The 121896-nt window shown below is 39.0% G+C and overlaps 3 protein-coding genes and 1 long non-coding RNA gene across 6 annotated transcripts; 1 reads left to right on the plus strand and 3 right to left on the minus strand.

Moving 5' to 3' along the window:
• Positions 1 to 3107: 3107 nt before the first annotated feature.
• ttc7a (tetratricopeptide repeat domain 7A) lies at positions 3108 to 91157 on the minus strand. 3 transcript variants are annotated; one of them, XM_077236361.1, is made up of 21 exons: positions 91044 to 91157; positions 71696 to 71882; positions 67649 to 67812; positions 65468 to 65636; positions 62487 to 62617; positions 62051 to 62175; positions 59986 to 60064; positions 59740 to 59909; positions 54859 to 54922; positions 50793 to 50930; positions 49313 to 49396; positions 47550 to 47654; positions 44708 to 44825; positions 44529 to 44586; positions 43447 to 43519; positions 43014 to 43174; positions 34666 to 34782; positions 31811 to 31914; positions 31607 to 31741; positions 27147 to 27349; positions 3108 to 4514 (listed from the first exon to the last, which is right to left on the minus strand). In XM_077236361.1, the coding sequence occupies exons 1-21, from the start codon at positions 91098 to 91100 to the stop codon at positions 4296 to 4298; spliced, it is 2661 nt and encodes an 886-aa protein (XP_077092476.1). In that variant the 5' UTR covers positions 91101 to 91157; the 3' UTR covers positions 3108 to 4295. The 3 variants fall into 3 exon arrangements, with proteins under 3 accessions (XP_077092476.1, XP_077092477.1, XP_077092478.1); XM_077236362.1 differs by lacking the exon at positions 91044 to 91157 and adding an exon at positions 72468 to 72534; XM_077236363.1 differs by lacking the exons at positions 59740 to 59909; positions 59986 to 60064; positions 62051 to 62175; ... (3 more) ...; positions 71696 to 71882; positions 91044 to 91157 and adding an exon at positions 55022 to 55583.
• On the minus strand, positions 11270 to 12127 carry LOC143744730 (uncharacterized). The gene is made up of 2 exons (XR_013205910.1): positions 11543 to 12127; positions 11270 to 11471 (listed from the first exon to the last, which is right to left on the minus strand). It is a non-coding gene; the product is annotated as an uncharacterized LOC143744730 (long non-coding RNA).
• A 604-nt stretch (positions 91158 to 91761) lies between the features above and the next one.
• mcfd2 (multiple coagulation factor deficiency 2, ER cargo receptor complex subunit) lies at positions 91762 to 96519 on the plus strand. The gene is made up of 4 exons (XM_077236364.1): positions 91762 to 91888; positions 92369 to 92545; positions 94470 to 94629; positions 96024 to 96519. The coding sequence occupies exons 2-4, from the start codon at positions 92373 to 92375 to the stop codon at positions 96153 to 96155; spliced, it is 465 nt and encodes a 154-aa protein (XP_077092479.1). The 5' UTR covers positions 91762 to 91888; positions 92369 to 92372; the 3' UTR covers positions 96156 to 96519.
• Positions 96520 to 98323: 1804 nt separating this feature from the next.
• Positions 98324 to 102841, minus strand: prop1 (PROP paired-like homeobox 1). The gene is made up of 4 exons (XM_077236365.1): positions 102772 to 102841; positions 101713 to 101718; positions 101363 to 101592; positions 98324 to 98692 (listed from the first exon to the last, which is right to left on the minus strand). Exons 1-4 carry the CDS (start codon positions 102839 to 102841, stop codon positions 98324 to 98326), a joined length of 675 nt encoding a protein of 224 aa, XP_077092480.1.
• Between the last annotated feature and the right edge of the window lie 19055 nt (positions 102842 to 121896).

The raw sequence follows: 121896 nt of genomic DNA on the forward strand, positions 1-121896 counted from the left end.
TTGAATTGTGTTCTTGCTGCTTTTATAAATAAACGTACCTGTTCATTGTTCATCTGACTCTACCATCGTCATTGTGTCCAAGCCCTGTTATTATGACAGAACAATTCCTTTAACAATATCAAAGCTCATGGTAGTTCCGTCTTAAAAGGTTTGTGCATAATACAATCTATGGAGAGTTTTACTTCCGGAACCATGTTGTTGTGCTTCATTAAGTGATTAACTAAAAAAAATCCTAAAGGACAAGCTTCCACTTCAAAGGCCTCCATCTAATCATTCCCCTTTCTTTCAAATTTTGTGAAACATAATGAGCCCAGTTCTCTTGTGTGTGCCATACGGGAACTTTATGTTGGGACACTGGGGTCGGTGGCCTGGGGTGCGTTTCCCAAAAGTAACTTTTGTTGCAAGTTCTGTCATTGCGACCATAGTTGGCTAACAATGCTTTTGGGAAATGCATCTCTGGTCAGGATAATCATTCAGGCTGATGAATAGCATTAGCACTTTAGCATTAGGTGATGAACAGCATTCTTTATCAGTCACAACCTCTCCAAATAATCACATATATCACCACTACTGATCCTATACCGCTAGTGACAACCACTAACAGAGAGAGAAAATAAATCAATACTTGATAAAATATTTAAAAAAAGAAAAGTTATTATCATGTTATTTGAGTAAATCTTAGAACTTATATGTGACAATTAGGCACGTATAAAAAAAATCATTGTAACATTGTGTGTTTTTGACTGATTTTTTGACAAATCCCAATTTTGCATTTTGTTATTCCCATCATCCTCAATGGTGATTCTCATTAAACTCTCATTACTGTAATAATAATTTGTACTCTACACTATTAAATAATTAATACCAAGATAAAACTGTTGCTACATTATCATCATTATATATATACATTACCAGTCAAAAGTTTTGGATCTGTGTTTTTAAAAGAAGTTTCTTCTGCTCACCAAGGCTTTATTTAATTGTATTTAATAAAAAAACAAAAACAAAAAAACAGTTATATTGTTAAATATTTTGGCAATTTAAAATAACTGTTTTCTATTTTAATATATGTTGAAATGTAATTTATTCCAGTGATCAAAGCTGCATTTTCAGCATCATTACTCCAGGCTTTAGTGTCACATGATTCTTCAGAAATCATTCTAATATGATGTTTTGATGCTCAAAAAACAATCCATCTTGAAAACAGTGTACAATTTTTTTTAGGATTCTTTGATGAATAGAAAGTTCAAAAGAACAGCATTTATTTGAAATATAATATTTTGTAACATAAATGTCTTTACTGTAACATTTGATCAAATTAATTCATCCTTGATAAATAAAAGTATGTATTTATTTTATTTATTTCCCCCCAAAAAATTATTTATTTTTATAAAATAAAAATTCTCACTGACCCCAAACTTTTGAACGGTAGTGTTTAATGCTACAAAAGCTTTCTATTTTAGATAAATGCTGTTCTTTTGAACATTCTATTAATCAAATAATCCTGAAATAAAAATGTAAGTAACTGTTTTCAACATTGATATTAATGAGAAATGTTTCTTGAGCATTAAATCAGCATATTAGAATGACTCATTTTTAATCCATCTCTGCAAAACAGACTTCAGGATGGACTAAAAATGAACTCCCAAAACTCACTGCCATATTTTGGGAGTTTAATTCTTTAAACAGTGCTACAAGAGGATGTGCTGCTGGTCCTTCAAGAGTCACTCTCAATATTAATAAAACTCTCAATAAAACTATTTTAATATACTTCAGCTTGTGATTCTTATTAAGTGGGGGTCATTTTTTAGGATTCTTTACTTAACCTAAGTCTCTGAGATCCTGACAGCTTGCACTTCTGAAGACTCCAGGTAGGTTGCCGTTCTAGAAAATGGTGGTGCTAAAGGCTAAAGGGTTCCTGATGGTTTCACATTTAATTCTTCATCTTAGTTCTTTATTTATTTTGCAGTTAACATATGTCTTTTCTTCTCCACTTGTTTTTGTCTGATCCTGCTGACTCAATGAGCATTTCACTGTCCAATGGTCATGCCTTACATGCAATTTCAAGTATTGCATCCTTCTCATGGGCATTTAATAATTTTGACTTTACAGTCTGAGTAAAATCGGACTTGGCTTATTTTATCTGTAAAAGAAAACGTACCTAATAACTATATTTCGACTTTATTCTCGTAAGTTTCTATTTTTTTTAACAGATTTTGTTTTTTTACGTTGCACTTCAGGGCTTCCGTATGAAAATGCTTATTTTATAAAAAAAAAAAAACAGCTGCTATAACTGTCAAATATTAAATATAACCATGCAGCATCAACACATTTAAGATTTTTAAAATCAATAATATTAAGTAATATTAAGTTTATATTTGACAACCTGCAATAACCCAGCCATGCCATGAAAAACTTTTGCAAACAGATTCAACGTGAATGTGTATTTATATCGGTTGGAATTACATATTAATGTGTTTTAGAACAGAACAAGTATGTCATTGCCCCATTTAGTAAGACCTTCTTATTCCTGTAGTCAAGCATTTGAATTATGCATCAGCAATAGTTAAAACAGAGAAAGCTCTATAAAATATTATGTGGAAGTGATTCAAAACAATACTATGCCAAAACATGCAGAGAGGCCAGAAAGACCGGTTTCAAACAATAGAAATGGGAGGATAATAGAGATACAATTTCAAGAGCACTTGTTAAACTGTGCCAGGAGAAACAGTGGGCATGCATACTGTAGATGTGTGCAAGTAAACAAGAATCCCACTTATAACACTTACATAACCCAACTCAATGGTCTATGCATTTGTTCAATGCTCTCCCTAATTAACATCTTGATCCCATCATCAAACAGAACTGGCTAAAATAGCACAGCGCTGTTTTCCACGAGGCTTTAGACCCACGTGCTGAAGATACAACAGCCTCCCCAGTAACTCAAACAAGGCTCGGTTGCTAGGCAACCACAGCCGCCCCAGAGAAAGAGCAAGGGTTTCTCTACCAACAGCACTGGAAACGTTACATAAGATATGTAAGTGCTGTGGAGCTACAGGACCAAAACTGATAAGGAATGAAAACAACAGAAAACAAGGACACTGGGATTGCAAAAATCACTCTTTATAAGAAGAACAATCTTTAACCAACATACAGTACAGATGATTACCGGGTATATAAATACTAAAAGAATTTAAAATGAACTAAAGAATTCTACAATTTTGTCCCTGAAAACCAAGACTCAGTATCTGAACATGTTGTAGCACATGTGCAAAAAAATATTGCAGATAGAAAGAAAATGTTTTATGTGTTCAGTCATTCTGTCGTATATGTTGTAGTTATTTGAGAATATGGAAGTCCACACTACAACTGTCAAGATAAATAAGAACAATATTGTTGGAATCACTGACAGTCTATCAGAATCCACCTGAATATAAATAGTCCAAGCTTTTAAAGTTGCAATCGACAAAAATTGTAAAGTGTTCTTATAATTAATAAATAGTCTGTTGGTGTAGAAGGTAATATTATAGTTATAATTATCTTTATAGTTATCATTGTTGGTGTGAACAGGCTTTTGAAGGGATGGTTCACCCAAAAATAAACATTAGCCCATGATTTACTCACCCTCAAGTCATCTTAGGTGTTTATGACATTCTTCTTTCAGACGGATACAATCGGAGTCATATTAAAAATGGCCTGGGTCTTCCAAGCTTTACAATTTACTTTGTAATGTGTTAAATATGAATATTTTTCTTACACAAACGGATCAATTTGTTTAAGGCGGGCTTTATTAACCCCCCGGAGCAGTGTGGATTACTTTTATGAAGGATAGATGCACTTTTATGGGCTTCAAAACAGAAACAACAATTCACTGCCATTATAAAGCTTGGAAGACCCAGGACATTTTTTAATACAACTCCGATTGTATTTATCTGAAATAAGAATGTCATATACACCGAGGATGACTTGAGGGTGAGTAAATCATGGGCTAATTTTAATTTTTCAACTTCCCTTTAAGGTCACATTTTCTATTGCTCTGTAACATAGCGCAGACGTATCAATGGGAATTCTTGCAGTGTGGAATTTGCCACCTGGATTAACAGAAAGCTGGGTGAGCGGCGCTTCATGCAGCACTACTCTATTCACGACGGACCTTGCTTGCTCGTGAAATTTCACTAATGCGATCACGCTCCCTTTCAATTAAGAGTCAAAAGTGCAAAGTTTTTGTAATACAGTATGTGTCATTAAAGTGATTGAAAGCCAGCATTCCCTCCATATATAGGAGTGTCATAGATGTGTCAGAGTTCTCGTGGGATGATGGTGAAGGGCCGAATAGGGCAGCTGGACTCCAGCTCCAGTGCGGTGAGGAAGCAGTCGGGAGCCTGTGAGCAGCTTCTGCTCTGTAGCGCCTCCCCTAGGGCACTCCACGCCTCGTGTGCTGTGTTATGCACTTGTATCGCGTCCCTCAGCATCTTCTCCCCGAGACCCACGCGGCCTGTGCGCACCAACAACTTCCCCTGTGGACAGGAAGCGAGGGAGAGTTACGCTCTTTTTTGTTCTGATGCGTGATGTATTTTTGCAGAACTGTTCATTTTTTTACATATTCTAGATTAAAAATTAAAATGCTTGTGGGCAAGAAAAATATGAGTGTAGGGGGTTTGGGATGGTGTGCTGATGATGTACATTGCTCTATAAATAAAAGTGTTCATTTATAAGGATATGGGTAAAGTGGAAAGGGGTCAACTTGGAATCAGTACAAAATAGTTGAGCAGACTCAACTGATTTAAAAACAGGCCAGGCTCCAACTTTGAGATTCCTGGTGAGCCGGAGTTCATACATTATTTAATTGTTTCCCCATTACAGATTTTGCAACTTTACAAATTACAACCAATAGCAAAAATAAATACAATAGAACAAAGAGACAGATATGAGAGAGAGAGAGAGAGAAAGAGAAAGAGAAAGAGAAAGAGAGAGAGAAAGAGAAAGGGAGAGAGAGAGAGAAAGAGAGAGACAAAGAGAGAGAGAGAGAGAGAGAGATGAGACTATAATGTATAAATTAAATATATTAATCCTATTAAAGCTAAATAAGTTATTCAGTCAAGATCATAGACTGTAAAAAAATATGGATGTAGTGTCCGTGAAGTCACCCGTAGGTTTCTGAAGAGCATTTTTGAAACCCAAAGTGGGCGGAGCCTGCCATCGCCATCTTGGCCGTTATTTTAACGCAGTTAAAACAGGGCTTACGAGGATACTTACATCAAAAAGGCATTTTGATGTAGCTCAATTAGGGCCAGAGCACCGATAATGTGAGGACCCTATTGGAATAGTGCAGTTTATTTTTATTGTGTGTGTATTCGTCTGTTTAAGAGTGAGGAAAAGAGAACTCAGTTCGGTAATGGCGCGCTGTCTTGAGACGCAGCTCTCTGTGCGTGTCTTTTGTGTGTATGCGCACAGTACAGAGTGCGAGGGAACCGAATTGAGTTTCTTTTGCCTCTTGCGCTTGAATGGTTTAAAGGGGTCTTATATTGCCATTTTTGTACAAGTTAATATGAATCTTTAGGGTCTAGATGAAAACTTTGTAATATGCTTTTATTAAAAATTCTTATTAGTATTGTAAGAAAACACTTATTTTACCTGGTCAAAAACAGCTGTGTTTTGAGCACGGCGTTTCAGTGCATATGCATTTACATTTATTCATTTAGCTGACGCTTTTATCCAAAGCGACTTACAATTGCTTTATGTCAGAGGTCGCACGCCTCTGGAGCAACTAGGGGTTAAGTGTCTTGCTCAGGGACACATTGGTGTATCACAGTGGATTCGAACCCGGGTCTCTCACACCAAAGGCATGTGTCTTATCCACTGCGCCATCACCACCCATCACCACTGCGCCTTAAAAATGATAATGAGCTTTACTGACTCTGCCCCTCTGTTCTGTGGGGCGCTTTGACAACGCACGCAGAGTGTTGAGGGTATATTTTGGAACAAGAATGGCAGCGGGAGTCTCTGAGGACACATCTGTGCAACCGTATCAATTTGAACCGGAGTCGGACCCGGAACAAGATGACGGCCCCGAAGAAGTTCGACAATTAAGGCTCGAACAGGACGTTTCTGAATGGTTGGTTAACGCATTGTTCATTATAAACGTGGGATTATGAATTATATTGAGAACATCGTAACGTTACACAGAAAACGTCTCGGGTTATGACTATAACCCTTGTTCCCTGAGAAGGGAACGAGACACTGCGTCGAGAATCGACTCTTTGGGGACGCTCCCTTAGCGTGCGCCTCTGAAGTATGAATGAAACTATTCCAATCCTGATTGGTGTTGCTTATGTGACGGCATAACCGGATACATAAAAGCGACGCCGGCACACACACACACTAGCCTAGCGATGAAGCAAGACGCTCTCAGGCCCAGAGGGGCGTGGCAGGACGACGCAGTGTCTCGTTCCCTTCTCAGGGAACAAGGGTTATAGTCATAACCCGAGACGTTACCTTTCGAGGGAACTCAACACTGCGTCGAGAATCGATTCTTTGGGGAACGAATGCCCACTAGGCCACGCACCGAAAACAGGCCTGCCCAGGAGTGAAACTGATTCAGACACTCAGCAGGACGAGAGCACACATGCGCCAGGCGTACTGGGGAGGTGCAGACTATATACCTAATAAAAGTGTGTGGGGTAGCCCAACCGGCTGCCTCACAGATCTCCTGGAGGGGAACTCCCGAGAGGAGGGCCCAAGAGGACGCCATGCCTCTAGTAGAATGAGCCCTTATGGCCAGAGGTGAAGGCAAATTGCGCACCTCATAAGCCATGGCAATAGCCTGCACAATCCAATTACTAATGGTTTGCTTGGATGCCGGGAGCCCTCTCCTAGGTGACCCGAAACACACTAACAGTTGGTCCGACCTCCTTCAAGAAGAGGACCTCTCGAGATAAATACTCAAAGCTCTGACGGGGCAGAGCAAATGAAGCTTCTCTTCTTCAGCCGACACATGAGGTGGAGGATGGAAAGCCTGAAGGGTCGTAGACCAAGCCGTATTAGCAGGCACTTTAGGCACATAGCCCGGTCTCGGGTGCAAAAAGGCCTTAACCTTGCCTGGGGCAAACTCCAAGCAAGCTGGTGTCACTGCCAGGGCTTGGAGATCTCCTACCCTCTTAAGAGAGGTGATGGCTAAGAGAAAGACCAATTTGTAGGTAAGATCTTTAGGCGAAGCCGACTGAAGAGGTTCGAAGGGGGCCAGGGATAACCCTTCCAGAACCACTGCCAGGTCCCAGGCAGGAACCCTGGACCTGGTTGTCGGTCTCATCCTCCAAGTACCAAGGAGAAAACGAATGACCAGCTGGTGCCTCCCCAGAGGCCCATCACTTAATGGCGCGTGGAAAGCCGCAATGGCAGCCACGTACACCTTAAGCGTGGAAGGGGAGAGACCCGCAGAGAAACGATCTTGATGAAACTCCAGAACTGAAGCCACTGGGCAGTTAACTGGTTCTAAATTATGTTCTCTACACCAAGTGACGAAAACATTCCACTTGAGGCCATATAATCTCCTAGTAGACGAAGCCCTAGAGCTAAGTATGGTTTCAACCACCCCGGCTGATAGACCAGCGTTTAGGTACTGAACCACCTCAGAGGCCAGGCCCACAGTTTCCACAGCTCTGGGTGAGGGTGGAAGATTGTGCCCTCCACCTGAGACAATAGATCCCTCCTCAGAGGAATCTGCCATGGCTGAGCTATCAGGAGTGAAATTATGTCTGAAAACCATACTCGGGTCGGCCACATTGGGGCAACCAGAAGTAGACTGATGCCCTCCTGACGGACCCTCTCCAGGACTGCCGGAAGCAGAGCGATCGGGGGAAATGCGTACAGGCGAAGCCTCGGCCAGGCCTGTACCATGGCTGGATGTGAGAGGGAGAACCAAAGTTGGCAGTGGGACGTCTCTCGAGATGCGAATAGATCCACTTCCATGGGCCCAAACCTCTCCCATATCAACTTCACCTCTGAATGAAGTCTCCATTCCCCGAGCCTCAGCCCCTGCCTCGACAGGATGTCTGCTGCCTGATTCTGAACCCCCGGATTATACATAGCTCTGATATGAGAATAAGAGAATAACCTGATGCGCCATCCTGCACAGAGGGCACGATCTGAGTCCCCCTTGTCGGTTCAGATAAGCTACCACTGATGTATTGTCCGATCGTACTAGGACATAGTAACCCTTGATGTCTGGAAGGAAGCTCCTCAGAGCCCTGAACACAGCCAACATCTCTAGACAATTAATGTGCCAAAAATGATGATGGTCCTGCCACAGACCCCTGGCAAAGCGGCCGTCCATGACCGCGCCCCAGCCAGTGAGGGAGGCGTCTGTCGAAACGGTTTTCCGGCAACATGATGCTCCTAAAACTGGCCCTTGGGACAGGAACCAAGGTTTCTTCCATATTATTAGAGAACGAAAGCATCTGCGTGTTACTCTGATCATACGAAATGGATTCCCCTTGGGGGAAAACCCCTTGGCTTTCAGCCACCACTGAAGGGGCCTCATGTTTAGAAGGCCCAAAGGTATAATGTTGGATGCCGCTGCCATGAGGCCCAGCAGTCTTTGGAATTGCTTTACAGTAGTGGCCTGGCCTAGCTTTAACTTGGACACCATCGCCTGAATGGACTCGATACGCGCCGGAGACATGCGTGCCTGCATCGTAGTCGAGTTTCACACAACGCCTAGAAACGTTGTGGACTGGGACGGTTCTAACACACTCTTCTTTGTGTTGAGTCTCAACCACAATTTTTTAATGTGGCCAAGGACGACATCTTGATGCCGAACTGCCATTTCTCGAGACTGGGCCAGAATGAGCTAGTCGTCGATATAATTCAGTATGCGGATGCCCTGAAGTCTCAGTGGAGCAAGTGCTGCATCCATACATTTGGTGAATGTGCGGGGAGAGAGTGCTAGGCCGAACGGAAGAACCCAATAACTGACTTTATTATATGCAGGACTCATGCAGATATGTTGGGAAGATGATACCATGCCTCTACAAAATCTACTAAGGGAACCAGCCTCTCGAGACTGGCCTCTGGTGTTTTTCGAGCACCCTTCTCGACCCCCTGAAGCGGAAGACTGGCAGGCTGTAGTCGATACGGTTTTCGTGACCATAACTGATGCTCGTTTTTTATTTTTCGAGAAAAACGACTCACAGTGCGTTCGCTGGAATATGATGCGGCCTGAAGCGTCACCGACGGCGGGCAACTCACATCGTTTCCTTGAGGGCTCCGCTGTGAGAACAACCTCGGTTGTTCTACAACGGAGGGGACAGCCCTCATAGGTCCCACCACTCTGGCTAGGACCTCTTTCCTGAAGCCCTCCTAGCCTGAAGGACATCCCTTAAATCGCCCTTCTGGCTGGGGGGCTTCTGCTGGGAGCGTTTCCTCCGTTGCCAAGCTCCCGGAGGAGGGGCTCTAGAGGAAACACTCTCCCTTTGCTTTGCCCGGTGTGAGGAGCTGGTTGATGGCTGGGGCTTTGTGGAGATCGGGGAAAAACGGCAAACCCCGGCGCTGAGGCTGTGACCTGTGCCGCAGGAAACGCTCGTCTAACTTGCTTACGACTTGCGTTCCCTGCTCATCTTGTGGCCAGCTGATTTTAAGTCTGGCCACGGCACGAGTCACAACCTCCACCAGCTCCTCATAAGCCTGGCCGTGAACTGGCGCGCTCGACTCACGGTCATCCTCGCGGCTGATCACCTCTGCCTCCTCGGAAGCAGAGAGCTCAAGCACCGGGACCTGGTCGTGGGCAGAAGAAGCCGCAGCGCGGGCTTCTGCACCACTCACAGGGGCTTCAGGATCTTCAGATGAAGAATGAGAAAGTGCCGGAGCAGTCTCATTCTCATCTGCAAGATCCCGCTGCGAACCCCACGATCTGAGTCGCCGCGCCGCCTCAACGGACGCGGGACCGGAACCGAAGGGGGAACGCGAGCCTGACCGAGCTCATCAAAGCACACCAGCCGGGTGATTGTTGATTGTTGATTGTTGGGAATATTCCCTTCAAAAATAAAACAGCGGTTCGAATTTAGGAACACCAAAATGACTGCTGTGTTCCTTATTACAGCCAAGAACAGAACACCACAATCGTTAGACGCCATTCTGCTCCAGTGTATCAACAATGGCGGACTACGATGACAGCTCGCTCAGGGCGGGTCTGTGTTGAAACGCTGTTGTCATTTATCAATCGTGGGAGGGGCGTCCGATCTAGTGACGTCACAAGATCGAACGGCTCAATTTGAGGCAGGGGAAAACATATAAGGAGATTAAAACAAAAACACTGGATGGATTTTTATCATTATATGATGGTCGTGTACATGCTCGTTGTATCAGTTTTGTTGCTGTTAGTCTGAGCTATTGCTGTAGGGTGTATGCTTCCTCTACCAAACTACACTAGTTTATCAATAGTTCTGTGATTTATACAACATGCTTGTTGTATCAGTCTTCATGCCGCTAGTCCGAGCTAGTGCTGTAGGGTGTATGCTTCCCCTGCCAAACTACACTAGTTTTAGCAATAGTTCCACGATTCTACATGCTGCTTGTATCAGATTTTGCTGCCGCTAGGGGTGTAAGCTTCCCCCAATAGATCCCCAAAGAAACTGGAACTGGACTGTGGATATACAACCACAAGCAAGTATCTGATTAATTTTGATATCTCAATTTTCACTTCATTTCAGAAAGCATGTCATTCATGGCAATATGCCTGTTTACTGCTTAAAGATCAACTGAACTGAAATTTGAGAAAAGGTGATATAACAGATGTATTTTATTTATTCTCATTGGTACAATTATTAAAATGGCAGAATTTGTTAAAATGGTACGTTGAAAATGTTGTTTTTGCTACACGGGTGCCGCCATGTTGGATTTCAACATTCGGCTACGTCACTGGCATGGTAAGCTACTCCGTTGCCAACCAACACCAGCAGAGCAGCCGTAGCATGTAAATAGTCTGAGGCTAGCTGACATGGCTGAGGAAACAGAAACCAACAGCTCTAGGGGGGGTTCATACTGTATTGCCCCTGGCTGTAGTAATGAATTGTACAGGGCTAAGGCAGCTGGAGTTACGATACATTTTCACAATCCTTTGACACCTTTGACAAGGAAACCAGCCCTCAAGTCATGGCTAGCTGCCTTAAAACTGTCTAGCCCTCCGACAGCCCCTGGATTTCGAGTCTGTAGTGAGCATTTTTTAGCAACAGACTATTTAGAGATATGTACTTTCGTCAATGGGACATGAAGCGTCTGATAATGTCTGCATCAAATGTTTTATTTAGCCAAGTTACAAGTCCAATGCATAACGTTACTCAAATCCTTGATATTCGGCTGAGGGGAAAAGATCCCTGATGTAGTTCACTGCACAGCATGGGATCGTAATCCTATTCCTCCTTCCCAAATGCCCCCTCGCCCAAAGAGTGAACTGCCGGTACGCTGTTAACCTAAATAGTCTGAGAAAAGGATATAACAAGTTAACCTAGCCTAGCCCAGTCGCCAACACATAGAATACACTGTTACATACCTGCTACTTATGCGGCACTCCAGCGTCTTAGCTCGGACATCCATTATAGATAGCATAGCCACCTCCAACACGTCTCTCTCACCGCACAGCATCCGAAATGAATGATGAATGGTGATGCATTTTTCGCCGATCAATAAATTTTCCAGGTTGACCTCTCTGCAACAGATCGACTCTGGTGCAGTGTCCATGCTCCGGCAGCGCCCGCGCCCGCACCCACACCAGTCACTTCCCCCCAAATGATCCTGTACTGTATGTGGAGCCTGAAACTGGTCGTCATCCATGTGATGGTAGTCAGATACTACTGGCCTGTCCCTCACAGGCTCAAATGCGTAACCCATGCCCTTAAAATTACTCATTTTCGTGTGTGTATATAGGACCTGCAGCTGTTGCCTATATACCTTCGCGGGTCCTACCATGCCAGTGACGTCATCGAAATTGGCAGCGTTCTTATACTAACAAGCGCAATTTTTGTGTTGCTTAAAAAAAGCTATATGGCTATTTTTGATAAAATTTTTTACTGTAATTTACTTTTAATTGTCATAAACAACACGTTTTCAACATCAATTTTATTCAGTTCAGTTCATCTTTAAGCATTTCGGGTATTGACAACATGCTTGTTGCTATGGCTCATGCGGGTATTGGCAACATACTCGTTTAGGTCATCCAACATAAGGGCAACATACTTGTTGCTTAAGGCTTTCCATATTGTTGGTAACATGCTGTTGCTCAGGCTTTTCAGGTATTGGCAACATGCTTGTTGCCTTGGCTCACTCAGGTAACTGCAAAAGCATCCAGAATTACGCTGTCAGTTGGGTTTGGGGGATATTAGCATATGGTTTTGTTTTGGGGGTTATTGCTGCTCTCCCTGCTCTTATCCATGCTAGGCTGAGAACGCCCAGAACGGAACCATACCGCCAATCCAAACTGTATGCTAATTGTCAATCATATTTGACGATAGTGGTCCTGACAGAATTATGATTTCTCTGATTTAAAGGCAATTTGGAGGGCAAGTAGATAAATATCAAGATATATCAAATATGGTCAAAGGTTAAAATATATTTTTCAGAATTTTCAGGACAATACTACAGTTCAAACAGTAAAGCAATGTCATGGGTCCAATTCCCAGTGAATGCATGAACAAAACAAATGTGAAACTTTTTATTTTTGGGTTAAAAGCATCTGCCAAATACATAAATGTTATTGTAAATTACTGCCCAGTCCTAAACACGATTATCTAATTTGCAGCATAATATTACACATTTAAAATGTACAGTCTTAATTTCCTGGAAAATGAACCAGAAATATTGATGATAAATAAGACTTGTTTTGTAAATGTGTATGTGTATTTACTAATGCTTTGGCAACGTGAAGCTATTTCCACATTCCAACAAAGCTTCTTGAATCTGATATCTCAATATAATATATATTGTAAATCAATGGTATGAGGTGGAAAGTGGGTTTAGAACAACAGTGTATGTGCACAGTGAGTTGGTGGTTATGCCTAGAGTTAAATTGTGTTACTTTCCCCAATCCCACCAACAACACCATGATTTACCCATTGCAATTACATTTCATCTTTCAGCACACATGCAGTTGTATTACTGGGTTGCGGCACATGACTGCTGATTATGCAGGCACTTCAAAAGCACATCAGAGAGAATGACTCCACTGGGGAGAGAGAAAAGTGAGGCAGGAAATGAGGCTCTCACAGACACAAGTGGAAGAAGCAGCCACAGGCAGGGCATGTTTTGAAAGAATGATCATAACACAGCTGCAGGAATACACAGAATGACAAGCCTGTGGACCAATCACAGCTCAGTAAGAGGCTGTTCTGGTGAATCAGGTGTTTATGAGTCTTATAACTGGAGGACTGAACAGCAGAGCACAAGAAGGGGGGTTTAAAATATAAACAGATTTGAGGCTAGCACATTTGGGCATAAATTGCCTCATTTCCATATGGATGTAGCAGAGGTGGCACTTGAAAAACTGCTGTAGGGTCACGGCCCTGCATCTGAACTCTGCTAATCCAACAGAATGCTGATCCGATCCAGCTGGGACCAGCTATGATTACAAGTGTCAGCTACTAGGCAGAAAATACACACACAGTGTACAAACAATGCATGTGTTTGCAAGCAGACAACCCTAACATAGACAAACCATTGATTCATGTACAAACACAACTAGAATTACAGAAAAACACAAAGCCAGAACATTTACACATGCAGGGACTCATATTCTTGCAGTTCCTCTTGTAAGGCTGATCAATTAATCAAAATAAAATTGAAATCGCGATATGGCTCAGCATAATTATCAAAACTTTAATGCTAAAAAAATTTAATGAAATAAATGAGTCGCACATTTCAGAATGAAGCACTGTGTTTCCACAGCTCTTGATCTGGTGTTTGCTCCACACAAACTCATCTCTGCATCTGCTCTGAGGATGACCTGATTATTGCTTTGTTGCAGGTCAGCAGACTTGATTTTGCAGGACAATGTGGGACATGTGGTAGAACAATAACTTATTATTGTTATAATCATTTGATTTAATCTCTCTCTCATTAACCATTTCAGTCGTATCTGACTCTTGGTGATTCTATGGCCATCTCTTGCCATACGAGACTGACCATCAACTTTCTTGGCAATGGGGTAGGTTGCCAGGTCTTTCCCCAACCCTCTCCATTCCATGGATTGGGACTCACACACGCACATTCACACCTATGGTCACTCAAGTATAGCCACTTCACCTATACTGTATGTGTTTGGATTGTGGGGGAAAGTGAAACCGGAGCACCAGGAGGAAACCCAACCAGACAAAGGGAGGACATGCGAACTACACACAGAAAAGACTCGAACCGGGGACTTTCTTGCTGTGAGGCAACAGTGCTACCCACTGAGCCACTCTGCTATGTGAGTTTTATTTGTACTAGTTTTATTTGCAGTGACAACACACTACCAATTCAGTGTACTAAATATAATGAATTGAATATAAATTTCTTTAAGCAGTGAATAGGTTGTGCTACTTTATTAGACCATAAGATTGCATGCATTTTTTACCGGAGAACCATCTTGTAGATGTGGCGGTTGTGGCCTAATGCTTAGAGATTCTGATTTGTAACCCTGAAGGTCGCAGGTTCAATTCTCAATACCGGCAGAGTATTGAACGACTGAGGATGCCCTTGAGCGAGGCATCTAACCCCCAATTGCTCCCTGGGCGCCGCAGTGAATGATGCTGAGATTGGGTCACTTATAACGTGGACTTGGGAATGCAATATGTGCCTGCCATTACATCAGATTTATCATGAAAACATTTAAACCTGTTGTCAACAAAGGTGGAGCTCTCTACAGTTTTTTTGCCAAATTAAAAGCTAGATGATTTAACATTTGAAAATGACGAAATTAAAACATATATTTTCTTACTGTAATTTTACAGTAAAATTAAACCAAATATAGAAATGTTTTTTTTTGCAAACTTTAGCCAGGCTCGGATGAAGGGATGCCCTGTTCTTTATACAGTTTCTTTACTGTGTTCCATGGAATATCTAATCCCTTGGATTTTTTTTTGTAGCCCTGACTTGAGTTTGGGAGTGAATAAGCAGCCTTATCAAGTGGTTCCTTAAAATATAAAATACAATAAAAAGCATCCAGGGAGGCCGATTTCAACATGTTACATTGGTGACTTGAATGTACTTAATGAGCAAACCAACATCAGCTTGTGAAACCGTAAAGCTCACTCTGCCTCAACTGATTATAATGCATGCCACATCTAGTGTGAAACAGCCTTAACACTGGTTCTATGTCTCATTATCAGATCTCTTGCACCGTATGATACAATTGCCTGGTTGCTAGGCATCCCATAAAGGCCTGAGAAGGAGTGAAGTGTTATAAATAATGTATTTGCATTATCTAATCAACTGACAGAGCAATGGTAGCGAGCCAGAAAGAAGACAGCGAGAGAAAGAGGGAGGGAGAAAGCAATAGAAACACAGAGAAAGGACCCAGAGATTCAAAGAAGGCAGATGTATAGGCAGAAAGAGAAAATTATGATGTGCTGAGTCACAGCGCTCAGTGTGCTTAAACTCATATGACACGAGAACAGAGACAATGGGCCCTATCTTGCACCCGGCGCAAATGACTTTGTACACTGACGCATGTATCATTCCTATTTTGCACCTGCGGAAAGCGGACCTTTCCCTCCACAGACACACGTTGGATAACTAAGAAATACACTTGCACTCGCCGGGGCGGTTCAGCGCAAAGAGGCGTGTTCCGGCGCAAACTTTCCCTCATGCTATTTTGCTGTTCTATAAAACAATTGCGCCACTGACCAGAAAAAACCTAGTCTAAAGTCAGTGGCGCGTTGCGCGTACATTCAGATGGTATTTTAAGCGCGCATGCTTGGCCATAAAACAGAGTGTGAACAACGCGCATACACTGTAGATGATTCTCTCATCTACACATAATAATGTATCATTTGCAAAAAGTTAAATGCATCTAAGGAAAAATATTAAAACACGAGGGAAATCATTGTTGTATCCATGACGATGGGGAAAATAGGCATAAAGCTTACAGATTTACCCAAATTATTATATGCATGTTTAACCGTAGCTAATTTGGGTGGGTTTGTCCCATCCCCAATGTCACTTCTCTTTCTTTTACGGCCCTGACGAGAACATCGATCTCCTCGGCTGTGAACCGATTCTGAAGCGCGCCTGGTAAATGTGCCGTTATAATAGTATTGCGCCAAGGAACAAGTGCACCTCGTTCATCATGCTCTTAAAGGGAATGTGATATAAAGCTCTTATTGGTTTGTTTCCCGTTACGCCCAAACCACACCTATGAATAATGAAGCTACTTCAGACCAACCCCTTTTAGATTTGCGCCAGGCGCAAGAGGCATTTATCCCGCCGAGAAAATAGCAACAGCGCCGGGATCCGCCCACAAAGTTACTTGCGCTTTGACACTTGCGTTTCAGATCGTTAAAATAGGGCCCACTCACATCACCCTAACAAAAGGGTCCGTGTTTGACTCACATCAGCGGATATCCCTAAATGAAAAAATACCCATCCAGATGCCCTGAGCAATGACTCATACACACGTTCATATGTCCCCCACAGAAACAGATTAATATATGCTGTATTTTATTGTAAAAATCGCTATATAAATAAATGTGACTTGACTGTAATGTAAGCTTTCATGATGGCAACGCTGATTCTTGTAGCAATTACTCCAGTCCTCAGCGTCACATGATCATTCAGATATCCTTGTATTGTGCTAATTTGGTGCTCAAACAGTTCTTATTATGATTAATGTTGAAAACTGTAGTGCCGATTCATATTTCTGTAAAAAAAAGTGATTCACACTTTCAAGTAACACAAAAAGTGTATTTTTCATGATTCTTTGATTAATAGAAAATGAAACAGTATTTATTTAAAACAGAAATATTTTATAACATTTTTGACCAATTAAATGAACAAACAAACAAATACATTTAAATACTTTAAATTGTAAAGTATTTTTATATTATGTCAGTATTTTGTTTTACTCAAAGGGTTAAAGTTTAGGGTCACTGGTTAGCATGACCAAAAAAAATGCTAATGAATAACTTCCATTAACTTAATAGAAATTGTATTATAATGATGAGAATCTTTACAATAAATGAAAATTACAAAAAAGGTAAGACACCCAGAGGCATTACAGCAACGGAAATTTGGTCCTAAAATGAATCCATTTTCAATTTCTTTTGATTTTGAATTCAGAAATTCACTCTATTTTCTAAATACGTTATTGTGGCGAGGGGGGCGTGGTTCACCGAGGTCTGCAGCGGGAGAGAGAGAGACAGGAGACGAGCAGTGCATAAGTAGGTCAAGTGCAAAATGATAAACACCTGTGTCTTGTTGCAGTAATTGGCGTGGAGAGACCGGATACAGTCACTGGGAAACGGGAAGCTGGCAGAGAGAGACTGGACTGGGGACTCGTGCGAATGTCTGGAGACTAACTGCCGTCGCAAACGGAGATGCTGATTGCTTTGATCTTAAGTAAATACTGTTGATGCGTTTATTTTTGTTTTATTGAAAGAGTCAAATAAACGCACGTCTCAGTAAGCTGACCCTGTCTTCTTCCTTTCTTACTCGGAACATTATCACACTGGTGTAGAAACCCAGGAAGGAAGAAGAAAAGCCGCCGGCGTCATGACCATGCCCCGCCCACTCACATGCCTTTAACAAAGATGGGGCATGTGAGGAAGACCCAGAGGCTTTCACTCATCTCTTTGAGAGAACTGCGGAGGCATGTGAGTGGCCACAAGCCCACTAGCCAGTGCGCCTCATCCAGCCACTTTAGGGAGAGGCGCAAGTGGCAGCCAAGTAGCTGCCAGTCCAGAACCTCCTGCTCTATGAAGACCTAAAGCGAGCCATCCTACATTGGGTCGGCCTCAGCCCAGAGCAACAGCGCCAGCACTTCTGATCACTGGACCTGGTGGCCGGCCGTTCGTAATGGCTAGACAGCTCTGGGACGCGAGCCACAGATGGCTGTTTTCTGGGAGAAGCAGATCATCGACAGAGTGGTTATGGAGCAATTCATTTGCGCGACTGCCGAAAAGTGCAATCCTGAGAATCCTGTTGAAAGTGCCTTAGTTTTTTTTTGTTATCAAATTTTTATTGTTTAAACATGACATATAATGACGAAGACAAACAATCAGCAATTACCCCAGTATGAGAAAAAGAAAAAAGATACAAATAATAATAAATAAAAATGAATAAATCAATAATTAAGATAATACAAATTTAAAATAGATATATATAGGGCACTATATAAGTGGGATAACAAAGATACAGAAAAATTATATATAATGAATAAATAAACAAACATACAAAATATACTTCAAGATATACACAAATATATATAAGTACTACAGATTATTAAAAAAAAAATAATAATAATAATAATAAAATAAAATAAAAAAACCCACAGTAGCATAGAGCTGAGAGAAATCTACGACAGTTGAAATATATGATTAATAATAAGGAAAAAATAAACCAACCAGATGAACAAGAACAATAAAATAAGATAAAATTACCATAAAACCAGAGAGATAGGGAGGGGGGTATTAATTCAACTCAGTAAACCTTTGAGTTTTTCCAATGTTTGGGCCCAGAGTCTAATGGTGTCCTCTCTTGCGCCATGAATGCGTGCAGTGGACAATTCGAGATACACCACATCTATAAATGTGAGAACCCAATACTGCTTATTAAGAGAATGTGGAGGTTTCCATCTCGTTGCTACTATTTTCTTAGCGGCTGTCAAACCAGCTAAAAACACTCGTTTCTGAGTTTTGTTAAGCTGGATATCAGATAAATCATCTAAAATAAAAACAGATGGGGACAAAGGGGCCGAAACATTCAATAAAGTGGACAAACTTTCTTTAACCATATTCCAAAAGTAAGCAACCCCAGGGCATTCCCAAATCATGTGAAAAAAAGTACCAAATTCCCCTGTATGGCACAGCGTGCAATTAGGATCAGGTTTAAGCTTCATACTATAGAGTTTACGTGGAGTCAAATAAGTCCTATGAATAAAATTAAAATGGATTTGTTGATGATCCGGATTCCTTGAGGCATGCATTACCATCACCCAAACACTGTCCCAATTAAAACTGGGGGAAAGGTCCGGAATATCTGCCCGCCATGCAGAGTCTATTGTCAGAGGATGCTGCACTTTTTCCAGAAAAAAATTATATAATTTAGAAACCAAACCTCTTGTACCCCGAGTCTCAAGTAACACTTTAAGTAAATGGTGATCTTTAAGAGGAGCCAGCCAAGGAACCCCATAAGCCTTCATGGCTGCCCTCAACTGTAAGTAAAAGAAAAAGGTAGAGCTCTGAAGGTTAAATTGAATGGAAAGCTCTTCAAAGGAGTGAAGGCCTTTATCACCCATTAAATCACCCAATGAGTGAATTCCTTTGTCGAACCACTGTCGACACTGGCCAATCTTTATTGGGCGCTTACCAATTAGCAAACCATCATTATTAAAGATAGGAGAGTAGGGATTCCAATTAGAACGGATATTACAAGCTTTTTCAGCTGCTCTCCAAACCGACAGAGCATGGGACACTAAAGGACCAAAACGGAGCGTACACTTTTTTAGAGGAATATTGGCAAATAAAACTTCATCTAACTTCAGAGGAAGAACTAGATTTCCCTCCAAGGACCGCCAAGAAACATCCATTTTATCATTATACCAGCTAAGCAGGGGACGTAGTGTAAAAGCCCAGTGATACAGCTTAAAATTCGGAAGTGCAAGTCCACCCGCGAATCTATCTCGTTGCATCGTGGAAAGTTTAAGACATGGACGTTTGCCATTCCATACAAATTTGGTAATTACGCTCTGTAGCCTATCCCAAAACCGAGAAGGGGGAGGCAAGGGCAGCATAGAACTCACAAAGTTAATTCGAGGGAGTACATTCATTATGATAATCGAGATGCGCGATCTAAGAGAATTTGGAAGCGATGACCAATTATCCAAGTTACAAGAAATTTTAGACATGATGCCCTCATAGTTGGTCTTAGTTATATACTGCAATGAAGCACCAATCATAATGCCCAAATACTTAAATTGTTTGACCACTGGTATACCCGCGGGTAGTGCTGAGTTTCTCATTGCGTCATTTAGTGGAAGAAGTGCCGACTTTGTCCAATTTATTCTATATCCGGAAATCTCGCTAAAACTGGCAAAAATAGTTAAAATGTTAGGAATGGACTGCAGTGGATTGCCTAAAAAAAGAAGGATGTCATCTGCATACAAAGAAATAAGATGGTTGGTCCCACACATTGTGATTGGGGTGATACCTTTATCTATGCGTATTGTCTGGGTCAGTGGCTCTAGCGAGAGTGCAAAAAGAAGCGGGCTTAGAGGGCATCCCTGTCGAGAACCTCTGGCTATGCTGAACAGTGAAGAACAAGTCTTTCCTGTCAAAACCATGGCTGTGGGGTTCGCATACAGCACCTTGATCATATGAATGTAGGAGGACCCCAAAGCCATGAGCTTCAACACAGACCACAAATATGGCCATTCCAGACGATCAAAGGCTTTCATAGCATCTAGGGAAAGGACTGCGGTAGGAGGAGTCAACGAAGATGACCCATGTATTATATGGAGTAACCTCCTAACACTATCAGATGCTAATCTAGTCCTAATAAAGCCTGTCTGGTCACAGTTAACAAGCTTAGTCATGGCCGGCTGGAGCCTCCGCGCGAGCAATTTAGCATAAATTTTCAAGTCAGCATTTAGAAGTGACAGAGGCCTATAATTTGAACAATCATTGGGGTCCTTGTCTTTTTTGAGCAAAAGCGTAATGACTGCAATATTCACATCTCTGGAAAAGGACCCTCTCTCAATAGCGGCTTGAATCATATAAAAGAGTAGGGGGCCCAGACTGTCCCAGAACGTGGTGTAAAATTCTGGTGGAATTCCATCCAACCCAGGGGATTTACCGCTACACATATCAAAAGCAGCCTCTTTAAGCTCAACTAAAGTAATGGGGGTATTTAATTCTAGAGAGTCTTCCTCAGACAACTTAGGAAGCAGTGTTTTGTTTAGAAAATTGTCACAAGTATCCTGATTATGTGATATCTCAGAGCTATATAAATCAGCGTAAAAGCTACGGAAAGTAGCATTAACTTGAGAGGGTTCACTAAGAATATCACCATTTTTGGACTTAATTGTGCCGATATCTGCAAAATGTTCATTGGACCGCAATCTAAGGGCTAATAAACGGCTGGGTCTAGCCCCATTGAAATAGTACAACTGTCGCGTCCTATGAATTAAAAATTCGGCCCGCTGTTTCATAACAGCATTTATCTCTTTTTTAACAAGTTCAAATTGAAGCCTAACCTCCTCATCATAACTTTGTTGTAATAGGCTATCTAATGCTGATAATTTAGACTCTAAATTGTGTAATCTGGATGAACGATCTTTCCGTATGTTGGAGGCATAACATACAGTAAAATTCCTAATAAAACCTTTAACAGCATCCCAGACTGCCCTTGGGTCATCCACAGAGCCTTTATTTATATTTACAAAATCTGATAGTTGGCTTGAAAACTTGGTTTTAAATGCTTCATCTCGGAGTAGCGAGGCGTTAAAACGCCATCTAGGGGCCCGAGCTGGATTTGAATTTAACACCACAGAAGCAATCACTGCATTATGGTCAGAAAAAGCCACTGGTAATAAGTTAACAGTAACAATATTATAAAACAAGTCTCTAGAAGAAAAAATAAAGTCAATTCGAGAGGAAGATTTATGTCTTGATGAAAGATGGGTGAAGCCTTTAACACCAGGATTAAATACACGCCAGAGATCCACCACTCCAGTATCATTAATCCAGGAACGTAAAGCCTCAGAAGCATATTTTTGATCTACATTTTCGGAGTGTCCCGATCTATCAACTGAATAGTCAACAACAGCATTAAAATCAGCACCTATTACGAGTTTGAAGTCAGAGAGCTCCAGCAGTACCTTAGTGAGCTGTACATAAAATTCTTTTTCAAAAGTATTAGGGGCATAAATTGAGATGAAGGCAACATCTCTATTTTCTATATGAACTTTCGCAACTGTTATTCTGCCATTGCGATCTGCCCACGTATCCAACAACTTAAATCGCAAATTACGCTGACATATGATTGCAACCCCTTTCGATTTGTTTAAAGCTGACGAGCAGGCAATTACCCGGAAAAGGCGATTAGACATGCGATTTGTATCCCTTTTTAACAGATGAGTCTCTTGTAGGAAGGCTATATTAATTCTTTGTTTCCGCAAAAAGTCCAAAACAGCAACTCGTTTCACTGGGTTATTCAGGCCCCTTGCATTGAGGCTGAGAATATTCAACTTGGAACCATCAATCATTTAAAAAGTAATAGCCAGGTAAACTATGCAGTAAACAAGAAAAACAAACTTTCCATAGGGGAAAAAGATGGGGAGGAAATAGGAACTTCTCTGGTTCAGGCTTGAAAACATAACATTAGAACAAAACAAAAACAAAAACAGAACAAGGAGAAGATTGGCCGCACCCATGTCTATAACTCCTGTGAAACAAATGGAAAACTAGGATCTATTAATTATTAAAGGTACAGAAAAAAGATATGCACCTGTTCAATATCCCAGCTTAAATCAAAAACTTCACGATAATAACGGTATACACATGTGAAAACTCTCCCATTCCTTGGTAAACACCCATCATATAATAAACAAAACCGTTGCATCGGTCATTAACGTTACAGGTAAAACGAAAAGCCGAAAGAGTTCACAAATTACCGTCCATAAAGGCTTTGGCGTCTTTCGGGTCTCTGAAAGTTTTCTGCGTGCCGTTTGCTTTGAAGACCAACACGGCTGGGAAGTTCATTTGGAAGCGGATGCCTTTCTTAATAAGCTCAGCGCAGATCGGATTGAAGGCTCTCCTCGCGGCACGAACTGCAGGCGAAATGTCAGGAGCGATACGGAGAGGTTGATCCTCGTATTGAAGCTGACCTTTGCGTCTAGCAGCGGTCAGAATTGTAGCAACGTCTCTAGAACGATGGATCTTGATAATAAGGGCGAGGCCGACCATCCGAAGGAGTACCGAGCCCTCGGTGTGCGCGGTCAATTGCGATATTCGGGACTGACAACTCAAGCAGCTTTGGAATGAAAGTTTCAAAGAAAAGTATGGGGTCACTTCCTTCGACGGATTCCTTGAGGTTAAGGATTCTGATATTGTCCCGCCTGGAACGCCCCTCTAGATCCGTAACCTTCTCCGTAAGTGCCGAGTTAAGCTTCTCAAGTGCGGCCAATTTCCCTTTAAGTGGAGCAATGTCATCTTCCAGGACGGAGATACGAGTTTCTGCTTCAGCCTGGCGCGTCGCAAGGGAGTCGGTGGCTGCAGCAACCTCATCGATGCGTTTGATGATGCAATCAACTTTCACGTCCAGCCCCGACTCCAGCTTAACAAAAGAGTCATTCAGCATCTTTTGCGTGTGCCGCCCTTCTTCTGCAACGACTTCGGCAATGTGTTTCAACAAAGCCCCATGTGATATATCAGGTAACGAGCTCTCATTGCTAACCGCATGGCTACTGCTAGCACTAGCCTCGCTCGAGTCAGTACATTCCTCCGTAAAACCTCGGGAATGGTCCGGCTTGTTCTGTTTTGACGGCTTGGGCATGATAAAGAAGCAATAAAGCAACTAAATAGTGACTTTGAGAAAGATGGGTGAAGGTAGATAAAGAACAACAGGAACTTGGAACGGGAGAGTTGAAAACGCGACTGATCAGTCCGCAGCCATTACCGGAACCCCCGAAAGTGCCTTAGTTATTGGCGATTCTATTACACGGAACGTGAAAATAGAGACACCAGCCACCATACTTACATGTTTGCCGGGAGCCAGAGTGCCTGACATCAATGCAAATTTAAAAGTGCTTGCTAATGCTAATCGTAAATTCTCTAAGTCTATTATTCATGTTGGCACTAATGATGTTCGACTTCGCCAGTCGGAGATCACTAAAATTAACGTTAAAGAGGTGTGTGAAATCGCAAGTACGATGTCAGGCACTGTAATTTGCTCTGGCCCCCTTCCTGTTCGAAGGAGTGATGAGATAGTAAGTAGACGGACCTCACTCAAAGGCTGGCTGTCTAAGTGGTGTCCGCAAAATAATATAGAATTCATAGACAATTGGAAAAGTTTTTGGGACAGACCTCACCTGTTGAAAAGAGATGGTATTCATCCTTCTTGGCATGACAATCAGGGGCTCAGGTCAAGAAGCAGACAAACCGACCGTCTGCCAGCTGTCTCACGTCACTGAGGTCAGATAAATCCGATCACATAGAGACTCTTTCACCTAGATATCATCATATAGAGACTCTGTCTGTTCCCCGAATTAGGAAATACAATAAACTTCCAAACCCATCAAAGGGGAAAAATTTACTATTTTTGTACTAAAAAATGTACTAAAAGGGAGTATATAAGCACAAGAGTTAACAAGGGAACTAAATGGGAGAGATGTGAAAATAATTATTAACTAATGAGCAACCAAGGAAACTATCAAGGGTATGGAGAACGCTACACTGAAAAGATATACCAGAAACCTAAACACATGATCAAAAACACAATGAAACTAAAAATAATTCTGACAACATTCAGATCTACCTCGATCCAATCAACAACTGATCGACAGCTAAGTCCCACCCAACAATTGTATCTTTTTTCATAATCTTTTTCACTCAGATGTACGTCACAATATAGAAGAAAAAAATCTGTTGCTATTTCTGTTACATTGACTTGTTTGAATTGGAAATATTTCCATGAGATTTACCTGGTTTTGGAACAACATGTGAGTAAATTGTGTCATGATATTTTACTTTTAGAAGTAGTAAGGGTGTGAACCTACACTGGTCTCACGGTTCGGTTCGATTACGATTATCATGTCATCGATTCAGTTCAATTCGATATCACGATGCACTGCATTCTCAATTTTCAATTTTCCTTCACATGTATACAATTTTGTCAATAAATACAAGCAGTCAGATAAAAAAACTGAACCTTTAATTTTACCTGCTCAAAGAAAACACGCTTCTTGAGTGTATCAAAAATCAAACAAAACTCAAGTCTGGGCACAGAAGACAACAGGAGCATTTAGAACACACAAAAGTAAATGCTAAAAGTTATAGCTGCCATTCATCCACGACATGAGACAGTAGCTCTGCCAGGCGTTAACAGCTCGGGGTGAAAACGGCTGACGTGGTTTCTCAAGTTAATTGTATTACCCCCTGCATATTTTATTTATGCGTGACGTGATTTACACACAGCGTGTCTCTTCTCCAGGTTGTGCTTACCAGGTTGTTCATAAAAGCCCGAACATGCCCAGATGTAGGCTTTTAAAGTAGCTGGAGCATTTTTAATTACTCGCACTCGCGTCTCGCCTCCCTCTTCCATTGTATGCTACCGCGACAAAGCACGTATGCAACAAATGACGTCAGAAAAGCAACAGTACATTATAATCGGTTATGGTCAATTACTGATCCAATACCGAATCGTCCTCGTCTGCATAGCAATGCATCGTAGAAACTATTAATTTCAACACCCCTAAGATGTAGGTGAAAAAATAGCCTATGAAATACATTGTCTCTCAGAGGATTGACGGGCGTAACGAGAGGGCTGGTCTCTCTAGTCGTAATGAACAGAAATGTTTAACCTCTCCCCATTGGATCCAGTTGGAGAACTCCCTCAAAACTCCACTTCAGTTCAATCATAGCAGCTCAAGTCAGAGAAATCAGTAGTGTGACGTTCTGATGAAGACAGGCTGCCTGTGTGTGCGTGTGTGTGTGCGTGTGCGTGTGCGTGTGTGTGTGCGTGTGTGTGTGTGTGTGTGTGTGTGTGTGTGTGTGTGTGTGTGTGAACTATGAAGGGCATCACCAGCAAGCACAGAATTAGTTCTCATCAGCTCAGGGAATTGATATTTTACGTCTTTTGTACAAAAATAGTGGGGACGCGTACTCTGATTGGCCAGATATAGGAAGAAAATGGCCTAGCTTCACTTCGGTTACTCCAGTGAAGATGAGTAATGGAGGGCCTGACATTATGCAGTCACAATGAGAGCAGAGAGTGGAGGAAGAGCTAATGTTAGCACACATCACTGTGGGTTGTAAAGATGTACATACTGTACTGTATGTACAGTAAGTTGCATATGCAACGACTTCAATCAAATCAAAATATCCCAAGTCAGCTTCAAAGCTTTATAAGTTATGAAAAATGCATTAATAGGAATTTATATTCTCTTAATATTTGTTTTTTCTCTTTTGATTTAATAACAGCAGCACTGAAGCTGCATGAACTCCACAAGTTTCACAAGATCCTGTTCTCTAACATGATTTGAAAATGATCAGAAGAGCATCATGAGCTTCTATGGAAGCAAGAACGGCTGACTGTCTGTACACAGACTCACATGATTATTATTAAATGACTAAAAATGGCAGATTTTCAATGATGTCTCATACCAGCGGATTATTTTAGAATGTGTTCTTTTAGTGTTTATTTATATACAAGTATAGTATTCATTAATAATCTAAATTAACTTTTATTTTTATATTTTATGTTATTTTAATTTTAGTTGAAGTTTTAGTAATTTGTACTTTTAAATCTAAATGTGCTTTTGTTCTATATTTTTATTTAGCTTTTAATTTATTTATTTAGTATTTAGTACTTCAATTAAAATGATTTTTAAGGCAAGACACTATAGGATAAGTGATACTAATAATGTTTATTTTTTTTATTAAAGCAGAACAGAACAAAACTTAGTTAGACAATAGAGTATCAATACAAAACATAAAACAGAAAGTAGCATGTACGTGTAATTAAGTGAAGTGAAAGGATTATAAAAAAGAATATGCATATATATATATACACACACACACACACACACACACACATATAATTGGGGGGGGGGGGGGGGGGTGAGGTGGTATTGGGTCAGATCGCTATTCAGGGGTATCAAAGTGGAACTAAATCTATTAGCTTTAGGGTTCAAGATGTTAAAGTAAGTGAGTGTGATGCACAGCATGTGTCTGTGGATGTGTGTCACTCACCAGGTGCAGCAGTATATGGTGTCCTCTGGGGTTGATGGCGAGAGCTTCATCGTACAGGCTCTTGGCCTCAGTGTCGTTGCCCCTAAGCTCAGCCACACGGCCCTTGAGCAATAGGACTGAGTGTGAGGTGGGGAAGAGAGTTCCTGCCTCCTGCACACAGAACTGAGCTTCCTTCATCCGCCCGTCAGCGATGAACAGCTCCCCTGGTCGGCACGGCATCACACAACATACAAGAGATCAATGAGAACAATAATGAACCATTCTGATGGCATAATTGTTTTTGTGACATTACACTAAAATTATATTATTACAGTTACAACTCTCTTTTTTCAGTGACAGCTTTGTAATATCACGGGATTCTCTTATTGTGAGATGATCTCTAATCGAGTGCATGATGATTCATCTTTATGAAACGTCTCTGACTTCATGGCCGTGACACAGCCATCTGGAACATCAACACTCTCAAAGACGGATCTGCTGCCACAGCATTACAACTCTCTCTCAGAGTAAAGGAGTGAATACCAACATGCTTCATTTCAGAAAAGCTGTGGTTCAACCAGGAGATTCGCACGAATGCCGCATTTTGTTCTGTCTAGATGATTTAAAATGCAGCTTAGGCAACATGTCTGCAATCGCAAATGCACAATGACCTTCTCCCCTTTATACTCTTAAATCTCACACTCAGGCTCATAGAGGGATATTCATGCTCATGTCTAAATAAGGCCATGTGTAGAGTGCTGTATAAGCATCGGCAGCTCTACCCTAGCATTTAGGACTCACCACAGCAAATAAACAGTTCTTATCAACTGCTGCCTGTTGTCTATTTGTGTTTATTCAAACTGAATCACTGGTAGGAGAATTTAGGCAGCTATTACACACAAAAAAGGTAGTTATGAAAATTTTAATACACGTATAGTGCTTCCAAGATAGCAGCAGTGTATTTACATATTTCTTCAAACCTATCAGCAATTAATTCAGACTGAACTGCTTAAATTACAGACTTATTCAAACAAAGTTTTGTAGATAATTGCAGCCTTAAGGTGCGGTCACATTTATTGCTGTTCCTGAATTGTTACAGGCCAGTCATTTAAATAGGAATTCAAGCAATCGGAAGTTTGAGTAAGGGCAAAAGATTTCCCTACCCAGATTCAGCAAAAATTTGTTTGAAATAACACTGTAATGAAATAAAATAGGCACTAAAATGACCAAGACTGAAATACAAATAAATCAAAGCTAAATAGTTTTTTATTTTTTATTTTTTTTAACAGAAACTAATAAAAATGTCAAACAAAATTACTAAAACTTAAAGGTGCAATAGTTGATCTGGGAAATGCTAACTTTAGCCTGCTAGCATTAAAACGATCCCACCCTCACTGCAAATTCGGCGTCCAAATGCGCTGATGACGTATGATGTATGTGTGAACAGGCTGCACAGTGGTACACTAATAATTGAACAAACATTTTATGGTCGTATGCCTTCCACAGACGATATAGACCATTTAACATAGTGATTGCTATCAGAATGAGACTTTCAACTAGCATAACAATAAATGTTTCTGTAAAGAATCACCTATTGCACCTTTAATATAAAAACTGTAAATGTAAAAATAAAAGCTAATTCAAAATGGTTTTAAAGTGACCTTTGCGTGAGCTGCATTTCATACATAGCTACACTATTGATAATAGACAATGGTCCTTTTCCCACGGCAACATTTTGCGAATGTTTTGGTTTTAAAATATAAGATCTCCCACTGATTTTGTTGAAATGTTCAACATTCAAAATGTAACAGTGCTGGCGTTGTTGTAATATTTGCATACTGAAGTGTTACTGGTCTTCTTTCTGGTAATTATTTGCATACTTAGTTGTGATAGGCCTTTCTTGTATCTATTAACATCAATAGCTGCCTTTGCACTCCAAACAGTTTTGTGCTATGTTGTTTCTTCACAGACAACACATGCTGAGTGGCATAACAATGAAATGAAACATTTAAATGTTAAAAATACATTTATATGAAACATTTTAATGATTTATTGTAACAAGCATAGGCGCCGATACCGTGGGTGCTCCGGGGCTCGAGCACCCACGGAAAATACCTAGCACCCACGTGTGTGCCAGACTGCAAGTAGGCTACATTCATTTAAAATTAAACATTGCAGTTGGTGCTATGTGAAGCGTCTGTCACACTGTGATTGGTTATGTCGCTGTCAGTCGCCTGCTCCATATCCTATCCACCAATCACAGCGTTTCTCGGATGAAAACGCCTCTGATCGCGGTTACGTGTCAGTTAAACTTTTGATCTCCAATCCTGTCTGTATTTGTGAGAAGTGGCGCTGTCCTGAGCTATGGTCCTGAGTTGAAAGATAGTCTACTTTACGGCTTTATTATCAAGTAAATGGGTGTGTGCGTTCGTGTCGGCGGCTGTCCATTTGCTAAAAGGGGTCGCACACCGGACGATTAGCGCAGCGCCGCGTAGTGCCATGTCTTTTAAAATTCGAACACATTATTCTCTATGAGTGTAACTTACACACACCGGCGGCGCCCAGCTACGGCTATATATGACCTTGTTTAAAATCCTGCCGTGCCACAGAGCGCGGTTTACATAGTTTTATTTTACATTTACATTTATTCGTCTCAAATCGTCGTTAATGTACTGACTTCAACCTGTGCTGCAATATAGGCCTACATTTATTTTACATTCATTTACAGAAATCAGCTGCTTGAATGAAAATTGCTGATGTTATCGGATTTTCAGGTGATATTCTCAATTCATTCAGTTAACGGACCCCCCGGTTGTATTTAATTGTACAGTACAATCGTAACATAGTAGCCTACAGACATTATCTTAATTCCATAATGTCCTTAAACATAACATTACAATATTACTGGCCATAAACTGACAAAGTGCGCGTCCGGTGTGCGATAGGCTACCTCGAGTTGTCATAGACGCAGCGCTGCGCTTCTCGTTCGGTTCTGAAATGCAAACATTTTTGGACTAGGCCTAACGTTACTTTTTTTTTTTTTTTTTTTAAGGGCGTGCGCCCATGAGCACCCACGGAGGAAAACATAAATCGGCGCCTATGGTAACAAGTTATTCTAATACAAAGCACATAAAAACACGACAGATTACAAATGACAGCTGATGTAAAAAAATATGTGCTACATGGTGGACTGAGTTCAGTGGGCCCTTGCGCTCAGTACTATTTTGAACTATCAGTGACATCATGCCCATTCTTTCAATGGGCCACTCTTGTGCTCTCACATTTATTCATTTGTACAGAACCAGGATATGTCCCATTTTAGACAGGAAATGAACCCATGCCAGAGGAATGCTGGGAATGGGGACAAGAGGGCACAAACACCCAGTATAAGATCCCTGGGAAAGCATTTCATGCAGAGCAGCGTATAAATAAAGCAAAAATAACATCCAAATAATGTCATAGTATGTCAATGACTTCCCAAATGTATTGAAGTCAACATGAGTACAGAAAAAAATCTCAAAAAACGATTACTGTTGCTGTCGCAAAATATGTACGTTAGTGTGATAAAAACGCGGAACAGGTTTGGTAATTGCTTCCGGCTGGAGCAAAATTGCCGTGATGCAGAGGTGACGTAGGCATTTTGTACAGCAGTGGACAGGAATAAAACTAGAACAGAAAAATGGGAAAGTTCAAATTCCAGCAGAAGTGGATATTCAACGTAATTAATGCAGCATCTTTAATTTTTGTCAGCCTTTGGCAAGCTTTACATCATGATCAAGCTCTTATTCATGCAAATACTTTGAAGATGAACTTGGCTTTAACAAACAGTAACGCACACAATTATGCCAAAATGTCCGTTTTGTCGAGTATACTCATAACATAAGAGCAGTCTTGAGTTAAATAAAGTCTTAAATGAACGTGAAGAGTTGTGAGAGAATGAGACGCATGTGAGATCCGCGTGTCTGTCAGCAGCGGCTGGTCTTAAAGGGACATTTTTTCTGGTCATTTTTATCCAGACATCAATAGCTGTATTAGTACCAGTGAGACTGACCTTCATTCATAAAAAAATATGCCATTAAACAAGTATTTGAAATATACTGTCTTTGTGTTGTGTCTACATTAATTTGGAGATTAATTGTGAAATTATTACATTATAAAATATATAAATTAGATATAAGAATACAAAAATGTTAATGTTTTTAACTGTGATTAATCACACACACATATATATATATATATACAGTATATATATATTTATTATCTGTGGTAAGTGTTATGTAAGGCATTAAAAAGTTTAAAAATGGCATTAAAAAAGACATTAAAAAGCATTTAATTTAATTTGAAGATACGAGCAGAAACCCTGGTACTGCACACATCAAAGCGGTAATTTAATTCTAGTTAACGTTAAAATAATAAAATGTAGAGATATAAGAAATAATGATATTCAAAAAAGAAGTGTAATTTCTACACTTACGACATACCTGCTTGCAGCCAGATGCGCTCCAGGGTGGTCCAAATGTAGGCAGGGCCGTGTCTGTGGGTGGAGCTGATGGCAGACACTTCCGACATGGCCTGTTCCAGACGGGACACAGCGAGAGACGGAGCGCTCTGAGACCCTGACACAACATGACACACATCTCAGTTACAATAACACACATGAAATCACACATGCTCATGATACACACCGGTCTCTGTCTCCTGGAAGTCTGGCAGGGTAAGATGGAGGCCGCTGGGTTTCCTGCTCAGTGGGCCCGGATCAGGGGGTATGCTACTTGTGTCATCCTCCTCACTGGAACACATGATATCACAACATCTCTATCACATGGAAATACTGGGCTATAAATACACAGACTAAATGAGGAAAAAAACAAAGCTGCTAGCTACAGAAACAAATCAGGACATATAAGCCGTATGTCCACCAAACTGTTTTTTTCCTGAGGCTAGCTTAATTTTTCAATTGTTATCAATAGGAGCTAAGCGATCGTCGTTTTTTTTCCAGTCGCCGAGAGCTGAAGAATGTTCAACTTAAAACGCAGCACTCATCATTGTCTCTTTTTACCCAGCCGTCCAATCACATTGGAGGAGGTGCGGGACAAATACCACAGCGATGACTTCCTGCTGGGACAATGGCAACACAACAGAACAGAACCATTGAAAACAAAAGCCAAAGCAAATACTTTACATTGTATCGACATTTTTTATATTCAGAAACATACTATCTGGGAAATCAGATTCTACGGATATTCCATATCATATAGCACATATACTGTCTACACTGAAATACAATCCTGTGCCGCTGAAGCGCCCGCAGGAAGATGTTTTCAGAAGAGCACTGGCGTTATTAGTTTGCTAAAACACTTTGGTGGACACACGGCCATAGGGAGCTTCACGAATGGAAGGCTGCATCCTAGTGAGACTGTGTCCTTCCTAGTCTAGTTCTTTGGAGGCTTTTAGGCTGGAGTACTCCTCAGCGTATATTTTTTCATACGATATTGATATTCATCCCGATATACATTTACCAACCATTAAAGGGGAAGGAAATGCTTTCCACACATATTTGTTAGATCTTGAAAATGAATGTTTTTTATTTTGATTTAATACAAATTTTTATAAACTTTAACAATTTAATCAAATGATCAAACAATACAAAACATTAAAAATGATTTGTCAAATAAGATGGTGCACAATAGAACTGTATACATTTAAAATATGGATGAAAAAATATCTTGGTTGTATGATATTCCTTATGCTGCGTTCACACCGGACGCGAATAGCGCGTCAAATTCGCGCCTACCGCGTCTAGTTATACGCTTGACCACTTTGAATCCGTTCGTGGGTCAAGAGCGAAATTGACGCGCGTAAAAAACAAAAGTTTGAAGCGAAATTTACGCACGTCGGAGGCGAAATCCGATGAAACTCCTGAGGCGAAACCCGTTGACGGCCATCTTTTTAGATGTTTTGATGTCCACATGTTCTTGTTCAAGAAATTACAGTGACTGTAGCATTTCTATCGTAAAGAAGTGGACAAATATTAAAGAATAATTTGTATTTACAACTTACCAGGTTCCCCAATCTCCTCACTGACCCTCTTCCAAGCGAGGTCCTTTTTTTTCCTGTCTCTGTACAAATATGAAGTGGAATCGTACAATTCTGGGTGACTGCTTACAGCAAGAATTAATTTTTCCTCCATAGCTGTCAGTGATTTTGGAATGAAAGTATCCGAGCGGGAGTTTACGTCACTTTACCTCCTTAGTGACAGCAGGCAGCTAGGCTCCTGATTGGTTAACGCAGCGCGAATTGACGCCAAAGTTCAGATTTTTCAACTCGGGCGGCAGACGCGAAAATGCACCATTCGCGCGTAATGCGCCAGACGCTCAATTCGCGCGAACCTGACGCGCAAATTCGTATTCGCGTGTACCGCTCCGTGCTCTACGCCTCATTCGCGCCGCAGGAATTTTTTTACGAGCGTAACGCGTCTTTGCATTGACTTAATAGTGAAATCACTCGCGCTTGACGCGCTATTCGCGTCCGGTGTGAACGCAGCATTAGAAATAACAATAATATTATTATTATCATAATACTATTATTATTATTTTAAGAAGTACATTTTAGTACAGGCAGTATTTATGTCATAATTTCTTGGAGTTAAACCAAACTTGTGATGATCTTTGTATTTGAGAGTAGTTTTTCCTAGTGAAAAGCTTGTGAAGTGACTCTCAAAGCAGCTCTGGAGATTAATTTCATGTGTTCATGTCTTTACATATTGAGACATGCGTGTGAATTTGTGTATCATCATTCACACACAGACATGCAGAAATCACTTATTAGCGACATGCACTGACTGGCTGTTTATGCTTTATTTCTGGTGCTACTAGCCCTACCTTAGTATTAAACGCTAGAATGAGATGGTCTAGTAAGTGCACATGGCCACGTCACGTGTTCCCGCCCACACGGTCACAGCACAGAAATACTTTTAAAACTTAATTTTGGAAAAATACTTTGTATCAAAAATCTTTAGATTAACCAACTTTCTATTAATGCAGTACAGTGAATGACAACCATCTGTGGCCTCCCAGTGGCTTACAGTATTGGCAGTTTAGTGTTAAGTGATTAATTTACACCAAAACAAAAGATAACATCTCCAAAAACATTATTGTCTTACATTTCATAATGAACTCATAACTCAAGCTCAGTGCCGACTCATTTTCTGTCAGTTCTTATTCGTGAATTGGAATGTGTGCAATGGATTGTGGGTGATTGAAGAACGCGAAGGATACACTTGATGCATCCTTCAAAATGAGCTGAATGAAGGACACGAAAAGAAGGCTCCAAATTGAGAATGCCTTCAGCGGCGCTTGATGATGTGGTAGCTGAGATATGCAGCCTAACTAGGACACAGCTTTTGTTTGAGAAGCACCCATAGAGAAACCAAGGAAACAGGACATTAGCACAAGTAACAAGAAAAGAGGAACAACGGAGGAAAAATAATATCAAAATCAGAGTTTTTTTGAAACAGAGTCGTGACATATACACATATTACCTGAGTCGGGTAAAATCATAGCGACTTTGCCACAACTGCAGCATTTCTGCACAGGTCTGTAAAGCTGCAGCAGGTCCGAACAAAACCTCCTCCAGCTTCACTTTGGTAAAGAGAAGACTAAAACACACAAAGTCAAGTACAATTAATAAACTACAGTGCAACACGCACCAAAAAAGAGACAGAATAAGAATGTTCTGGCTCCTACAAAAGCAGGAAGGGCTTCTGCTTAGTACTTTAGTCAAAACCTAAAAATACATAGTCAAAACCTAACAATACGTTATAAAAATTAAGTTTCTTTTTTAAGATATGAATATTCTTAATTAGCCAGGATGCATTCAATTGATCAAAAGGGATAGTAGCAATATGTATAAGTTACAAAAGATTGCTATTTCAAAGTCTTTTGAACTTTCTATTCATCAAGGAATCCTGAAAAAAGAATTATTGCGCGTTCCACAAAAATATTAAGGCAGCACAATTGTTTTCACTAATGCAAAGTCCCGCCAAGGCCGGACCACCCTCAAGAGACCATGTGTTCACCTCCCAACCCCCTATCCAGTCTGGGCGTTGGAGGCGCTGTGTTTGTTGGTACTGTGTCCGCCCCACCAGTGGTATGCCTGACCAGACCTCCTTCCGCTGGTAAAGCGAGCCAAATAAAAAACAGACACCTTCACAAATCATGCCGCAAGGGCCAGCCCTCAGCAGCGGCTCTCCAAACCCTCGCCGCCCCAAGCCAGACTTGAGAAGCCATTGCGGGCGTGTCAAACTGGATTTTAGAGACGGTAAACCCAGATAAGGCTATGTACCTAAGGTGCTCGCCACACCCTTTAAGCTCAGGTTATCTCACTTCCTGCTCTCCTTTCTGCTGAGGGTGAAGGTTTTCTCACTTTATGCTCTGCTCTCTGCTGATAGTGAACGGACACCACACCCAATTTACACTTAGGGTGTACATCAGGGATCACCAACCCTGCTCCTGGAGAGCTACTGTCCTGCAGACTTCAGTTCCAACCCTGTTCCAACACAAATGTATGTAATTATCAAGTAACCCTGAACAGCTTGATTAGCTGGTCCAGGTGTGTTTGATTGGGGTTGGAGCTAAAATCTGCAGGACAGTAGTTCTCCAGGAGTAGGGTTGGTGACCCCTGGTATACATTGAGCGCTCTAGCCAATTCAGGCAATCGGAGCAGCTGTTTGTATGTTTCGGAGGATGCTCTAAAGGGCTGACATTCATGGGGCAAAGACTGCCCCACTGGATAGTGGAGACAATAGCGCTAGCCTACAAGTCCCTGGACTTGCAGTGAAACATTGGAGTGAGGGTCCACCTAACCAGAGGGATGGCTTCCTCTTAGGCATGGTCTAGCAGAATATCCATGGCCGACATCTGTGCGTTGGCTGGCTGGTCTTCGCAGTCCACCTTTATCAGGGTCTACAACTTGGATGTCCCGGCCCTTCAGGCGTGGGTTCTGTCAGCCTAAATCGGTCTCCACCCTAAGAGTTTTTTCCTAAGGAGATAACCATATCCAAAGGCTCCGTTTCTGTACCCCAGCCTGCCATTCTTTGCCATTCTAAGTCCTTGACTCTAGTAGCCTGCCTCCTCACTGAGCTTCTGTTCTGCACTAGTAGCACAGTGTTTTGCTGTGCGTTCCCCATACGCGTCAGAGACTGAAGCAATGCAAAGTGAAATGTATTGAAAAGCGAATGCTGCGGTTACTAACGTAACCTTGGTTCCCTGAGATACGGAAACTAGCATTGTGTATCCTGCCGTGCTACTGTGCATATGCGCGAGTCGACGTTACTGCTGTTCAATCGATAAAAAGTGCAAGACGTGAACCAACCAGGCTTCAGTATTCAGAGAGACTGACACAATGCTCGTTCCCCTATCTCAGGGAACTGAGGTTACGTTAGTAACAGGAGCGTTTTGCATCACAGAAATAAGCTACATCTTAAAATATATTAAAATAGAAAACATTGATTTTAAATTATACTTCACAATGTTTTTGCTGAATTTTGGAAGAAATACATGCAACCTTGGTTAGCATAAGATATTTTTTTCAAAAACATAAAAAAAAATCATATGAACCCCAAATGTATGAACTGTACTGTACTGTATAACATAAAAAAAGATTAAAAATAGGACTGGGCGATATATCAAATATTCACAAGATTTTTGCAAATGACAGAATTAAATAATCAACACATATGTACTCTAGACCTAGAAAACCAAGGGAATGATCTAGGAATTGATTGGTTCATGAAAATAGTTGTTTTAGAGGAGGAACAAAATATTATAATTTTATTCTAGATTAAATAATATATAGTATACAATGGATATAAAAAGTCTACACACACCTGCAGAAACAACCATTTTTTGTGATGTAAAAAAAGAAAAGAAAGATAATTCACATCAGAACGTTTGCCTGTTTAAAGTAAAAATAACTTATGCAATAACACTGAAACCAAAGTTACACATTTCAGAAGAAAAACTCAGAATAACTAAAGGTATATGTTTGAACACACTTGGGTATATGGCTGTGTTCAGAGTTAACTAATCATCTTTAGTCTACTGCCTTTGACGTAATAGTCTGGAACAAGTAAATATGCTTCGATCAGCCAATCAGCCTAGGATGTAATTTTCCTGTTCCAGAGTCGTCACACAGACTTTGACAGTGTCAATAAATGTCCCTTCCAGAGCTGAATGCACAAAAGACCAACTGCTAATGAAATGTGTGAATGCTAACAGATAATTTTCACCGGGTATTACAGACCTCCTTGGTTCAACCACTATCAACTAGAGATGCGCGGTTGGCGGTTATAGCCGCGGACTCTGCGGATAAACCGCGGATCGGGTGGATGACGTGACCAAAAAGAAAATTTAAATTAAATTCAGGAGGGTGGCTGGCGGTTTCTAGTCTCGCAGCTGTCATCAGCAGCGCCTTGTATCAGCGGATGGCGGGCGGGAAAATTGGTCAAAAACGTTGGTGCGGATGGATGGCGGACGGATGATGAGTTTTGTGATTCGGTTGCGGATGAAATAATAGCCCATCCGCGCATCTCTACTATCAACCCTAGTTCTCCATCAGTGGGCAATACTTCAGTTGCTTCTGACAGAAACTAGCAATTCTGCAGCCTGTCTGGGGACATTCATCTTCCCCTGAACTGTCTCTTTTAAGCAGGGTACGGCGAGTGGGTGGACGTCTGTGTGAGCTGGAGGGTGGAGGGGTGAAGCGAGATGAATGTGAATGTGTGTGTGCGGATGTGTGCTATTAAGAATGTGTGTGTAAACAGGGGCAGCAGAGCATTCACACCAGTGAGAAAGAGATGCAGCGAGACGCTCTGACTGGCAGACGCTCATGCTGCGTAGTGCTGTTGCGCTGGATCAGCTGTAGTGTAGTGATGAAGTACACATGGGCTACGTTCACACTGTCAGCTTTTGGGATTGACAACCGCATGAACTTACAGGTGTAAGACTTGAAATGCCCCGTTCACACCGGAACTTACAGTAGCATCTGTATAAACGTGCAACGGAAGTCAAGCCTGTATTATCTTACCAGAGCTGTTGAAAGATCCATCATAAACCAGCATGATTTCCAAGCTGGTCCAGGCTGGTTTATGCTGGTTAGTGCTGGTATAGTGCTGGTCTAACTGGTGGACAAAAAATGAGTCATGCTGTTCTCAAGCAAAACAGAAGTGGTGAAGCTGGTTCACCAGCATGGTCTTGTGGGGGGTTGAGTGTGAGTAGGCCAGTTGTCTGTATCTAAACAGTGTTTGGGGACAAGCATTGATTTTGCTTGCATATTTCTATTTTTAGCACAGTGATGTAAAGGAAAAACAACATACAATTAAAGCATGATTTATTGAAATGTATAATTATAACTTTATTTATTTATTTAGTTTCCTCTGTTAACAGTAGAACTGAATTTTAATTGTTTTAGTTATTATGGTTAAATTATTAATCAATGTCATCTGAAGTTTTAAACAAAGTTAAAATTCTAACTGGTGAAACGTTTCGAAGTATCAAATGATTTGTCTTATGTTTCAAAGGATCTAAACAGAAATCAGCTAAAAAGAGCTTGTGTACATCGCAAAATAAAAAAAAGAGATATGAAAACAAAGAAAAAAGCCAAATAAAAACATAATCATAAGCAGCTTATTCAATGCTAAGAAAGCTATTGACAATGAAAATTGTAATTTGCTGTTTTTAAATACTTTAATGGTCATTTGGAAACTCCCATGTCAAAATCTAGCTGTCAGTCATTGATCCCAAAAAATGTTTATAGTAAAAGTTATGGGCCAAGTGACCAACTAAAAGTCACATAATTAAACACTAATCACCATAATGGTGACTTCAAACTGACTTCAACTACTTTTAACACATAAGCAAGTTTTGTTGTGGTCTTGCTGGAATCAAAAGACAACATATGCTGGTCCACCAGCATCCCGTGCTGGGAACCAGCATGCAAAATATGCCTTATGCTGGTAACCAGCAAAGATGGATTTTTCAGCAGGGAGTGACCAGGAACCATAGTAATATCAGAGATAGCGACGTCCATCACTGAAAAGTCTTATCACTTTTGACATGACAAGAGTCCAATTGACACTTCGCAGGGAGTTTGATTTACAAGCGTTCAGACCAATCATAATCAGCCATCCGCAATTTTTGTACGACAAAGCAGTCAGGAGAGTTAGTAGATTAATGTCGTGGATTTGAACTTAAAAACGGAGTGTACTGATGTCTTTCCACGATTAAGGCGAGACACTACAGGTGAATAGGGTTTTTTTTTTTTTAACTAGCAGATATCACCATAAAACTTTGCCAGTTGATTACCTACATTAAGATGAGAAAAAAATGTATCACAAGTTTTCTGTAATTTAATATTTAAATATGCAAATGAGGCATTGTCTAATTAAATATGCGCTATTTTGCATATATTTTAAAAAACGAAATTGAGTATTGGACAAAGCCAGGTTCAAAATTATTTTTTCATTGTGTTCACATATTAGATGAGGAAAAAATTACAGAGGGATTTATGGATATCTACTTTTGTTATCCTGTAAATCAGAATATACTGTCAATAGCCTTAAAAAATGATTTTCACCATGTTTTTTGGAATAAAATGTTATATAAATCAGGCTAGGAATAATATATTTACAAATCCCTCTGTAAATGTCTTCATAATATAACTAGGTACAAGACTGGAAAGTTTGGTGTATATAGGTAAAACTGAACTGGAGATTTCTAACTTGGAGTATAAGAGAACAGTCATTTTGAGAAAACAGGCTTTAAAGATTTAGCATCAGCCAATGAGATTGCGCATTTAGAGTAAAATCCCCCCTTTTACTTTTACGATTGGTTACCATATTTGGATCCGACAGCATTGTTCAGGAGACAGAGAGCTTTCTAACGGTGTGTGTGATGACAGGGTGCAGATCGCGATCGCGGAGCAGAGGGATGATTTATAACGACAACTTTTGATGAATTTATGAGAAATCTAAAGACGCAAACAGACAAAGTGTAACAAAATAAAGACCTAAATGTGTGTTTCAGACTTTTTTCACCACAAGTCTGAAAGAAATGTTATTGAAGACAAATATCCCAAGATCTCAAAATTGACCAGTGAAAAAAAAAACTATTGCTGCGTCCCAATTCGCATAATATCCGTCCTAAATAGTATTCGAAAATAGAATTATTACGTCCCAAATCGTAGTATGTTGAAATGAGTGTTCCAAAGATACCCGGATGGTCTACTATTTCAGGTCAGAATCCGAAGTGCAGATCGATGCACACTCTAACGGCTAATATTGCCCACAACCCATCGCACGTTGGACGAGGATTCGGTTAGAACTACAAACACGAGTGAAAAGTGTTAAAAAACTACAGACATGGACGACGCGCGAGTCCGGCGGTTATGTAGAGAGGTTGAGATAAAGAGGTTTAAGTGATTAATTATCAGTATCTAACCTGACGAAAATGTATTTATTCAACGTTGTCTACATTATATTGCATCTGCAGCAGCATTGTGAACTTTTGTAAAGATATGTTTAGCCATTACCTTTTAAATGCATCATTATATTCAAATTGCAAACACATTAGGAGAGTCTCCGCATGAAAGACCCACGACTGGCAGATGAACGTGCTCTCCGAAACGGTAGGAAATAAAATTAGATTGAATGGAGGATTTTAACTGTGACAAGATGATTGACAGGGCAGATTACGGTGACAGGATGCACGCGACAGATCTGTCCGTTAAAGATGACGTAATAGTATGTCCCAAAGCTTGCCTACTCTTTTGCTACACACTCAAAAGTATGTACTTTTTCTTCACAAAAAGAGTACATACTTTTAGGTCGTGGTATAAGTAGGCGAATTGGGACGTATGTGTTTGCCTGCCGTGTCTCGCCTTAAAACAACATTCCTTCTTATGTTCTTTCATGTTTAATTGATGCTATAAATTAACTAGAAGGAAGAGATGATCGGTTTCACGAACAGCTTTAAGAGGCTCTACAGCGATCTGTCACAACACATTAAAGAGCCACAAAATTATATTTATTGTTTAAATTTCTTTAAAAAAAAGACCAAATTTGAACACTGAGACTTTGTTTCATAACAAAAGTAACCTGGTCTGTCCTGTCCGTCAGCGCCTTGTCAGTGTGAGAACGTGGCTTGTCGGACATAGCAACAGTAACTAAAGGGGGCGGGTCTTTGTGAATGGTCAATTGAGTCGCGAGGTTATCTGTCAAATCTTCATTAACCGAGAGCAGCATACAGTATCTGTGTGGATAGAGGAGCATTTTGTATGCACACTGTATGACGTGACAGACAACTAGTTGTCCAGTCTGGTGCCAAGGCAGCATTTCCAATTTTCATTTAAGTTTCTGTTTTTCCGTCTAATATATATATAAAAACACTGGGCCAGGAGAATTGGACTGGAGTTCAGGGAACAACTGGAGACCAGGTGCAGGTGAAGACAAGGGAACAAGATGACTAAGAAGGGTACTAAAAAGCACTAAAACTCTAATTGTTAAAGTCAACATGAAAATAAAAATTTATACTCCTGGCCTTATTGTGAACAAGCATTGCATGTTATTTCAAATTGTCTTCATAATCCTCATAGTCACAAAATGTAATAACGTGCTCCACCTCTCGAACAAATTTCCACATTACAAATAACTCTTGGCTTCCAGCTCTCCTCTCCAAACATCTGGCTCCATTATGGGATGTAACGCTCACCGTTCATGACACAATCAATTTGATGGACAACTTGTTTCACTCAGAAAAATATATCAGATTACGGAAGTTAAAAAATGTAATATAAAATGATTTTAGTTTACATACACCCTGGTTCATCTGTTCCTTCTCCCATATGTTAAAAGAGTTTCTAGAAAGCGGAGCTAACTTTTTCCAGTTATAAAGTAAAAATTTGTTTTTTCTCAAGAGGCAGAGGTTCTTGGAATGAGAAATGTTTGACAATTTGACCATTGTGTTCAGTCACACACAATAAGTGTGTAAGAAATGCTGGGGGGGTCTTTAAATACTGCGTGTTGCTCTCACACATGACCATGATCCTAATTATTTTCTTGCCATTCTCATCTCTGTCTGTCACTGAGAGCAATACTGACCCCACATGGTGATGGGGTCTGAAAAAGCACAAGCACACTTTTCAAGTAAAAAAGTATTTTACGCTTAGAATTATAGTATTTTACAACATTTACAGTTGAAAAGTGAGATAAGCATTGTCAAATGTTAGTAGATCATGTAATGAACTATACCTACTAACTTCTGAATTCATATGTCCAGTAAAAATCACTGCAAAATCAGCTGACTAAAATCTAAAAATGCAAAACTGACTCAGAAAAGTGAAGTCAGTTCTGAACTAAGATCCAGCAGTTGCTTTCAGACACCACTGGTTTTGATATTTTGCTTTTTAAAGCGGATATTTATTGGGGTTACAGTCAAATAAATGAAGGCACATTTTTTTAATTGAACTGCTAAATAAAGTCCTTATAGAATTTAGGACACTAATATAACAATATTTCCCTGTAACGTTGCTTTGAAACACTGTGAAAAGCACCATATAAATAAAAGTGACTTGACAATCAGACAATGTGACTTGATGGGATAGTTCACCCAAAAGAACATAAAAGTGGATATAATATGTCTTAGTGTTTTTGTCCCTACAATGGAAGTCAATGATAAACCAAACTGTTTGCTTCTTCAAAATATAATTTTTCTGTGTTCCACAGAAGAAAGTCATACAGGTTTGGAATGACAGGAGGGTTAATGACGACAGAATTTTCATTTTTGGGTGAACTATAACTATATATAAGTAGAACAGAAACATATTTAAACATACTTAAAGTTGTCCGGGTGCTGGTTAAGGGCGAGTTTGAGCGTATCAAGGGCGTGTTGGTAGTGTTTCTGGGCACTGAGTAGTAGAGCCAGCAGGTGTAAAGAGTGCAGATCATCCCCACGAACATTCAGAGCCAACTCCAACGGCGTCATCGCTTCTGACACCTATCACAAACACAAGAGGTCACATTAGGGACCAGCAGTGACTGAAATAACAGGCGAAATATTACACATACATTCAGTTACATGTTCAAAATATGATAAGATAATGACCTATTCACACAATTATGTGACCTTGACAGTCACATTGTGTGTAAACAAAAGCTAAAAAATTGCCCACAATAAGGAGAGAGATTAATGTAAATTTCTTTTCTTGGAAGATATGAAAAACAGAAATCAAGATCTAGTCAGCAAGATTGATGTGTCAACATGCTAACCTGTCGAACCAGAGCGAGCTGCAGAGAGAGGCAGAAGGAGATCTGAGGGTCCTGAGGATCCAGCGATTGTGCTCTGCAGTCAAAAAACAAGTCTATGTGAAGTCTTCATCACCTTACTACCAGTCTGACATCTGCCAGTCATCTCACAACTGACCCTTTGCTAAGCTTACACGCTGGAATTAACTGTGAAGTTACATTACATAGTAACGGGATTAAAAATAGTTTAATTTGAAACCGATTGCAACAGATTACATAAGTGTAAATGAATAGAAACGATTCAATGTTAGAAACGATTCAAGTTTGTATGACACCTTAAATTTGGGCAAGGGTTTAAAAGATTCCATGATTTTAATATTAAAAAAATATTAATGTAAATGTGTAAATGTGATTTTGTTACGTTTACATTCACCAAATTTGTCATCAATATCAGTGTTTTTTATATAGACTGATTAATTACGTGATTATTTTCTTCTATTGCCAACACAAGTTTTTAATATAAAGTATATATACAACTACTGTTCAAAAGGTCAGTAAGATTTTTTTAAAGAATCCATTTATTTACCAATGACTCATTAAATTGATTAAGAATGGCAGTAAAGACTTTTATATGTTACAAATGTCTATTTAAAATAAATGCTGTTGAACAGCTGTTGCCGTTTGAACTTTCTATTCATCAAAGAATCCTACAAAATGTTTCATGGTTTGCACAAAAATATTTTACGCATTAAATTTAAGCAGCACAACTGTTTTCAACATCGATAATAATAAGAAATGTTCCTTGAGCAGCAAATCAGCATATTAGAATGATTTCTGAAGGATCCTGTAACACTGAAGACTGGAGAAATGATGCTGAAAATTCAGGAATAAATAATATGTTTGAAAATATATTTAAATAGAAAACTGATATTTAAAAATGTTGAGGATAAAATTAATATCTGTGTTTTAATATTAATAACGGCTCTGCAGTCAACTTAGATGGGGTTTAGAAAAGGCTTAAAGAGTCCAAACAATTCCAAAACAAAGTGGGTGGCTGAAGCCTCCTTAACACAATCTGAAGTGAAAAAGGTAAACATCAAGCGTACTTCCGTAGTGACTGCAGCGCTCTTCTGTTGAACTCATCGCGGTCTGCTTTCAGAGTGGCTGCAAACACACAGTTAAACAGTGAGTCACCGCAGACATGAGAGAGGGAGCAGAGAGCAGCTGAGGACAGCTGGGGGCCTGGCTCATTTTGTAGGTTCAGAGAAGGATAAAACGGGCTTACCGTCGGTCGCCTGCATACTACGGCACAGTCCTATGGCCAGATGAGCTTGGGGAAGAGACTCCCCAGCACACTCTCCTAGAGCAACCACACCTGCTGCGAGGGACACGGCATCCTCCAGCTGACACACACATTTGAACATGCATTAGACATTTGGATGATTTATATCAGTGGTTATCAACTTGTCATGATGTGATATATTGGAGCTGAAGTGTAGTGGTTAAAGACTTAAGCAGGAAACTGAAAGGTTATGAGTTTGAACCCAACATCATCATTGACCATAAACTATACATAGTCACTTTGAACAAAAGCATAAGCTAAATAAAAATAAAAATAAGAAATAAAATATTTTACATTAAAATGTGTAATTAATATACACAATTCAGCAGCCATGCATTACTCGAGTGTCACATGATCCTTCAGAAATCATTCTAAAATGCTGATTTGGTGCTGAAGAAACATTTATCATTATTAAGTTGAATGTTGAAAACAGGTGTGCTGCTTAATTTAAAAAAAAAAAATGTTTTGAAACCGTGACATGCTACGGATGCATTAAATTGATCAAAAGTGTCATTAAAGACATTTTAAGGTTAAAAAAGATTTCTATTTCAAATAAACGCTGTTCATTGAACTTTCCATTAATCAAAGATTAATCAAAACGTTTTTTTTATCACGGTTTCCACAATATTCACAATATTTAGCACCAAAAGCAGTTTTTTATAATAATAAAAAACATTTTTGATAATTGAGAACCAATAATAACAGCACTAAATCAACATTTTATGATTTCTGAAGGATCATGTGTCAATTCAGAAAATTCAGCTTTGCCATAATAGGAATAAACTACATTTTAAAATAAAATAAAACAGCAAACAGTTACTTTAAATTGTCATAATATTTCACAATATTACTTTAATTTACTATTTTGTGATTTTTATTGAGCCTTGGTGAGCAAAAGAAACGTCGTTTAAAACCATTAAAAAAAAAATATTTATTCCAAATTTGCCAGTGTAGAAAAGAAAAAGAAAAACTTTTTAGGTCAAGGCAACTGCCCAAATTTGATGCCAAATTGTGACAAATCCCTACATGTAATCATGCATTCACATTATATATCATTCATATGAGCATAATAAACTGACTTAATGTCGTATGATATTCATTAATTTAAATGCTAGACATGCTGACATGAATCAGCATCAAGGACAACTGCCTGAGGAGATGAATTGGCTTTTGGCTTGCTTAGTTGGGGACATTTAACATTTAATTTTGAATTTAACAATACTATTACAACTTTACTTTCCTGTTATCTCTGTAAAGCTGCTTTGAAACAATTTGTATTGTAAAAGCGCTATATAAATAAAGGTGCCTTGACTTTACTTTTGATGCAGGGATGATAAAGGGCTGCTCTGAAGTGCGACTGGAATGGTGTGCTATCTGACATTAAAGCCTATGCATTCTATTTCTGTGGCTATACGGCCCTATTGTGCTATAAGCCTCTTATGGCATGCGGTCTTTATTCAGCACTACGCCTCTACCAGATGTGCCCTAATCTCAACAGGGCTGTAGTGTGTATTTGCTTGATAGTGTCGTGACTGTACATTGCATTGTGTCTTATTAGTGTGGCAACGCTACTAATGTTGTAACACACAGGTCACTTATTAGTGATTGAATCTGGACCCCATCTAAGACTGAGCGATACTGTACACTGAATATTATAAAAAAAACTGAAAATACAGATTTAATGTTTCTCATACCATAAATAAAGTTATAAGAATAGCTAGTATTTATATAAATATATTAGGATTATATAGGATTTAAGTATTAGGATTTATGGATTTAAGGACTTATAGATGCCAAAATGAATGAATTTACCTGAAATGCACATTGCTTATTTCATTTCATAGTCTTCATCATATTTAATCATTTTGCTGGAAGGTACACTATGATTCCAAAAGTTTTTTTATGCTCTTGGAATAAGTCTCTTATGCTCACTCAGGCTGCATTTATTTGATCAAAACTACAGAAAAAAACAAAAATTTTGAACTATTGTTACACTTTAAAATAGCTGATTTGATTTCTATGTGAATTACTTTATAATTAAATTTATTAGCGTGATACAAAACTGAATTCTCAGCATAATTCCTCCAGTCTGCAGTGTCAAATGATCCTTCAGAAATCATTCGTATATACTGATTTGGTACTCAAGGAACATTTCTTATTACTATCAATGCTGAAAACAGTTGAGCTGCTTACTATTTTTGTGTAAACCATGATACATATTTTCTGCAGGATTCATTGATTAATAGTGTCTACTGTCTACAATAACAATATGCATATTGTTCACATTTGCTTGGTGTGTTTTGCTCGCATTAAATTCAAGGCGCTAATGTTTGCCTACAGCACAACCACTGGCTCTGCACCCCTATATCTAAACTCATTACTTCAGACCTACTAGCCCTCCAGAAACTTGCGTTCTGCAAGTAAACTGCGCCTTGTGGCACCATCCTAAAACACAATCCCTTTCATGGACCTTTACCTTGACTGCTCCAAGCTAGTGGAATGACCTGCCTATCTCAACTCGAGCTGCTGAGTCTTTAGCCATCCTCAAGAATCTATTAAAGACGCATCTCTTTCGCCAACATTTGACTCAGTAGTACGAACACTTACTATTCTATATCTATTATATTTTTATAAAATCCGACCTACGTGTGCAGCGTAGGTCTAGCTGAGTTTGGTCACGACATTTGCATATTGTTGATTCGACTGCTTCTATTGCTCTCTTCATTTGTAAGTCGCTTTGGATAAAAGCGTCGGCTAAATGATGAAATGTAAATGTTTTTCTCACCCAGTGTAGCTGGTTGATGCACACTTTTGCTGCAAGCAGAGGTGGGATGGGGTCCTGTGGTCTCATTGTCACACACTCTTTGAGGACTGACACTGCACCCTCATTCTGTACAATGTCATTAATAATACAGGTTTCATTCATTTATAAATGCAGACATGTAAGATAAACCCAGGGTCATTTTAGTTCATCGCACTGTACATCTGTAACATTCTTATTTGCATAAGGTTAATAACATTGATTGGACAAGTGGAGTGCACAATTATGCATTTGAGACTTCTGGAACTTAATATAAATCTACGACAAAACACTAAAAGGAAAATGCAAAGTGGGAATTAGGATGAATACACACATACGAGACCCAAAAGTGAAACTCAAACAAAACAGGACTTAAGTAGTGGTGATAATGAGATGATTGATTAGTGCACTGCTGAAAACAAGTCCATGTGGTGTGAGAGTGTGACAATTTGGATATGTGGATAAGCAAATGTAGATAAACTACCACAGGTCAACTTCACTGTGACCAACAATGATGCTAGAATAAAAATATATAAAATTAGTTGTACACTACCCTGAATCAAAACCCAATTTAATCATCACAACCTTATTTCCGATTTAGTTTTTCGCCTAAAAAAAACTTGAATGGGTTTCAGTAAAAAGATATTTTCGATGCATCACTAGAATAAAAAGAGTAAAAATATTAGTATTTTTCCTTACACACATACCTATCTTTTCACTTTAAAATACGTTTATTCATTCACTGGGGTTGTATGGATTACTGTTAATAACAGCTGTATGTGGAGCATTTGCACATCTATTTACTTGCATTAGATGGATTATTTTTCTAAAGCTCTTTGTTTGTGTTCATCATAAGAAAGAAAATCATATAGATCTGGGATGGCATGAGGGAAAGTAAATGATGAGAGAATTTTAATTTTTTTGGTTAACAATCCCTTTAACCTTCTTTTACAAACACAAGTCTGAAATATTGTTGTTACATTGACATTAACCAAGGGTTAAGCTTGGTGTGAAAATTGACTGTAATCTGGGGCCGAGTCATAAAACATTCTTAAAAAAAATTTAACTGCTATTTTCTTCTTATTTTCTTACTTAAGAAAAATATAAGACTATTTTGTATACCCACAAGCTTTTCTTAAGATTTTTCTTAAGACAAAGTTTAAGAAGTGTTCATATTCCTGAAGAGAATATTCTTAAAAAACAATGTAAATAACTTCTTGAAGTAGGATAACCTCCAACCTGTCTTAAATCTCCAAAGAACATATTTAAAGAATTTATTGGGTTGTTTCAAATATTAAGCATTACAACATAACACTAGCTAAATATCATAAATATTACTAGTACCAGAAGTGACACCGATCGATCAGGAAAACATCACTAAAGTGAATGCATATATGATGTAAATCTGCGTGTGATGATGTGATATGAATCTGCAGGCAGCTCAAAAAGACTGGCTTTGAGGTGTTTTTTCATTCAGCGAGTCTTCAGCAATATTTGACCTTTAGTCAAATAACACCAGAGCATGTCATATTTCTTCTTAAGAAAAAAAATTAAGAATTTCTTAAGAATTTTTCAAGAATTGCACTAAGGAACATTCATACGAACTCATTTAAACACATTCAATTTGTATAAAACCTTATGTATTTTGTTTCTTTCAGTTACTAGAACCCATTTATTTAGTTGATTTAGCAACAAATGAATAATAAATGAATAGAACATTGATGATGACAACAGGACATGAATCTCACCTTCCCACTTGCCATCAAAGACAAGCCAAGTTGGTACCAAAGATGAAACTCATTATAGGAGAACTTCATGGCCCGCTCCAAACACTGATGGCAAACAATCACACAACACAATCAGAAAAAAAACTTCGAATCAGGGAATCAGCCTTCCAAGACTAGACACTAGAGCAGAAATAGAGCTAAATGATAATGGATTCAGTGTCAACTCAACCAGAAGTCCCCGGCTAAAATTTTTGATTTCGATATTTTTTTCTGGTGAAAGAAATACATAAATGAAGAAGAACGCCAAAATATTAAATGCCATGAATGTATATTACTGTAACTGAGTAATCCACGATTTTGTAGAGGGGTTCAAAATGACAATTCTTACCTGAGACTTTGAGCCAAATTACAGGGTGGGTAAAATGACATAATAATTGTATTTTTTTACACAGTGATTGGTAGGATTATTATTTAAATCTGTTGGCTTTACAAATCTTTGTTGCATTATATGCCAACAGTGACAGTTAAAAATGGGGAAAAGCACTTCTTGTGTTTTTGCCCCACGTTTGCATTCCTGTAAGTCCAGAAGTATTAAAGCTATCTTAATATCCCTTTAGAATCTGGTTCTTAACAAACTTTTCTTTTAGTATCTTAATTTTAAAGGCCCTCTATGGTTCAATCCCAGAGATATGGAGATCTTAATGCGTTTCCATAAAGTAAATGGTCAATTGTACACATTTTTAGTGGTGGGCAAAAACTTGAGGCAAAAAATACAAGTAGTGCTTTTCCCATTTTTGAACTGTCACTGTTGGTATAAAATGCAACAAAGATTGCAAAAGTTAACAGATTTTACTAAAAATCTAAAATAATTTTTACCCCTCTGTAATTTGGCAATAAATCTGAACAAAATCAAAAATTTGAGCCGAGGAAGTTTCTGAAATTTGAATGATTTGACATGGAATGACCCTAATGCGGTTGACATTGCTCAGCATAAGTCAGCATTTCTAGGAAGGATCTTGTTGTTTTCAGCACCGAAAGGGGATTGTGTGTATCCTGTACACATCACATCATGGCACATGCATGAGAAAGTGGGGATAAAATTAATGAGAACGGGATTAACATTTCTATATGCAGGCATTTGTTGATAATGATGAGAAATGGCATTATGGCATTATTATAATGTGTGTTATCAGTGAAATGACATGGATTCAGTTGAAATGAACCTACTGAAAACACTGAGCTTAGATTCAGATTCACCTGAGAACGTCTCTGAGTAAACGCTCACCATCACGCAACGGCTCAACTACTGAAAGGACAGGACGGAGGAAGAAGGGGGAAAAAAATCACCCATACAGCTAGGAGAGATTAAGAGATAGATTGAAAGATTGGAAGAGACGACTTGCAACAAATGTGAAGAAGCCTCTACATAAAATACAGGTTACTTCCTTGCTCCTGCTTGCAAAGCATGGGGTCGATACTGATCTGTGCTAACACATCTTACCTCGGACAGCATGGAGTACTGCCCCCTCCTGGCCATGCCGATGCTCAGCAGGTCATAGACGGAGGAGGCGTCCTGCATGCTGCTCTCCCTTGCCTCCCGGTGCTCCGGGTTGCGGCTGATCACTGCCTCGCCACTGGCCTAAAAGGGGCAACAGAGAGAGGCTCAGGAGTTTTGTTGAAGCTGTGTCTCTAGATCCTAATACAGGAGAACCTCCATCACTGCACAATTTAGATGATTCTCTTATCTGACACATCTGATTCAACTCAGCGGCTCATTAGTGAAGTGTTCAAGAACCGAATTGGGTGTCAAAAAGGGACAAACCCAAGATGCCTTTAGGGTTTGGAAGCCCATGTCAAAAGGATAGTTCACCAAAAAAATCATGTCAATATTTACTCACCCTCAAGGCTTGTGTGGTGTTTTTTTTGCCAGTGGAATATAAAAGGATATAAAAATAAATTGTAGTATTTAGAATATAACATTTATGTAACTGTTTAACCACATTTTCTATGATTAAAACAAGAGCGTCCATAGTTGCATTACATTAAAACCCTTGATGTTAAAAATGCAAAGTTTCACCACAGTCAGAAACCAATGGTGAAAACCAAGTATTAACAATTTATTTTAGGGTTAAATTCTTACTATTAACTAGTTGCTTATTAGCATACATATTTCTAGGATATTGGCTGTGTATTAGTAGCCTGGGAAAAACCAGATGAACTTCCGGGAAATTTAGATTTGCTCTGCAAGTTAGTCTGGCGAAGAGCCCATTCAAGCTCATTTCCAATCTTTCCAAATCGAGGCACCAATCACAAACGATGAGGCGGGCTTTACAAGATGACAATCGATCTGATTGGTTTTAAGGTCTATCTAATTGCGCCCAGAGGCATTTGAGCGACGTCCGTTGGTGACGCCCCTTTGGAAGTGAGCTGAGACCCTAGCTGAACCTATAAAACATACACTCACATTCAAAAGTTGGGAGGGGTCAGTAAGATGTTTTTGAATTAATGTCTAATGCTTACCAATGTCTAATGCTTACCAAGGTTGCATTTATTTGACCAAAAACACAGTAAAAATTACAAAATTGTGAAATATTATTACCAATACTATTTTTTAATCTAAAAGGTAATTTATTCCTGTGATGCCAAAGCTGAATTATCAGCATCATTACTCAGTCTTCAGTGTCACATGATCCTTCATAAATCATTCTAATATGCTGATTTAATGCCCAATAGAAATATTTCTGATTAATATCAATGTTGAAAACAGCTTCCTATTCTTTGGAAACCGTGAAAAAAAATTTCAGGATTCGTTATATACTGTATATTATAAATGTCTTAACTATCATTTATGACCAATCATTTCTTTTCTTTTTTTAATTACTGACCCAACTCGATTTATGTGATGAATGTAACTGTTTCGCACTTGGTTCCTTAAAATAGCCTTCCTTTCTGATAATGTTTGGGGCTCAGACACAAATCAGATAAAACATCTCTTTAGCCAAGCGTTCACATTATGCTTCTCATAAATTTGAACTAAAATCCTATCTGATGAAATAGACATCATACACATCATCTTTTGCCTAAAATGCTATGGATCGCAACTTTGGATCGACATTCAAAACTTATAAATAGTATCCTCATATTATAAAATGATCCTTATGTTGTAATAGTTACGAGCAGTGTTGGGGGTAACGCGTTATAAATAACGTGCATTACGTAATAATATTACTTTTCTAGAGTAACGAGTAAAGTAACGCATTACTTTATAAATTTACACATTAATATTTGTAGTAATGCTAGTTACTTTTCAGTTGAATTAATGTGCATTCAAAAAAATTAAAGTACTGAATTAAAATGAACGTAGTTACGTAGAATCACGCACTCATACGTGAGCGGGAACTGACGCTAGTAGGAAACGGAGATGCCAGGCCAGAGCATTACATTAATGCGATGGAAGTATTCTCATTATTTGGAAATCGTCGAAGAATAGGAGAAGGGAATAGTCGTTAAGTGTAGATTATGTGTAGATGAAAAGCTCTTGTCAACAGCAAAAATCCCCAGTTCAAATTTAAAAAAACATGGTAAATGGACTGCTTTTATGTAGCGCTTTCAACAGACCCATGGCCACCAAAGTGCTTTACATATTGCCTCACATTTACCCATTCATTCACTCATTCATACACCGACGGTGGTGTCAGCCATGCAAAGCTCGTCGGGAGCAGCTGGGGTTAGGTGTCTTGCTCATGGACACCTCAACACTTGGTCAGGTGGAACCGGGGATGGAACCACCAACCTTCCGGTTTGTAGACAACCTACATGAACCACTGCCACCCATAAACATGTAATCCAAAACATCTGCATGCAAAGCACAGTACTAGAGTTGGAAGAGTGAGAGAGCCGAATGATACCTGCACCCCGCCTCAAACTAAACAACATAAGCTTGATTTCACTTCACGTTCACCACCAGGTAAAACAATTAGTTCCACTGAACTCAACACATTGGTTGCTGCTTTTATTGTTGAGGAGAGGCAGCCACTGTCCACTGTGGAGGTTCCCACATTTCATAATATCATCAGCAAAATCTCTGTAACAGGGAAAAGGTCGGGGGGGCTGCCCGATCGCAAAACTCGTAGTATTAAGATATTACTCTAACATTACATTAAGATAATACATTTTTTCCCCATTGCATTGCAGAAGTGATCTGGACTTTTTTTGTTGTTTTGTTTTGAGGAAACTTAATAGAAAACTCAAGAATTTTGATCGGTTGGAATCAACTTATACATTTAGGCCATTTGAAATCTTTCACATTTTAAAGCTGACAAATTTTATGTTGAATTGGTGACGTTGTCTGTTCTCTAGTATCATCCTATTGTTCTCTAATAAGTTATTAAACATTTTAAATGTTTAAGATATGTCTTTTGTCTAATATAACTTATTTCATAACGGCAATTATTATCTAGCCTATATTACACTCTTTATAAATCACAATGGACATTGAATTTACTTCCATAGTCCATAGTCTACCCACAAGTACAAAAGTAACAAACACATTACTTTCAATAATCTGTCATGTTTATAGATCTTTTATATGGCATGCATCAGGAAGTTCTCAGAATATAATATTATTCTATATTATTGTTCAATATATAATTGTTTTTAAAATAAAATGAAGGTGTAGGTTATATAGGCTGTTGTTGATTGCATTACTGCGTTAAACAATAGAACAAGAACTTCAAAAAAAGTAAAAATACATAAATAAATAAAACCCTGCAAGGCCTGAAAGAGATCAAGCCATAGCCAGGTAAGAAAAAGTAACTGAAAAATAACGCAAAAGTAACATAATGCATTACTTTCCATAAAAAGTAACTAATACAATTAGTTACTTTTTTGGGGAGTAACTCAATATTGTAATGCATTACTTTAAAAAAGTAACTTTCCCCAACACTGAACACGGAGTACAAATTGTAATTGCTGTTTAGCATGTTTATTGTGTTAGCTTAACTGAATACATGAAGTTAACTAACCACACAATGTAGTATATTATAACTGGTTATTAGTGCCATATGGATATTACTTTGATACACTCTGCTCTGGCTGATAACATAATACTTACTATATTGTAACATTGAAACAAGCATTTTCTGTAAAACTGCTTTGAATAAATAAGCTTTGTGAAAGTGCTGTACAAATAAACTTAAATTGAATTGAACTGAACTGTTTGCCTGCCAAATAAAGTATATTAAGGGGCATCCAACTTCATCCGCCTATTGAGGACAATATAGAGGTCACACTAAATTATGTGTGGAAAATAGGAACATTCTTTAAAATTCCTCCTTTTGTGATCTACCTAAAAAAATAACAGCTTATGGTTTTGAAACAACATGAGGGTGATTCGATAAGTAAATTATTAAGATTAAAATATATTATTAATATATTCAGATTTTTCAGTGATCTATTCCTTTATACTATACAGTATTCATGCAACAGCTTTAAGATGCAGCTTAGGAGAAGTATCACAGCACAGCATGTTAAGGAAGAAAGGATGAATGTGAGAAAGACTGTCTCACCATTGACTCTGTGATGAGGAGCACCAGCACCGCCTCTTCAACCACGTCCTGTGGACAGAAAGCTCTACAGGGTGGCAACAGGAAAAAGAAAAAACACGTCACAAATGTGTGTGTCATTCTCTAGTTACATATGTCAGTCTGTGACTGAGCTCTTTGGACTTACTGCTATCCTTGCAGCTGTACCTTATTTAAAATGTTGAATTGGTATTCTGAACAATTTCCTCTTTCTTTACAGCCAGTTTTCTCTCATCCCTTTTTTCCATCTCATCCCTTCAACCTACGTCCCTCCACCATCTGGAATCCCATCATAGCATGTTACTAAGCTGTACCAGGAATAATAAACTGCAATATTCCTTTTATCTGTTTTAATTTCTGTTCTTCAGACATATTCTCAAAAGTCTCTCCATCTCTTTTCATCTCTCTTGTATTTTTCCTTTCTCTGCCTGGAGTCTGCAGACTCACAGGTACAGTTACAGTATGTTTTATTCACAACACAGCATTCCGCCATGTCCTGAATATTAAAGCAGGCAAACAAACCCCAGCACTGTCCTTGGCTCGTCTCCTTGTTCATTGCTCTCTGACTCTAGTGATCGATCAATATTCCAAACGGCTGATGTACACAATACAATTTAATGATAGCAGTGAGATTTAATCTACATAAAATTGCTAAAAATTAACTCATTATTCTGGCTTGACAAAGATATGACCCACAAACTCGGCACATACCTCCAAGATGACTCGGTCTGCTATATCTTTAAATCTCTATATCTTAACGGTTTTCCTAAACCGAACAATCCTATAGACTTTCTGTTATGATGGTGGATAAGGAGAACCCAGGCGCAGACAGAGTACACTAAACACACGATTTATTGACAACAAAAGGGGAAAATAATGCCCACGATGGGGTAAAACAAGACAAGGCAGAGGATAACTAACTAACAGCAAACAAACTAACAGGATCTTCACAGGACACGTAACTAAGACACAATACTCACAGGTAACATTAATCAATGACTCAACACGAAACTAGAGCAATCACAGACAGGATTTGACAGAGAATAACACCACAGCAGGTTTAGTAATGAACCGACACAGGACAGCAAACACAAGGGGATTAAATAGGGGAACACTAATGACGAGGACAGGTGAAGGTGACTAGACAATAAAGACGATACGAGGATAACAAGGGGGCGGGGTCACGTAACAAGACAACACAAGCACATGGCCCACAAAAGGCCATGTGCTTGCACACAAAACATGGGTCTGTCATGATCCTGCCACAAGACCAGGGAAAATCAAAGACATGATGGCAGAATTATGACAGAACCCCCACCTTAAGGAGCGGCTTCCAGACCGAGACAAAGACATGAACCAACAAAACATGACAAATAATAACAAAGGCATACAAGAAAAGACAATAACTGGGTTAGGGTGACACAACAAAAACAATAAACAAGGCAAGGTCGGTGGAGGAAACACAAGTTCTTAGGGGGCAGTCCAGGGTGAATAGGTGGGTCAGGGGTCTTGGGTTTTCGGGAAGAGGGCGTGGGCTGCGGATGACGGGTGCGGGCAGGCTTGGGTGGAACAGTCCGGGGTTGGACAGTGACAGGGGGTACAGTGGACGACGGAACATGACTCTTGACGGGTGGAACAACCGGTAACACAACAGGACACCTGAGAGGAGGGGTAATGGGCAGCTGTGGAGCTGAAACAGGAACGGCGCTCTCTGTGGCCGACCCAGGAACGGCGCTCTCTGTGGCCGACCCAGGAACGGCGCTCTCTGTGGCCGACCCAGGAACGGCGCTCTCCGTGGCCGACCCAGGAACGGCGCTCTCTGTGGCCGACCCAGGAACGGCGCTCTCTGTGGCCGACCCAGGAACGGCGCTCTCTGTGGCCGACCCAGGAACGGCGCTCTCTGTTGCCGACCCAGGAACGGCGCTCTCTGTAGCCGACCCAGGAACGGCGCTCTCTGTAGCCGACCCAGGAACGGTGCTCTCTGTAGCCGACTCAGGAACGGCGCTCTCTGTAGCTGTAGGTAAAGGACTATGAGATGTGGCAGGAATTTCAAGGATCTTGACAAGACTCAAAAGGTAATCTGACAAGGCTTTGGCAGCGACGACGACTGGAATCTCTTGATGGGCTGACACTGACTGCAGAACTGCTGCCGCAGCAAAATCGGCCGCAGCTCTCTCTGCAGCTAACACCGGAACAGTGCTCATGACTGCAGACTCAGGTACAGTGCTCTCTGCAGCAGAACTGCATTCCGAACTCTCAGTTCCAGCAGCGGGCTCTGGGACAGTGCTTGCAGTAGCTGGCTCTGGAACAGCGCTTGCAGTAGCGGGCTCTGGAACAGCGCTTGCAGTAGGATGAGAGGCTCCCCTCTTCCTCCTCTTTCCCCTAGGTCGGGAAGACGAGACCATAGCCGGAACTGAGACGGGTTGGGGAAGCTCAATGGGAACTGTGCCGGGCAAAGGAGGGGCTTTCTCTGGCAGGACTGACTCCGTCGCAGAAGACTCAGAAGGCGAGTTCCACGAGGTCCGTCTCCCTCGTTTCCCTCGAAAACAGCAGGGGGTAGATGGAGTCCCAGGAGTCGTGGGGGAACCAGCCTGGTCCCCAAGCGTCGCAACGCCTATCATTCGACCCTCGGGAATGATAGGTAGGCGGGCAGAAGGTGAAGACCTCGAGGATGCCGCCTCGGACTCCTCCCGGGAGAAGTGGTCATAACGACGAGAGAAGTTCGACAGATCCACACACCCTCGGATGAGTATGGAAGGGTGACACTCCTCCTGTTGAGGGGGGAAGACAACCAGACTTCTCTAAGGGGGTCCGGATAACGCTTGGCAGGGACGGGCAAACGGTCAGCAAGGGTTTCGGTTTTGGTCGGTTCATTCTGTTATGATGGTGAATAAGGAGGACCCAGGCGCAGATAGAGTACACTAAACACACGATTTATTGAGAACAAAAGGGGAAAATAATGCCCACGATGGGGTAAAACAAGACAAGGCAGAGGATAACTAACTAACAGCAAACAAACTAACAGGATCTTCACAGGACACGTAACTAAGACACGATACTCACAGGTAACATTAATCAAAGACTCAACACGAAACTAGAGCAATCACAGGCAGGACTTCACAGAGAATAACACCACAGCAGGTTTAGTAATGAACCGACACAGGACAGCAAACACAAGGGGATTAAATAGGGGAACACTAATGACGAGGACAGGTGAAGGTGACTGGACAATAAAGACGAGACGAGGATAACAAGGGGGCGGGGTCACGTAACAAGACAACACAAGCACATGGCCCACAAAAGGCCATGTGCTTGCACACAAAACATGGGTCTGTCATGATCATGCCACAAGACCAGGGAAAATCAAAGACATGATGGCAGAATCATGACACTTTCATTGAGGGGATCAAAACTTTCATACAAAAAACTCTTTTAGAGTATTTTAAGCTACATCCAAGTTCATCACATACCTTCATCTGTCTGTCTGTCTGTCTGTCTGTCTATCTATCTATCTATTCATGCTAGCAGTGTGCTAAAACATATAGCAACATGATAAATAATGCTAGAAACATCCTAGCATCATACTTAATCATGTTAGCAATAGGTTAAACAGGCTAGAAACAGGCTCTCAAATCCTAAATCATGTCTGCAATAAGATAAAAATGCTAGAAACATCTTAGCAACATGTCATGAAAACATATCACTAATATGAAAAGGTTCAAAATGCTCGAAAATGCGTTAAACCATGCAAGCAACATGCTAAAACATGTAAGAAACATGCTGAAACATGCTAGTAATGTGCTTAAACATTGTGGAAACATGCTAACAATGTGTTAAAACATAGGCTATACCAACATGCACATTTTTGTTGCAATACTACATATTAAAAGATAAAGCATGTTAACAAAACATAAGGTCAACAACTCCCAGCAGAGGCCACAATATACAACCTTTCTGGAACAGTGGTAAACTTGGTGGTAAACACCTCTGAACCACCATTGGTCCATGCCAATTACATAATAGTTATGTAAGTCTTCCCCTGTTCATTTCTTCTGTTCAGTTCAAATATCTTCTGTTCTATTAGATCCAAAAGCTATATAGTGAAATAAATATCACGACCTGCGCCCACTTTAATAACGGCATAAACATTATCGTTTTTTTGAGCCAAGCCCAAATAGACCGCGGTTTCGTTAAAATTGTCAAACATAAAAATTCTTTGGTCGCTGTAATATTATTTTGGTAAAAAATAGCAGATACCAAACATGCAAGACGTCAGAACATTACTATGGTCACCACGGTGTCAATCATCGCAATTTCGAGCGAGTTGTGTTCCGTACATTCACAGAATGAAAATTAAAGGGTATTCACTCCAATATTTAAATGCGGTTGTCACTCCTGAAACGTTACAGTGTGTGTGTGTGTGTGTGTGTGTTTGTGTGTGTGTGTGTGTGTGTGTGTGTGTGTGTGTGTGTGTGTGTGTGTGTGTGTGTGTGTGTGTGTGTGTGTGTGTGTGTGTGTGACCTTAGTGTTTTTTGAATGCTATTCATGTGGTTTCTTAGCATTCTTAGCAGAGTAGACTAATATGAAGTAGTATATCATTTGAAGTATGTCTAACAAAAAGTCTAGTATGGTCTAAATTAGTTTTTATTGGTCTGTCTACCTGTTTTCGACTTCTCTGAATAAACCTTCACAATTCAAGCTTTTATCAGACAGGGCTTTGTCAAGCCAACTGTCATCAAACTTTACTCATCTAGTTTTAATTTGTTCTGCTTTTATTTTCTGATTATGCTTTGATTATGATAATGCTTTAAATAAAAAAGTGAGTAGAATATCAGATAGAGAATGTGAAAGGAAAGAGAGTCTGACCCCTCAGTGTTGTAGCGCTGTGGTGGTCTGGACGAGGGGTAGATGGCATCTTTGGGGTGTGTGACTCCTTCTTTCTTCAGCCAGCCAAGTGGTGGAGGAGACACTGGATCCCAGTACGCGTCCTCACACACTGAACCCAGCAACACTTCTGCAAGCCTGCGCGCTACTGTCTAAACAACACAAAACAACCACTGACACCTGCTGTGTGTAAGTGAGCATCAAAAATCTAATTAATTCAGATCTCACCTTACGAAAACTCTGAGACCCCCGACTCTCAACGGCCCTCATGACCCGCCGCAGCTGGTGTGTACCCTGAGCCAAGTGACTAACACACACAGGCAGAAGTGATTGTGGGAGGACAACATGATTGATAAGATGATGAAAGAAAGCTGATGTAACAGAAGGAGAAGATAAGACTGACGGATATTATTTCATCTACAATTTATTACAATTTATTATTTCATCTATTTCAACTACATTTGACTGTGTTTATTATACATTAGAAAGACTGATGTGTGTATAATATATATATATATATATATATATATATATATATATATATATATATATATATATATATATATATATATATATTAATCGTGATTAAATCGCACCTAACATAAAAGTGTACAAACACACACATATTTGCATATTGAAATGATTTCTGAAGGATCCTGTGACACTGAAGGCTAGAATAATGATGCTGGCAATTCAGTTTTGCCATCACAGGATTAAAAAAGAAGATTTTAAAAATTGACAGGTGGTGTTACAACAGGTTAATTTGTCAACTATTAAATGAATGGTCAAGTCATGCGCATTTACATTATAGGAAACAGCTGTGTTTCTACTTAAAGTCCCCCAGTAGTCAATCTTTTTATCCCTTAAAACTCAGCTTTGATCACCAAAATGACTTTTAAAAAAAGATTCTTCATGCCTTAAAATAGCTTTAATGTAACTTTACACCCTTCCCTCATTTACTATACATGGTTCTATGAAAATGCAACTTAGCCCCGCCTCAACTCACTCACACCAGCTCAGAGATCCACTCGTTGACAATCACACGTTGACCTGATTGGACAACACCAGCGATTTCAAAACACGATTTTGAGACTGTCTTTGGTTCACTGAAGTTTTAAGGAGAAAATACTCAGCAATAGTGTTGACTTGTGAATTTGCAAATGGTTTCTCTTAAAGCATATTAAAAACACCACATAGACATATAAACAACATTAAAAACATGATTTTCACCTTAGGGGGACTTTAAGCAACAGTATCAAAACTGAAATGTGTTCCTTTACACTCATAATTTAATATATATCATTTTGCATCATCATTCATAATATTAAAATTCCCATTATTTCAATGACTCACCACAAAAACACTGTTACATAAAAGACCAAAATGTGGGTAATGTTTTATTATATTTCATTAGTGTGGATTTTTATTAATTTAACAATCTCCCATGTGTTTTGATGCAGTTTGAGAAATATAGACTGTATTTATAACTGCATTTTCAGTAATTGATTTCTGGGTTAAGAGTGTTAATTGTTGTGAAGGGAGGAGTGCAAATGAGATTAGTAAAGAGCAATATGTAGAAATCTACCTCAGTCGACTGTCTTTATACTGTAGGTTATTCTGCACATATATTATTTATTATAGGCTATAGTCAAGTCAAGTCACATTTATTTATATAGCACTTTTTACAATACAGATTGTTTCAAAGCAGCTTTACAAAGTTAACAGGAAAATAATGCAAACTATTTTGTTTCCAGAAGAAAATAGCATCACAGTTTTTTGTTTAAAAAAGTTATTAATTTAGTTAATATATATATATATATATATATATATATATATATTTAGGTGCACACGTTTTCATATCGTACATACAAACTAACACAACTTGTTATTTTGTTTTCTTTCCTGAACTGGAAAAATAATGACATTTCAATTTTGTTAATGTCAATTTAAGATCTGTTAATTTAACTTGACAGCCCAAATATTATTAAGTTGTAGTATGCTAGGATGCAATTTCAAACAAAGCCAATATCAGAGTGGCTTACAAATCACCTGTGTTAAAACACTGACACCAGCTGGACATTACTGGCACATCCAAACCACACACAGGTCATGCTGACACAAGAATATCAGCGGTGTGTTTACACAGTCCCGGACATATATTCAAGTGGAGTTCATTAATGGATTAAGTGAAGCTGTGCTGTGAATAATGTGTGTACATAGCAACATGAGTGCTTGATATAAAAAGCAGAGAATTGTGGGTAAAGAGTCTGAGATCAGTAACATGCGAGCTCACCCTTTCCTCAGCAGCGACAGGTATGCGCTCTGAAGAGCCGCCTGCAGGAAGAAGCCTGGGTCCAAATCAAAATGAAGGGCTGATGAACCGCTTTTAGCTGTTTTGGAACTTGGCGTGCAAACAGTCTGGTGAAGAGGACACAAACGCTGTGAGATGTAATGTTAGCTTACAAATAAACACAAAATGCAAAAACATTATTTTCTATATATAAAAGGTCTTATTGTCTAAGGTTCTGAATCTGCGTACACACAGAACATGTTCTTGCATATAGAAATGCGAGACACCCCGATCCTGGAAAGGAAAAAGTCAGTGCTTGTAAAAGTTGAATGTCTTTTTTTATTTGAATTACTCAAAATGATATACTTAAAATGCAGTGAGACACACAGTGAGAGAAAAACACATTCTGTGTGAACCGACAGGCTTCGCATACACTGACCTTGTCATGCTCTTGCAGATATAAAAGACCAGCATCACAGGCCATGAGGTAACAGGTCAGGCATTCTTCCTCTCTCTCAGACAGTCTAACACGGGAAGCACCTGACATAGACTGATGGTCCAAAGACAAACCTGGACATTTATGGAGAACAATCTGGTTAAGATTCACTTTATAGTAATTATGGACAATGACTGTTCATAGTTTGACAAAGAAGCCAAGACATGCAAAATAAATGTAGCAATGCACTACATCTCCATTTACAGTACAGCTAATTAGACTTAATTAGACATGCGGAACAAGAAATAATCTTTTTTTGCTACCGTGTCAATTCTTAATCAATATGTGCCAGTTAATCCTTATAATTGAGAAAAACACAAGTGCAAAAATAGTTTTTCAAACAAACGGGTCTTTTTAAATGACATTAGAGGGACTTTATCATTTATTCAGTCAGTCTAGAACAGGGAGTCTTGTTCTCATCCAGTGCTTCGGCAGGGCAAGATGCAGAAAATAGTCATAAACAAACAAATCTATGAATCTCCTAGACAACATGGAGGAAGTCCTATTAAACAGACAATTTTCTGAATATAGCAAACAACCAACGACTGTGGCTGACATGCTTTGCCATCTCAGATTTACAGAGACTTCTGCCCACATTGAATTTCCCAGAAGTCCACAGAGGAGAACAGAAAAGGAGGAACTACACAATAAGGACAAATTTACCACACCTCTACTCTTAAGAACAGTTCCCCATTTGTACAAATCAGAAGAGAAGACTTGTAGACAGGGACCAAAATTAAGATTCATCAAGTGCCTAATGCAAGTGAAACTGGCTTTGATAAGTATATAAAACAAAACTGAATAAGGAACTGCTAGATAGATGGATGGATGGATGGATGGATGGATGGATGGATGGATGGATGGATGGATGGATAATTAGATAGATAGATAGACAGATAGTGTTAGCCTAAATGTCTATAGAGATGGTGAAGAATGTCCTTCATTAGTTAATCTATTAGTAAACAGACAGCAGTAAATGAATGTAATCCGGGCTCATTATTGTTATTATTATTATATATCACTATTGGTCTGTCAGAGCGGAACGGCTGTCACAAGCTCTGCCTGCTGAGTCTCTCAAGGGACTCTGGGTGGGTTCTGCTTCCTACGCAAGATAAGCTAATATTACACTTTCCCAGCATACTGTCTGAAAATTTGTGTTTGTGAGTGAACATGTGGTGTGGGTACAGATGGAGGGGTTGATTTGTTTGAGTACTATTTTATCTAGCAAAAAAAAAAAAAAAAAAAGGTTTCTGAGGCGGGGAAATTCTTAGACTTTTCACTCATTTCCTCCACTTCTGCAGTTTTTTTTCTCTGTTTGCATTCACTGATTTCCTAAAGTCATCTTAAATGTTCAATTGTCAATACAACTGAAAATTTTGAGAGAACATCACATAAGCTGTCTTCTTATGAGCTTATGAACATCACATAAGCTGACTGATTTTCCTAAAATGAACCATTATGGTGATCATCATTTCCATTTGATTGGGACTTGGAACTTAATTTATATTATTTTAATTCTATCCAGTGATGCAGCGATGCAACAATAAATCTCAGTAACTTGAGTACTATAGTTCATGTCAAATAATGATCTTTTAAAATGTTGTTGCTAACACTTAGGTCATAAACACCTTGTGAAATTTTAATTGGGTTGATATAATCCCTCTATATTTGTGACAATATCTTGCAATTGACCATGTGAGTCACACATAGCCTTCAACATTCATCATGCAAAACACAATAATGGTAACAATTACATTTTATTTGAAGTAAATTATCAATCATTCTCAGTTTATTTTTAGTTACTAGAACTCTAGTTTAAGTGAACTATACAAACTATAAGTATTTGTCAGTACATCATACTATTCCTATTTCACTTAGGGGTTTTTTTTTCGGCAATTCGTTTGCATGTCTTTTTTAAGCAGGTCTAACTAATTTGATTTTAAAGTTTAGAAATATTTGGTTGTTGTACTTACAACTTTTGTTTCTAAAAAAATATTTAGTAAAATGTAATACCAACATTACATAATTGGACATAGTTAAGCATAACCCAGTTGGTTTGAGGATTTTTAATAACTAAATAATATTGTATTGTCATATTTATGACATGAACAAATATACTTAATATATTAGGCATTCTTAATATATCTATCATAAAATCTATCATAATCTACCATAAAACATTCTAAAATACTTGATATGTGTTCCTTCCTGTGGGAGTATCATGGTACTGATTTTGTCAGGTGTTAAATATACTTTTTTGTTCTTGTAAGTAGTGTGAGAGAATGTACTGTATGAGAAAATAATGGAAAATGAGAAAATAATGGACATTACACGAACACAGGGTGAGTGGCATGTTGGAAAACCCCTTATTTAAATGATAACTAAATATAAACATGTAAGCTTCCCTGTAGGCAATGACGTAAAACTTTCCTCCTTGGTTAAATTCTATCTAAGAATATGATATGTAAGAAAAGACATACGCCTGCCCACACACAAACTGCACACTGGGAATGCAATGCAGACTTTTCTTTCACAGTACTCTTTAGCTTGGGTATGAATCCAATAAAAGCATGGCTGAGGCTGATACTCAATGGAATGGAGCAATGGAAATTACTTAATAACTCTATAAATACACAAATCTTGTATTTAAATTGCTCTTGCAGTTATAAGACCTTATAAGGAACGTCTGCTTTTAAATTTAGTCCAATTAACTTCCACTACACCTCATGAAATCTCAGAGAGCACATTTTTCACAAGATTAGTATTGCCGATTTTAAAGAGCAATTTTAAAATCACTGTCAGTGTCACAGGAAGCTACATACAGCACATATAATTAGTAGAACATTTAGACTATGTTAATTGCCTTGTCATAATTAATTATACCATAACGAGGAAGCTATTAGTGATTTCTCAATTACTCGTACCTTTGATGACAAAGGCCTCTGCCAGCATGCGGAGTTGGTAGACAGGCTGCTCGTGGCGGCTGAAATCATCGACACCCGCTCTGGCACACATGCCCTGGGCGTCCCTGTATCGTCCCTGCACGTAGTGCACTTTAGCCAGCAGTAGCAGAGCTTCATTCAGGTAGTGCGGCTACAGGGGAAGAATCCAAAAATCACACTGACGATCAGGACTGCACAATTTAGGGGTTAGTTGCAATTTTTTCTGTATATATATATATATATATATATATATATATATATATATATATATATATATATATTGCAATTAAAAATGCGATTTAAAATTTTTTATTAGGCTTGTTTGTATGGCTGCACAATTTGGCCAACATATTGTGATATATCAATATGGTTACAAAATAATAATAATAATTAGTATTATTATTATTATTGCAATACTACTACTGCTAAATAAATCAAAACAAAAAAACAAATATAACTTTAATATTTCATTGTAAAATATGTTTTTAAATAATATAATAATTTTATTTTACATTACAACTGTAAAATTACAATACTAAAATTTAAGCCTGTCTTAATTTCCAAATGTTAAACCACAAAACGGTAACACTTTACAATAAGGTTAATTAGTTAACATTAGTTAATGTATTAACTAACATGAACTAACAATGAGCAATACATTTGTTACAGTATTTATTAATCATTGTTAATGTTAGTTAATAAAAATAGAGCTGTTCATTGTTTGTTCATGTTAGTTCACAGTGCATTAACTTATGTTAACAAATACAACCTTTGATTTTAATAACATATTTGTAAATGTTGAAATTAACATTAACTAAGATTAATAAATACTGAAAAAGTATTGTCCATTCTTAGTTCATGTTAACTAAGGTATTTAACTAATGTTAACTAATAAACCTTATTGTAAAGTGTTAACCACAAAACTTTTATTTTGACGGAAAACCACAGGGAGCCCTTATAGCTTCCCTTTTGTTGATAAGTTCATCTCATTAAAAGAATGCGAAGATAGTTGGTGCATGTTGCATTCCCAAATGCATGTTAAAGCAACCCAAATTGAAAGCAGATGCAGAGATGTGTTCATGTGGAGCAGCATTTCCTGTGAACCAAACCATACTGTTCATGTGTAAATGAACAGAGGGCCGCATTTCACTCTGAAACACGCAGCGTGAATATTTATTTAATCAAATTGCAGCCTTTGCGATTTGATAATCGCATTTAGCCATATCGCAATTTAGGTTTTATTTGGATTAATTGTCCAGCCCTACTGACAATCTAAACCGAGAATAAATGTATAGAAGTCATGCAAGCACTACAGGGATTTTGCATCCCTATTAATTTTCTTCCAAGGACCAAAAATAAAAACTACATTTAATCTCACCAAATATGAATATCAATACATTACATGATAAAATATCAAACTATGCAGCATTAATTACTCTGCTAAGACACCAGTGTGAACTTGAGGAGAACTGACTTCCTACATGACACCAGTGTTTTCTGCAGAGATGCTTTATAACTGATTCGATTTCATTTCATAATTTCATAAGTTTTGCAACCCAGACACTTTGCAGCATTAAACTGAAATGAATCAACATCAACTGAATTCAGATGTAAAATTACAGTATTTTCTTCTGTAGAGCTGCTTAAGTGCTGAATTGAACTCACTTTATAATTGATGAACTTTGTTATTGAACTTAATTGAATCAACACTAAACTGACTTCAACTGACTAATGCCACCGTTGTCTCCTGTATAGCTGCTTTGTCTCATATTTGTTAGCAAGTTAGCATCATTGATTGTTATTTTCCTGTTTATCACTGTGAAGCTGCTTTGAAACAATCAGTATTGTATAAAGCATTACATAAATAAAGGTGACTAGACTTGACATCCACTAAAAATCAGCAAAGCACCAGCTGATAACAATAAATGCAAAAAAGGAAAAGTGAAGTTTTAACCAAAACTGTAGCAGCCTTGTTTGCAGATCCCTATCGTTTTGATAGTTGTTCAATTAATAACTGATGTAATTTAGTGGTTCACAATACTGAATTCCCAAAAGTTCTTCTGATATCCAGAAACCCTTTCTTCTCTTTCTCAGAGATGCTTAACGGATGATAGACTTGAGAAACAGAGAGACTTATGTAGACTTATGACTTATGTGCCAGACCTCCAGGAGTCCTCTGCAGAGGATGCCGTCGAGGTGAGCTTTGGCCCGGGCTAGTTTTGGCTGTGAATGTTCAGTCAGAGGCGTAGAATTCTTCAGCAGGGTCATGTTCTCCAGCAGACATTCTTCCAGCAGAGCTTCAGCCAGCAGCAGCGTCCTGTAATCATCTACAGACAGAGAGAGAATCTGGGCAAAGGTTGAAGAAGAAAGACTAGAACATAGAGGTGTGGTGAGATATTGTGCCACGAGAATCCATGAACCGCAATATTAGATCGTTTTCTAAGGGTCCACGATATATCAAAACCATTTAAAAATCATAATATAGCATTCAATTCTATCATTTGTAAATCTACACTAGCACAAGAGAATACATCAGTTTGTTTCTAAATATGCAAACTGTTGTTCATTGCGATTTCAAAAAAGTTGAATCCCTCGCTCTGGGTTTGCATTTTTTGATGTTCACATGTTCTTGTTGAAGAAATGACAGTGGCTGTAGCATTTCTATCATAAACAAGTGGCCAAATATTAAAGATTAAGTGCACACTTGAATTAAATGTTGTTTGGCCAATATTAATTTGATCATGCTGTAAAGTGTAACAACAATCCCCATTTGTTGTGTCAACAATCCCACCAAGTTGGCGTCGTCTGCAGGCATTTGTTATAATATATATTGTACATAGGTTGATTGTTTATAATATTCTATTACATTATGTTTTTTAACAATGTTGTTCAATAAAACCATAAAATGACTTGTTTTTGATACTTATGTAAGTAAATCAATTATTATTGCCTCATTGTTATAATATATGTATTTTAAGTAATTTTAAAGGGGATTCAAGTCAAGTCACCTTCATTTATATATCTTTTTTTACAATACAAATTGTTTCAAAGCAGCTTTACAGTGATAACAGAAAATGAATGCAACAAATATTGTTTTGGTTATAAATCAGCTCTGAAAGAAAGTCCAGCTTAAGTAAGTTTTTGATATGAAGTTTTTTGTATTTTTCCAGTCATATTTTGTCATTGAAGATTTCTTAAATATATTTTTTATTAAAAATACCATCTCGTCTCGTTCTTGTGAACCCAATATCGTGTATTGTCTTTTCTCGTGAGCTAAGTGCATCGTCACACCCCTACTAGAACATGCTTGCTGTTTGCTGATTATGGTAGTGTATCTTCTTTGACTTCTTTTAAGGGGAAAATCCTCACCAGCATCACGTCTAGAACAGGGTTTTGTTGAGAAATTACTGCCATTTTTCATCCAACATTGGACTTTATCGCAACAGAATGGCATTCCCTGATAAACGCGTCTAGATTTCATGCTAATCTACAGCTGCATTCTGATCAGGTTTAGAGAGTCACGCGTGTTTGTTTTAGATGAAATATACAGTCCTACAAGGAGATGCTTCAAAAATATTCCCTTTGCCTTTGTGCATATTTTGTATAAACACTGTGGATGAGGTGTTTCCTGTTTGGATCAATCTCTCACTCCCCACGGAATCCAGACTTGTGTTATGTCAAGTTTAGGTATGACATTTTCCCTTAACAAAATATGAAGTAACTACAGTATATCACTTTGTAAAGTAAAGTAAACAAAATACTATGTTCTGTGGCCACCTTTTACTGACTGAGTTTGTTTCCCCACAGGGTGTTTGCGGTGGCGAAACAAGGCGTGCTGGGTCAGAGATCTGATTAAGACAGTGGTGGACACACACCTCCTGGGAGTGCCATGTGTTAACTTCTAGATTACTGCTGTTGATTTAACAATGAACATGGCAGTTTAAGCAGTTTACTTTTTACCATGCTTACTTTTGTGAAATTGAGAAAGGGAGAGGACTGTTTTTTAAAACTAAAACTATTTACATTTATAATGTTTCTTCTGTAAAACACAAATTTAGTAAAAGTTATATTGTGAAATATGAACAGAATTGAAATCAACTGTTTCTATTTTATAATATTTTTCAAAATGTAATTTATTCTTGTGATGGTGAAGCTGAATTTGCAGCATCATTACTTCAGTCTTCAATGTCACATGATCCTTCAGAAATCATTATAATATATGCTTATTTGCTCTTTTAAAAACATATCATATTATTATCAATGTTGAAAACAGTTGTCCTGGTTAATATTTTTGTGGAAACTGATGCACTTTTTCCAGGAATCTTGAATAGAAAGTTCAAAAGAACAGTATTTTTTAACATAAATCTTTTGTAACATATTAATAACATCACTTTTATTCTCTCTGAGTCTCTCACTTTTGATCAATTTAACGTGTCCTTGATGATTAAATGTATTCATTTCTTTCAAAAACAAATATATTATTGATGGTATGCAAAAACAAGCACATAAAATTAGTTCATGACACAGTAGGCGAACAATACCCTGATGATGAACTGCATTAACTGGGCTTTTGAAGCATGCAACCGGTGGACAATCTGCTATCCCATTATGCCACGGGATCCGAGGAAACTGCTTGATTCAATAAACAACTTGAGGGTGAGTAAATGATGACAAAATTCTCATTTTTGGGTGATCTATCCCTTTAACAACACCAGAGTGAACTATTTTCAAGGTTGTTGTTACATGATCTTAGGTCAAAGTACATCTGGGTCAAAGGACAATGCCAACAATAGTGTGTCTGGGAAAATTATAGCCTGCTACTATACTGTACATCAATATAACGGTGGATAAATACAACATAAAATTCAGTAGGCCTACATACCCTTAAAGGGATAGTTCACCCAAAAATTAAAATTATGTCAGTATTTACTCACCCTCATGTTGTTCCAACCCCGTAAGACCTTCGTTCATCTTCAGAACACGAATTAAAATATTTTTGATGAAATCTGAGAGCTGGATCACTCCTCCATAGGCTTCTTCAGGGATTGAACTTGCCAGCCTCGAAAAGTTATTAAAGACATCGTTAAAATAGTCCAAGTGACTACAGTGGCTCAAACGACGAGAATACTTTTTGTGCGCAAAAACAAACAAAAATAACAACTTTATTTCAACTATTCATTTCCTTCTCTGTTGGCCTCTAGTCAGTTAACGTAGTGTGATTGCGTAGAGCTACTTCACACGTAGGCTCACTATTGGCCAATGCTGGTCATGTGGGTGATGTGTTTGACATACAACAACAGAAGCTTACGCTGTTAAACTAGTGAACTAACTCGAGGCCCACAGAGAAGGAAATGAATAGTTGAAATAAAGTCGTTATTTTTGTTTGTTTTTGCGCACAAAAAGTATTCTCGACGTTTGATAAACTTAAGATTGAGCCACTGTAGTCACTTGGAATATTTTAACGATGTCTTTAATAACTTTTCGAGGCCGGCAAGTTCAATCCCTCAAGAAGCCTATGGAGGAGTATGGAGGAGTGATCCAGCTCTCAGATTTCATAAAAAATATCTTAATTCGTGTTCCGAAGATGAACGAAGGTCTTACGGGGTTGGAACAACATGAGGGTGAGTAAATACTGACGGAATTTTCATTTTTGGGTGAACTAACCCTTTAAATAATTGCATCAATTGAGATTCACCATCTGCACTTTCATTGACAGCCTATGTCATTTATGTCACCAGAAATAGCCAACAATCATTGAAAATTAGCAGCTTACTGTTAAATAAATGTCAGTGTGAGTACCCGAGTACCCACAGAAAGAAAATAAGATAAGAATAATATAGGTTTGGATGAGTGATGGTGAGTAAAAATTATGATACTATCCCTTTAAGTCAAGCACCTTCTACGTGTATTAACTAAAGGGTGTGTGCAAGCAATACATTTACATCTCTGATTCACATGAGTAACTGGCGTTATACACAGAGTCTCTCCTTCTCTTTCTCTCTTCTCTCTAAAATTAAAAAGTGTACTGAAAAATAAAATCTTAACCCCAAAACAGACGTCTAAAAAAGCGAATGTGAGTTTCTGTGACTGATATCAGAGCACACTGGTAAACATAGGCAGAGTTTAACAGAAAGGTGCAAAGTTCATGCGGAACAAGACACACTCATCACTGCTGGCTCTCTTCTATTCTGCTGTGGCACGCGCACTTACCATCGTCATGCAGGCGCGCGGCAGTGAGCTGCTCCACTAAAGACGGTATTTTGTCCCAGTGACAGTCCGCCCGGCAGCGCTCGACCTCCGCCTCCACGCGGTACTGAGAGAAGGAGAGCCGCGTTGACATCCCGACGCCTGCGTCTCTGTGACCGCGCTCCGCCGACACCAGAGGAGTGACTGCAGACTGTCAACGACAAGCTCACTGAGCATGTGCAAACAAACATCAAAAGGCTTTGCCCATTTCAGAGACTGCAGAACATTGATCATCCCCGTTAATAATTCAATAAAACTTAAAACATTATGATTCCTCTTGGCTGCTTTTATTCACATTTTCCTTCAAAGTGGTAAACACATTCAATTTCACATCTGCTAAGTTACCGTTCCCACTTCCCACACATTTTGATTTCATTTTACATTCTAAATCTAATCAGCATCTCTTTACATTGGATTGGCCTAACATTTCGAAGAAAATGTAAGAATATCGCGATGTCTTTATCCAACTGAACATCATTCAGGCATCATTAAAACATTTTATTTTATATTTAACGACATAGCTAGAATGCATAGGAAATTTAGAAAATGTTTATGTCGAATGCGACGCTTCACGCTTCAAGTTAACTTAACGATAAAGTTTTAAATGACCGACAGAAATAATCAGTTTGATCAAAGACAGTGGAAACTATAAGCTCAATTTAACAACACAAGCACCCTATTAAATATATTGCCATTATTATTACAAATAGTATGTATAAATATTTATTTGTATTACCTCAAATGTTCCCCAGTATCAGCACTGGGACTTTTCACCGTTTGTATCACTCCGCTTGTCCGTGTTTGCGCAACTTGCATCATTTAGCCAGAAGGTGACAACAAGTGACTGTCTTTATGAGAGCGCAATGGCTTATATGCCATTGATTAAATGAACAGATTAGTCCAAAAACATTGATTAATTTAGGAAAGAAAAAGTAGCTGAAACTGATCTTTGATGCTCAAACTAATTGCTCGCATGCCTCTAGACACAGAAGGATTGCATTGGCGTTTGTTTGAAATGTAACATCTATGCAAAATAATAATTTCTTATTTAACCTCCTGAGACCCTGCGACCTCATATGAGGACATCACATTTTTGGTTGTGTGGAGCATAATACTTAATTCTGTTTAACTGAAACATGTTTTTCACAAACGAGGACACTTACACTGCCATCTGGTGGGGTCAGAAGAGAAAAAAAAATGTAACATAAATAATTTAAAGATGGCGGAGATACAGGTCACGACCGTCACGCAGCCACACCAGACCAAAACGTCCACAAGATAAAAAATCTAAAAACATTTAATTGTTGATTCTTGTTTATGCATAGTAGCCTAGTGTTGTATGATTAAAATGGCATGCACATTTGACGAACTTTTGTAACAATAAAGATTTACTATGCTGCTAAAGTTGATGTCCACATGAGGACAATGGGACTTAGCTTTGTTGAAACTTTATAAGATGTTAGCAAAAAAATGAAAATTTGTAGTTGCATTGAGTTTCGTGACGCACACTGGCTCACTCACTCGAGCGCGCGCACGCGCACACACACACGAGCGCACAAACACACACACACACACACACTAGTGATGTGTCGTTCATGAACGATTCGTTCATTTTGAACGAATCTTTAATATGACTCGGGACTACCGAGTTGTCTCAGAGAGTGATTCGTTCATTTTGTGTCGACCGCGCATGCGCATTGCGCAACATATGGGTTCTGAATCTTTACTGGAAACAGAAATGATTAGTTCATCTCTCTCGACTCTTCGGGTTCGGGACGGGTCCGAGTCTTTCGTTCTTCCTGTCAGTCCATAGAGACTATGCTGTCAGTACCGGAAAGAGAATTGATTAGTTCATCTTTCGAGTCTCAAGTTCGGGTTCGGCCGGGTCCGAGTCTTTCGTTCTTCCTGTCAGTCCAATAGAGGCTATGCTGTCAGTACCGGAAAGAGAAATGATTAGTTCATTTTTTCGAGTCTTCGGGTTTGAGTCCTTCGTTCTTTTGTCACGTGACTTGTCACCGTATTGAATAGCCTACTAATTTACAACCTTTTTACAAACAAGCACATAGTTAAGGTATTAAATATAATAGTACTTAATTAATGTATAATATATAATAAAACATACCACAGATGCACAAGAAACATTTAGAAAAGAGAAGGACAGGGACAATATAAGATGGAACTTTTATTTTACAGATAATGTTTTGCACATATTTTGTATTTTAATTCCTAAATATAAAACAATATACATTCAGACGCAGTCAATAATACGAATATAATGTTGTATTTGATGCGAGATAACAGCGGTCACGTGACAAAAGAACGAAGGATTTAAAACCCGAACTCGAGACTCGAAGAAAATGAACTAATCCTTTCTCTTTCCGCTACTGACAGCATAGTCTCTATGGACTGACAGGAAGAACGAAAGACTCGAACCCGAATTCGAGACTCGAGAGATGAACTAATCATTTCTCTTTCCGCTACTGACAGCATAGTCTCTATGGACTGACAGGAAGAACGAAAGACTCGGACCCGGTCGAACCCGAACTCGAGACTCGAAAGATGAACTAATCATTTCTCTTTCCGGCCCTGCTGTATCACACACGGCACGGTCGGCCCAGCAGACAGATCCGAGTCAGACACTGGCGAGTCGACAGCTAATGTCTCGAGACACGAGAGGAGAACTAACCTGATAAATATGAAGTTGCAAAGGAAAGAAGGTCTCGGATCAGGAGGTGAGGTGAACTAACAGAATCAGACTGCAATAGCCTGAACTTAAGACCCAACAACTAATCAATTAATAAAACATTTCGGTTTCTTATAATTTGGCTTTGGCTGCATTACCCTATAGTTTATTTTTATTCTTTTTACAAATGTAATCAATATTTTCGTAAGTACTAGATGTGTTGGGATATTTAACATGCCATTTTAATTATATTATGCTGAAATGAACGAAATGAACGAAATGACTCGAAAAAAGATTCGTTCTTTTTGCTGAACGAGACTCAAAGATTCGAGTCAGTAAAATGATCCGAACTTCCCACTACTAACACACACACACACACACACACACACACACACACACACACACACACACACACACACACACACACACACACACACACACACACACACACACACACACACACACACACAGCTTTGTTTTTGTGAGGACATTCCATAGGCTTAATGGTTTTTATACTGGACAAACTGTATATTCTACACTGCCCCTATCCCTAAACCTACCCATCACAGGAGACATTCTGCATTTTTAAATTTTTAATAAAACACTGCTTAGTATGTTTTTAAAGCCATTCGAAATATGAGGACTCAGGAAATGTCCTCATACATCACGTTCAAGTTGTAATACCAGTGTAATACCCATGTCCTTATACACATTTGTGTCCTCACAAATCACAATAACAAACACATTAAATTACATATTTTTACATTTATTCATTTAGCAGACGCTTTTATCCAAAGCGACTTACAAATGAGAACAATAGAAGCAGTTAAACTAACAGTAGGACTACAATACGCAAGTGCTATAACCCCTCTCAGTTTAACTTTAGTGCAATTTTTTTTTTTTTTTTTTTTAGAATAGAAGAGAAGAAAAAGTGAAGAGAAAGTGTTAGTACTACTGAATCAAGTGCTGCCGAAAAAGATACGTCTTCAGCAGTTTCTTGAAAGTGGCTACTGACTCAGAAGCTCTGGTTGAGTTAGGCAGATCATTCCACCTACAGGGAACAGTCATGGTAAAGGTCCGAGAAAGAGATTTTGTGCCTCTTTGAGATGGTACCACAAGACGACATTCGCTAGCAGAGCGCAAGTTTCTGGATGGCACGTAAGTCTGAAGTAATGAGTTTAGGTAAGAGGGAGCAGTGCCAGTGGTTGTTCTGTAGGCAAACATCAGTGCCTTGAATTTAATGCGAGCGGCAACTGGCAACCAGTGCAATTTAGTGATGAGAGGAGTGACGTGTGCTCTCTTCGGCTCATTAAAGACTACTCTGGCTGCAGGATTCTGCATCAATTGTAGAGGTTTGACAGAGCAAGCTGGAAGACCAGCCAGGAGAGCATTACATTAGTCCAGTCTGGATAAAACAAGTGCTTGGACAAGGAGTTGTGTAGCATGCTCTGTGAGGAAGGGCCTGATCCTCCTAATGTTGTGCAAGGCAAATCTGCAGGACCGGGCAGTTCTAGTAATGTAGTCTGTGAATTTCAACTGATCATCAATTACAACCCCAAGGTTCCTAGCTGACCTTGATGGCGTTATGGATGACGAGCCTAGCTGAATGGAGAAGTTGTGATGAAGTGTGGGTTGGCCGGGACCACAATTAGCTCTGTCTTCGGAAGGTTTAGTTGAAGGTGGTGGTCCTTCATCCAGCCAGAAATGTCTGTTAGGCAGGCTGAGATACGAGCAGCTACCGTTGGATCGTCAGGCTGGAATGAGAGGTAGAGTTGTGTGTCAGCAGCGTAGCAATGATAGGAAAAGCCATGTTTCTGAATCACAGATCCTAGTGATGTCACGTAGATGGAGAAGAGGAGTGGTCCAAGCACTGAGCCCTGAGGCACCCCAGTAGCAAAATGTTGGGTCTTAGATGCCACACCTCTCCACGACACCCTAAAGGACCTACCTGAGAGGTAAGACTCGAACCATTGGAGTGCAGTTCCCGAGATGCCCTTCATCTTTAGGATTGACAGGAGGATCTGGTGGTTAACTGTGTCAAAAGCAGCAGACAGATCCAGCAGGATGAGGACTGAGGATTTGGAAGCTGCTCTTGCCAGTCTCAGAGCTTCAATTACTGAGAGCAGGGCAGTCTCAGTTGAGTGTCCGCTCTTGAAACCAGACTGATTGTTGTCCAAGAGGTTGTTCTGTGTAAGAAAGGAGGAGATCTGGTTGAAAACAACTCGTTCAAGTGTTTTCGCGACAAATGGAAGAAGAGATACCGGTCTGTAACTTGTTAGATGTGCTGGATTTAGATTGGGTTTCTTAAGCAGTGGGGTTACTCGAGCCTGCTTAAAAGCTGTGGGAAAAGTACCAGTGTGAAGAGAGGTGTTTATGATGTGCGTGAGTGTGGGTACAACTGAGGAAGAAATGGCTTGAAGTAGATTAGTGGGGATTGGATCAAGCGGACAGGTAGTAGGGCGATTGGAAAGGAATAGTTTAGAGACTTCCGCCTCTGAAAGTAGAGAGAAGGAGGGTAGAATGTGTGCGTTTGTTGGTAAAATGTGTGTGTCAGTTTGTGGATTGGTAAATTGGCCGCTGATGGTGGTTGTTTTTTCTATGAAGAATGTGGCAAAATCGTCAGCTGTTAGGGTTGATGAAGGAGGAGGAGGAGGAGGAGGGTTAAGAAGAGAGGAGAAGGTTTTGAAAACCATGCGAGAGTCAGAAGAATTGAAAATTTTGTTGTGATATTAAGCCATTTTAGCAGTAGAGATATTAGCAGAGAAGGAAGAGAGGAGGGATTGATAAAGATCCAGGTCTGTCGGATCTTTCGATTTGCGCCACTTCCTCTCTGCACCCCTGAGTTTAGTACGATGTTCGCGGAGAATATCAGATAACCAGGGGGCAGAGGGTGTGGCGCGGGCTGGCCTGGAGGAAAGGGGACAGAAGTTGTCCAAGCAGGATGTTAAAGTGGAGAAAAGAGTTTCAGTTGCACTGTTAGTATCTAGTGGTGAGAGCTGATCAGGTGGAGGAAGTGTGGATGAGACCAAAGAGGATAGGTGAGAGGGTGAAAGTGAGCGTAGGTTCAGTCGAAAGGTGACCTGTGGAGGAGTTTGTGTTGTGTTCTGAGGCAGGTTGAGGTTGAGAGTGAGGAGGAAGTGATCTGAGGTGTGCAGTGGAGTCACCAATGTATTGTCCGTAGAGCAGTAGGGTGTGTAGATAAGGTCCAATTGGTTACCTGATTTGTGAGTAGCCACAGTAGATACTCGTTTGAGGTCAAATGATGCAAGCAGGGTGTGGAAATCGGCAGCCTGAGGTTTTTCTAGGTGGATGTTGAAGTCTCCAAGAATTACAAGAGGAGTACCATCTTCAGGGAAGGATGAGAGTAGCACATCAAGCTCCTCCAAGAAACTGCCAAGTAGACCTGGGGGACGATATACAACTACAAAATGGATTTTAATAGGACTAGTGATGGTAATTGAATGTGATTCAAATGAGCTGTTGTCAAATAGAGGTGTTAAAGGATCAAATTTCCAGTCATTTGAGATGAGCTGACCACTACCACCACCCCTTCCGGTCAGACGGGGGGGTGTGTGAGAAAGTGTAGTTAGTGGAGAGGGCAGCAGGTGTAACAGTGTCCTCTGGTCTGATCCAGGTCTCAGTCAGGGCCAATAGACTGAGACCTGAATGACTTGAAAAAGATGTAATGAAATCAGCTTTGTTAACAGCGGACTGGCAGTTCCAGAGACCAATAGGAAAAGAGAATAAAGTATTAGAAGACACCGGAAGGGTACGGAGATTGTTAGGATTGTACCGCCTCCGACGTGTGACATTTGATTTACGCATGTTAGTAATAGTAGGGATTTGAAAACACATAGTGTAAAGGAGCTCACAAACAGAAAGATCCGACAAAAGTTGTAGAAGTGAAAGGAAACAACAATAGATAAACAAGAAGAATTTAATACTCAAGTGCCTTGTCGGTGTCCTTGCTCGGTGGAGTCGCACAGGTAGAGTCGCTGGTCTTTACACTCTTTGGTCTTTACACGATGAGGGCATCACATGAGGGCAGCCGCGACCGCTGCCGCGGTGCACTAACCAGTTATATACACGCCTAATACCCCGTTAATGAATGCAGCAGGCCACGCCCAACTATTTAGCCAGCGAAACTCAGTCACGACACTAAACAAACACACACGCGTTTCAAACACACTCTCTCTCTCTCTCTTGCTCACTCGCGATCACACACCACACTCTTCCTCACTCGCGATCGCGCGCGCGCACACACACATGCTCTGTTACACAGGTTCAAACCTCCTGAGCCTCAATGGCTGTGACCCAGGCCAGAGAGAGTGCACTCTGGCTGGGGAGTGAGTTCAATCTCCACCGTGGTGGAGCTCTGAAAAACATGAAACCTCCAGGAAAAGACGGGCTGATTTTTCTGAAAAGTGCATCCCAGGCATGGCACACTTCTTCTGGTTGCAAATAAACCCCATGGTGATGTTGACTCTGAAGCCAAGCTCTTAATAATGACAAAGTCCAAAAAGTTGTGGTGGGTTCAGAGCTCCATGCTCTCAGACCTCCCTGGCCAGCCAGAGAGGGTGGCCCATACTGGCCCAGAGTCAGATTCGCCCACCACCCCTGGAGCTCCGTCTGGAGCCAAGACGGACCTAAAACGGACCTTCGGGATTTTGTAGAGGAGGTGGAGCAGCAGCCTTCCTGGGAACGAATCAAGCTCAAATGCCCATGGTGGGTTTGACTCTGGAGTCAAGCTTTTAAAAATGACAAAGTCCAAAAAGTTGCGGTGGTCTCAAAGCTCCAGGGCCTTCAAGGCATTGACACAAGCCTGAGAGAGTGCACTCTGGCTGGGGACTGAGTTCAATCTCCACCGCGGTGGAGCTCTGAAAATCATAAAACGTCTAGGTAGGCAGTGGGCGGCAGTGGCTCAGTGGTTCATGTAGGTTGTCTACAAACCAAAAGGTTGGTGGTTCGATCCCCGGTTCCACCTGACCAAGTGTCGAGGTGTCCATGAGCAAGACACCTAACCCCAGCTGCTCCCGACGAGCAGGATGGCGCCTTGCATGGCTGACGCCGTCGGTGTATATGAATGGGTGAATGTGAGGCAATATGAAAAGCGCTTTGGTGGCCATTGGGTCTGTTAAAGCGCTATATAAATGCAGTCCATTTACCATTTAGGAAAAGACAGGCTGATTTTTCTGAAAAGAGCATCCCAGTCATGGTGCACTTCTCCTGGGCATGAATAAAGCCCATGGTGGGTTCAGGGGCAACTATTATACAGTCTTTCACACCGGTTAAGTGTGATCCACTGTTCCCACAGATAAAAAGAACATTCCTAGTTTGGAGAAGCAGAAGTTTTGAAGTGTTACAAAAAAGAAAGCAAATTTTCAATTTGTTTTGGATATGTTTTTTTTGGTTTTTTTGGATATTATATATTATTATGGATATTATATTTTGTTATTTTATTAATTTTGTTTTTCCATATCAATGTTCAGAAGTTATACATGCAAGAGTAACAACGAAAAATGTTCAGACACAGTGCTCAGGCTGTAAATAAAAGAGATTTGTACTTTGTTACACAATGGTGTATTGATTGTTTACCCAGTGTCCACATATGTGGACATCATTTTTTTCAAAAAGTGCTTCATGTTCAAAGATAATATCTGGTTATTATATGCATTGGTCCCTCCTAACCCCAAAAAGCTAGAAAAAATCTAAAATGCACGCCAAACCAAAACTCAGGTCTCAGGAGGATAAAGTTATGATAGACCCACTGTCCTGGCATGAGGACATCATTTTATGCAAAAAACGTACTTCCTGTACAAAAACAAATTTTTGTTATTATACTTATTAGGTCCTACTTATCCCAAATAGCAAAAACAATTATTAAATGCACACCAGGGAAACTCTCGGGTCCCAGGAGGTTAAGCCCATTCCCATTTCAAATATGTGTTTATGTATTGTCAACAATAAGTGTAACGATCACCAGCTGGAGTGCCGTCGAGAGCCACCAGATGGTGCTCCACAATAGACTTTGATCACTTCCTCACTAACTACATTTCCCATAACTCACTGCCCGGATTCATCAGCATTCATCATTTCATACACCTGTGTCTCATCACCTGGCTGGTTTCTGATTGCATTCACCTGTTTCTCATCACCCTGTTAATCCTTGTCTATTTATTCCATGTTCATTCACTCACTCAGTTTTGTTTGTGTCCCACTGCATCTCTGAGCGTTTACCTGGTTTCTATATTTTGCCTTTTTTCCCTGCCTGTCTTTGGATTTCCCGTTTGCCTTGTTCCCTGCCTTTTATGTTTTGTTTGTTTGGACTGCCTACCGGGACTTTGACCTATTGCTTATCTGTTTGACCACGATTCTGGATTACCACTTTATATTATAATAAAAGCTGCGTTTGGATCTTAACTTGCCTGTCTCAGAGTATTTTCGTGACAGAAGACTTAGCCACACCCAGATCCAGCAGCAATACCAGCCATGGACACAGCAGTCCAAATCCTGTGTCTCCGTCAGGGGAATCGTTTGATTGAGAAGTACGTAGAAGATTTTATCAAGCTGGCACCTTTCAACTCTATGAGCGAGGAATGCCTGATGATCTTCTTCCGAGGAGGGCTATCAGAACCGCTCAGTTCATTCATGCCCTTGCATGAGCCTCACGGGACATTGGAGAGCTATATTGAACTGGCCCTTCTGTTAAACGGTTCAGTGTATACGGTGGGTGTGGTAAATGAGTATCCCCTCCGCCTGAGTTTCACGTCAACCACGACGACCCAGAGACCATCCAGCCAGAGCTTCACGTCAGCCACGTCCAGCCAGAGCTTCACGTCAGCCACGTCCAGCCAGAGCTTCACGTCAGCCACGTCCAGCCAGAGCTTCACGTCAGCCACGTCCAGCCAGAGCTTCACGTCAGCCACGTCCAGCCAGAGCTTCACGTCAGCCACGTCCAGCCAGAGCTTCACGTCAGCCACGTCCAGCCAGAGCTTCACGTCAGCCACGTCCAGCCAGAGCTTCACGTCAGCCACGTCCAGCCAGAGCTTCACGTCAGCCACGTCCAGCCAGAACTTCACGTCAGCCACGTCCAGCCAGAGCCAAGGCCCTCTTCGCCGCTGGTCCTGCCCAGCGCTCAGTCCTCTTCGCCCGCTGGTCCTGCCAAGCTCAAGGCCCTCTTCACCGCTGGTCCTGCCCAGCGCTCAGTCCTCTTCGCCGCTGGTCCTGCCCAGCTCAAGGCCCTCTTCGCCGCTGGTGCCGTCCAGCACTGAGCCTTCGCCGCTGGTCCCGTCCAGCACGGAGATTGTTCAAGTCACTTCTGCCGATCCAGAGACCGTTCTAGTCACGTCTGCCGATCCAGAGACCGTTCAAGTCACGTCTGCCGATCCAGAGACCGTTCAAGTCACGTCTGCCGATCCAGAGACCGTTCAAGTCGCGTCTGCCGATCCAGAGACCGTTCAAGTCGCGTCTGCCGATCCAGAGACCGTTCAAGTCGCGTCTGCCGATCCAGAGACCGTTCAAGTCGCGTCTGCCGATCCAGAGACCGTTCAAGTCGCGTCTGCCGATCCAGAGACCGTTCAAGTCACGTCTGCCGATCCAGAGACCGTTCAAGTCACGTCTGCCGATCCAGAGACCGTTCAAGTCACGTCTGCCGATCCAGAGACCGTTCAAGTCACGTCTGCCGATCCAGAGACCGTTCAAGTCACGTCTGCCGATCCAGAGACCGTTCAAGTCACGTCTGCCGATCCAGAGACCGTTCAAGTCACGTCTGCCGATCCAGAGACCGTTCAAGTCACGTCTGCCGATCCAGAGACCGTTCAAGTCACGTCTGCCGATCCAGAGACCGTTCAAGTCACGTCTGCCGATCCAGAGACCGTTCAAGTCACGTCTGCCGATCCAGAGACCGTTCAAGTCACGTCTGCCGATCCAGAGACCGTTCAAGTCACGTCTGCCGATCCAGAGACCGTTCCTGTTCCCGAGCCAGTGTGTGTGATGTCTGTTCCCGAGCCAGTGTGTGTGATGTCTGTTCCCGAGCCAGTGTGTGTGATGTCTGTTTTCCGAGCCAGTGTGTGTGATGTCTGTTCCCGAGCCAGTGTGTGTGATGTCTGTTCCCGAGCCAGTGTGTGTGATGTCTGTTCCCGAGCCAGTGTGTGTGATGTCTGTTCCCGAGCCAGTGTGTGTGTTGTCTGCCGTTCCCGAGCCAGTGTGTGTCTTGTCTGCCGTTCCCGAGCCAGTGTGTGTCTTGTCTGCCCGAGGGGTCGCCTCCGCCCTGGCCGCCCGAGGGGTCGCCTCCGCCCTGGCCGCCCGAGGGGTCGCCTCCGCCCTGGCCGCCCGAGGGGTCGCCTCCGCCCTGGCCGCCCGAGGGGTCGCCTCCGCCCTGGCCGCCCGAGGGGTCGCCTCCGCCCTGGCCGCCCGAGGGGTCGCCTCCGCCCTGGTCGCCTGCACAGCCTGCTCTGCCCTGGCCTTCCATCCTGCCGCAGTCTCCAGGCCCTCTTCTACTCCACGGACCTGGCCCTCCATCCCGCCCCCGGATCCGCCTCCATGCCACCGCCCACCTGGACAGTTTTGGAGCGTCTGGAAGCCGCCCATTGCGGGGGGGCATGTAACGATCACCAGCTGGAGTGCCCTCGAGAGCCACCGGAGGGTGCTCCACAATAGACTTTGATCACTTCCTCACTAACTACATTTCCCATAACTCACTGCCCGGATTCATCAGCATTCATCATTTCATTCACCTGTGTCTCATCACCTGATTGGTCTCTGATTGCATTCACCTGTTTCTCATCACCCTGTTAGTCCTTGTCTATTCATTCCATGTTCATTCACTCACTCAGGGCTAAGTTTTGTTTGTGTCCCACTGCATCTCTGAGCGTTTACCTGGTTTCTATATTTTGCCTTTTTTCCCTGCCTGTCTTTGGATTTCCCGTTTGCCTTGTTCCCTGCCTTTTATGTTTTGTTTGTTTGGACTGCCTACCGGGACTTTGACCTATTGCTTATCTGTTCGACCACGATTCTGGATTACCACTTTATACTATAATAAAAGCTGCGTTTGGATCTTAACTTGCCTGTCTCAGAGCATTTTCGTGACAATAAGCATAAACATTCTGCATTTCCATTTTGTAGTGTGGATCATTCATTGCAACAATTATACTGATTCTTATGTTTAAAAATATCTGATAAAATACTTCATGCTATTACCAACATGCTTTTAAAGCTACTATTGTACATTTTTTGGCCTTTAAAACACCTTAAAATGAACATGTCGAGACCAGGAAAATCTACATTTTCTCGAGGGGGCATGCCCCCCAATCCCCCTAGCAAGATCATTTCTGGGACCTCGGTATTTATAAAACCCTGCGTTAAAACCCTAAGGAATAGTCACTCAAAATTCATAATTATTTAGTATTAATAATTAAAAGCCAGTATTAATTGCAAAAACTGCAACTCTTCTGAGGCTAGTATTAATTTCAGAATGATCCTTTCTCAGTGAAGTCAAGCAGCAACAGTTAAGTGATAATGTGGGATACTGGCCCATTTTGGGGTGAACTAATAGCCTATGCAAGACTAGTCTCACTGTTTATAACACAGAGCGTTCTTCGTTTGCCGGGACGCTTAAAAAAAATATTGGGGGCATAAATTAAGAGTATACCCAATTCTCCAGGCAACACTACATCACTGCTGTTAAATAGGCTACTGCAAATTAATGATCTACACTGATGGAAATAGCCTACTAAGAGGCTTTAGGCTATGTTTATTGCTATTTATACTGGTGAAATGTCACAGCATTCTTGGAATGTGTCTCGTTCAAACAGATTTGAGGACCAGAACAAGTGTTAGCCTACAAATATATATTTATTCAATAATACTATTATGGCGATATAGGCTTATTTATGTTAAATGTTTGTGTTGTTGTTAAATTCAGCCTATTTCCACTGTAAGGACATCTCTGCCATCCATAGACATGTGTAGGTGTAGACGGATGGTGTGGAACAGGCAAGAAAGAAGGGTAAACAACTCCGACGGGCACCACTTTATCCATTTCGTCAGGACAGGAGAGAGCACTGCAGCAGGACAGAGGAGCAGAGGGGTCCTGGCCTCAGCAAATGTCTGGGAGATGCGGGCAGACCTTAAGAAGCAGCTCAAATTATTATTCTTATAGGCTAGAAACTTCCAGGCAGGTGTATTGAGTCTGGCTAGAGCTAAACTCTGCAGGACAGTGTCCCTCCAGGACTGAGTTTGGACACCCCTGGTCTAGAGGTATCAAGCAGGTGGTGCTCATAGAGTTAACAGTACCCTGAGAAGAGAGGATGGAGGAGGCACATGAGCGGAAGCTCAAAAAATATCAAAGCCTTATCCTCGAGAGCCAGCAAAAAGGATAGAAGGCCTGGAATCTACCAGTAGAGGTCGGCTGCAGAGGTTTTGCTGGACTGTCGCTCTGGAGAACACTTGGATTGTTGGGGATTGAAGGGATAGCCAGGAAACGGCTGATAGGCAATATCAGTGAACAGGCGGAAACAGCATCTAATTGGATTTGGATACAGCTGGAGCTCTGGTGGCAGAGCCAACCTGTTGAAGGACTACAAACAGTATAGAGTTGGGTGGTGGTCAGCAGGGGTAGGACACTAGATCTGCTGTCGAGCCCTTCCGAAGTGTTATGGGCTTAAATCGGCGAAACACCAAGGAAGGGCGTGCCCATCTGATGACCGGCTGCAGCCACCAAACTCTTATATTGTTGAGAATTGTAGCCAAGCCTTAAGCTGGCCCAGTGAGAAAGACGGTGCTTGAAAGGAGGAGAGAGAGCGATGCCAGTGGCTCACAGATGGGGCAGGGCAGATGTAAAGGTGGGCCAGCTGCGATAATCACATCGTATTTTGCATAATAAAGTATACTAAGTATAATATATATATATATATATATATATATATATATATATATATATATATATATATATATATATATATATATATATATATATATATATATATATATCAATAAGCTTAAACATCCTCATGTGAATAGCCAGTAGTTATGGTGTGTTTGTTTTATGTTTGTTGAATAAACATGACTTTGGAGAATTATGTCCATAGACTGTAAAAAAAGAAAACAGGCATTTTCCATGGTCACGGTCATAAACAGTATAGTGATATGCTATCCTCTTTCTTAGTGCTTGGGAACTATGTGGGAACACAACCTGTTACTCTTCAAATGGAATAATGTGATCATACTTTGCCTTGTTAGTAGAGCCTGTTCGCTTTTATGCATTCGTTATGCAGCGAAGTTGCATATTTAAAGCTAGTAACATGAGAAAGCAAACTGTATCGTCATGCAGCCGACAGAAACATTTTTACAAATCCAAAACGCATTCGATTTCAGTTCGATATCGTCACTGTAATACAAAGTTTGATTAGATAATCAAGTGTTCTAAACTAGAAGCAAATAAAGTGTGAGAGTACATACAATATACATGTGTCTTGTTTCAATGCTATGGCGTTTGTGTAGATATAAAGACATGAGAGGGTCTGTATCTCTTTACATTGGAGAAAGCGTAACTGCTAACTTTAATCACGTGAGGCACCTCAGCCTATCATGTAATGGCAGTGACTCAGTGCCCACCATTCAAAGTTTTATGACAGTAAGTTACAGTTTACGGTAATCAGTTTCTTGTGAACTATTAGCACGTTGGTCTTGTGAATAAATGTTCTATATTTGGTGTTATTTAATTCATTTAATTCATTAAAATGATATGTAGCTTTTTTTACCATCATTCATTAAAAAGCATTTTATTATCGTCATTAGGCACACAGCAGTTGAAACACTTCATGTTTTATTTTAATTAAACAACAATATAACACAATATTAATAATTAAATTTTGTCTTTATTCATTAAAATGCATAATAGCAGCGTCATATGTATAGATGCAGTTATAATAGTCATTACAATTCCAGTCTTATCATAACTGGTAAAACCAGAAAGCAAAAGAAAGAAAAAAACGTTTACTTTAGACAATATACAATATTATTATTAAATACTATGGTAATGCCGTAAATGACTCGTACCTGTCGCAACATTCCCTTCTCTGCCGTCTCTTATAAAATAACCTTTTTTATCAAAGTAAAATCTACAAATAGTTCCCAACAAAAGTATTGTTTTAACTTTAGTGTAAAACATGTTGAAGATTAGCTAGCGAACAGTGTTAGCATTAGCTGTTTACACTTTTTTTGGCTAAAAGTTGCAGGCTTGTCATCTAGTGACTTTGATAAAGATGACCATCTTTAAGCATGTACTGCTTGGTTGTGAGGGGCTCCACATTAAGCCTTTTCATGTGCTCGCCCTTCGGACAAGAAAAATCGGTCATTCACTTGTCCTAGTAAAAAATGTGCTTGTCCAGAATAAAATAGGATTTTTTTGTGTGTGTGTGTTGGAAATATAATTTATTCTGAAGCAATATTCTCATCAGTATTCAGTCAGCTTTAACATATTTTATCTGCATATTTATGATATTTTAACCTTTATAAAGGGCATTTTTCCCCTAATCGTTTTAAATATACTTCATCTTTCATTTTAAATTTGATCAATAAACTAAATTATAATGATACGACACTATGGCTGTTACAAATCAAATTAAGTAATTTATACAGAAAAATTATGAGATTTTTTTAAATATTTTTTTGAATATACAAATAAGAAATGTTGGAATGAATGATTTTTAAACAAAAACTAAACCACCAGTAGGTGGCGGCAGGTGACCGTCTTAATGAGTGAGTAATTGAGTCATATATTCAAACGGTTCGTTCAAACGGCTGATTCGTTCCGGAATGAGGCAGTTGTTTATGAATGGGTCATTGAATTTTTGACTCAACCGATTCGAAACGCTGAATCATTCAGTAATGAAAACACACATGCTGTGTCTCAATTTGCCAACTTATACTACTCTTTTTGTGAAGAAAAAGTATTTACGTTTGAGTGAGTAGCAGAAGAGTAGACAAGCTTTGGGAAATATTATCATGTCATACAATTGCGTCTTTAACAGTTGCTCTCTGTCGCATCCTGTCACAGTGAACTGACCCGTCAATCATCTTGTCAAAGTTAAAATCCTCTGCATTTCATTTAATTTCCTACAGTTTTAGAGAGAAATGCAGTAGCACGTTGATCTGCAGTCGCGGGTCTTTCATGCGGAGACCCTCCTCTTATTAATGTATAATGATACATTTAAAAGTTAATGGCCGAACGGATCTTTAGAAAAGTCCACACTGTTATTGCAGATGGAATATAACATGGATAACATTAAATATATATTTTTTTATCAGGTTAAACTTTGATTAGTCACTCAAACCTTTATCGAAACCTCTCACCGCCGCTCACGCATATCCACATGTTCTGTAGTTTTTTTAACACTTTTTACTTTAGTTTGTAATTCCTCCTCCAAAGCGCAATGGGTTGTGGGCAATATCAGCCGTTTTAGTGTGCACGGATTCACACTTCGAAATTCCACTGGAAATAGTAGACCATCCGGGAACTTCTGGCATACTCTTTTCAACATATTATACTTTGGGACACACTTATTTTAATCTCACATACTGTTTAGGATGGATAGTATGAACATTGAGACGCAGGGACGGTCAAGTGTTCCTGTGAGATGCCTTATGGTTCTGCTGTGATTTTGCAAGATGAGAAAGGGGGAGACTTAATAGTGTGTAATAGGGTTTAATGTTCAATTACCTGTATGTTGGAATAATTAAAACCATTTAAATTACACCAGGTTACCTTTGTGAAGAAGAGTGGAGCGTTTGCTTAGGCTGTGGACTGATCCAGCTAAACTCATAACTGCTTTGATAAAGGATGATTTAATGCTTAGCCTTTAAAATGCTAATAGTGTTTAGTAGCTTATAGTTTGGTCTTATAGTTAAGTTGTGTGACACTAAAGTACATGAAATTGAATTGGATGAATGAATATATGAAATTGAATGCCTGAATAATGTCATGGAGCCGTATAAAATTCACTTTGAGATTACTTTATTAGATCACTTAAAATGACTTCTTTCCATGTTGAAGTTACATGAACAAATTATATCCCAAATGGTATTATATATGCCAACAAAAGCCTGATTGGATTGGTTTGGTTTTGTCAAATCTAAACTAATCCTGTAACCCTGAGTTTGTTCAACTACCATCATGGTACAGGCCCCTGGTCTCCTATCCTGGCAAAGCTGGTATTGTTAATTGTTCAAGCAGCTGGATAACAAGCCACAATGCAACTGAACCTTAAATGGATAGTTCACCCCAAAATGAAAAACATTTACTCAACCTCATGTTATACTTTATTTCTTCTGCAAAGCACAAAAGAAGATATTTTGAAGAATATTCGCAGGGGTGCCGCTAGAGTTTTGAGCCCCCAGGACAGTTTATTGCCTCGAAATCGTGAATTCAATGACTAACTACCTTTTCTTTTCTTTTTTCTTTTTTTAATTTCTGGGTTGCTCAGGATCAGTAATCAGTTGGGTAAACTATAGTAGTGAACAGAAGATCACACCAATTACAATTTTTGTATTACCATTTGCTCATATAACAAAAGGGAAAAAACGAAAACAATAGCATTTCCACGACTTTCCAAAAGAGGGAAACATATCAAGAGATTGATTAAAGCAGTCAGAAGAAAGAATAATGTGAATTTTGCCATCACTCCTACTGCAGCAGCATATAGCATTATAAATATAAAGGTTTATACATTTATAAAGTTAAATAATATATACATTTTTGAAAACATGTAAAACTGTACTAGATTTTCGATGTTGCTAACTGTGGAAATGCGTTTTCACTGTTGGTGAAAAGGGTCTGCTGTATGGACCAAAAACTAAAACAGAGACATTCGTAAAATATCTTAGTCACAACAACTGGAACGATATGAGGGTGAGTAAATGAAGAAAGAATATTCATTTTGGGGTGAATTATCCCTTTAAGCTGTATGACCAACTGGTAGCTGATTCGTGATAAGAACCATCTTGTACAATGTTCTACATCACTGTAAATCACAGTTACCATGATAAAATGTAATACAGACTTAAAAGAAAGACACATTAAAGTAACATTTTCTGACAGTGTAATAATAGCCTTTGTGCATATTAAGACAGCAAACACCATTTAATGGGCAGCAACATCATGTGGGCCAACAGGAATCTGTTAAGAGTCTGCTAAGACCATAAACGCAGTTTAACATGTCTTCTTTCTGAAGCAAAGCCTTGTGTCCTATTTCCCTGAAATCCCTTCACTGCTAGATGACTAAATCTATTTAACTGATTAAATCTTGTTAACTATTTGCAGGGCTTGTTGTAATTGAATTAGGCCTATCAGATCAAGAGAGGGAGCTACTTCCATCCATCATAGTCTGGAATGAGACAATGGCTGCGTCCGAAATCGCATACTCTCTTGAGAAGGTATGCCTACTTATTTTGAAAAAGAATATAGTCTCCACGGTCACTGAAAATTTGTTCTATATAGAACATTTATTAGAAAAGCAAGTTATATAGTATGAGTGTGTGTGGTGTGGATCTAATCTAGACATACTACATTCGCCATGCTGTCATAATCATGTGATACCAGCGTCAGTTGTGTCGCTTTACTGACATTTACAAATCCTCTCCACATGGTCTCATGTGATATTAAAGTGTCAATAAAATGCACACTTCAGAATCTCACCAGAAGTAGTATGACATCTGGTTACTTTTGCCTACTTTTTAATAAATACAGTGATTTCGGACATAGCCTACTTTTTTTGTTGCATATTGTTTTTCTTGTATTAATGTATGCGATTTCGGATGCAGACCAAGTCGAAAATACCTACTAATTTGATGCAAAACACCTGCCACAGAATGCAAATGCCAATAAAATGAGACACCTGTCCTGATCGCTACTGAGACAGTGGCGCCATCTAGCGGGAAACTTAAAGTAACCTGTGCTTGACAGTTTGATTGTGCGTTTAATGTAGGCTACATCTGAAATCTGCCAGATTTGAGGTCATCTATGCTGCTGGTGTACTCCCGAGCGTCGACAAAATTAACCATTAGCAGATGAATCTACAACTTTTAATTCTAAAGGATTTCTTTTCGTGGAAAACATATTAGAAATGACCGACGTCAGTTAAAACTCGAGCGTGTAAAATGATTGACAGACAACACAAGAGTGTTTCTGAATGGTTACCTTACTAAGGGCGGTCCTCTCTCTACTCTGACCTTTTCACGTTTGTTTTGTTTTTAAAGAACCTGAAGAAACAGCTGTGATATGTATTGTGAAATGATTAAGCAATATATTGTGGGGGTAGTAGAGACAAACAATAATGTGTAGTATTCCGAAAAACACATTTAAAGTCAGTAATTTGGTAACTTAGGTTATCAAATATAAAGCGTCATATTTACAGCTATCAAAATTGCATGGCTTTTAAAAACTAATAAAAACGATTAATAAAGTAGCCTAATCATTCATCGACTGCCAATAATATATCCATTAAAATCTACATATAGTAGGCTACTCTAAGTTAACATCCATATCTATGGGAAACATCATTTCTACTGGCATTTCTACTGGCTATTCTAAAAGTCAAATTTCTACGACACCAAGAATGTAATAAACCGAACCTCCAGCTGTCGGAAAATAGATTTGGCCCTCTCATTTTCTTTGTAGAGGTTTGTCATCTAGCTGACCGTGGTGATTGATTAACTAGACACAATGTCATCATCCCTGGGAGATATAGGTGCGCTCATTCATTCCTCCGCTTTGCTGCTGCGTGTGGATTAACTGTGCGCGCGCGGCCTTAGTATGACGTTTCACTAAAATCCAATCAGCGTGCAGCTGTCGTGTCCTGAAAAAAAAAGATTCTGCATAATTTATAATTTATTATTGCTGATATCTGTTTTAAATGAGAATGCAATGATGTAAACAAAGACTCGTCAAATTATTAAATTAAATTAAATTCTCGATCAGCATTTACCTACTAAAAGCCACTAGAATTCTCTCTGGGTTCTCTCTGGTAGAATTCGAGATATTTTCTTATTCTTTGAAATTTTCCTTTTTAGTTTGTAAAAAAAATAAGATTCAGTTTTTTTTGTGACTATTCTGAATTAGCTTTTGGCTAAAAATGTTATACATAAATAAAAGAGCAAATCGTATTTTAAAGTTTTTATTACCAAGTTAAAATTTGGTGTATATTTGTATACAGTGCAAAGTTTTATATAGTTTTTATTCCATTCTACATCTTATCCTATCGTATTGTTGTTGTTTTTTTTTTTACCGTGTCCACATTGTAAAAGCTACCGTGTCCAATCAGAGTTTAGCTGTCGTGTACATGGGGTGAAAGGCAACTACGGCAAGCAAAAGCAGTCAGAAAGAACGGTGCTGAGTAAACATCAGCAGGACTTCAGTTACTCCACTGTGCCTGAATAAATAGGACGAATATTTACCCGTCAACTGTGATTGATAGCAGGTGAGTAAATTTGCAGGTGTGTGTTGTTATATTGCTTTAAGGTGTATTAAGAGAGACGCAGAAAAGCGTTCAGATGACTGGGCAACGTGCTGTATGCAACTGCTGTATGCGTGTCTCTATCTAGACTTCTCTTCCTGTAATGTTTCAATATTCATATCTATCTTCTTTTTTTTTCATTTTCCACGTTTCAGCATAGGTTATATTCCTTGTTCTGCTAGTAATGATGTCATTACTTTCCTCCAACATCTGTTTTGATTCCTCTTTTTTCAAGTTAATTCATATGTCAGGCACATAAGCCCATTTCTCAGATTTATACTGCTTTTTCATTATAAATATTCTGTGTAATCTTATCATAACGACTCTTGAAATGTGTGTTGCTCTCATTGGTCAAAAACTTGTGAGTAAGGGCTGCTCCAGCTGTAATATGAATGGAGCTGTCATTCTTTTCTCGCATGAACTCTTATTACCTTGTGATTTCAGTGTAATGAGATTGAAAGAGAGGTCTGGGCAGCTCAGATTATGGAGCTGGTTCCTGCTCTGCTCCAGCTGTATGCTGTCTATATGGGCTCATGGAGGACAGCATGGAGAACCAGCTGCTTCAAATCAAGAGCCCCCGCCAATCATCCGGCTGGACAGGAACATGGTTCAGGATAAAGAGTGAGTACATTTTTTTTTTTTTTAAACTTTAAAACTGCTTTCAGAGCCTATACATGTATCCAAATTTAGTGAAACTGTTCTAGTGAAATGTATTTTTATAGTATTTGTTGATTTTGAGTGTATTCTCTCTGCCAAATGACCTCTGCACAGGAGCAGTCTGTCCTGATCTCTGCCTGTCTGTCTTTCTGCGAATAATTTGTCAGGAAAATAAAGGTCATACTTAATCCATCCACAAAACTCATCTTAATATCATTTCTCTTTACTAATTTAATAGTAACTAATAATGCTTTTTTTTTCTTTGTGTGTAAATTCTAGTTGCATGTTCTGTAGCTAATGGTTAACTGGTAATATTAAAAATCAATGTTTGCTGCTTAATATTTGTGTAAACTGTGAACACTATCCTCCAAAATGTTTAGGGTATACACAAACACACACACACACACACACACACACACACACACACACACACACACACACACACACACACACACACACATATATATATATATATATATATATATATATATATATATATATATATATATATATATATATATTTTTTTTTTTTATCAGGTCACTATTGCTTTGTCTGAAACAGATCGTTTGATATGGACTCACTTTACTTTCACTTCACTGAAAATAATGAATATAAGAATGACAGTGTGACAAACAATGATACATTTATTAATTAATAATTTATTTACACCAAACATAAACACCATAAATTATCCTTTGTCAACTATCATTACTGTGGTACCTCAACTCTATTTGCCACTACCAAGATTTACAAAGCATATGTAATATGCATACATGCTTCACAGTTGGCAAATGTTTTAACTGTTACGAGATAAACATCTTTTTGTATCGTCTTTGTTTAAACACTTTAATAAAGTAATAACTACCTAATAAAACATAAGGAATAAATATAAATAAAGATGATTAATTACCATGCTGGACTATCCTTGGTTTTTGAGGTGTAGGTTCATTGTCTTCTGATTTGGGATCAGACTCTGGCTCAAACATGTATGGTTGAATTTCATCGGAAGTTTTCAAAACAATTCCACACGGGTAATGGCGGGACGTTGAAAATTATTTTAATAAACAAAACTCATAGCAGTGGCCTTTTACTTCCAAGTCTTGAATCTGACATGCCGATCAAAATGAAGTGTTGGAAAGAGGGTCGAAAACAGGATAGAAAATGACTTATTACTTTTAAATTAAGTTGTTGTTTTTTTTTAAGGTAAAAATCTTGCTGACATTGTAAGTGGTCCTCAGAGAACATTGTAAAATTTTACGAAATTGCACTTCATGACCCCTTAAAATTTATATTTTTTTTGAAAATAATTACAATTATTTAATTATAATAATAACTCATAATTTAACTGTTTTTATTGTATTTTTATTTATCAAATAAATGCAGCCTTGGTGAGCATTAGTAATACATAAATATTGTGATAAAATAGAAATAGGCCTTAGACTTTTTGGCCCTACTTGGGTATATAACAGTATATAAAGTTTTCAGTTGATTTATCTATAGAAAGTCAGAATCTATTTTTCTTAATGCATCATATAGATCGTATTGTGAATAATTCATCCGTGCTTATGTTATATTGTTTATTTCCGTTAAATGACAGACTTTTCTCTAGTGACAGCAGAACTTCTTCAATAATGTACTCAAATCAAACCTACCCTGCAAGCCTCCACTCCACCTTTTTTCTTTTCTTTTTTTTTCTCGATAATCAGTTTCACTTGGATAATACAATGCAAAAGAAATGTGTTGCAACTTCAGTTTTATCGTGACTTTGATCAACCAAAGGTTACAGTTATCGACTGATGCTGATCATCTTAAATTGGCCAAATACCAATCCACCTCTGGCTTTTATAATTCCGTCTGAAATCTAACATTTCTTCTGTTCTGTTGTAGCCACATCATGGAGCATTTAGAAGGGGTGATTGAAAAGCCGGAGTCGGACATGACACCTCAAGAGTTGCAGCTTCACTATTTTAAGATGCACGACTATGATGGCAACAATCTGCTGGATGGACTTGAGCTTGCCACTGCCATTACTCATGTGCATAGAGAGGTGTGTGCTCTAATTTTGAGCTTGACTTTATGCTGTGTTCACTACCGGTTCAAAGTTTGGACACAACCTACTTAGAGCTGCACGATTAATCTTTTAAAGATTTCGATCTTGATTCAAACACCCACACAATAACAACGATTTGGTTATGTCTATTAAACCTTTGAATAAATCATACTGGAACATTCAAATCTGTGTTGGCGCTGTCGCTGACCCAGAGAGAAAAATTGTCATGTATAGGTATAAAAAAGCTTCACAAACAGTCTTTTCAACTACAATTCAGATAATTTATAGTTATTTCTGACTTTCAATAATTTAGATTATCACAGAAGTACTGGGATAAAAGATTTTTTCAAGTGCCTCCATACTTGGAAAAACTGTGGAAAACTACTTTTAAACAAGAAATTACGGAACATTTACATACATATTTACAGTGGGTCTATTCGCACGGGATCAGTTTTAACTGAGGTAATTTTTCCAGAAGGTAAAAGTATCCGTGATCTTTACTGACATTGTCAAAATCACTGAGAAGCTCTGGTAATTATTACTTCACCCCACCTCTCCATGTTAAACTTATCCCATCCGAATAGGGCTATTGGTTCAAGAGATTTGTTTACATTTACATTTAGTCATTTAGCAGACGCTTTTATCCAAAGCGACTTACATCTGAGGACTAAAGCAAGAACGACGCAAGAAGTGCTCAAAATACAAAGTTCAGGCATTGCTCAGAGTAGCAAAAGCCAGACAAGGGAAGATTTAAAAGGGAAGGAAAGATTTAAAAGAGAATAATTTTTTTAATTTTTTTTTATGTTAAGTACTCACGGAAGAGATGAGTTTTCAGTTGTCTTTTGAATGCTGTCAGGGATTCTGCATTACGGACGAGGGTGGGGAGATCATTCCACAGTTTAAACGCTGATTCATCCAGTTATGAAACAAGGAAAGTCTTGTTGATCGAGTCATTGAATCATTCATTCAAACCAATTTAAAAAAAATAATTATTTCTAATCAATTAAACATATCTTTAAATAGACTGCAGCTATTAATATTTTGTCAGAACCTCTAGTAAATTGTGTTATTTTATGTAGTTGTTTTTTTCAGAATCGTGATCAATTTGAAAAAAAAAAAAAAACATGATTTTCAATTTATCCAGAATTGTGCAGCTCTAGACCTACTCTTTTTCATTTTGTATACTTCTTCTTTAAAAATGTTTATTATTAATTTATAATGACAAATATAAATGTTTTTAATTCTTATGGGATTTAATTTTAATTGAATTTTATAATCTTTCCCTAAGCACAATTGTATCAGCCTCTCCTTCTATCATTTGTCATGTTTTATTCATTTCATTCCATTCCATTCAATTATAATTAGTGTTGTCACTCGGGTTTGGTTTCCAGGAAAGAGGAGACGATAGCCAGCCAATGAAGGAAGAGGATCTCATCAATCTCATTGATGACGTCCTCCGAGACGATGACAAAAACAACGATGGCTACATTGACTATGCAGAGTTTGCGAGGTCTCTGGAGTGAAAGACGACGGGAACAACCGTGGCCTTACTGTGAATGCAGATTACCTCTGATGTACAAATCTCCAGCACATTCCTTCATGCGTGCCTGCGATTTCACAGGCGCAGTATATTCATGCTTTAGTATAACCAGTATAAAATATGACGTACAATGAAATCGTGAGGGGCATGTAATGACATGAGATGTTTTGTATTTATGCCATCTGTGTAACATTAATTCATTGTTGCACTCACATCTGCATCTCTTATCAGAATGGGCCCTTGATGTATAAACTGCCGAATTTATTAGCTGTAAACAAGCATAAATTGTTATTATTGAATAAATACTTTGCAGTGACACTCTCCTGCAAAGCTGATGGTTAAATGAATCTAAAGTGAGATGTAATCGCTGCTCTGCTGATGAATGATGGCAAACATGCACTCTTTCTGCCTTAAAGGATTATCACTGTTACTGTCATTATAAAAATACCCATTCGAAACGATCTGAAAGGACAGAACTTTCACATGTTGAGCACAGAACATCTAACTATGTAGATTTGTGTTTACTTAGATTTACATTGAAATGTGCAAAATGCTTGTTCAGACCTGGATGAATCCCACTGTAGAGATAATGCTACTTTGGTTGGATTCAACCGCTACCATCTATTAGATGAAGTTGTCCATTTCTACAGAAATAGACAACACAAATAGAACTTGTGTCCACTAAAAAATATGGGTGAACTGATTTTCAGCTTGCTATAGAGTCTGAATTTAAACAAAATGTCATATGGGTCAATGACATGATGCTGTTTTTGTTAGGATCTATTAAGTTACTCAGAAGTACCATTAAAATGCAATTCATCCATATACTAGTGACTTAAAAGCACTTCTTCCATAATGAACAATCATTTTGATATTTTTGAGGCACAAATTAAAAAAAGCTTGGGTGATGCAATTACTCCAGTATGATAATGAAGAAAAAAGCCTTATTATTATTATTATTATTATTATTATTATTATTAATAAAATAATTAAATTATTGAGAAGAAAACTTTAAGTAGTTTGGCATAATATTGTTATTCCCTAGAAAAACAATTCTTAGAAAACTGTTTATTATTAATTGAAGAAATAAAATGTCTGCCAAATCAGTTGTTTTATTTCTTACAAAACTGTTTATTATTAATTGAAGAAATAAAATGTCTGCCAAATCAGTTGTTTTATTTCTTACAAAACTGTTTATTATTAATTGAAGAAATAAAATGTCTGCCAAATCAGTTGTTTGGTTCAACCAAAATGCAGAAAAAAAAACTTTCTTGAAAATACAGTAGGATACAAGTTTGTAACCAGCTAAAAAGAGCACATTTCTAAGACCTTGGCACGTATGTTTTCGAAAAAATATTTCAAAGATTGTCATAGACCCATGTCTTTTTATTTTACTTACTGTACATAAAATGGCAAGAAGAACAGCATTTGACATAGACCTTGTGTAATTTATTACCAAATCTGTAAATCTATATTGATGAATTGACTGAATAGAAATGTCATTTAAAAGCTCATAGTGTCTATTGTACATTTCATATGAGATGAGAATGAAATGTTCATAATGATCCTTATTTAAAGTCTACAGTGTAAACAGAACCTAGTTTAATTGTCACAGTTTAGTATTGATAAAGGAAATCAATATAAATGTAGTTATTTTTGTCTAGGGAGATAGCAATAATTAAGAGAAAATATGTTACGTGTTATTGCAAATATAATAAAGACAGAAAATCTTGATCTTGCTTTGTCATTGAAAAAAACTTTATTTGTTCTGTAGCTTCTTATACAAAAGGAAAGATAAAAGAGTGGTAAAACTTTATTTTGATGGTCCCTTTTGAACATAAGTAACTTTGCAACTACATGCCAGCTAACTCATTAGAATATTAATAGTCTGTCTGCTTTGTATCTGCGAACTCAGAAAGTTAGCAGATTGTGATTGGTTGTGATGTTCCTCTGACAGACATTCTAGTAATATAAGTAGCTTTGCAACTACATGTCAACTTATTCTAACCCTACCAGTCTACTAATACTCTATTGAGAGATATTAGATATGTAGGTGCAGCGTTACTTATAATCAACAGAATGGGTTGAAGGGACCATCAAAATAAGTGAAACCAAAAGAGTTTACGACTATATAACCCAGCAGCACTTCCTCTAGTTCCAGTGACTAGTCGTTTCCAGTGCCGACACAGACGCCAGTGAGAGCACTGAAGTAGTGGATGGTCCGATGTTGCGCAGCTGATTGTACCAGTCGTCTGGCTGTCTGCTGGCTTGCGATGGAGCAGTGCCGGAGGGGCAGGAGAAATGACTGCTGGAGGACGGATGGGGTGGGAAGGGAACTGAAGGGAATCGGGGAATGTGTGGCAGGGAATGTGGGCACTGGTACTGACGCCCCATGGCAGAGGAAGACACACACATACTGCTAAAGAGAGAACCTCGCCCTGGCATTATGCCCACCGGCAGCACTTTCTGGGTGATACGATCCTGCTTCCGCTGCTTGGCACGACGGTTCTGGAACCATACCTGCAGCCGGGAGCGAAAAGCAGAGTCAGCTAGAGTAATCAGACCAGGGACTCGAGGGTTGGCTGGGTAACATGGAAAATTAGCTGAAGATGCTGTATCTACACCATGTTGCCATTCGAAAGATCCTTTTCTTTAGCAACATTTAAATCACTAACATGTTTCAGCCGCAGAATAAAACATTTTAAAAGATAATTGCCACTTTTTTATCTCACAGTTGCGAGTTTACATCTCGCAATTCTGATTTGCGAGGTATAAAGTTAGAATTGTGAGTTATAAACTCACAATTGCGTGTGATAAAGTCAGAATTGTGAGAAATAAACTCGCAATACTGACTTTGTTGCTTGCAATTGCAAGTTTATATCTCGCAATTTTGACTTTATAAAACGCAATTGCGAGTTTATATCTCACAATTCTGACTTTATAACACGCATTTGCGACTTTATATCATGCAATTCTGACTTTATAATATGCAATTGTGACTTTATAACACACAGATCTGAGATAAAAAGTCAGAATTGTGAGATAAAAAGTTGCAATTACCTTTTTATTTTTTATTGTGTGGCGGACACAAGCTTCCATATGTAAAAGATAGTGGACAAGAACTAAATGCATCAATACAAGAATCCAGACATATTTCCAAACCAGGTGTGATGCAATAAATTTACAGCGATAAGTGATTTGTCTGTCACAGTGTGTGCAACATGGCGCAATTAACAGGGGCCGGATTCATATCTAAGAATAAAAATCTTTGTAAATGCTATTTTCTTCTTATTTTTTAACTTAAGTCGACATGAAATGGAAAGTTGCAATCGTCTGTTCTTCCCTATTGTGCCGTATATTAGAATGGCTTCTCAAACAAGAAAAAATGTGGGGTTGTACCTGATTTTGTCCATTTGGGAATGGGGATTGGATTGTTGGATAATGGTTTGGTATTGCTATGATCTGTGAGTGACAGGTTGTGTAAACGTAGAGAGATGGCGTTGAAAGTGGAAGGGGATGTTATTGTGTTTAAAGATTTTGATCCAAATAGTTTTAATACAAAAAATAACAAATACTCAATTTAACAAATTTAAACTCAAACGACACGGAACAATGAGCAAACAGAACTAAGGGTGCAATTTCATAATTAACAGGATCTGAAACATATGTAGGGTTAATAATCTAACGATCAGGAACACAGGCCAGAGCAAACAAAACCAAAACAGAATGAAACCGTTATACACTTCCTGCAATTGCTATAATATTACAAGATAATAAATAAATAAATAATTAGAAACTATGTGCATGGTCACAGATAAATCAGTTATAACATATACTGCAATATTTCATTTCAAGGTGACTTCAAGAATAAAGTTAAGAATATTGTGTACTCCAAAAATATCACTTAAGAATGTTAATTAGTCTTAAGATTGTTCTAAAGACAAAACTTGAGAATAATTTGAATTCCTGAAAAGAATGTTCTTTAAAAAAATTTTTTGTAAATAACCTCTTTAAGTTTGGATAACCTCCAAAAATTAATGTTTAATACATGTTTTACAACATAATATATATTGCAAGGAATTTGCATAAGTACTCTGAAATTACACTTATGATTGATAATGTAAAAAATGATCTGTTGTTATTATGAGTGAAGTGACTTTATGATAAATTAGGAATTTAGTAACAGCTCTGCAAAATCAACTTAAATAGGGTTTTTTTACATTATAATTACAACATATTTTTCAGCAGATTTCAGCACAATTTAACTATTTAAAACACAGTGTATTAAAAATGTGATATTGAGTAAAACCAACTCCAAAGTCATTTTCTTCTTAAGAGAGAAATAAGATGTTCTTAAGAAAATATTTTTGCGCAATATTTCGCAAATATTTTTTGCGCTATAAAAAGTTCATAAAGAGATCATAAAAGTAATCTATATGGATTGAGTGGTTTAGTCCAAAATTTTCTCAAGAGACTTAATTGCTTTATATGATGAACAGATTTAATACACTATTCACATAAGCTTTTATTCACATATAAACATTGATCAGCGAGCATCAACAGAAGCTCAACCGAACCTCCGACACACGAGAATGAATCTCATTGGTTCTTGCAGAAGCTCAAACGTGCTGCGTAACACGAGAACAAATGAGGTCAAGCGAAAATGCTTGTGCTTCCATTTACCACAACTGATGTGTGAGTTGATGAATATTCATATGTGAATAAAAGTATAAATTCAATCTGTTTATAAAGTGATCCTAAGAGAAAATTAGGACAAAACCGCTCAATTCATTTGGATTAGTTTTACGATCTCTTTATGAACTTTTTGAAGCATCAAATTGGTAGTTGTGTAGCTGTCTATGGAGGGACAGAAAACTCTCAGATTTTATTAAAAAGATCGTCATTTGTGTTCCGAAGATGAACGAAAGATTTACGGTTTTGGAACGACATGAGGGTGAGTAAGTAATGACTTGAAGAAGATTTCCGTGAATCTGGCCCCAGAATTTTGAACAAATGCGACGAGCATTATGAAGCAGTTGAAACAGAAACCAATCTGTCACTCAATGCTATCACAGCTTCCTATATTTTGCTGTCACTGTAAATCCCTATGGTGAACATAAAACTAGGAACATTTATTTCAGTTACATGTAACTATATCTGTTCAGTTATCTTAGCAAATAGGTCAGTTACCTGTATGCGAGCCTCGTTGAGTTTGGTAGCTCTCGCAAGCTCCTCTCTAAAATAGATATCGGGATAGTGATTCTGTCTGAAAGCTAACTCCAGCTGTTCCAGCTGCTCACTGCTGAAGGTAGTTCGGTGTCTCCTGCGGGACGGTGAAGGGTACGGTCTTGCTCGTCCTCCGCCACTCGTCCTGGTGCTCTCAGATGTCCCAGAATCTTTTCTTGGGTGATTTTGAACATCTGCATCCAATAAGGTGAAATTCAAGGAGGAGAATTAATTATGAGTAGACTTCTTTGTCACTCTTAAAGATTTCCAAGATTTTAAAGACTTTGTAACTTCCAAACAGAAAGAGTCTTGACTCAGGTCTCTCTCTCTCTCTGGTTACAAGCAATTTCCTATTGACAGTAAGAGTTCATCAACCACTGACACCTCTGATATGCTGGATTTGCAGTTACTCTTCTCTCAAATGATGTTCACTGAAGACGGAGGATTTAAGAGCTTTAATGCTTCTAAACAAACGTCCAGGAACTCAAAAGACAGAAGGCTTTGCCAACTAAACTCAATATCGTGAGAGAGCGGCATGCCAGAGCCCTGAGGATTACGCTCAGCTTAAGCAAACAATGGCCGAAAAAGTGACTAATTTGTCAAATTGTGGGACTCTTAGTTTTCAGGGGCTATTCACTTTAGTGTGGAGCGTTGGAATTGGTAGGATGTTTGAGCGACATATTGTACCAAATGGATTATGAAAATACAGCTCCAAAAAAGTGACTGAAACATGGGATCGATCTCGAGTCTGAGACGACAGATGAAAAGACATCTATTTCACCTTTTTCTAATTTAATGTAATATTTTCAATGCAGCTTATATTTTCAGCATTAACATTTTTGAGAACAAAAAAAATGCATCTGAATTTCAATTGTTCAAATGACCCCCACCCCCAATATGACTAAAATAGATTAGGAAATTCATGTTAGGTTTTATTAAATGTACAGCCACCATGAGAGTTAAAATAATAATAATATTATTAATAAAATAAAGCAAAATAAAATAAAACCTCAAGACTTAACACAATACAGCAATGCTGGCATAAATTAATATAAAAAAGTTATTATTTTAATTTTTGATGTTATCCTTACTTTATATATTATATACAATCACAATAACATTTTAAAAAATATTTTTGAACACTTGCTGTTCTAGTTTCTCTTTTACTTTTCTACACTTTTAAACGTGCTCTAGCTCTGTACTCTTTTACTCTTGAAAGTTGCTATGTGATAAATTGCTTGCAATGTTCTTTATTTGTAAGTTGCTTTAGATAAAAGCATCTGCTAAAAGACTAAATTGTAAATATTTTTCATATCTCGATCATGTAAAACACTAGATTATTTCTGTAGGCCTAGTGAATGTAATATTCTTACCTGCGCTTGAGCTAACCGTGACCTCAGAGTAATTTTCAGAGAACTGTTGCTGAGGTTTGTCTGTGTCCATTTCAAACTCTCTCTGAGCTGCAGGCAGGTTTGAGGTTTGACCCCCGTCCTAACCGAACCATGCTTTTTCACTGCAATCAAATGTGACATCACAGAGCAGTCACACCTCTCACCTAGCCACTTACATGATGAAGCCCACAGTAACCTGTTACTGTCAGTGTCAATTGTAAAATAAAACGAATTAATGTAGTACTGTTGACATAACAATGACAAGCATGTGTGTGTAAAAATGTTCCTAATTCTGACTTGTATAGGTGCAGTGACATTTTGGATAATAATATAACTTGGAATTCTGAGATGAAATTGTAATGAACTATTTTAACCACCAGGGGGAGAGTAAACAAAAGAAAAAGATGCAAGAGGAAAAGAAAAACAAGCTAACCAGTGTTTCATTTACACAATAAATATTCAATAACATTTGGGATCTGGGAGCATGGCATTATTAGATTACTTAGTAAAAACGTTTTGAACATTATGTTATGCTATCACCTTGTATAGCCAGAATTTTTGATTATAAAAATAAATGTTGAGTCTACTTTGCTTGCAGCTTATGCTAATTGAGCCCCACCCACTTAAACAGGAAGCATCTGTTCATTTTGCTTTTACATACCAATTAGGGAGCAGGTTTATCTAAAATAGTTGATGCATTAATGATAAGATGCGTCAGAATTTGCATATCAGAGATGTAAGCCATGTTGGCATTGCCATGTGACCTAATTTACAACAACAGCCAAACCACTGATATGCAAACGACAACTTTTGGCATCATTTATATCACAATATCAAGAAAAACGTTGTGAGAAAATGTATTTTACGCGCTTTGACAAATTGGTGGTGAATTTGCATAAATCTGTATGATTTGATTTGAACAAAAACATTTTTTTTTTTTTAAGTAGGCTAAGCATGATCAACTCCTAAACCTAAAAGTCAATGGGGTGCAAATTGTCCACCATAGTTATGAATTACCATGAGAGTTTGTGGCAAAATATTTTTTTTCTTTTTTATAAAACATTTAATCTGTCTATTTGTTGAAGAATTGAATTGGTTCTGCAAGACCAGACTGAAGAGCACTGACAGACAGGATAAAAGTCACTCAGGCCTTCTAGTCAGAGACATGGCAAGTATGAACGTCATGTTTGCCAAGGTGGGTGACTTAGTGTTCCTGAGGGAGTTTACAGTCAACCAGACCAAGATTGCCAGGATCTGCCAGTTCTTTTCTGCAGTCGAAAAAGGATTTATTCAAGAAGAAAGGAGAGTGAGTTGGGTTCACATGTTATTCACTCACCTCAACAAAATCTTTCTATCTATCTATCTATCTATCTATCTATCTATCTATCTATCTATCTATCTATCTATCTATCTATCTATCTATCTATCTATCTATCTATCTAAATGTTAAAGTGTTCTTGTTATTGTCATACATATTCAATTAGTAAGACTTCATGTCTAATGTTCCAATGTTTGTGAATGTTGTTAAGCTCGTAAGAATCATGTAAAGCAGAGCTCAAATGAAAAGGAAGCAAATGGGTGTGTATGAGTAGGCAGGGTCAGCCCAACGGCCTGTACCCAGAGCTGAGAATCACAGGGACTAGCCAAACTCTGCAGACCCCCACAACGCTGTGACCAGCCTGCTCCCGTCCCAAAGACCTTTGGGAATTTCCATTTTTGATTCAAACTAGACCCAGTACAGAACTGGGAGGAGGTTCTGCCTGTGAGGCCCACAGTATAACCACAACCATACACTCACATGCACAGACTTGCGCTCATACACAAATATACATGCGCATGCAAAATTTTATTGATGCTCAGAGAGGACGTTCTCTCCTCCCAAGTTCCTGGGACTGAACTAAGAGTGACCCGTCTGGATCCCTCAGCCCCGATGGAAGGAATGTAACCCAACACTCTCTGCCCTGTTCTACTTGGTGGCTTGCATGTCTGTGTGCTTGTGTGTGTGTGTGTGTGTCTGTGTGTGTGTGTGTGTGTGTGTGTGTGTGTGTGTGTCTGTGTGTGTGTGTGTGTGTGTGTGTGTGTGTGTGTGTGTGTGTGTGTGTGTGTGTGTGTGTGTGTGTGTGTGTGTGTGTGTGTGTGTGTGCTTGTGTGTGTGTGTGTGTGTGTGTGTGTGTGTGTGTGTGTGTGTGTGTGTGTGTGTGTGTGTGTGTGTGTGTGTGTGTGTGTGTGTGTGTGTGTGTGCTTGTAATGGAGACACAGATTCACCATTTTTCCATTTACTAAGGAAACAACTACAATTCAAAGGGGCTTACATTTTTTTTCCCCTAAATAAAGTGTAGGTCTAATATGTTGTTTTATTCCACCCACAATTGACGCCTATTGTAGGAGCCATACTTACAATCTTATTTAATTTGTAGAAAATGTGTTCATTTAAATACCATTTTGTTATAATATTGTTAATGTTCTGAATATGCCATCCCTGACAGGAGGGGGGCGCTGGTGCAAGAGCATACAGTCTTCTTTTGTCTGTACACATGGAGCCAAGATGGCATGGTGTAACAATCTAGCAAGCTACATATAAGTTGTTTGTGTTACGTTGTTATTTTGATTTTATGAACTTTAGTCATTGTTTGAATCATCAATGAGCCTCTGGATCTATTTATGCTAATTTGCCCGTCAGGATTAAATTGCATCAGCATCTCCCACAGTGGACGAGGAACAAGGGACAAAATTGGGAACACTGAGGCTGAATCCGAAATCTCCCACTGAACCCTCATTCCACTAATACAGTGAACGAAAAGGAGTGAATGAATTCGGACAGCCCTTAAGCGTACATCGGTAATACACTCATTATTGCAGTGCATTGTGGGATTGAAATAAAAGTGCCCTCAATAATGTCAACTATGAATTCGGACAACACTACAAATGGCTGTCCCCTCATATAAGGCCCTATTGAGGGTATAGTGGGGATTTCGGATTCAGCCTGTTACTTGCTTTTACCACTAAACCTATAATAGGCTAGAAAGCTACCCTTACAAAAACTTACTTCAAGTTTATTTTTAAGTAAACTTAGTTTATGTAGAAGCTTAAGTCTACGAATATCAATGAACTAGTTGTAAATTTACTTTTTTAATACTACATACTTGGGAATAAATTGGCCCATTTATTACTTGTACGTTTTCTTTAAGGGCAGGATCTAACATCATACTTAAAGTTTATTATTTATATATTATTTTTGCAGTATATTACTATGTTCCTATTCAGGTATTATTTGTATACTTAAAAAAATATACCTTTAGCTGGACTTTAAGTAAATTTGAAGTAAATTCCTATGTACACTACCAGTGGACTACAAAAACATTCACATACTTAGAATTATTTATTTCTTTATAAAATCCACATTTTCAATTCAAACAATGTAAGTTGATAAGACAGTATGTAAAACGTATGTCTATGTAAAAAAAAAAAAAAAAAATGAATTGGCTAACCTGAATTGGCTACTCAATCAAAAGAGTAAACAAAACTACAAGCCAAGTATAATTAGAATAGGCTACTGAATTATAATTGTAAGTATCTCGATCAAAAGATTGTGTACAAGTAGGCCAAATATACTTAGAATTTTTTGTCAGTATAGTCAAGTATACTTTTGTGATTTTTTAAGTATATTTCTGAGAAGTGCAAAAAAGTAGACATAAGGTATACTTATTTTTAGTTTAAAGTTTAAATACAGTAATAGCATAACTATATACAATGTATATATAAATGATAATTACATTTCAAAATAATGAATAATTTCTACAAACACATCTACTATAATATAATGAAATATGAGCAATAGATATGTTGCTTGTAAAAATATTCTTTCAGTATACACAGCTAAATATTGAATGTTTGTCAACAGAAAATAGGTGCTTATTTGCCCCCAGATGGTGTTGTTATAGCATCTACCAGAGGCACACGGACCCATGCTGCCCGCCAAACTTTACCCCTCGGTTGCCCCTCATGCTATCTGCCATGTTGAGACTACATGACCAGCTGACTTTATCTCGATTACCCTCCATTATTGGACACTTTCAGTTGGGGAATAAATTACTTAAGGGAGACAAATGTGCCTGTGAGAATATTGTATTTCTACAATGGTATTTGAAAACTAATACTCGCCAGCAAAAAATAAACAACAAAAAATGACTTGTTAGTGCAATGGAAACTGAATGTTCTTAACTGATTACAGTTGTTTTTGTGGTTTGTGAAAATGTCTTTTTCGTGCAGTCTCACACACATGGTCTTTATGAAAGACGTCAGTGCTCTAACATCAGACGGATATCTTTGAACCATACTGGACACATTAGTGTCTTGCCAATATGTATCTCTTTGTTGACTTTCTCATTTGTTTGTGTATGAGAACACAAACTCATGTGCAAGGTGAAAGAGAAAGCTTTATCAATGGAGACTTGTGCAATAATAAACAGGTCTATATCTATAAAGGAGAACTTTATTAGCCTATAAAAGCTGCTCCCAGTGCAGCTAGACAGGCAATTATACAGCTGTCTGGCGTTTCCCCCTCCCACATGGTGTACACTTCTCCAGGAGCAAGAGGGAAAGCAGATGTATAGGCTTCGGAGGTTCATTAGTGATGTGCAAACTCTTGTGTCTGGGGCACGGAAGGCTGTAAGTGAGTGGGATGGTGGAATTTTCACCCGTCCCAGTGGGCTTGACCTCTCAGTATATTCCTGTGGCTGTAAGGAGAGCGAGAAGAGACACAGGTGCTTCCACAGGATCTCAGATGAGGCTGCGAGAAACAGGAAACCACCGTCGCTCACAGGAATCCAGACAACACCTCGGCAAATCTACCCAGCCAGACAAACTTGCCAGCAATTCGCACAAATGCACGCACGCACGCACACACACACACACACACACACACACACACACACACACACACACACACACACACACACACACACACACACACACACACACACACACACACACACACACACACATACACACACACACACACACACACACACACACACACACGTCTGGTTCGCTATCTTTGTGGGGACTCTTCATAGGCATAATGTTTTTATACTGTACAAACTCTATATTCTATCCCCTTACACTAATCCTACCCTTAAAACTACTACTCTCACTTTTCTTGGTGGTTGCTATGGCCTGAATTAGCCTATCCTAAAACTTGTTGCTAAGAATCTTATTCTACGGGACTTTTTGGTCATTTTATTGCATGGCATCCAGAATTCATACATTTCAACACTTAGAAAAGTAATTGCCCAGTTCTTTTTTTTTAACAAGCAATTTACACGACACTACACTGCCATAAAAAAAAAAGTGTTGTTTGGTTTCAAATTGGCAAATGCTTAAGAGTCTATGACTGGATCCTTATTGCAGTGATTATTTTGTTTCTAGCATGTTATATGTTTGGCAACAGTTCTTCTAACCCTACTCAATGGAGTGTGTAGCTTTAATTTCTTAAACAATCATGTAGGAAGACACATCATGGCCATATTCCAGGATGACAATGTCAAGATTCGTCAGGCTCAAAGTGTGAAAGAATGGTTGGGATGGGGCATGACGACTCATTTTTACACATGAATTTGTACCTCTGAGTCAAGACTTAAGTTCATTGAAGGTATTTGGGATGTGCTGGAGTAGACTTTACAGAGTGCTGGACTCTTGCATGAAATTAAATGTTGTGATGTTATTTCCATCAAGAGGTGCATACATTTTTGGTTAAGAATGATCTTGTATTGACAAGAGTCAAGAACTTGATAAACCTTCAGTGAACATGCCAACATTTATATTTATTTAAACAGACTTTGACATGGAAAAGCGCCAAATCAGGGTCTAAGCAGACGTACACACTTTTCCTTGTGGCAGAGAGCCGGGTACTGCAGACCTGTATTTGGAAATCTAAGCAAGTCTTGCTGCTCGCCATTCTCAAGTGAAGCATTTGGACGTTGACCAATCTTTTATATGCTAATGACATTAATTAGGCAGCGTTTATAAGAGGGAGATCTGAAGCCATTCAGTTGCGCACAATTTCAAGATCATTTGCGATTTGTAGATTTCACACAATTATAATTCGTATAATTATACTTTTAAGTATTCAACCAATTTTCTCACATTTGCTTTCAATGTAGAAGTTTAATAATAGTTTCATATTGTAAATTGTAAAGGTAAAGTAACTGTAAAAGCAAATGTGCTGATGCTTCAGAAATGTCACTGGCTTGCCAATTAGTTGACCATCTCGGCAATAGTGAAATATAACTAGTAGTAGTTGTGCAAGTCCTTGTGCCACATGTCATGGCATTTGTCCTTGCTCTGTGGGTCATCGCAGGTTTGTTTAATCACTCCAGCAGGGACTGCTTGTTTGGACATTTTATTTTTCATGCTATGACTCAGATCATGGCCTGAAGCACGCAAAAACACGACCACACACAAAAATATACACATGCATAAACATACATGATATCAAACACTGTTGGAAATGGCTTGCAAGAAGTCAAAACATGAAGACAGGCCAAGAAAATCGCACGTTGCATGTTTTACATTTGTTCACACATAGACACACATATCTCTGAATGTTTGTACAACTGTGTGTATTTCTCAATGAAAACATTCCCAGTACAGAAAGTTCATTTAAAGAGCATAAGCCATAATTTCATCCACCCTCAAAAGCTCTTGGTACATTATAGTGAAATCAGTCCAGAGGACGAGGGAATGGCGTGACAGTCAGCCATTTTAAACTGCAGCCACAGCACAGCCCTCTCTGTGGTGAGTAAGCATGTATGATGTTTTTTTTTATAATAAAGTGACTAGGAATGTGTCATTGTGGGTGCTCATTGGTTGCAGTATTAATTAGAACAACATCTTCATTTTTGTGCAAATCTCTCATCTTCTTGCCAATCACCAAAACCACCCTCACGGCTAAAGCAAGAAGCATTACAATCATACTTAGCCATACACATCAAATGAACGTAATGAAGACACAGACACAATCCTGCATCCGTATTAAACAAACAGGGCAGCACAATGTAAGCGGCACAAAAACATGCCAAATGTTAAAAATGACGAAATTTGCATGAATTTGCAACTTTGCCCTTTTCAGACTCATGCCAAACCACAACGGACCTGGAGGCCATGACGTCATTCTGAAATGAGAACGTAGAACAGCAGAAGCTAACGAATAAAATAAAGGAGAACGCAAGACTGTGGAATAAATATATAAAAGAGGGAGTGAATCAGGAAATAGCTCTCGGTTTGGGAAACAAAGAGCGAGAGGGAGCTTTGCCATGATTTAAATTAAAATGAAGGGTTCGAAAAAGCAGGGAGGAAATAATGATTTTAAAATTTTTTATTTTTTATTTAAAGGGTGCATTAGTAATATGAGCCTATAGGCAGATGCACAACGCGCGCACACTCTGCTTATTACACAAACAGGGCAGCACACAAGCAGCACAATGCAAGCAGCACACAAACATGCCAAATGTTACAAATAAAAGAATTACAATGTAAAAGATTATTATTGTGTACATAAAGATATGGTGGAATCCGGCTTGTCCTGTAGATGGTCTGCTTGTGCACTTTAGCCTTGTTCGCTCTCTGGAGACGCGTTCAGTTTTTCCGCTTGCAAATTCCGTCATGTAAATAGACAATCTGCCAAGCGCAACTGGCTTTTAATGGGAATGGGAGATGAGACTCTGATTGGTTTATTGCACATTACACCCAAAACACACTCATTACTCAGAATAAGGTCAACCCTTTTAGACCATACGCCGAGCACGCCAACCATTTTTCCCGTCATTAAACTAGCAAAAGTGGATTTGGACACTTGCGCCCTACCCTTTAGACCATGTGCTTAGATCATTAAAATAGGGCCCCTAGTCTCAATTTTAAGAAATAAAGTTGCGGTTGTGAGATATAAAGATGCAATTACAAGATATAATCACATTGTGAGATATAAAGCCACAAATTTTGAGAAGAAGAGTTGCAGTTGTAAGATTTAAAGGGACATTGTGTAGGAATTTCTCCCATCTAGCGGTGAAATTGTATTTTGCATTCAAACGAATTGTGCTCTCCAGCGCCTCACTTTTTCAAATGCGTGTTGCACATGGGCGTAGATTACGCGGGGGACGGGGGGGACGTGTCCCCCCCACTTTTTATACAATGTAAATTCGTCCCCCGCACTTTTTCATAGGGCAAGTGTGTCAACGGCAAGCTGAGGTTTTCACGGGTGTGTATACATCGATATTTAAAATCGAAAGAGTCAAGTATAGTCTATACGTGACTTTCACGTTTCCATTGTAACCAGTCACTCGTGCATTAGCTTACGACATGCCCGCAGCCGCGCCGAATCCATCAGTTTCATAGAGTTCAAAATGGCAAAAAACTCTTCACTCCTTTTTCACGAATAAGTCAAGCACTGTAAATTGTCATGTAGTATCCGAATTGTGTTGCACAATGATGAATAACTCCTTCTATTTAGGTTTTGTTGTAAATTCACTACCCGAACAAACATGCAATATTTTCAATCTTTTTTTACTCGTAATGCATTTTATTTTCACAGATATGTTATCAAACCCCTTCAAATTAGAATAAACATGGTGAATGTTAATGCTGAATTTGTATTTTCATGCATTAACAGCCACGATCTGCTTGAATCAGGCAGCGTTGTAACATGTGTACATGATGTTTCTCATAATTTGGTAACACTTTACAATTAGATAAAAAAAGTTTGTAGACAAACTTTAAGTTCTCTTGAAAAAGTCTAACTAGAAAGTTTGTAGTAGTTTTAAAAGCTTGAAGTTTGAAGGTTTTCAATTGGAAAGTTTTAGTTTAGTAAGACAGACTTTGTTTAGGCTAGTAAGAAAATCTAAAAAATTTTGCCAAAAGAAGAAATTTTATTTTAAGTAAATGTTATTTTTAAATCAGCTTCAGTGTGATATTTAACCATATTATCATGCTTAACACTGATAATTTGAATAATTGTAATGCGATGATCAGATATCTAAATCAGAGAATATCATATGTTTGTGCAGTTGGATTATTTATTTTTTACAGCGGATTCGGGGCACTCAAAGTGCACCAGATCAGTGAATTTATCTTTAAAATGTAAAAAAAATTCTTTCAGGGGGGCATGCCCCCGGACCCCCCTAGAGGTACAGAGATCCACCTGCGAAAATACTGTGGTAACACAGTAGACTATATGATGGTCTATGAAAAATACACATTTTATTATCTTATTAAAATACATGATCAGGATTTTATCACCTACGCCTCATTTCAGGGAAAACCCTGCATGTGCAATATAAAGTACTGGACAACTTTCTTTCTTTCTTTCAGCTTTATTGCTTTAAAATAAATAGCATATTAAGCCAATTAAGCAAAAATCTGTCAACAAAAGTCTGAAGAAAAATAAAACTGGTATTACACTTGACATTCTGTCCCCCTCACTTTTGAAATGATGGCTACGCCCCTGGTGTTGCATCTACGGTAGCTGTTATGTACCAAAAAGCTATGACAGGATGTCTTCTAATAGCACTTCGTCGAGTTTTCCTTCAGTTGAACAGGTTTGTTATTTCAAACAAACTGCAACTTTAAACAACGAACAAACAAATGTTACAGTATGAATAATAACAGTGCAATGCAGCCTTTTAAACTTGCTGGGGCAGTGACAAGCGCCTCTTACTGCTCTGCACCTCCGTTTTTGCTGCTTTCAGTCACGTGACGCTGGCTCTGAACGAAAACGCGTTGTGCTAGTACTTTTTGTCCCTCTCCGCTATTATAATTTTTCAAGATGGCGGACCTACCCGTCACATGTATATAAAGATAAAAATTCTTCGTTTATGAGGATATGTCAGATAATTGGCAGAGGTATTTGTACACCATTGAGGACATATTTATGAATAAAAATATTGATTTTAGATAATAAAACACCTAAAAAACTACACATTGTCCCTTTAAACTCCCAATTGCAAGATTCACAATTACAAAATCACAATCAGGAGATTTTGATATATGAAGTCTAAATTCTTTGAAATAAAGTTGCGATATACAGTAGTCACAAATTTTGAGGAAACTGTGAGAGATAGTCACTTTGTGAAATAAAAAGTATCCGTTCTAAGGAGTAAAGTTGCAATTGTGAGATATAAAGTCAAAATTAGCAGAGACCCTGCTTAAAGGAAGGCAAAACCCAGCTTACATTAAAAGCTAAACTGGACTAAATAATATATAACTTTTTCATTTTATTTATTAAATCCATAGCTGTAATTATTGAAATGACAGAATAGCTAACAAATTATGTCATTCTGTGTTTGCACTGATGTATTAGATTATAGTAGCAACAGTTACTAGGTAGCTGTTTTAGGACAGGATTGTGGGTGCTTGTGCAGAGAACAACCATGCATGCTATTCTCAATGAACCAGAACTGACTTGGCAGCCTCTCTCTCTCTCTCTCTCTCTCTCTCTCTCTCTCTCTCTCTCTCTCACATTCTCACTCCCTCCCTTCATCTCTCCCTCTCTCTCTCCCTCCCTTTCTGCCACATTCTCCCAAATCTCTGCTGAACTTTGACCTTTTCAGACTCATGCCAAACCACAACGGACCTGGAGGCTATGACGTCATTCTGAAATGAGAACGTGGAACAGCAGAAGCTGACGAGAAAATAAAAAAAGAGAACGCAAGACTGTGGAATAATTATATAAAAGAGGGAGTGAATCAGGAAATATCTCTCGGTTTGGGAAACACAGAGCGAGAGGGAGCTTTGCCACGATTTAAATTAAAACAGGGTTTGAAAAAGCAGGGAGGAAATAATGTGAAATAGAAAGGCGAAAGAGCAGCGGCGGTGTAACCAGTCTTGAATCGTTTTAGTTTTTTGGTTTCTCCTCAGTGTTTGCCCCCAATGATTGCATGCTGCCGTGCCCGGCACTCTTTCTACATGTTTTTAATGGGTGTCTTCCCAATCAGGCTTTTACTGCAGGAAATTTCAGCACACCACATAGCGTGAGGCGAGAAGAGCTCCATTCTTGGCTAGGCTGAGCACCGTGCCAGGCTGCATCACGCTTGCCAGGGAGGAAGGGAGGTGAGGGGGAGGGGAAGCGGGATTGTGGTATGGGTCCCGTGCCAGCATTACTGCTCTGCAGTTTCTTGTTTTTTCATCTCTGACAATAACGAGTGTGACCAAGCCACTGAGAAAAAGAAAAACGACAGAACAGCAAGAGCGAGCAGACAATTTTCTCAGCTCTCCAATGTAAAGTCGCTTTTATTTGCGCTGCTGCTCTTCAGGTTTTGAGGTTTTACAGCGTCTTCAGCTGTGTCAATGTGAGCGAGGTGGTTTTTTTTCTTCCTTTTGCTCGTTTCCGCCCTCTTCCTTCCACTCCCCTTTCTTATTTCTCATAGTTTGTTTTGTCAGATTTCCAGCACTCTATGTGAGGCCTTTCTTTTCACCCTTCTCTATCCCATCATGCAGCCCCCTTTCTTCTCTGTTTTGCTGCCCCCCCCTTCCATTCCACTCCAAAAACAGTGCTGTGGTCGAGCAGTGGTTGAATAGGAATAATATTTGCTGTACTTTGCCGGCTTCCTGTTCCTATTCTCTTCTAACTACGAGGCTTATTTTTAGCCGCATGCAGGGTTTGGTCATTTCCTGCGGCTTGTGTCGTCTGACATTTGCAGTTTGGGACTTAAATTGAGGTGTTCACGGTTATGGTACTTGTCCAATTGATGTGATCTGTGACTGGTGGTTCATTAGTCTTAGAACAGTAGTTGATTGATAAGGTCTGTGTTACATGCTACTCTTCGTGTCTGGAGTTTGTGTCTGCAGGCAGATCTGGATGTAATAGAGAGTAAAACGTATTAATCACCATTACCACAAAAACATCCACCCATTACTCCAGAGGAGGAAAAGGGAGGCATGACTTTTCCACGGATACATATCAGATCTGTGTAGAGTAATATCCTTTTTGAGTTAGTTTTAAAAGACAATACACCATATTAAATCATGTGTGAATGATTTAATTTAGAGCTATACATTAGACAGAGATTGAATGATGGTAAAAAGTAAATAGCCTCGAGGGTATTAAGATTTCAACCAAGGGTGACAGTGATGAAGATTTTGTCACCCAAGAACCCAAGAACTTTAGACCAGGTTTTGTTTGTCAAGTTTTTGTTTGTGCACAATTGGGCAGAAATGCTATTTAAACAACGTGGCGCAGGATGTGAAAATGATAACTGCGTCAGGCTGAAACTAGCAAAAAACACTTGCCTGGCGCCACATTGCGCCGAGTGTTTGATAGGGCCCTTAACGTGGCCTTGCTTCAGAAGATTTAGAAAATACCGTCAGGACTAGTTTTATCATGTTGTTTTGTCCTTATTTGAGCTTGACATAAACTGTTTTGCATGAAAAAAGCTGTGCAGAAATTCTTCACAATTTCTCCATTAAAAAAGAAAGTCAAATGGGTTTTAAAAAAAACATGATACTGAGTAAATGATTAATTTACTGAGCGAATTGTCCCTTTGAATTTGTGCATTCACCATCCAGGTTCTGATAGACCTTGGGGTTGTCAAAGTTATTTGATTTTGCTCTTTTAAATGATTTGATTTTTTTTTTGTGCATAATGTTGTAATGTAATGAAATCCATTGTTATATGTCTTTTGGCCAAATACAAACTAGCAACAGTGCAATGTGTTTGAGAAGCCGCAAATCCACAGCTCCAAAACTAATGGAAGTAATTACTTTTTTTTTTTTGTCTTTTAAAACAAGACATGAAGTGGAAAACAAAACATTTCATCAAGCTCACGAATACATTATTGGTATGATCACAGTGCAGAGCCTAATTTAATCTGTAGTGTTTAAATCCATGGCCAGGACTCTCTAAACAGCTGTATCCCCTCCGGGAAAGGGGGGCGGGGGTGTTGAGATGGTGCAGTCTTGGACCCCCTTCAGCGCACTGGGAGATTTAAGAGCAGGATGAAAGAAACCTGGGCCACTCAGCGGTCACCACTCTCTGATTCATCTTTCTGGGAAAGAGCAGAGAGAGAGAAAACCACAGAAGGCTCCCTCCTTCTTTAGAGCTACAATCTCACTGACAGGCCAATCAAGAGAACAGAGAGAGAGAGAAACTGGGGGCGAAAAATACTCAAGTTTATGGACAAAAACGCTTCTAGCTAGTTTTGGTTTTGTGAATATTTCAGAAATGTGTCGGACCACAATTCAAAATGTAACACACGTGTACCATTCTCAGCATTGCCACAAGGGGTGCTATAGTGGGCATAAGTGTCGACAGTTCTGTGGTCAGCTTTTTGGTCGCACTTTATATTAAATGGCTATAGGTACTATATACTTACATTGAAATTAATAATTTGATACAACGGACTTATTGTGTACATACATGTTTTTACATTGTACTTATATTTTGAAAATACCTGCATGTAATTACAGCTGTAATTAATGTATGTAATTACATTTGTAATTACACTGTTGACCCTTCCCTTACACCTTAACCCACCCTTAAACCTACCCATACCACCACACCTGACCCTAACCTTACACGTATCACACCTCAATAGCAGCACAAGTGTTTTACAATACAACATCAACACAATAAGTACTTTGTACTTATTTTTTGATGTAAGTACATAGTACTTAAAGCCAGTTAATATAAAGTGGGACCAGTTTTTTTCTTTCAGATCAACAACTTAAGGCAACAGTTTGCTGTAAATACAATGAATATGTCAAGTTGAGTGTGTTCAAGTCCTCTGGTATTTATAAGTTGGGAAGTCGTAACAAAGACTATAGAATAACACAAAATGCGTCATTCATATTGTTTTGAATGGGGAAAAGTGCATCGCTCAATATGGCAGAATATATAAATAAGAGAAAATTATAGATTGGTATAGTCATCGCGTCACTACTGCTGCCGTTAGACGCTCCGTTTCCTATAGAAACAGTTAGACATAGGCTTCCACTACTGCACATGCGCATTAGCTTGATCCAATCTGAAAAATTTCGTTTTCTGACATGATTCAGTGAAATGACTTGTCTTAAAGGGACATTGGTTGTAATTAGCACATCAGGTGCATTCAAATCACTTTGGTCAGAGCGGATAGCAATGTATGCTTCTACAAAGAAATACAGCAAGATCTTTTAACTCTATGGGATCTGTTCCCATCCCATGTGTTAGTTTGGTGTTTGACCCCATAAAGAGAGATCAATATGTTTATTAAAGACCAGAAGTCAAATCTGAAGTTTAATTAGTTGACAGAGTTTAGGGCATAAAAAGCAGGCCATAGAAAGTTAGTAAAAGGATCCACCTGCAAACTAACACCAGGACACAGAATAATCAATACTCATAGGCACATGGGAAAAGTTCACATCTTTTCTACAGGTTCTGATTGGTTAACAGTACAGTCTGAACATGGTGTTCAGTTCTTTACGCAAATGTGTTTAAAGTCAATATCTGAGACACACTCAGTTCTCATTCGTAAGGAACCAAAAGGGTCAAAGGTGATTCATCAATCCTGCGGAGACACTTCTCCTCTGGAAGGTTGTCGAATTTTCCTGGAGACTGTTCCTTTGGCATTGTCACTTGCCTACCACATTCCTAAACAAACCCTGCAAAGACAAACATAGGCGATATCTTTTCCCTTCAAGGTTGAGTTACAAAAAATCAATAGGACAGAACAATACACTCACACAGTGCAACTTGAGCTGATATAAACCTCTACATATGATTGATTGTCACATTTGACCAAGAGTTACAAATGGCAAGTATGTATATTTGTGGATACATGTGTGTGTGTGTGTGTGTGTTGTTTGAGGGTGGGGGTGGGGGTGGGGGTGGGGGGGTGGTCGGGTTGACCTTCATGACCCTAGGTATGAAGGTCTTTACATGTTTCATACAGCTATTATGAGAACAGTAAAATAAAATGAATAGTAACAAAAAATCAAACTCTAGAAGGCCTACTCTTAAATCATTTGATGACAGACTTTGGCTTAGGCTTTTCAGAATGACAAAAGCAATATTTTACATCGTGTGCAAGGAGATTAGTCCACTGGTTAGTCCAGTTATCCAATCACCTAATCTGTTTTCATAAAATTTTCAAAATTTTCATAAAAATGTGTGGATGGAAAGGTAATTATTGACCCTCGCATAGAGTGAATGGAATCATGTAAGGATGCAAATTATATGTTATCAATAGTGGTTCACTTTCGCAATTTAGGACAGTAGCTTTCATACTAATAGCAAATTGTACCAGAATTTACATGAATCAAACCCTAAAACTGGTGTGTTTTGTTGGTGCACACCCAAGTTCGGAAAACATGCTTTGACACCTATCAAACAAGCCAAGCTCTGGCATCAAACAGTCTTACAAAAAGCTGTAGTGTGAAAGTGCTTTAACCGTCATTGCTCAAGTGTGCCTTTTAAAAAAATGAGATAGTCCAGAAGTCCTTGTGGTTTAATCTTGCATCCAATCCACTGCGGCTCGTGGAGCTGTTCCACATGTTTTCAGATATTATGACAGTGGGGAATGAAATGTTAAACAAACATAAAGTTTTCAAAAAACCTTGTGATTTACGGTGTGATTTCACATGTTAATGAAAGCAGTAAAATAACCTACCAGGGGTTTTACGAATCACATCATTTCAGCTGTGGCCAGAGCTGTAACATTTGATCAAAATTTGCTTTCTAAACACTATTACTTGGCACAGTTGATTCTCAGTATCTTGGTCTAAAATCTAATGAGGGTGAAAACATCTCCTTCCAAGTCAAGGCCAACTCATCTCCAAAACATGGTTAACAGTGGTCTAAACTGTGGCCATGAGAGCTTCATCTCAGAAACCACAGGTTTCCATTTTAAGGTTTACAATAATCCATCTCCATACATATTTTTTTTTGCCACAAGAGCAACTAAACTGTATTGCATGAACACATTTGGTTGAGAGCCTACTCATCTTCTCTAAAAACATTCCTCAAAATATATTTCACAGCTCTGCTCTGTGGCAATTAGAAATTAATATAAAAGGTTCTCTTGAAGTCTATATATCAAATAAATAAATAAAAAACTCTGTTACATGCAGCTTAAGCCTAATTATGACGCTGACTCATTTATGTAAAATAAAAAAACCTTCAATCATCTAATTAGCCAAATTATTTTGCACCATCAACTGTGTTTGATTGCACACCATTTTCTGTCCTATAGTTCATTTTGAAAAGGGCGGTTGGGACAGAACATCGAAGGACATATGCCTGTTTAGAAAGCCAATAGGTTTGAGTTTATCACAGTCATTAACAAAGATTTGATTCTTGTCATTGATAGGCAAATGGTATTCTAGAAAGCATCTGATAACAATCTGGACACCCCCACGAGTGCAGGATGAGTCATTCATATTTTTGGACCATATTCCCAGTAGAGACTGTACATTTTGAATGTGTACATCTTCTAAAAGATAATTTCGTCAACGTTTGTTCAACTTTTTGTTACTGACCACAAAGCTAACACACATATATGGAGGGGAAAAAACACATTTTGATTGCATTGGTGCATGGTGTCTATAACTTGTTTTTAATTCAGAATAATCCTTTAAACTTCAAAACACACATTAAAAAAAGTTTAAAAACAGCTTAATTTCTGTCCTTACAAAGTAGAATCTTCCTCCTCTGAGAGTGGAGCCCCAGAGGGAGAAAGAGTGGAAGTGAAGGAGAACGGGAGAGGCTGAAGAGGAAGGATTTTGTCAGGACTTCATAAACACTTACATAGAGTGGAATAACTATGCCAGGATTAAGACTGAGGAAAACTTTCCAGAGCTGGTTTTAATCTTGCAGGTAAGCGAGAGAGAGAGAGAGGGAGAGAGGGAGAGAGAGGGAGAGAGAGAGCGAGGGAGAGAGAGAGAGAGAGAGAGAGAGAGAGAGAGAGAGAGAGAGAGAGAGAGAGAGAGAGAGAGAGAGAGAGAGAGAGAGAGAGAGAGAGACCAAAGCCCCCAGTCTTTAGGTTTACAGTAAGGCCAGCCAAACAACAATGACACACTATAGTGAGACGGTGGATACAACTATATGGGTGAAAATGAATAGAGAGAGACAAATGTCAAGAAATAATGCTTAGGAAATGCATTTTGATGATCCAAAGCAGATGCTGATCTTGATGATAAGATGAAACTGAAATCAATCTTTTATACATTACATTCAGCTTGAGGAAACTTTAGCATGACTTCAGCTAAATTAAACACAGACACTTGGTAGGACATATCCAGTATGAATTATGACAGAATGAGATAATGGAAAAAACACAAAAATGGCAGATTATATCATTCACTTGCCAGGTAAGAGTGTAAAATGACAAAAGGTTGAAACATTGGAAAAAGATGAAATGCTGGATTGGAAAAGAAGCAGGTATTGAATAGTACTGAAAATCAACAGATACAGAAGTCTCTGCCAAGGCAAATAAATTCAACTAAAGGTTAAAGACAACGTTAAATGCTGCTTCCAAAACTCAAAAATCTTATCTGATGCGATTATTTCCAATAATCAGAGTAAGGGCTAAATCGCAGTAAGATGCTTACATGACAAAAGCAAACCTCTTCAGTCCCGTTTACATGCAATTTCCATTATTCTGATTATTGCTAAGAACATTGAAATGTGGAAGTGTGTCTATAATGTCTCAATTTCAATGTTTTCGACCATCATTACACTGCATTATATTCATGTCACGCAATCCTGTCAACACTGAACTCATTTTCTGTAGCACCACAAAAATGCGATGCCTTCTTTCCCGCCATGTTTACACATTTGCACATAACTGCAGGAGCAATGAAATGCATCCGTGTACGTCACAAGCACATTCACACTTTGGTCAGAGTGGAATAGATGCAAATAAACTGTTTACATGCCTGTTTATTAAGATTAAAATGGGTATATGCCTAATATCATACTACGATTATGGTTGATACTATTAAAAGCTTGATCGCATCAATTTGATCAAAGTATTGCGTTAACATGAGGTAAAGATTCGCCTAAATCTCATTATAATTGCATTATAAGGGTGTATGCTAACGTAGTCACTGATAAAAACTGCAAGCTTGCAGGTAATTGTAAGAGAAGGGTGGGGGTTAAGCAGACTAAATAATTGGAAAAATCCTGCATCTAACCAGAGAGAAGTTGGTGTTTTCATAAGGAAAAGTTATAACATTTTGAAAACAGTTGCAAAGTCATTTTTTAAAAGTGAAACATGCATGGGTAAATCGTTAATAACGTTAAAAAGATCAATTAAATGCATTAAGAGAATAGGGAGAATTTCCATTTCACGCCAACGTTAACAGACAGCGATTGAGCAGGCAAATGCAACTTCTGTTCGCGATTGTCCGTTTAGCACATTATTACTTCTTTCTAAGCTAACGTTTTGAGGTTACTGAACGTATTCTTACATGTAAAAAGAATACACACATTTATTACACGTCTCTGTGGAATACTTGAATCTAGTGGTATGTTATTCCCATATAACAACTGCTGAAAACAGATAGCACAGGCTCAACCGGGTTACTGAAGTCAGCAGTGCTATACTTTTGCTAGGAATTTTTTTTCTTAGTGGAAGTTTTGCATTTGGTGAGCTAATAAAATATTAAAACTCAAATCAATATCTTTATTTATGTGGCGAAATGCTGTGTAATAAGTGGTAAGACTGTACCGTATCCCTTAAATGTCCGTCTAGTTTGAACTTGCCGTGCTAGCAACTGTTTGCGTATAGAGCTAATAAAATATTTAGACTCAGATCAATATTTCGTGTCTAATTATTTAATTATGTGGCAAGTAGCCATGTATAAGCAGGATAATTTACATCCGGCCAGTTGTTATCTCAGAATAAACCCCCTTCAGACTGATGCAAGACCTGATCACCCTGTCTGGGGTTTATTCTAAGATAACAACTGACTGGATGTACATTAAGAACCCCCAACTTTTGTTTTCACTTCCTTTGTGGGGAGGTTCCTTAATTAGGGTGGACAGCACCCCCCCCCCCCCCCTCCCCCTTTTGTTCATACCCTGGCTATAATGTTGAGAAATGTTGCAGCTGGTGTGACCGCTTTTCCTATTATGTATGA

The sequence above is a fragment of the Siphateles boraxobius genome, unplaced genomic scaffold (assembly GCF_051911475.1).
Source record: "Siphateles boraxobius isolate OS27281-9 unplaced genomic scaffold, OSU_SipBor_1 20, whole genome shotgun sequence".
Lineage (NCBI taxonomy): Eukaryota > Metazoa > Chordata > Actinopteri > Cypriniformes > Leuciscidae > Siphateles > Siphateles boraxobius.

Excerpts from the sequence above, each read along its gene's own strand:
- ttc7a (XM_077236361.1), bottom strand. The coding sequence starts at position 91,100 with ATGACAAACCTCTACAAAGAAAATGAGAGGGCCAAATCTATTTTCCGA. Across the intron at positions 44,587-44,707 it reads TAGTATGCAGGCGACCGACG|CCACTCTGAAAGCAGACCGC; the intron begins GTAAGCCCGTTT and ends GTGTGTTTGCAG. Across the intron at positions 34,783-43,013 it reads CAGCACCCGGACAACTTTAA|TCTTCTCTTTACCAAAGTGA; the intron begins GTATGTTTAAAT and ends TGTGTGTTTTAG.
- mcfd2 (XM_077236364.1), top strand. The coding sequence starts at position 92,373 with ATGAGATTGAAAGAGAGGTCTGGGCAGCTCAGATTATGGAGCTGGTTC. Across the intron at positions 92,546-94,469 it reads AACATGGTTCAGGATAAAGA|CCACATCATGGAGCATTTAG; the intron begins GTGAGTACATTT and ends GTTCTGTTGTAG. Across the intron at positions 94,630-96,023 it reads TTACTCATGTGCATAGAGAG|GAAAGAGGAGACGATAGCCA; the intron begins GTGTGTGCTCTA and ends TTTGGTTTCCAG.
- prop1 (XM_077236365.1), bottom strand. The coding sequence starts at position 102,841 with ATGGACACAGACAAACCTCAGCAACAGTTCTCTGAAAATTACTCTGAG. Across the intron at positions 98,693-101,362 it reads TCAACGAGGCTCGCATACAG|GTATGGTTCCAGAACCGTCG; the intron begins GTAACTGACCTA and ends TCCCGGCTGCAG.